Genomic DNA, 121,896 nt, shown 5'->3' with positions numbered 1-121,896 from the left:
GATCGGGTTCCATGGTGTGCCCGCTCCCTTCTTCAAGGGTCACTGAGCATGCCTGGGCCCCAATCTGGATTCCATCGTGGGACCAGGCTCTCCATTCTGCTGAACGCCCTCTCTGCACTCACCACTGGACATTTCATGTAAGACTGTCTCTGGTCAACCTAAACGACCTACGGATCCTGGGAGGTGACCGTTGATCCTCTGGTACTCCCAGGGTTACTGTGTGGTGAGGGCACCCCCAGCCACAGCTTTCACAGCTACAGCTGATCCCTACTGTCATCTGAAGCTATAGGTGGTCCTTTATTTGGGTCCTGGGTTTTGAGAAAAAAACCACCAAAGGTGATTAGGAGTTGTTCCTGGTGAGACTACCTCTTGGCCATGGGTTAATCTCTATGGGCTTTTGCCCCTTCTACAGGCTTCTGCCCCTACTACGTAGTCCTAGCTAGGTGCCCAAGTGCCTCTATGGGCTCCAGCCCTGACACTTACACAGCGGTGGTAATGACCCCTGAGCGTAACCATCCTCTTGACTAGGTGATACTAGAGACTGAGGGATGCCCCTCCTCTAAACTCACCTCCTATGTCTCACCATGGGTGGCTCCTCATCCATTCCCTCCCATAGTCCTCTAGGCTGCCTCCTGGCTAATCTAGTTTCTCTCTCACCCAGGACCTAAACCCCCCAAAACATATCTGCTTGCAATCAGATCTGGCCTCAATATCCTTTGGATAATGACTCTAAATGGCCACTTAATGGTACTCTAGGTCCCAATATTATCAGGGATCTTTTCAACTATTGTGAGCTTTTGGGAAAATGGAAAGAGAACCCCCTATCCTCAGGCCTTCTCTTTCCTTTCTTCCAAATTGTCCTTCTGATCTTCCTGTTCTCCGGCCCAGATTCTGCTGGCTCTTAAACCTTCTCTTCTTGACCTCAGGACCCTCTTGAAACCCCAGACTTTGGCCTGCTGACGAACCCCCTCCCTACCCTTCTCCACCTTCTGCTCTGATTCTTCTGGGATCTCCTTCACCTACAGTCCACTGCTACTCGCTTTTGCTCTCGCCCTGCCCGGTCTACCCAACTTGCACCTCTGCTTCCCTTTTGTGAAGTAGCAGGGTCAGAGGGAGTTGTCTGTGTACATGTCCCTTTCTCCCTTAGTGACCTTTCCCAAATCAAAAGAAGGCTGGGGTCTTTCACCTCCAATCCTTCAGGTTACATTAAGGAATTCCAATACCTAACCCACTAATACGATTTAACTTTCCATGATCCTGCAGAAGAGTTTGGGAATAGCAGTTTTCCCCAGCTCCTTCCAGACTTATGTCAGGACTTACATGGAAATATAAATGAAAGAAGCCTCATACTATACTAAACCAAAAAGTAAATTGTATGGTACTTTACTAATTTCCAGCTGGTCATTTTTTCTAGGACTCTTTGTTTTTCTTAAATTCCATATTTTGGGGGACTGGGGATGTGGCTTAAGTGGTAGAGTGCTCGCCTGGCATGCATGAGGCACTGGGTTCGATCCTCAACACCACATAAAAATAAAATCAAGATATTGTGTCCACCTAAAACTAAAAAAATAAATATTAAAAAAATTCCACATTTTTTGAACTCATAATTTTGGTCCTATGTACCTAGGTTAATGTTTTCCTGATCAGTCCTATTTTTTATTCAACTACAGAGTTTTTAAACATCTGTAACATTGCAATGGAGATTCACCTGCAAAAAGCTACAAGGTCTTTACTTTTGTATGTGTGCACACTGTGTGTTGTGTTGTCTGTCCATATGTCATGTACATGATATCAAAATTGGCAGATTGAAAATGAGTGCTCATAAATTTAAAAAAATGGATCCAAGTACCTTTAATGCACATGATTTAAAATGGTTCAATTTAAATTGGGTAAACAGATGAAAGTAAAGCTGTCTTTAAAATTAAACTTAACTCACAAGTCTATCTAGGTGGACAAAGAATAAAATGTTGATGTCTATAAAATGTTGAATATCCATTGTTTCTAGGACTTTTCTTCAGCAAGGAAGAAATGGCTAATACTGTTCAATACACTTATCTGATATCTTGGTAAAAATAAAAATATTTGACATGGGATTTCTCATAAATGTGTTTGTTAGACATCTGATTAAATTTACAAGGTTAAAATGCTAACTATTAAATATACCATCAAGTACTCCTAACTCCTTGAATTCCATTGAGTAACATGATTGATGTTTTCATAAATTTGTAAATGAAAAAAAAAGGGGTTAAAGTTGCTTTGTCATCACTGGGAAAATGTTACTAAAAATTTTAGAGTCCCAACAGCTATAATTCTATATACTTGAAGATTGTGTTTTTATGAAATGGTAAACAGATGTGATTCTATATACAAAGGTTTATGAAAACTTTCTATATACAAAGGCCCAAAGTTTCAACTGTTGCAATTAAGAGTACCGTAGATAACATAAAGTATCTCTATTTTATTAAAATGAAATAATTTATCTAAATTCAGAAATTTACAAGAATTGTTTCAGAATGTAAACAGAAAAGAGAGTTAACAGATAGGAAAGAGAAATTAGAAGGTTCTAGGTATGGAAACCATATTTAATAGAAGGAAATTAAAGTGTTTCTGGATAAGAAAGTCTTTAAGTAATCAAGTAAATAAGAGGGTTTAAATAAGTGATAAAGAACATCTATGTAAGTTATTTATATATGTATATGAAATAATCAGTCAAAGCTATTTAAGGTGTTTTTCCTAAGGTCAAATGTTAATGTATTGATATAAACCAAAGCTTAATCTATGTGATAAAAGAACAAAAATTTCTTCAAACATTAATTTACCCATACATTGTGTCTATTTATTTATTTTTGAGCAAGTAATCTTGAAGGAATTAAGGATTATACAACTGTGGTTAAAGAGTTGTTACTGTTATTTTGGAATATTGTAATATGTTATTTCTTTAAGAGCTAAACTTGACTAATATAAAACCATCAATATAATTGTGATGCTATCATTCCTCTTTGTATATTAAGTGAGTTCATATCTTCCAGGTATACAAGTCTTTAAGGTAGAAGCTTTAAAAGAGCATTATATCAAGCTGATGTTCTCCAAACTAAAGCTGTATGGTAATTTTAGGGTTATGAGGATAATAAATATTATTGGAGATTTATTTATATCATTTAATGTTCTATAACTAGATCAGTTATCAATAAGATATAAAGTTTTATGTTACTTTTTACACTGGGGTACAATTTAAATGTATTTTTAAGTTAATGAGAGCCTTATCTATGTAAAGGTTCATATTGTAAAGCACAAAAGCATTTTGCTACTTTTCCACAAAAAAGTTAAAAGTTCTCAGCCTTTTTTAAATGCGTGTTTTAAATGTAATATCATATTATGTTAACTAATATTCATGTGAACTCAAGAAATAATATATGTGAACCTTGTAAAGTGTTATATAAGAAAAAGGCAAAGATCAGCTGTAGAACTAGAACACTTGACCTAAGATTTGTGAGGAGCCCCACCTTACCTGAGATAAGACTCTACCCCCTACCTTAGGACATGTTAAGATGACTCCAAAGTAAGCCAGACTTCAGTTCATTTAAAGTTACATTCAAAAGATTGATTTTTGTTGTTAAGATTAATAGAATCTTGGGGCTGGGCTGTGCCTCAGTGGTAGCACACTTGCCTGGCATGTGTGAAGCCTGGGTTAGATTCTCAGCACCATGTAGAAACAATTAAATAAAGATCTATCAACAACAACAAAAAATATTAAAAAAGATTACCAGGATCTTAAACAGGAGATATAATATATAACTCAGCCAAAATTCAAGATAGTTATTACACAGAATAAATGTGTTTTTACTCTTGTTAATTTTATTTTATATTTTCCTTATATTCTGTCTAAATGTTGCCTGTTATTGTTTTGCAGAGGTATTGTTTTAAGGACACACAACTTTGGTTAATTTAAGATAATAAGCCATCACCTACAGACAGATAGGATAATATAGATCCGAATTAATAAAAAGGGTAGATGACTGAAAGGTTATAGACTAAAGTTAAAGCCCAATACTCTTAATTTAAGACTAATGAGACTTAGTTACTAGATGTTTAAGATCAAGACTTAAAAATTAAAGTTAAAAGGGCCAAGAACCAAAATTTGGCTCTTGCCTCTGAGTCAGTCTGAATCCAGGGAACAGGGACCTTCTCTAAAGAGCTTTGCAACTCTGAGACACATAATCTCCTGATCAGGGAGATTAATGAGACCCCTGGAGAAAACTGAAAGCCAATCAGTGCACTTGTTATGAACAGGAAGGTCATTGGAGAAGGGAGACATCCCTGATGCTTCCAAAGGAAGCCACATGGTTAGCAAGACCTGGACCCATCCTAGTGCAAATGGCATTAGCAGAACTAAAAATCTGCTCTCAAGATCCCCAAGAGTGGGCTGGGGATGTGGCTCAAGTGGTAGCGTGCTTGCCTGGTGTGCGTGCGGCCCGGGTTCGATCCTCAGCACCACATACAAACAAAGATGTTGTGTCTGCCGAGAACTAAAAAATAAATATTAAAAAAAAATTAAAAAAAAAAAGATCCCCAAGAGTGACTTCTAAATGGGAACTCAGCTGACTCTTAACAGCAGATTAAAAACAAAAGTCAGTTTGACCTGCTTCATCATAAATACCTAGCAAAAAAAAAAAAACTAAAACCAATACACAGCCATTTCTGAGCATTTTAAGAAATAATAATAATAGTAAAATGTAACTTAGGGTATACATTTGTGTTAGCCCCCCAAAATAAGTAAGTCTGGAGGCTACAAAAGAGAGATTCTTAGGAAGGTATGCCTAATAACTATCAAGTGAAACTGCTAAGTCAGAAGGTTTTAGTCAGTTTAAGGCCTACAGATCTTCCTAACCTCCTACACAGGTAGGATTAATATTTTCTAACATGATTATCTAGCCCTAAGTGACAGAAATAAAGGGTTCTCTCTCTTTTTTAAAATATTTTTTAGTTGTATATGAACATAATACCTTTACTTTATTTATTTTATGTGGTGCTGAGAATCGAACCTAGGCAAGCACTCCACCACTGAGCCACAACCCCAGCCCCAATAAAAGGTTCTCTACTAGACACAGAGGTCACACCAGTAGAAAGGTTTTAGAGATCAGATGACATTAAGTAGCTTAACTACATCTTATGGTGATGGACATCTGTAACATTAAAAGTTAACTGTTGTGTTTGCATTCCTGATAACTCTGGCTATGTTAAAGATTTATGTCCCCAAATAAAGGCCTTGTACTCTCCAACCTTGTTATGGGGACAACTTCTTAGCCCTCATACCTCCTGGTGAGAGATTATTGGCTTATCTCACTTAATAGCAGGTCTTCTAGCCTAAACAGCTCATTGGTAAGTCCATTTTCATATGAGCCCTTGACACAAATGGGCTATTCAATTTGTTTCCCTACTAGCCTCCCTGGAGTTATGGCAAGCTTCACCACAGAAAATGCAGAAATAACCACAACCATTACCTATTTTCATCAGCTCTCCAATCAGCTGATAGGGGATATCCAACAAGTAACTGAGCCTACACTAACCCTCCAGAATCAACCGGACTCCTTAGCCTCTGTGGTCCTATAATAAAACAGGTATGGACTGGACCTGTTAATAGCAATAGGACCTGTCTATACCTACAGGAGGAATGCTGTATTTATGTCAATCAATCTGGTATAGTCAAAGACAAGATAAAACAACTCCAACAGGACCTTGAAGGTCAGAAACAACAGCTCTCCTCTGTTGGAGGATGGCAGTTAAGTAACCCCCTTCTTCAGTAACACTTTCTTTCCTGACCCCTTTCCTTGTCATAGGCCTTTTACTAATGTTTGCCCCCTGCATCATTAAATTTGTTCAAGACCAGATTCAAAAAATCTCTAACCAAACATTTCTAAAGTGCCTTCTCTATGCCAAACATCATTCTAGACACTTTGGATTCATGTGATGTTTGACAGAGACCCACATGATGTTCTCCATCAAACCCACAGACAACTGTGCTTGCACCCATTTTCCCCCCTTTACTTCCTTTTAGAAAGGGCATCTCTCTTACTGAAGGCTGTTATTGTACTTGTGCTCTAAATCCCAGCTCCTCCCTTGGGTATTTTATCTTGTCCTTTCCATTAGCACCAAAAATATGCATGTGACTCTCCCATTGCTAACCCAATAACAACTTCCCCCTACATCATTATCTGGGTCCTACACCCTTTTTCTGCTCCCCTTTCAAATGAAAAAAAAATATGCTTTTTTACTAAGGATTGAACCTAGTAGTAGTCTACCACTGAGCTACACTCCCAGCATGTGGTTTTTTTTTTTCCAGGTCTCAAACTTGCCATCCTCCTGCCTCAGGCTCACAAGAGGCTGGGATTACAGGCACGCATTACTGTGCTCAGTTTCTTGACCCTCTTTGAATTTTCTATACCAAACTATCAAATACAGTGGATTCTACTTTTGAATTTGTCCTCATTGTCTTCTCTCTTTTCATCTCAACTGCCACCACCTCATTTTATATTGCCATCATCTCTTGCCAGAGATTACTAAATCTGTAATCTAGAGATTACTAAATCAGTCTGCTCACCAATTTCCTTGTTGCCAGTTTTGCTTCCCTCCCATTATGCTTTACCTTCTTACAGAATTCTCTTGCATGAAATTTTCACTGGCTCCCTATTTGCAGTGAAACTAAAGCCTATCATGTCCTTAATGTATTTCTAAAACTTGGCCTCTACCAATCTTCTCAGTTGAAGGCTTCCACTATATGCTTACAAAACTCAGTAATGCTTAGCATATTTACTGGTTCAAAGCCAAATGGCACTTTTTTTTCCTTACACATTACAAAGAGAAAAACTGTCTTATTGACTGCTGCATTCCCAGAACCAAGAACAGTTCCTGGCACATAGTAGGTGTGTAGTAAGTATTTATTAAATGAACAAAAAACTATATGTAACCAGGTGTGGTGGTGCACAACAGCACATCAGTACTCCTAGCAACTTGGAGACTAAGGGAAGATGGATTACAAGTTAGAGGCCAGCCCAGGCAATTTAGGAAGACACTGTCTTAAAATAAAAATTAAAAAAAGAAAAAAGAAAAAAAGAAAGCTGGGGATGTAGCTCAGTGGGAGAACACCTCCCTAGTATGCCTGGGTCCCTGGGTTCAAGACTCAGTAAAGGGTGGGGAGGGAGAGGGAAAGGGAAAGGGGAAGAGAGAGGGAGAGAGAGGGAAAGAGGGGGAGAGAGAGAGAGAGAGAGAGAGAGAGAGAGAGAGAGAGAGAGAGAGAGAGAGATTGTATGTATCAGTTCTAGTGACTGAAGAATGGCAACAAGCAGGAAAAAAATGGAACCATTTTTATCCAATATACATCTCTTAGTATAACATACGTACAAGGTTCATATTGTAAAATATGGTAAGTTAAGCCTGATGTGACAGCATGCACCTGCAATCTCAATGACTCAGAAGGCAAAATTGTAGCATTGCAAATTTGAGGCCAGGCTGGGCAACTTAGTGGGCCCATCTCAAAATAAAAAAGGGCTGGGTGGCCTCAGTGGTAGGGTGGCCCTAAGTTCAATTCCTAGTTACACAATCACACACTCTCAAACACACACACGCCACTTAATTAACTTCTTTTAAACTGATGATTTACTATAAATAGGAAAAATTATTAAACTTTTAGAAGAAAATATAAATTCATGATATCTTCATTATACCTTATTTTTGAAATTTAAATTATGATGGTAAAAATTAATACATGTATTTGAACAAGTGAACAAGGAATTCAGCATTCCATACTTCATCATTATATAACTAAAACACACGAAGATACTTTTAAAAATCAGGATATCTGTTCTAAAGACAGATTTTTTTCAACCTTTAAAAACTAGTCTTAAATAACCCTCAGAGGAATTAAAAGTTTTGAAATTTATGAAGCAAAAATATTTTAAATTAAGAAGTTGATGAAAACAGTATCTTTCAATAATGACGTATATTACGTATAATCTTCAGATTACTTATCTGTATTGTTTAGGAATGAGAAACATTATTTCTATAAAAATAAAAACACTTTAATGAAAAAATACATGAGCCATATACTTACTTTATTGTATTACTGGATTGAGAAAGTAAAATAATAAATAGTTGCCTCCTATATAAATAAGAATTATTTTTCAAACAAGAGATAATTTCACTAATTATATTTATTCTCTCCAAAGAAAAAGATTCACACTTTTCCTTAGTTGGTATGAAATATCTTTGAAGATTACCATCTCCTTGGGAGGACTCGTTAATCATTTGGGGAAAACAAATATAAGGCTACATCCCTATTTTGCACCAACATTAAAATATATTATGTGTGGGTTAAAGAGTTAAATGTTTGAAACAAATCATGTTTGTGAATATTTATAAATCTTGGGGTGGGTAAGGCTTTCAAAATTTATCATCAAAAGTAGAAGACATAGGCAAGAAATGACATATCAGGGTATATAAAACATAAAGATAGCATTACACTTAAAGTTATAATATATTCACGTGACAAATCAAATGGTACAGTTGAGTGTATGAGAAAAGTTGTAATAGTCACTTCTATGAAAAATGTGCAAAGAATGTGGATAAACAAAAAAGTCCCATAATAGCCAATTGACACATTTTAAAATGTTCAACATTTTTCCTAATCAAAGAAGTACAAATTAAAGTATGAGGTCATTTTCGTATACCCAATCAACAGATAAAAATTCAAATGTAACAAGGCAGTGTGTGTGTGTGTGTGTGTGTGTGTGTGTGTGTGTATATATATATATATATATATATATATATATATATATATATATATAACTTTATTCCTATTTTAAGATAGCAATGCTCCCTCTAGAACTTTCCTAAGATTTTTCTGGAATTACATATAATCATAAATGTGGAAAAAGATTTAATTGTAAGGATATTCCTAGTGACTTTATTTATAAATGTTTAAAAACTGGAAAGAATAGGAATTGATTAAATTATAGCATTTTGCACAGTGATATTATATGATCATTGAAATAACATTGGAATATTAATAACATGGAAAAATGCTTGTAATAATACATTGTCAAGTTTAAGCAGCAGTTTACTGGTTCATATATAATATAATCCTATTTTTTCAATAAATCACTATTTTCATTAACTTATTTTCTATAATATACTTGGTATTTCTTTTCTAGCAAGAAATAAATTTTCCTATAAAAGCCACTCAAATTGCATTCTTTTTTTGGGGGGAAGAGGAGTGCTGGAGATTGAACCCAGGGCTTTGTGCATGCAAGGCAAGTACTCTACCAACTGAGCTATATCCCCAGCCCTCAATTGCATTCTTTTTTAAATTCCAATTGTATTCTCTCCAAACAAACCCCTGATTAACTATATCTTTTTCCTAGAAATTTCCATGAAAGATAAGGGGAGAAGTAAACATTCTATAAATTGCATAGTACTACCTACATTGTAGACTTCTGGTGATACGTAAAGCCTAGGGAAAAAAAATTAGAAGCCATTAAGGAATGGAATCAAAGGGGTCAAAAGTAAGAAAAGAATCCTCTGAAAAAAGTATGACAGAGACTATAAGAGAAATTAAAATAGAACCGGACACTGTGGTGCATGCCTATAATTCCAGTGGTATAGGAGGCTGAGATAGGAGAATCATGAGTTAAAAGCCAGCCTCAGCAACTTAGCAAGGTGCTTAGCACTTCAGCGAGACCCTGTCTCTAATAAAGTATAAAAAAGGATTGTGGATGTGGCTCAGTGTTTAAGTACCCCTAGGTTCAATCCTCAGTACCAGGAAAAAAAAAGGAGTTAAAATAGGGTCTAAAAGTTTGAAGTTTATAAACCCTCTAAAAATGTGAGTCTGGATTCATGACAAGCAACAAAGTAACAATTGTTCCAGTGAAATATGGGCAAAAGATGTAGATAAACAATCTACAAAAGGATGGACCCTTTTTTTTCAAAGTTTAATCTCTTTCGAATAAAAAAAAGAAAAGAAAATTTAAGTGAACACATAAAAAGAACTTAGTTTGCAATACAATACCCCAAATCATGCACAGAGCAGAGGGTTTTGTGCTGTCTGATTTGGTAGCCTCAAAGGATCAAGCTATCCTACTCCTTGGTCTATATCCAAAGCACTTAAAATCAGCATGCTACAGTGATGCAGCCACCTCAATGTTTATAGCAGCTCAATTCACAATAGTTAAACTGTGGAACCAACCTAGATGCCCTTCAATAGATAAATGGATAAACAAACTGTGGTATATATACACAATGAAATATTACTCAGCCATAAAGTAGAATGAAATTATGGCATTTACAGGTAAATGGACTAAGCTGGAGAACATCATGCTAAGTGAAGTAAGCCAATTCCAAAAACCAAAGGCCAAATGTTTACTCTGATAAGTGGATACTGATCCATAATGGGGGTGGGGGCAAGGGAAGAATGGAGGAACTTTGGATTGAGCAGAAAGAAGAGAGGAGAGGGGAGGAAGTGTGTGTGTGCAGGGGAGATGGTAGGATGAAGCAGACATTATTACCCTATGTACGGGTATGACTGCATGAATGGTGTGACTCTATATCATATACAACCAGAAAAATGAAAAGTTATGCTCCGTTTGTGTAAAAATAAAATTAATTAATAAAAAGGATATCCTGCCCAAATTCTCTCCAATAATGATTTGCTGTAGTGTCTCCTTCTGTTAAGCTATTGTTTTCATAAAACCAGATTTAAATATTAGTTATGTTACCATCAATGAACACTCCCTTGAACACAGGTTATTTTGACCAGTTTCTTTTTCTTTCTTTCTTTCTTTTTTTTTTTTTTTTTTTGGTACCAGGGATTGAACTCAGGGGCACTCAACCACTGAGTCACATCCCCAACTCTATTTTGTATTTTATTTAGAGTCAGGGTCACACTCAGTTGCTTATCGCCTTGCTTTTGCTAAGGCTGGCTCTGAACTTGCAATCCTCCTGCCTCAGCCTCTAGAGCTGCTAGGACTATAGGCATGAGCTACGGCACCCGGCTTATTTTGATCGGTTTCTTTTTTTTTAAAAAAATATTTATTTATTTATTTATTAGGTTTTAGATGGACACATCACAATGCCTTTTTATTTTTATGTGGTGCTGAGGATCGAACCTGGGTCCTGCCTGTGCTAGGCAAGCGCTGTACCGCTGAGCCACAATCCCAGCCCTTGACCAGTTTCAATAAGCAAAATCCTTAACCAATAGCTTAAATATTGTGATTTTTGGTCCATTTTGATCAGGGGAAGAAATACTTAAAAGGACCAAGGCCAGCTGGATGCAGTGGTACAGGCCTATAATTCCAGTTACTTGGGGTGCTGAGGAAGAATTGCAAATTTGAGACCAACCTGGATAACTTGATAAGACCCTGTTTCAAAATTAAAAAAAAAAAAAATAAGAAGAAGATCTGGTGATGCAGTGCAATGATAGAATGCTTGCATAGCATGTATAAGGCTCTAACCCAGCAACACAAAAAGTGGGTGGGGTGGGCAAGGTCTGGAAGATACTCTGGAAAACCAGAACCAGTCTGAAAGCACTGGAAATCTCAAAGGCATACCAAAATAAGGCAGCACCTAACACTAATGAGGACTGAACTATCAGGACAAAACATATCATAATTCTGTATTCTGAAAATAGGTCATTTAAGTATATAACACTTGAGTATGCTAGGCACCATATTAAGAACTTTAAATTTTTATTCAAAAATCTTATAATGAAAAATACTATTATGTCTATTTTAAGTATAGTTAAGTCTACATAGAAAAATAAGTCTGGGTTCCTTACTTTATACCATATCTTTTAGGAGTTAAAGATCTCCTTGTGCAGGGCCAGGGTGGTGGCTTAGCGGTAGAGCGCTCACCTGGCATGTGCAAGGCCCTGGGTTCGATCCTCAGTATCACATATAAATAAATAAAATAAAGGTATTGTGTCCAACTACAACTGAAAAATAAAATTAAAGGGGGTTGGGGGGGTTATGGCTCAGTGGTAGAGCACTCGCCTGGCACGTGCAAGGCCCTGGGTTCGATCCTCAGCACTACATAAAAGTAAATAAATAAATAAAGTTATTAAAAAAATCTTCTTGTGAAGGTACAACTCTAAAAATAGAGAAGAAAATGTAGAATATTATTATGACTTTGGGACAGGATAGGGCTTTTTAAATAAGATGCACAAAACACAAATAATAAACCAACAAATTAATAAATTTGACTATATCAAACTAAAGATCCTACTCAACAAAGGACCTCATAAATAAAATTAACAGATGGGTAATAGCCTGTGAAAAATCCTTTGCAACATTTTTTTTTCCCTGCTACTGAGGATCAAACCCAGGGAATCTGTGCAAGCTAGGCAAGTGCTCCACCACTAAGCTAAATTGCAGCCTTTTTCTATAAACTTTGAGGCAGGGTCTGGGTAAGTTGCCCAGGCTGGCCTCAAACTTGTGACACTCCTGCATCAGCCTGCTGAATAGATCTGCAACATCTTAAATGGGCAGGAGATTGATATCTGGAACATGGGTTCTTTTGTGGATTTATAAAATATAACAAATATTTTAGGCTTTGTGGGCTATACAGTCTCTGCTGCAATTGCTCAACTCAGCCATTGTAGAAAAAAAAAAACAGTTAGACAATATGTAAATGAATGAATGTGGCTGTGTTCCAATAAAATTTTATTTACAAAAATCCGTAGTAATCAGGATTTGGCTTACAAGCTATAGTCTGTTGACCAATGATTTAGAATATATAAGGAATTCCTATGGATCAATAAGAGAAATTAGGACACCCAGTGGAAAGCTGGGCAATGGATAGCAATGAGCAACTGGCAGAATGAAAAATCGAAATGGACAAATAAGTATATGGGTGTTCAACTTTAAGAATAATCTAGGAAGCCAGGCACAGTGTTGCACACCTGTAATCCCAGCAGCTGGGGAGGGAGGCAGAGGCAGGAAGATAGCAAATGCAAAGCCAACCTCAGCAAAATCGAGGTGCTAAGCAACTCAGCGAGACTCCGCTCTAAATAAAAAATAGGGCTGGGGATTTGGCTCAGAGTTTGGGTGCCCCTGAGTTCAATCCCTGGTACCTGCCCCACCACGAAAAAGGAATAATCTAAGAAACATAAATTGCTTAGAATTGTCAATTTATATCCAATAGATTTGTCAAAACCTGGAAGTCAGATAATTTAGTAGGAGATAAGGGTATGGAAAACATAGAAACCTCATGCTTTGTCCCTAAAAATGTCAGTTATAAAAAAGCCATTATAGAGTACTGGCAGTGCTAAAGAAATTGTTTCCATACTGCAATAAAGGGGAGCACTTTGATAAAGGGTGGCAGGCAGACTTATTGCATCACACATACATTATTGTAACTAAAGAAAATATACACAATCTTTTTCTAATTTCACTACAGATGGACCAAAGTACCATCATAAATAACAGTAATATATAGATCAGCTGCTATAAACTACTTTACATCAATAGGTTTTAGAAGGGTGAAAATCTTAATATTCTTGCAATCTAAATCTTTTATAGTATAGCATTTCATATCTTTGAGAGCTGGCTTTATGATAGCTGATTAATGGAATGCAAAATCCACTTGAATTTAAGATAAAGTGAGACTTCAGTTTTATACTGTGGAGGGTCAATTACAGAATTATATTCTTAGATCCTTCTGGGTTTTTCCTCTATTACAATGTAACACATCAATAGAAAAGTTTGAGAAGTATTCAGTTAATAAGACAGGACAGTTATTGATTATCTGTTAATAGCTAAGTAAACTTATTAAGGATTCCCCCCTTTAGTGGGAAATTGAAATATACAATATTATTAATTGTTTTGTAATTAGAATTACAACTTCCTTTAGATATTTTTCTCTACCTCCACTCTGAGTGTAACCTATTGTAGCACTAGATTCCAAAATAGTCTTTCCTTTCATTGAATTCATCTGACATGGCCTGATAAAATATACAATGGATTATTCAAATTAGTGTTTCCTAAATAGTAAGAGGAGTTTGGAAGTGTACTGATTAAAAAGGCTTTTCTCAAAGAAAGTATATCCGCATACTTTGCCTTTACTTCAACTTTATTCTGGTGCTAAAAACCACCCCAGGTTAATATAGTTGTGAAATAATTGAATGCAATTGTTTTCCTCCCAGTCTTATCACAGGTACAAGTATTCAGTTAGACTAAAAATATAGTCAGGTTTTTGTTGCTGTGACCAAAATAGTTGAAAAGAATAACTTAAAGGAGAAAACAAAATTTAGCTCACAGTTCCAGAAGTTCAGTTCATGGTTGGTCAGTTCCATTGCTGTGGAAGATGAGACAGAGCATCATGGTTGAAGGGTGTGGTGAAGGAAAGCTGCTCAGCTCACAGTAGCCACAAAGCAGAGGAAGAAGAAAAGAGGAGCCAGGGGAAAACAATATAATCCCTAAGGGCATGCCCCTAGCAACCCACCTCCTTCAGCCATGCCCCACCTACCTACAGTTACCACCCAGATAGTTCATTCAAACTAGGAGGTCACAGCTCTCACAATCTAATCATTACAACTCTGAAGATTCTTTCATTAAGTAAGTTTTGGGAGAGATATCTCATATCCAATCCATAACACACATGTACGCTTTTGTTTGATAAGACACTTAAAGAAAAATGACTCTACATTGAATCACACACTTTCAAATGGGTGAATTTTATAGTATTTATCTCAATAAAGATGTTTTTGTTTATATTTTTTAGTTGCTGATAGATCTTTATTTTTTTAATACGTGGTGCTGAGAATCGAACCCAAGTGCCTCACAAATACCAGACACATGCGCTACAGCCCCAGCCCCTCAATAAAGGTGTTTTTAAAAAAGTGGTTTAGCTAATTAGTCATTTAGTCTTGTGGCTCTTAACTAGTGTAACATGATCAGAGGTGAGGAGTGAATGAGGCTAGCTAATTAGGAACTGGGCTAAAGTCCCAGCTGAGAGAACACCACACACACACACACACACACACACACACACACACACAGGTTGGGAGAGGGGAGGAAGGCAGGGATGGGGAAAGGTTGGCCCTAGGAGCAAGGGAGGAAGCATGGAGGCAAAAGGTCAAGAAGAAACCAAATGTTTCAGTTAAAATGCTTTTTTTCAGGAATTCCCCAAAACACAGATGAACTTACAGGAGTTCTGTCCACACTAAGGAAACATGATAGTTCTTTTTCTTCATCCATAAACCAGCCATTTCCAAGATAATAGTGAACAGAGGAATCTTGTTTAAAAGATTTCTTTTCAAGGCCTGCAACAACTTTTATATGAATAAAAACTGAAGGCTGCTTTTAGATCAGGAATTTTTAAATGATTAAGATCTTACTCTATGTAAGCAGAACAATTTTGACAGAACAGAGTACAATTTTTTAAAAAAGACAACACATAGATTATGATAAACATAAAATGCTGATAAACATTTATTTTTTTATTGCTAAACACCAAACACTGGCAATTATGATATCTTCAAGTTAAAGCTTAAGAATGAATTACAGCACGGTCAAAAGATCTACAGAAAAAAAAAAAAAAACACCTGTGTACCATCAGTATGTGGACATTCAATAAATACCATAGGACAAAATGATGGCTGAAAATCACATAACCATGAAGCACACATTTACAATTTGCTATTAGAACAGACAAAGACCTAGCAGAGTTATTATATTATTAAAAGGTCAGGTTTAACTGCGTGTCTTTTCAAACTGAGATGCTGAAAAAAATATATACATTCTCTACAGAGTGTAGGTGATTAAAAAAACTTTCAAAAATGTAAACAACGCAGAGGAGGAACACTGAGAATAAAAGTTTAACTGTTGAACAAAGTGACAACACAGAACACTTTCTTCAAATCCTCAAAATAATTAATTTTTTCTAATCACTTTACAGAAACCAAAATGAATTCTTTCCAGAAAGATGATAATATGCCAGGGACATAAAGAGCTTCCAAGGTTTTTTCTTTTTTTATGTTAACATATATTTACAGTAAATATTCAATAATACTTTACAGCTTAAATAGAAACATGCTTTTCTAATCCATAAATAACACTAATCACCATCCATCCAACCACATTAATTAAGTACTTATGATGTCTCATGCACTGTGCCAGGGATGCAAAGCTGAATATGACATAGTCCTTGATCTAGAAGAGCCCATAGTCAAGCTAAAAAGACAACACATAACATTTCCTTTTTTATACAATGAGGCCATTTCTATACAAACAGTACTGATCTGCTCAATTTCTTATGACAGTGTTTCCAAATCCTAACCCTATGGATCAACAGAGCAAGGTGTTTAAAAGCTAAAATAATATGAGGTTGCATTTTTGTTTTTATCCAGAAAAAGAAGCTAATGGATAGGATTTCCTGTATTAAATTTTTTTCTTGGGCTGGGGTATAGCTCGGTGGCAGAACGCTTGCCTAGCATGCATGAGGCCCTGGATTCAATCCCCAGCATCACACACACATAATTTTTTCCTAAATTTAAAAAAAATTGACTTGCACACATTTTCATTAGTAAACTGCTTAATTAAAATGTAAACAAGATAATTACATAAGTATTTCATGAGCATTCTCTAAGGTCTACTACCAAAACAGGTTTAAGCATTACTAGGGTAATACATTTTGGTCCAGAATGACTGTTCTACCTAAGAGTAGAACAAATGCCATGTTTTCTGGGATAACCAATAATTTGCATGGTTTTAGTACTGGGGTATTGACTGATGACCCAAGTCATTAATAAAAGATTAAAATTATTCAAAATATAATTTCTGTTTAAGAAGCAAGGTAAAATTCTAATACAATCTAAAAAGTTTCTTAAAAATGATTTAAAAGTTTTAGTGCTGAAAGAGCAACTAATGATCTGACAAAGGTAATCCATAGAGTACCTCACTTAGTGAAGAAGTTGGATACATGGCTATTAATAAGTTATTGCCTTTTATCACCTCTTGAGTGAATGAGAGAAGTGTATATTTTTCATCAAAGAACCAGCATGCTCATAACACTTCAAAGACCAACTGCTTCACAATGGCCTGTTGACTTCCCAAACTTCCCAGTGCTGCATCTTCATTCCATAAGACCTTAAACCAGGTATGGCTCTTTCAGATTCAAGAGTCTGTTCCTAGGCTCTGGCAAATCCAAATTGGTCCCCTTTCACATGCAGCCATTCTCAATATACTACCAAGTCTTCTATGGACCCGTAGAGGTAGCTTAGGGGAGAGATAGAAAGCAAGGACTAGGTGTTTAACTACCCAACACAGAGAAACATGGGAGCCGCTGGTGAGGACAGAGTATGGCTCAGGGTTTAAAGTTGTTGCTTCTTAAAGATAGGCCCCAGATGGCCTTGGTAGCACAAGAGAAAATGTCTACCCTGGAAAAGCTTTAAGCTTCAAACCTCTATAAGAGAATGGTAACCAGGTTTACTGAAGATCCTGGGTTCGTCTTGTGATCTGTCAGAGGACCCAGTTGACTCTGAGGTTTGGTCCTAACTGCCTCAGCTCACAAGCTGCTGGTGTGAGACACTTCATGCAGCTGGCTCTGAATATCAAAGGTTAGTGCTTCTTCATGATGTGGAGATACATTATCAATGAATATAATGCTTGTGGGACAAAACCATCTCATATCATTGGCCCTGTTTCCGATTTTGGTTTTATTTGCTATCATTTGTCAAAGATTTTCCCTTTCATGTAAGCAAATTCTTTTTTAGAAGTTTATTAATTTAATTAAAATCAGACTTCTCACAGTTTTCAAAGTACAAAATAATACACCAATAAACTATAAAATACTTTTCAAGAAAAATGACAAGTGATGTAGATCAAGAACACATTCACCCTTCCACTTGGCCAAAGTCTGGTCTTCCTTAAACCTAGATTAATGGTGCTTTTAAGTTTTTCCTAATTACTTCCACCTGATTCTGTTCTCCTTTATACTATTTCAAGACAGTATGTAGTCACACAAAATGATATTAAAAGATTGAATTTTCACTTGTTTAAAAATTGTTCCACAAGCATGTGAAATGCATACATTCAGTCTTTAAAACTAGAATGTAGTTAGGGATTATGCCTTTCATTTCTTTTGCTCATCCTCTACCACTAGTTTGGGTACTCTGGATATAGGAGGAGCATAAAGATGTAGGCCAAAATGTAATTTTAAGGAAACACTTTACATTTCATACCAAGTAATGATTTCAATGGCAATGGACATTACCACGTAGATGTATATTGTAACTCAGAGACTTGTCAGATGAATGCAAATATTACCGTGCTGTAACCATCCAGAGTCCTAGCGTCACATTGGCAGCCAAAAGTACACTGCCACCAAGTAGGATGATAAATCCTACCAGATCTTTGACATCATTGTCTCCAATCACTGAGGTAAGGGTGGCATCCAGGAAAGAGTTTAAAATCCACTGACCATCCAAAGCAAAGCAGGGCACTGCATTAACAATAGCCAGTGCTCCGGAGAGGGAAATCAGATACCTGAGTTAAAATCAGTTAAGGAGCCAGCTGTGAGCTGAATAGAAACCACCTTTCTGTGAGTCACAAGAAAATACTGTTCTGGGACTGAATTTGAGATTACGATGGATTTCTTTACTTTTTATTTTTTAACATCTCTGCCATTATATCTATTATTTAAAACAAAAGAGTTTATATTATTTTGAAGTTCAAAAATCTTGACAAGAAAAATAAGGTAAACCACTTATAGACAAACCAATTTATAATGAACTCCTAGAAAGATTAAGCTTCTCTAATCCTTTAATGACACCATGGAAAGAAATGTGGAAGGAATAAGAAATTGGGGGAAAATTACTTTGTTTTGTTTTGACAGTGCTGGGGATGGAACTCAGGGCCTTACACATACTAGGCAAGCACTCTACCACTAAGCTCTACCCCCAGTCCCCAAATTACTTTTTGGTTTTTACAAAGACTCCCTTCATTTGAGGAAATGAAGCTTTTGACCCTTGAACCTTGCTTTATTTTATTATTATCTATAAGGTTATGGCATTAAGTATCTCTGACAAAGTTGCAGAGTCTCCAAGATACAATCTTGATTATACACTTTTTTTGGAGTAACTGCTCATTTGTTCTCTATTTCACTTTGTTCCAAATCATCAAGGAAAGAAAGTTAAAGATTTAAAAGTGACAAAAATAAAGAACTCTTCCAATTACATAATAATCAATTTCTATTAAAAAATTCACCTTTTATATGCAAACAGGATATGCTAAAAACTACATGAGATTTTGTCCTCTGAATTGCTATTTTATTAATGTAAAACTGGTTTGATCTTCCTTAGGCATTCCTTAGTGGACCAGTGAAATGCATTTACATAATCCCTGGTTATATATGTAAGAATTGTCCTCCATTTGGTCAAAACTAACAAGCTCAGATGGGCAGAATTCATCACCTTATTAGTAACTGAAGCTTTCATCCTTTATAAACTTACTAAAAGGTTTTAGACCTGTAAATTCAAGTTTTAATTTGTATTCAGGGTTCCTTGCCTTACAGGAAGGAACCTTTCTCCCTTTCTGATAATTTTTTTTTTCCTCCTTTTTCCCTCCCAGGTACAGTCTAAGCTCTTTCAACTTCTTTAAAGTCTCCTTTTTAGTTGTTAGTAATTAAGTGATACTTGTAAGGTTCCAATACTCTATTCAAAGTAAAACTGACCAAGCTCCAAACAACACTTTGAAAACTTTTTTTTTTTTCATACCAGAAAGGATACTTAACAAATGTCTCCACAATCACTGGCAGATCTATGCTTAAAAAGTTGAAACGTGGGATAAAACTGGTGATGCTCACTAAAAAGGAGAAACAAGGAATAATGCATATTATTTATATTAGATAAGCAACAGCATTATAAATTTTAGCATAAGGTCAAAATGTAGGCTAGCTATTAAACAGGTTGAGAAAGCCCAGGCTATAAAAGCAATCATTATTCCAGAATAGCTGATAAAATGATTGGAATGAAATAATCATGTCCCAGTATGTATTTATAATTTGAAGCAAGCGTAAGATAAAGGGGACTATATACCAAATAGTTTGAAAAAACATTTTATAGTTTACATTAAAGAACTCATACCCTTTCAAAGAGTTATAACTTTTAAATCACATTTACTCCAATTATTATGCTATTTAATCTCTTTTTGGTCTCAGTTTTTTCTTCATTGCTAAAACAAGGATTAAGATCAGGCAATCTTTAAAGTCCTTCCTCTTCCGTGGATTCCAAAATCCTGTCTTTGTTCAAAACACTTAAAACCTATCCTGTAATTAGGCAGAACCCACAGTACACATTTATGAATGATCCCAACTTGGGACATATCTTCATATGTTAAGGGTGTACTGAATAATTGCAGTCTAGAGTCATTTAGTGTCAAATGAATAAATAAGAAAAATGACCCAGATTTGTTTATCAGGATATGACTACAAAGCAATGAAAAAGCCTTATGTTTAGTTATTTGATACTAAGGATTTATTTATTTGGTATAGGGCATGTTACCATTGAGCTATATCCCCAGCTTTTTATTTTTCATTTTGAGACAAAGACATATTAAAAACCATTGATTTGTACATTTTAAAAGTGTGAACTGTATGATGAATTGTTATAAGAAAAAATAACATTAGGAATCTTACACAATAAAATGAGTTGGACTATATAAGCCATATGAAGAAGTTATATATTTAGTTCAATCAGGTTGCTACTGGTAAAATGACTATGCTGGCCCAACTTTGTAATCCTACGTTCATGTGTCATGCATACATGGCTTCAGAAATTTAGATTATCTTCCTACTGCCTAAATTTCATTTAATGCTTAAGAACAAGAAAATAAGACTTTGACAAGTGATCAAATTTATAATAAACAAATTAATGCAAGGACTTCTGAATTTCTACACTAAAAATATAAGTGATTTTAACAATTTCCTACAGGTCCACCACAATAATACTCACCTGTATAATGAAGATGTAGTGGATGTCCTACGTATAACATATCAATTTGAGGCGGGTGTTTTACTTTTATTAAGCGAGTGTGAGTTTCCAAAGAAGGTATTATACAGAAACTCGAACTTGAGCTTTTTTTACAATCTTTATTGGTTCTACAAACTTGAGTGGCTTCAACTGCTTTCCGGGCGGGTAGACATGTATGCTATGAATAAAATATTAATTAGTAAATATTAAAATGATTTATTGATTTATTAAATTCAAGTCACATTTTATCAATATTTTTCATGTCAACTAGCATATTAGCAGTGAAGTTCACATAAAGGAATTGCCATTTATGTGCATATACTATAATAATTTCAAATATTCCACCGTGGTCATATAAGATATTACATTAGTATAAATTTTTAAAGATTCTCAGATAAAATGTGACATGAAATGTAGAGATATTAATAAAATGATACAAAGTAAACAGAGAAAAAAGGGAGAAATTTTCATAATTTCCATTATAGTTTTCTATGCTTATTTTGTTATAATTATATCAGACAAGCAAGATTGCCTCAGGGCAACTTACCAAACGTTTATTAAAATTATTTCTGTAGGAAAAGCACACATCTGTGAGGCTGTGATTGTTACAGCATTCAGTGGAACCATCTAGCCGTTTGTATGCTAAAGAGAAACAGTGCTTATTTGATTATTAGAATCTGTTACATATTTGTAATAAAAATTTTGCGCTTTTTAAGACAAAAAGTAAATAAAATGGCATATGAATCAGGAAGCTGCATAATTCAGTGTTTAGCTTGACAGCTAATTGCTGCAGTTTGATTTTACATTATAAAAAGCAATTCATCCAATTTGAAATCAAAAGTGGCACTTAACCGTAGGTAAGCTGTCCTCATAAACTTATCCACCCATAAAATTGGAGTTACAGGATCTCAGTAGGTTTTATAATAATAACCCTTTCTGAAGTAGATAGTGAAGAGGGCCTATCTACTTCTGAAAGGTTTTGGAATATAGTAAATCTTGAGAATAGGGAAAATTGACAAATATTTCAACCTTAAAGAATCAGGTTGCAGGCTGGGGTTGTGGCTCAATGGTAGACTGCTTGCCTAGCATGTGTGAGGCACTGGGTTTGATTCTCAGCACCACATATAAATAAATGAATAACATAAAGGTCCATCAACATCTAAAAAATATTTTTTTAAAAAAGAATCAGGTTGGCCCACTGAATAATTTTAACATTACTAAATAGGAGAATACAAGTGCCTCCTGTTATGATCAATAGGAAATACCAAGTATTACCTATGAAGTATTTCTGCTAAAAGAAAAAACAAGGAGTATCCTGAATCAAATCAAGCCTCTAGAACTAACCACTGGTTTATAGGAAACCAGGGGCATCTGAACAGATTAGTGACATCAAAAGGATATATAAATAGAAAAACACAGAATATATGAAGTTTAAATGGTTCAGTTTCTTCAATAAACATATACCATTTCAAAAACAGTCAGGGAACTACTAACAACTTAAAAGAGATTTTCAGAAGCCAAATTAAACAAACCAAGTATTAAAAAAAAATTAGCGGGACTGGGGCTGTAGCTCAATGGTAGAGTGCCTGCCTTGAACATGTGAGGCACTGCCTTGAACATGTGAGGCACTGGATTCTATCTTCAGCACCACATAAAAAGAAAGAAAGAAAGAAAGAAAGAAAGCTATTGTGTCCATCTACAACTAAAAAATAATTAGGGTTCTGGGGATGTGGCTCAGTGGTGGAGTGCTTGCCTTGTTTATGTGAAGCCCTGGGTTCAACCCTCCAGCACCATGAAAAGAAATTAAGGAAAACTGAACAGCAATAAGATATTTTGTTAGGTGTTGTTATGATTTGGATGTGAGGTGTGCCCCAAAAGCTTACATGTGAGACAATGCAAGATTCAGAGGAGAAATGTTTGGGCTGTGAGAGTTTTAACCCAAGCCGTGATTTAATATCTTGGTAGGGATTAACTGTGTGATAACTGAAGTGGTAGGGTGTGACTGGAGGAGGTGGGAGTTGGGGCATGGCTTTGGGGTATGTATTTGTACCTGGAGGGTGGAGTCCCTGTCTCTGCTTTCTGATCTTGGTGATGGGAGCTGCTTCTCTCTGTCATCTTCTCCCGCCATGAGGTTCAGCCTTACCTTGAGCTCTGAGGAATTGAGCCGGCCTTCTATGGACTAAGACCTCTGAAACCGTGAGTCCTCAAATAAACTCTTCCTCCTCTATAATTGGGCTGGTCAGACCCTTTAGTCACAGCAGCAAAATTGCTGAATAAAACATTGTGTTCATGTTTAAAGAGTAATCACTTTCTAAAAAGAGGCTTAAGTTTATGAGTGAATTGATAGGGTGCCTGGGATATGCTTTAAAATACTCCTCCCAATAGTGGGCTGCTTAGATGACAAAAGTGACAAAATGTTGGTAATTGCTGAAGATGGGAAAAGGTCCATGAAGGCTTGTTTATACTACTCTTGGCTTTTATATATTTATTTATTTATTAATAAAATGTTCTTAAAAAGGGTTATACAGGGGTTTTGGCTCCGGGGTTGTGGCTCAGTGGTAGAGTGCTTGCTTAGCACATTGAGGCACTGGGTTCGATCCTCAGCACCACATAAAATAAATAAATAAAATAAAGGTATTGTGCCCAGCTACAACTTTAAAAAAAATTTAAAAAGTGTATTATCTAGGGCAGGGAATGTAGCTTAATGGTAGAGTTCAATCCCAAGCACTGAAAATAAAGTTATATATAGAAGATTAAATTTGAGAAAAAAATTTAAAAATGGTTTTCACTACTGCCTTTGTTGCATAGTAAAATTATTCTCGAATATTAATCACATTTACCTATACCAGTAATTGTGGACAAATATCTAGGGTATTTCTTGACCTAAAATACAGGTTGTGAACATAATTTGTATTTTGGAACACTTTAAAAATTTGGGCCCAACAATTTTGTATAAAGAATACTGATGGGGCTGGGGTTGTGGCTTAGTGGTAGAGTGCTTTCCTAGCATGTGTGAGGCACTGGGTTCGATCCTCAGCACCACATTAAAATAAATAAAATAAAGGTCCATCAACAACTAACAAAAAAAAGAGTACTGATGATTTCCCAGCAACTTACGAGGCTGAAACAAACAGATCACAAGTTTAAGACCAATTTGAAAAATTTAGTAATACCCTGTCTCAAAATAAAAAAACGGCTAGAGATAGAGCTCAGTAGTAGATTGCCCTCGGAGTTCAATTCCCAGTACTACAAAAAGAAAAGAAGGGGTGGGGTTGTAGCTCAGTTGGTAGAGTGCTTACCTTGCATGCACAAGACCCTGGGTTCAATCCCCAGCACCACCAAAAAAATAAAAATTAAAAAATTAAAAAAAAAAGGGGGCTGGGGATGTGGCTCAAGCGGTAGCGCACTCGCCTGGCATGCGTGCGGCCCGGGTTCGATCCTCAGCACCACATACAAAGATGTTGTGTCCGCCGAGAACTAAAAATAAATATTAAAAAATTCTCTCTCTCTCTCTCTTTAAAAAAAAAAAGAAAGAAAAGAAAAGAAATAGAGATGCTGATTTTTTTTTTTTTTTGTACTGGGGATTGAACCCAGGGATGCTTTGCCATTGAGCTACATACATCCCTAGTACTCTCTCTTACTCTCAAGCCCCCAACACAATCTATCTGTCTGTCTCTGTCTCTGTCTCTCTGTCTCTTTCACACACACATCCTCACACATTTATATATGTATGTATTTATTTATTTAGCAACAAGATCTCACTAATTTGCTTAGGGTCTCACTAAGTTGCTGAACTTGCAATCCTCCTACCTCAGCCTCCTGATACACTGGGATTACAGGCATGCATTACTGCACCCAGCCAAGTTGCTGACTTTTTAAAAAATATTTATTTTTTAGTTGTAGTTGGACACAATATCTTTATTTTTATGTGGGGCTGAGGATCAAACTCAAGGCATCTAATGTGCGAGGTGAGCGCTCTACTGCTGAGTGACAACCCCAGCCCAGTTGCTGACTTTTTTTAGAGCTGAGAGAACTCAAAATGTTTAGTGGTCCTGAGAAGAAACTTACTTTAGTCCTGTTACCTGCTGCACAGGACAACATATCTGACCTCAAGGGGTATTTTCATTAGCCAAGAAAACTTTTCCTGGATTTCTGCCACCTAAAATATATAAAATAACTCTATCCCAAATAGCTTTAAATATGCCACCATTCACACACAGCTACCACTAGAATTATTTAAGTTTAGGTATATTTTAGCCAGAATATGTAAGGGAAAATTTATGCAAAGGAAAATTGCTTCTTGTTATTTAAACTAATTTCAAAATTATATAAACAAAAATACTATTATATATCTACACATAAACATATTATATTAGGGTGTTTAAGTACCCCTAATTAATTAAATTAAATTTAGTTATTTGGTTATGGTTGAGTTTGAGTGCTGATTTAACAAGTTTTTTTTTAATATTTATTTTTTAGTTGTAGTTGGATACAATACCTTTATTTCACTTATTTATTTTTATATGGTGCTGAGGATCAAACTCAGGGTTTCACACATGTGAGGCAAGCGCTCTACTGCTGAGCCACAACCCCAGCCCCTTAACAAGTTTTTTTTTTTTTTTATGGTATTGCGAACTGAACCCAGAGTTTCACACATGCTAGGTAAGCACTTTACCACTGAATGATATCCCCAGTCTATATTTTAAATTTTTCTTGTTGGTGAATCATAGTTATACACAATATTGAGTTTCATTTTGACATAATCATACATATATAGAATATAATTTACTCTACTTCATTCCCCAGTACTTCCTCCTTCCCTCCCCTCTTCCATTTCCCATTCTTCTTCCTCTACTCTACTGGTCTTCCTTTTATTTATTTACTGTTTTTTTTTTTGTTGTTGTTGTTTTTAAGTGGTGCATTGTAGATATACATACAGGTAAAATTCACCCTTATGTGTGTGTAAATTTGGTCAACTTCATTCCATTATTCCTCTTTTCCTATTCCTCCTCCCTCCCTTCAATTCTCTTCCTCTGCTCCAATGATCTTCCTTTAATTTTCATTGGACCCCCCCATTTTTCTCCTCTTTATTTTGGTCTAGATTCTTTATATGGGACAAAATATTCAACCCTTGACTTTCTCTGTCTAGCTTATTTCACTTAGCATGTTGTTCTCCAGTTCCATCCATTTACAGTAAAATATCACAATTCCATTCTTCTTTATGGCTGAGTAGAACACCACTGAGTATATATACCACATTTTATTCATCCATTCATCTCTTGACAAGCACCTAGACTGGTTCCATGACTTGGCTATCCCAGCCCATTTTTTAAATTTTATTTTGAGACAAGGTCTCACTAAATTGTCCAGACTCACCTTGAACTTACGACACTCCTATCTCAGCCTCTGAGTAGCTGGGATTACAGGCATGTGCTGGGGTGAGAGGAGTGGTGTACTAAAGATTGGACCCAGGGGCACTCTACCACTGTGCTGTGTCCCCAATCCTTTTTATTTTTATTTTGAGACAGGGTCTTGCCAAGTTGCTGAGACTAGCCTCAAACTTGCAAACCTCTTGCCTCAGCCTCCAGAGTCACTGGGATTTTAAGTGTGTGCCACTGCAAATTTTGTAAGAACAGAAAGAATTTTGTAATTCTAAAAGTCAAATATAAACCAGGCGTGGGGGCACACGCCTGTAATCCAAAGGGCTGGGGAGGCTGAGACAGGAAGATTGTGAGTTCAAAGCCAGCCTCAGCAACATCAAGGCACTAACAAACTCAGTGAGACCCTGTCTCTAAATAAAATACAAAAAATAGGGCTGAGGATGTGGCTATGTGGTTGAGTGCCCCTGAGCTCAATCCCTGGTACCCCTCCCCTGAAAAAAATCAAATATGATATTATAAATTAGAAGTTCAACAATAATATACAATAAAGGAAACATATGTAGTATCCAGTTTACCAAGAATAATGCTTAGTTTGGGCTTGTTTATTTTGCTGACTTGCTTTAAAAATATTAGAAGAGAATAAATCTATAGACATGGTCTAAGGATTAGTGAAAGTAATTAGTTGTGTTCAAAACATTATATTTCACTGACAAAATACACATACCTCTAACTGGGAAGCTTAACTGTTGTAAAGTTGAGGCACTTATACAATAACCAATTTGGGGCTCATAGGCGATAGTATCTAGACATTCGTTCCAATCTTGCACATTAGTAACAGGACAGTCCTGTAGATGAGTGACAAGGTCTCCCACAAAAAGGCCTCTGGGTCCAATGGCAGGAGAATCCTTGGGAAGAGGGAAAAAACAAATCAGACAACATGTGAAGACAAGCTATGATTAGTTTGAGCAAACAATAGTAAAAGACATGAAGTCAATTAAGTAGAATATTTTTAAATGCAGAAAATAATCCAGATTTGAATCTAAAACCTATAGTCTTAGAAAATTACCAAAATAAAATCCAAAAAATATAATTGCTTTCTCTAAGTCTCCAAGATTTTGACTTTGTCACAATAAAAAAAATCCACTTGCTGACCATTAAGACTAAAATGACAAAGGACTGGGAGAGTGAATTGTTAGTATATGTGAGGCCCTGGTTTCAATACCAAGCCTCATATTCTCTCTCTCTCTCTCTCTCTCTCATACACACATACACACACACACACACACATACACACACACACACAGCTTTTACCATATTTTGGAGAGACTTTCCAATATTCTCAAAATACATATAATTTTATAAGACCGTATATAAATATAGTCCCAAATATGCAGACTATACTATCAGCACTATGAACAGATAAGCTCACAAAAGCAATTTTCCTCTTTAAAAATGTCTGAAGAGAAGATCTGGCGCCATTATAGTAGTCATTGTATAAGGGAATGAAATAGAAAGTTGAAGACATTAACTTAAACTCCTATAAAATGTTTTGTCTGGATAGCTTAGGTTTCATCTTTCTTACTACTTAGGAGAAATGACATTTGTCTCAAAAGCAGAGGTATAAAAATTAACAGTAAATGTAAACAATTAATTTTATTAACAAAATACATGGAGATAGATAATCTTGATATTATCTTTGTAACTCAGAACAAAACAATTTCCATGGAATTTTTAAAAGGCAAAACCTTTTGATACTCAAATTAGTATTATAAAACCTTTATATCTGTTGGGTATAGCAGTGCATGCCTGTAATCCAAGTGACTCAGAGGCTGAGGCACAAGAATCACAAGTCCAAGGCCAGTCTCTGCAACTTAGCGAGACCCTGTCACCAAATATAAAATAAAAAGGAGTAGGGATGTAGCTTAGTGGTAGAGCTTTCCTGAGTTCAGTCTTCAGTATTGCAAAACAAAAAAACAAACAAAACTCCAGCAGTAGACACATTTAAAAAAAAATCCTTGGGCTGGGGTTGTGGCTCAGTGGTAGAGTGCTTGCTTAGCATGTGTGAGGCACTGGATTCGATCCTCAGCACCACATAAAAATAAAAATAAAGGTATTGTGTCCAACTACAAATAAAAAATAATTTTTAAAAATTCCTTAAAAGAATAGAAGAGCTGGACATGGTGGCACGTACCTATAATCCTAACAACTCAGAAGGCAAAGGTAGGAGGATCAGAAATTTGGGCAATTTAGTAAAAAATCTGTCTCAAAATAAATAAATAAATAAAAGGGCTGGGGATATAGTTCAGTGGTAGAGTGTCCTGGGTTGAATCCTCAAGTCACAATAAAAAGGAAGGAAGGAAGGAAGGAAAGGGAAGGGAAGGGAAGGGAGGAAAGGAAGGAAGGGAAGGAAGAAAGAGAGAGAGAAAGAGAGAGACAAAGAGATAAAGAGAGAAAGATAAAGAGAGAGAGACAAAGAGAGAAAGATAAAGCAAGAGAGAGAAAGAAAGAAAGAAAAAGTGAAAGTATTTCCCAACATTATATTTAGATTTGAAAGAACTGCAGTAATTTCATCAGAAGAAACTGAGCATTCTGTGTATGAGAACTTGAATAAAATGCCTGATATTAAATGCTAAGTATTAGACCATAACATCTGGAGAAAGAGTGCCCCAAGTACCAGTAATCCATTATTTACCTCAGCAACTTCAGTGATAAGCACCCCAACTCCAGTGTAGTAAAATGGCAAGAGAATTACCGGGAGTAGAACAAGAGCTAAAATACCCAAGAGGGCAAGAACAAAATTATGCCATATACCTGAAAAGAGAGAAAAAAAGTAGTAAGCTCAACTGGGGCAAGAGTGCCATAGGTAGCTGGATTTTACAACATGTAGGTATTCTGATAAATTAGTAAAGTGACTGGAAGAAGCAGAGAGAGCTATTTATTAATATAGCAGACAAATGTTCTGTTAGAGGCTACCTTCAATTCAGATACCAATATCTAAAATGGGCTTGTTAATATCGCATTAGAAAGACCACATGCTAGTATATTTAATACCAATAGAACTAATATATTCTACTATTTATTCTCTTCACAAAATCTATAAATCATTAATTTAAACATACTTGTGATATTTGAAGGAAATCTCAAATATATTCAAGTGAAAGTTATGACAAAATTAAAAAAAAAATCTTGCCAAACTGGGGTATGAAATCCCAAGTGGCACTTAGAAAAAAGGATTGTTTCCATTTAAGAATTGAACTATTACAAAGAGTAATTTTGGTGGAACAACTAGTTATGTATCTTATATCATGTCACAGACTATAAAGCAACAGACCTTTATAAAGGAACTGGTTCTTTTAAAATGAAAAAAAAAAAAAAAAAAAGCTAAAATTAGGGATGGGGATGTAGCTCAGTGGTAGTGTACCAGTCAAGCATGTATCAGGACTTGGGTTTGATACCCAGAACCAAAAAAAAAAACAAACAAAAAAAAACAGGAAAACATAAAAGCTAATATTTACACAGCCAGATCTGCTGATCTTTTCCATCATATATTCAACATTTGCAGCCATTCAAAGGAAGACTTTTCCTATCCCTAATATTATGTAAGTAATTACTCTTTCTGTTTAGAAAGGTGGTCTTAAATAGTTTTGTTTTGACATTTAAGTCTTTTATCATTTGGAATTTTTGTGTGTATGTTGTTGTGATTTATAAGTATGATTTTATTCAAATGTTTAATATTTTTTCCTCACTAAATTAAATGTTACTTTTCACCTATACTATACTTGCATCCATTCATTGATTTGCTTCTGAATTTTCCACTCTTTTCCACTGTTCAGATTATTTAAGTGATGATAAAGCAGTCATAATTACTGGTAGTAATAATATTGTAGTATTTAGCAAGTAAATAGCTTCAATTTATTTTGTTTATTTTGGTTATTTATCCTTTATTCATTCTGAAAAATTTGAGAATCATTTTTGCAACCACCAAATAGTATTCAGAATAGCATTTCTAATACCACTACAATAACTAAGGGTGAATCCACAATTTTGTATTTCTAACATATGATCTTGGTATATCTACATTTACTCAAATATTTTACATCTCTCACTAAAGATCTGTAGTTTTCTCTATATTGGACCTATATATTTCTTGAAAAAAGTTAACTTTTTTTAGTACAGTGTATAACTTTCTGAATGGGATATTTTCTTCCTAGGATGCTGTTGGATTGTTTCAGGAACACTACACTCATTTACTTCTTAACCACCAAAATGAATTTTACATATAGAATTGCATGGTCTCTAAATTCTTCTAATAATGATAATTTATTTCCTCCCTATCCCACCTGTTTTGGTCTTTTTTTCTGGTGGACACAACATCTTTATTTTATTTTTATGTGGTGCTGAGGATTGAACCCAGCGCCCCATGCATGCCAGGCAAGAGCGTTACCGCTTGAGCCACATCCCCAGCCCCTCTTTTGGTCTTGTAGCAGTGGCTAGAACTTCTAGAACAATGTTAAATAGTTGTGATAGCACCTCTTCTCTTGCTTTCTTCAGGATTTTAATAAAACACAAGAAACATCAGGGCTTAGATGGAATTGGTTTATATACTAAGCAATGAGATCAGGGTAAAAATAGAAAAATCTGAGTATAGGTAATCCAGGGTTTAAGTTTGAGATCATGGATCAAGGGAGAAGAAAATCTATTGCTGTGATCAAAGCAGCAAGGTACCCATTGCCTTGAGGCTAGTAATCATTACTGAAGAGGCTAATGTTTACTTCAATCAAGCCCTACTTGTGTTCAGTATAGTTTGGAAACAATAAAACACAACTAACCTCAATTCTTAAACACACAGAAGTGATTTTTAGGACACAAGATGACTTAATAGGTAAAAAAAATCAACTCACATTATTATTCCTAGAATCATCCATAGTAGTTATATCTGAAGGAATATAAACTGTCTAGCAAGACCATTGCTTACTATAATTACATTATCATTTCCAGATTCACTAATATTTTTACTTGACCCCATAAATAACTTTCAATTAGCTGATATAAATAAAAACAAGATTTTCAATATTTAAGATTTAAAAAAAATTAAGTATAGAGCCAGAATAGTCAAACTTTCTTTATTATTTAAAGTGATTTTTTAGCAACAAGGCATAGAGGTTTAGTTAGTTTGTTTTGTTTGGCAGTGCTAGGAATCAAACCCAAGGCTCACACATTCACACATGCTAGACAAACACTCTACCACTGAAGTAAACCCCCAGCCCAAGAACTTTTTTTTTTTTTTTTTTTTTGGTATCAGGAATTGAATCCAGGGGCACTTAACCACTGAGCCATACATGTAGCCCTTTTTATTTTTATTTCAAGACAGGGTCTTGCTAAATTGCTGAGGTTGGCTTTTACTCCTGATCCTCCTGCCTCAGCCTCCAGAGTTGCTGGGATTACAGGAGTGTGTCACCATGCCCGGCTCCAAGAACTTTTTAAAAGCAATTTGCTCTTCACTTAGGATTGGACAGCGGGTACTATTTAATCTCCCTTCTGAAAATTCTTTATACTTTAGTTCAAAATTTAAACACCTTCCTATAAAATTTGCTCAGGAAGCATCTATCTCATCTCTCTTCCTTACCAAATTTCAGATATATGGCTACTGGATTTTCCTTTTCAAAATCAGTATGTATTTCATTGCTTTAAAAAATAACTATGAGCTGGGCACGATGGCATATGCCTGCAATCCCATGGTTTAGGAGGCTGAGGCAAGAGGATTGCAAGTTCAAAGTCAGCCTCAGCAACTTAGTGAGATTTTAAGCAACATAGTGAGACCCTGTTTCAAATTTAAAAAACAATAAGATAAAATAAAATAAAAAGAGATGGTGATGTGGTTCAGTTATTAAAAGACTCTGGGCTCAATTCCTGGTATCAAAAACAAAAGCAAAAACAAAACAAAACAAAAACTTCAAACCAAAAACAGTAGCTATTACACATGCAGTGCTTTAAAAGTAGAATTATAAAAGCAGAATTAAGTATTCTTCAGTAGACTACCATAAATAATATTCTGGACTTTTTACATGGAAGTGGGAAGATATTTTAGAAGCAATGAAATTATTAAGTTTAAAATCAATAAGCTAGGCATTATGTGCATATGAATCTGTTATCTCTCTCTCTCTCTCAAAGTACGTAATTTATGTATATTCCCCCTTGCTCATTTCCACTTTGGGCAACAGCAAGGTGAGTCCACAGATCAGTAACTATTTAGCAGGGAATGAGATACTAATCCCTTCTTTTTAAAAATATTTTTTAGATGTTGACAGACCTTTATTTTATTTATTTATTTTTATGTGGTGCTGAGGAACGGACCCGGTGCCTCATACATGCTAGGCAAGTGCTCTACCACTGAGCCACAACCACAGCTCTGATTAATCCCTTCTTACAGATAATTCTAACTCTTTGAATTTGCCCTCTATTGATTTCATGGCAAGATGAGCATATCCCCCATTCCACCTCTCTTTATCCCTCTTCCCGGGAAAGATGGCAGAGCAAAGCCACCTCATTCTCCACTAGGCTGATAACTTCCAACTGGGAATGAGAAGGTGACGGGTTAGGTAGATAGACAGCAGGACTAGTTACTCCTATGCCAATTAGTAAACTCTGAAGGAGATATGTGGACCCAATTATTGCTGGAGACACATAACTTTCTTTGGCCCTAGTTGGGAATGTAGAGTGCTTGCCTACCATATGTGAGGTCCTGGGTTCAATCCCCAGTACTGGGAAAAAAAAAAAGATTTCCCTATTTTACCTACCAGCACCACTCATAGTAAACATATTCAACATTTTCCTTTTATCCCTCCTGAAATTTTCTCTGCCCACACCAGCAAGTATGTGAGTATATTTATGCATATATTTATTTATCCAAAGGTGAAAACCAGCATGTTTTCTAATAATTCTTTAAGGATACTTAAGAATGGTTTTAAAAGACTTTTTTTTTTCCCCCCTGCAGTACTGGGGTTTCAACTCAGGGGCGGGGCTCTACCACTGAGCTACATCCCAGCCCTTTTTATTTTTTTGAGGCAGGGTCTCACTAAGTTGCTGAGGCCTGCCTTGAACTTGCAAACCTCCTGCCTTAGCCTCCTGAGTTGCTGGGATTACAGGCACCCACTACTATGACTGGCTGGCTAAAGGACTCATAAGATAATTATCCATTTAAAATTTGTATTGTTACAATTATCGAAGAATGAATGTGGTGTTTAGTTCTAGGTTATGATGCATTGTGAATGTCCAGAAATATGTATACAAACATAATAAAGGGCATTTTAAGATACAGGTTTTTGCAAAGGACTTAAAATCAGCCTACTACAGTGATGCAGCCACTTCATGTTTATAGCAACCCAATTCACAATAGCTAAGCTACGAAACCAACCTAGGTGCCCTTCAATAGATGAATAGATAAAGAAAATGTGTTATACATACACAATGGAATACTATTCAGCCATAAGGAAGAATAAAATTATGGCATTTGCCAGTAAATGGAACTGGAAAATATGCCAAGTGAAATAAGACAATCCCAAAAAACCAAAGGCCAAATGTTTTGATATGCAGATGCTAACACAAAATAAGGGCAGGGTTGGGGAGTAGAAGTTCATTGGATTAGACAAAGGGAAATGAGGGAAGGGAAAGAGGATAGGAATAGGAAAGACAATAGAATGAATCAGACATTCCCATGTTCATTATGAATACACAACCAATATACATGTACAACCACAAGAATAGGAATTCATACTTCATGTATACATAATATGTCAAAATACACTCTACTGTCATGTGTATCTAAAAAGAACAAATTTTTAAAAAGTGAATGGGAATTTAAACCTAAAAAAAAAAAACCAAACTGGATACAGGTTTTTGGTTTTTTGTCTTCCTTCCTTCCTTCCTTTTTTTTTTTTTTTTTTCCTTTTTGGTGCTAGGAATCAAACCCAGGGTCTCACACAAGCTAAGTACATGATATATTACTGAGCTATACCCCCAGATTCTATACATACTTCTTTTTCAGTGTTGGGGATGGAATCCAGGGCCTTGTGCATGCTAGGCAAGTGCGTTACCACTGAGCTACACTCCAAACTTCTGTTTTAGGTTTTTTTTAAATATATTTTTAGTTGTTAATGGACCTTTGATTTATTTATATGCAGTGTTGAGAGTTGAACCCAGTGTCTCACACATGCTAGGCAAGTACTCTACCACTGAGTCACAACCCCAGCCCTGTTTTATAGTTTTTTAAAAACAGAACAGGGAGGAAGAGCATGAGAAGAAGATTACCATTAAACAGGGATGAGAGGTGGGAGGGAAAGGGAGAGAGAAGAGGAATTGCATGGAAATGGAAGGAGACCCTCATTGTTATACAAAATTACATATAAGAGGATGTGAGGGGAAAGGGGAAAAAAAAACGAGAGAAATGAATTACAGTAGATGGGGTAGAGAGAGAAGATGGGAGGGGAGGGGAGGGGAGGGGAGGGGGGATAGGAAGTGGATAGGAAAGGCAGCAAAATACAACAGACACTAGTATGTATAAACGTGGATGTGTAACCAATGTGATTCTGCAATCTGTTCACATGGTAAAAATGGGAGTTCATAACCCACTTGAATCAAATGTATGAAATATGGTATGACAAGAGCACTGTAATGTTTTAAACAACCAATAAAAAAAACCTCATTTTTTTCTCTTAGGACTTATACTTTATCCTGTGGCAGAGATAATTACATGAACTCATTGGTGTGGTAGAACTATTCCTACCAGCTTGCCAGGTCAATTGTGTACATTTCTTCCCAATTCCTTCTTCAGAAACTGTAGGTCAGTAGCTTGAAACTGATCATGTTGGGAGCATTTACACCATAGAAACCAGCAAATGCTAGTATCAGGGTTTCCCACCCTACCCTCCAGAGCCAGGAGTTAAGCATTCACTAGCACACTCTCCTCCTATATACAGTCTTCCCTTTTTCCATAACAGTTTTTTTCATTGACAGGTTAGAGGCATTATTAGAACCAGGGTAGGTGCATTATTAGTATAAGTGGAAGTAACAGGAACAACTCTGCACTGGAATGTACTATGATGGAGTTGGACTTGAGTCTGTGACAGAGAAGCTGAATGCTGGGAATAGAAGAGTTCACAAGACAGGAAGAGCCCAAAAGTCTGCCAAATCACAGAATCATCATATCAACACTGAACTGCTTATATTTGGAAAATTTTATGATAATTTAGGCCACTGTTATTTTAGTTATTAAAGCAGGTAGATACCTAGTAAAAATATGTTCCATTTACCATGTGCACATTGCAAATTGTTTTAAAAAGTTTTCTAAGTGGTTAATTCTAGAAATATCCAGAGTAAGTCTGGTCTAGAATTTATGGGGTAAATGATATCTTCTATTATATACATATATAGATACATCTCTTAAAAACACCTAAGGTGGGCTGGGGATGTGCTCAGTGGTAGAGCAGCTGTCTGATATGTGCTAGGCACTGGGTTTGATCCCCAGCAACATAAACAAACAAACAAAAAACCCTAGCAATGGTATTACATTAGGTATTATACTATATTTTAGACCTTTTCCCATATTTAGTCATGACTAACCCCCACCCCGTTTTGGTACCAAGGATTGAACTCAGGGGCACTCAACCATTGAGCCACATCCCCAGCCCTATTTTGTATTTTATTTAGAGACAGGGTCTCACTGAGTTGCTTAGCACCTCACTGTTGCTGAGGCTGGCTTTGAACTCCTGACCTTCCTGCCTCAGCCTCACAAGCTGCTGGGATGAGCAGTTGGGATTATAGAAATGCTGGGATTACAGGCACACACTACAGTGCCTGGCAACAGGTTTGCTTTTATTATGCATCTAATTAAGCACGCATCCGTAAGGAGATAGAAAATTATCTAGAAATGGAATTGTCGGATCAAAAAAGTATGTGAAATAAAATTGACCTTCAATAAATTTACATCAATTTATGTTCCTGTATTTGAAGTTTCTCTTCCCTCTGAATAGAGTGGATACTATCATTAAATTTAGTCTTTGATACAATCTGCTGGGTGAAAAATGAAATCTGTCTTGATTTCTATTTTATTTTGGTACTGGGGTTTGAACCCAGGGGCAGTTAAACAGGGAGCTATATCCCCAACCTTTTTATTTTTTTGAGACAGGGCCTTGTTAAATTGCTCAGGGCTTTGCTAAATTGCTAAGGCTGGTTTTGAATTTGCAATCTTCCTGCCTCCGAATCCTGAGCCAGATTACAGGCATGGGCCACCACACCTGGCTTGATGCTGTGTCCCATGAAAGATCCTACACATTCTATAAGGCTATTCGTATTTCTTCAGAGAGCTGCATATTTCTATCCAATGCCTGTGTACATCCTTGGTCACTTGCTAAGCGCTCTCCTTTAAAAACCTAATTTGCATACATTATTACTTATAAAATATAAATAGAGGAATTTAGTCCTTTGTAATAGGTATTATAATTTTCTCCTCTGAGTTTCTTTGGCTCGTTTTGTAGTTTTGCATTTATAGGCATTTTAAGTTTTGACATGGTCAATGGGTTCCTTTGTAGTCTTTTCCACTTTAAGATTACAAAAGGTACTCACATGTGTTTTATTATACAGCTTTCATAGCTTTATTAACAAAAGTAAAACAAAAAAACCCTCTAATTTCTTCAATTCACTCTGGGAAAACCAATTCGGAATATTGCGGGTGCGTGCCCTCCCCATGGCTCCACGGGCTCCAGCTCCCCCTCCCCCTCCGTGACTCCTTTTTCCCCCCATGACCCCCTCATGCCCCTGCTGCGCACCTATCTCTTTATCCATCTTCCTCCCCACCCCCACTCCCAACCCCATGTTGCTAATACTAGTCAAAGAAACAAAGCATGAACAAAAGGAATGAAGGTAAGGGCACACAGCTGCATAGATTCCTTGACTCTACAGGTGGTCTCCTATTTCTTGCCAGGCATGCAGCCTAGTACCATATCACCCCTCTAGATTCTGAATTTGTCTATGATAGCTTAAGTGACAATGGGGATGGTGGAACATATTTCTTTCTAACCTTCTCATCCATTAATGATTTGTCTATAAGCACACACAAAAACTGTTACAATTTTGTCTAGAGCAGGTTTCTTAACACTGGTACTGCAGGCATTTCAGCAGGATAATTCTTTGTCGTGGGGGATTGTCCTATGCACTATAGGACATTTAGCAGTACTCTTTCCCTATACCCATCAGATACCAGAAGAACCCTTCATTTTTCCTACATTTCCTAGACACTGTATTTATACAGACAAGCTTTATTTCCCTTCTTTTAGAACAGCTATTTTATTTTTGCTTTTTTCTATTACACAGGATGTATATAACGTGTTGAAAATCAATATGCAAACAATATATTCTCCATCTGAGCACTACTCTAACAAGCAAAGAAATCACACTGGATGATAACATCTGGTAATATTTTTTGGAAAATAATATTGACCAAAATAGGCTCAAACTGACTAATACCACCAAATCATCTAACGTTCAATGCCATTCAATTCAATGCAGCATAGTTATGCAAAATGTATTAACATCAAAGAATACAACCAAAATTAAGACAGCAAATAATGCATTATATCATTGTTGAGGCATGTCTTTTTCTCAGGCCATTAAAGAATAATCTTCATGTCCTAGTATATATATATATATATATATATATATATAAAAGAGCAAATAAAAGTTACTTTTCTTCAGCAGGAAAATATCTAAGTATGTAAATGTTCATTCTTTTAAAGAAAACCTCTGCACTCAAACTTATTCACCTCAAAAAAAAAATCAAAACAGTATTCCCAAACATATTTCTAAGAGTATAAAGATGAACATTTGGAAAATAAAGATTTAAAATATAGGCAATAAGTGAACTTCATATTTTTAAGAATGACAAAAGTCTCTAACTCAGCTTGTCCTTTGATGTCAGGCTCATCAATCATTCCCCTGTAGGGAAAAAACTTCACAGAAATATCATTACAGAACAAGGCAGTGAGTGCATTTTAGCAATATTATGCTACATAAAATTTGCTTTTTTCAGAAATATTTTAACTTTTACTATTCTATCAAAACATGACCTTGCATATTCAGGATACATTTTCCTTTTTTCTTGGAAAACACCTTTTTTCCCTCAAACAACAAAGGGCAGACATACTCTCAACCATACCAGTGGAAGATACTTCCCGAATTGGGGAAGGATCTTTTTTCACTGGCTGGTCTTGTTCTTGGCATGCGTTAAGATATGCGACTTCAGGTTAGTAGATTGAGCGAACTTCTTACTACAGCCATCAAAAGGGCACACGTAGGGCCTGTCTCCGGTGTGGATTCGCACATGGGTGCGCAAGTTGAAATCCAGAGAAAACCGCTTTCCGCAGCCTTCAAAGGTGCACTGAAAGGGCTTCTCTCCAGTGTGAACCAACTGATGTCGCTTTAATTTGGAGCTCTCAACGAAAGCTTTGCCGCATTCTGCACATACGTGGACTCGGGGACCGTGGGTGTGCAGATGTTTTCTCATAGCAGAATTATCCCTGAACATCTTCACGCAGCCTTTATGAGGGCAAGCGATGTTTCTTAGGCCATCTTCTTTGGGTTTTTTTGGCTTCATCCTGGTAAATTCTGCCAGCTGCTTGGGATCAGAGAGGTCAATACCTGGTATTCCTTCGGGAGGAAGTTTCTTCCCTGTCATGTACTCAGAATAATCAGGAGGTGAGTTTTCAGTCTGTCCTTGAACCTCTGTCCCCTGGTTTCCTTTGTCAACTGAGGACCACATAGTGACAGAGAACTCTCCCTCCAGGGTTTTAATCTGCACCTGCTTCTGTTCCCACTTATTACTGCCCAGTTCAGAGCTGCCATTTCCTACCTTGGCCTCACTGCTGGCATTCTTGCTGCTGTGCTTGCCACTCCGGCTGGTGTGCTTCCCACCACTGTGACCACAGGCTGAGGACATGGTGGAGCCAGAAAGAGATGCTAGGGTCTGCTGGAAACTGATATCTTCACCGCCGGCTGGGTCAACCACTTCGCCCTCGAGCTCATTGTTGGCTGGCAGGTTGTCTGCATCACAGTAACCCACCACCTCCTCTTGGGTCTGCACCATGATCATTTCCTGATCGTGGTCTCCGTGGCTGGTAGTGGGAGGGACCAGAGGTTGAAGTGCAATTAGCGGTGGGTGGTTGTGGCCACCGTGGATCCAATTACCGCTAATATCCTCGTACACTTCAATGGTCTGCACGGCCATAGTCTCCAAAGGAACCGTTTCCACATTAATCTGGTGTAGTTCTACAACATCTACAGGCATCTCCAAATTTTCTGTGGTAATGTAGATAACGCTGTCTGAGGACATGGCAGAGACTTTGCAGTAGTCTCAGCTACTCCGCAGCTGGTACAGGCCAGGAGATGACGGAGAACGCAGGTTCAGGTACAAAAGCACGAACTGCAGAGGAAGGCACGAGCTTGGAAAGCGCGTGTGCTTGAAGAAAGCGTGGGCTCTAAAGCAAATTACAGGCGGTTGAGTCAGAAGACGCTCGTTCTTCTGGGAACACCAAGCGCATGCGCCTGGGCACCATACGCAGGCACTTCCGGCCACTGAGCAATCGCGTGCCCACGTCTATACCCACGTCTATGCCCACGTGCTCCTCTATACCCACGTGCTTGTGCTCGCGTGTTCGCATTGAACTTCCGGCTTTCTTGCCCCGCTACTGTTGTTTGGACATTAACTTTGCTGTCCAGATCCTTACTGAATTTTTCTGCATTTCATTTCAGTTGATTTTGTAACCCCCCCCCCCCAACCAGGCTTATAATTAAGTATCTGGGGAAAAAAGAAAAGCCACTCATTTTTAATATTTAAGCTTCTTTATTTCCTCTAATTTAATTGCACTGATCCACATTTACAGATCAACATTTAATAGTATCAGCAATAGTTGATAGTGGGATTCGTTGTCTTGTCCTTTAATAGAAATACTTCTAAATGTTAAAACCAGTATGAAATATACAGTTATTCCTACTTTTAGTATTTTACAAACTATAAACAGATTTTGAATTTTGTTAAACACTGAGATGAGGAAAGTTTTTCCCCTAATGGTGAAAAATATTTACTACAGGTCAAATAGATTTCCTAATGATGAGCCATCCTTGCATTCTTAAGATAGGCCATATGCTTATAAATTTTCTATGCTATACACGAAAGATATATCATTGGTATATTGACTTTAAAAAAGTCTCAGTTTTGCTAGGGCAGTGGCACAAGCCTGTTATTCCAGCAACTTGGAAGAGGGAGGCAGTAGGAAAACAAGTTCAAGGCTAGCCTCAGCAACTTGTGAGACCCTGTCTCAAAACAAAAAATAAAATGGGCTGGGGATATGGCTCAGTGGTTAAGTGCCTCTGAGTTCAATCCCTGGTCCAAAGAAAAAAGAAAAAGAAAAGAAAATCTATACATTCAAGATTTGAAAGAGCCCGGAGTGGTGGTGCATGCCTGTAATCCCAGTGACTGGGGAGGCTAAGGCAGGAGGATCGCACGTTCAAAGCCAGCCTCAGCAACTTAGCATGGATCTAAGAAAATTAGTGAGACCCTGTCTCTAAATAAAATACTAAAAAGGGCTGCAGAGGTTAAGCAACCCTGGGTTCAATCCATGGTAACAAAAAAAAACCTAAAGAATTCTACCTGTGAATTTTATAGGGGCATGCCAGGTGAATGCAATACCACTTGAGCCACATCCCAAGCCCCTATTGTTTTATTTTTCTCTTTCTTTCTTTTCTTTTTTCCCCCTTGTTGTATTGTGTATTGGACTCAAGGCTTCTGCATGCTAAGCTAATGCTACACCCTCAGCCCCACTATTATGTTTTATCTTATATTCTTCATTATTACTAAGTTATTCCTATGCCTCACTTAATGCACTTTGGATACATCCCATATAATGGAGTATAATTTCTCATTCTTCTGGCTGTCTGGCACTATTTATTTTGTGTGTGTGGTTCTGGGGATTAGAACCCAGAGGCCTTGTGCATGCAAGGCAAACACTCTACCAACTGAGCTATATTCCCAGCTCTGGCACTCTCTTTTAATAGGAAAATTTATTTCATTTCTATATACTGACCAGATAAATGTATCTTTTAAAAGGTTTTTTGGGGGGGGCGGGTACTGGGGATTGAACTCGGGGGCACTTGACCACTGAGCCATATTCCTAGCCCTATTTTGTATTTTATTTAGAGGCAGGTTCTCACTGAGTTGCTTAGTGCCTCACTTTTGCTGAGGCTGGCTTTGGAATCCTGCCTCAGTCTCCTGAGACACCTGGCTTATTTTATCTTTTGATGATATCAGTTTTGTTGACCTGTTTCATGCTTTCACTATTGTAATTTGAAAGTTTTATGTGTGTCTTTAGATCTTGTAGTGTCTACATTTAAGTGGTATAGTCAAGCCTCTATTTCTGATTTATCAACTTCAGGTAGACTCTCTTTCCACTATGATGAAGTTGAGAACATTAGTACTTAGACTTCCTGTTTTTACTTTTCTTACCTCCAATTTTTTTGGATAGTTGTATAGTCACAGTCTGTTCAAGGATTGCAAGTTCAAAGCCAGCCTCAGCAAAAGTGAGGCACTAAGCAATTCAATGAGACCCTGTCTCTAAATAAAATACAAAATAGGGCTGTGGATGTAGCCCAGTGGTTGAGTGCCCGTGAGTTCGATACCTGGTATCCCATTCCAAAAAAAAAAAAAAGAATTATAATTACACTCTTGCTTAGCTTCAGTTATTCTTTTTAAAGAGATGCAGAATTGTGATGAATTTGTCATATTTTAATTTAACTCAGATGGATCTATGTATCCCAGAATGTCTTCCTATGTAGCTGTATATCTCCAAGTGATTCTGTTTCTCTGAACTCTGACAATGCTAGAAGTCATTATCCATCCTGCCCATCCTTGAGTGCTATCTCTTCTCCATTTCTGAATTCCTTTATCTCTTGGTTGATTCTTCAAGTTCTCTTTTGATTTGAGCAAATTGCCCTGTATTTCAGCTGAGGTAACATTTTTCATAGTTTGCAGGCTCTGTTTTTCTTTTATTTTGTAGTGCTGGGGATCACAGGAACTAGTACATGCTAGGTAGGTGCCCTGCAACTGAGCTATATCCCCAGCCCTTGGTCATTTTTTGCGTCAGTAAAAACAAAGCTTTCTTCTGTGTTTTATTTTTTAAATTTTAACCATTTGTGTTGTTTCAGTTGGTCTTAAAGAAATAATTATAAATTATTTTATTGTACTACTTTTAAGGGAGCCTTATAAGCTGAGTTTATTAACTAAAAGATGTAATTTTTGATGTCAGTACTTTCAATAAAACCACTAACCATAGAAAACTAAACAAAAACCACAGATGAATGTTAAAAAAAGAAAAAGTCGTCTGTTACCTGCACAAAATATCCTTAGCTGCTGAACTGGTGATATAAGTTGCAGATGGGTAGTGAACAGATCCACAAATGCTCCAGGATAAATTATGAAGAGAAAAATCCCAAAGCCATTAAATCGAACTTGTTCCCTAAGAAATCACAAGAGAAAAAGGAATTTACTAATACTATTGCATTTGTCAGATTAATAATTTATGAATTTTAAAAAATCACTCTAATTTCAAATTTTGATTTGAAAATCAAGTCTCTGGAATCTAAAAAACTGTGTTGATACAGTATATAATCATGATTTTAGAATAGTGTAGTATATATTTGGCTGTCTAAGAAATTAAAAATTATAAGACAGATAGCATTCTGATATAGACTAACAACTTCATTATGCTGAATAATAATTGAAATTAGACATTTATATAAACAGATGGTTATTGCTGAGAAATTAAATGATAATAATTTTTATGGTTTCCTATGAACTATTTTTAGAGAAAGACACAGAATATATAATTCAAGTAAATTATCAAATAATTCTAATTATCTTAGCTATTACAAATAGCAGGGGAGATTTATTCCTATTGAGGTAATGTTAAATATTTTTGAAAATATATAATGCTCAGATTGTCCTTAAGAGAACTATTTTTATCACTTCATTTTCTAAAATAAGCATTCTACTAATAGTCTCATAAGACCAAACAGCTACTCTAAAAGAAAAGCAGCACCCTAATATATTGTGCTGTCAATACTAAACATATAAGACAATACAATTCACTTTTGTTGGCAATTGAGATTTTATTAAAAAATTAATTACCCAAGTTATACTATTAAGTTGTTAATAATAACACCTCTATATGTAAACTCTAAAAGACTGCAAAATAAAAGCAAAGGTGAGAGTTAAAATAAAAGTTAATTGCCCTTTAAATCACTACCATGCAACAGTGTATGTTCTGTCAAGATGAGGATTTATTGCCAACAGACTCTAGTTCATAAGCAACTGGACAATAATAAGAAGCAATCAAGTTATTTCCTCTAAATAGTAGTTTGCCTTTTCTCTCGGCTATATACTCAAAAGGATGAAACACATTCCTGTGAGCATGCTTGGTTATGGCAGTAATTATCAGCAGGGTGACAAGGAAGTTGTGATGTACCTTCTTTCCACGATGATTTTTGTTGTTTTTGGCACCAGGGATTGAACCTAGGGCTAATCACTAGGCTTAATCATTAAGCTACATTCCCAGCCCCTTTTTATTTTTTATTTAGAAACAAGGTCTTGCTAAGTTGCTGAGGTGGCTTTGAACTTGTGATCTGAACTGCTGGGTTTACAAGTGTGCAATATCATGCCTGGCTCCATCGTGATTTTATAATTTTAGTAGGCTTTTTAATTACTCAGGTATAATTAGAATGATTTTACTTGGGTATTAAAGACCACCAAGACATGATTCTCAAAGGAAGTCCTAGGTTTCATCCTCTTCTTATCTTTCACTTGAATTTCTAGATAGGCTATGATATTTGTTAAATCAGCATTTTTAGTTTTCTTTTTTTTTTTTTAAGAGAGAGAGAGAGAGGGAGGGAGTAAAGAGAGAATTTCAATATTTATTTTTCAGTTTTTGGCGTACACAACATCTTTGTTTGTATGTGGTGCTGAGGATCGAACCCGGACCGCACGCACGCCAGGCGAGCATGCTACCACTTGAGTCACATCCCCAGCCCCTTTAGTTTTCTTACTCTAGCCAATACTGCACATGACCAGATGCAGGAAATTATTTCAGCTAATAAGCCAAAGAAAGTACCAAGGTGGGGGCTGGGGTTGTAGCTCAATGGTAGAGTTCTTGCCTAGCATGTTTGAGGCACTGGGTTTGATTCTCAGCACCACATATGAATAAATAAAATGAAGGTCCATTGACAACTTAAAAAAAAAAAAAGAAAGCAGCAAGGTGTGTGGGGGAGATTGAGTGCAATGGTTATCATTCTAACCCAATGACAAATAGAAACATTAGCTTTCAAGATGGGATGAAAAACCTTGAAGCACCATGAAGCCACAACCATGCCAGCAAAAGGCAGAAAGGCACAAATTATAGATATGCACATTCATCAATATATTAATCTTTTCTAGAAAAAAGAAGCTACCTTAAAGTAATACATAAGGGATATGCACTGGGCAATTTCCAGAGAAAGACTAATAGTTATTAAATACAACAGATTTTAGTAACTAACCCTCCTAAATGAAAAGCTTCTTTGCATGTAGTAGAAAAGAACAAAGATAAATATCATTACCTAATAGCTGCTATTCCATGTCCAATTTCATGTACAACACCACTAATGAGAACTGCAGCGAAGAAATAGGTCAGTTGATTGACAGGTAAATTTATTCCAGGAACCTGTTCATAGACACAACATGGCAGTAACTGTCAGCTGGAGGTGCAAGGGAGCTTGGCCACCAAGAGATAATGATATTCACTGTGTATTAAAGCTTAGACATCCAAACTGCATGTTCTGTACACTAAAGATAACATGAACATTAATGATTTACTTATCTATACCATAATTAAAAGCAGAAACACCAGTCAGTTTCTGAATTGGCAGTTTGTCTGGAACAAGCACAGCACCAATACAAAGTGAAAAGGAGATACTAGGTTAAAAAGTTGGAACTTTATTGGGGCTGGGATATAGCTCAGTTGGCAGAGTAAAAAAGTTGCAACTTCAGCTTCCTGAAGAACTCACCATGAGAGAGCCCAGCATAGTGGCAGGGAGTATAGAGTGACAGTGAAGGAGGCAGCAGTTGATCCATCCTCAAAGGCTGGATACTTGATTTCAGGATATTTGTTAAAATTTATAGTCCTTAAAAAATTATAAATCCTTCCTCTGAATTGTTACTGTATGATTTTAAGTACTTATGTGGAGTGATTCAGAACACCTGCCCATGCCCCAAATTAGTGAGTTTCATTTTAATATTCTTAAATTATAGGACAGCTGATAATGAAAGCTAGTGTAATAAAACATCTGATCAGCGTGGGAAAACAATGCCCTTCATTGCTTCTATTCAGTTTGTCAATTATATTAGTCAGAAAATAGTACCAAAAGACACACACACACACACACACACACACACACACGTATATGTGTGTGTATGTGTATATATATATACATTGAAAAATTTTAAAAAATATATTTTTATTAGTTGTTCATGGACCTTTATTTTACTTACTTATTTATATATGCTGCTGCAAATCAAACCCAGTGCCTCGCACATGCTAGACAAGTGTTCTACCACTGAGCCACAACCCCAGCCCTATAAATTGAAATTTAATACAGAAATTAAGACACTTGGAACACAGCTACATTATGGACACAAGGAGCAGGAGTTGTCTTGCAATCATGTGCCCCTAAAATGTTGTGCATATAAATATTGATGCATATATAAAGGAAGTTTGCTATTATAAGAGCTGGATATTATAACATTCTTTTAGTTAGTCCACAGTCTTCTCATAAGGTAAATGATCACTCCCAAGTTACACTATCTTTTAGGGAGAGATTCTGTAATTTCCATAATGAGCACCTATTTCTCACAGTCTAAGAGTTGTGACCCAAATGTTATCTTTCTGGAGAAAATACCATCTTTCATTCATTAATATTATTTTATATTAATTGAGAATGTTTAAAGAAGAAAAAATGGAAAACTTAAAGAAAAATTGAAGTGTATAATCCTGCTGGCCAAATACAAAAAAAAATTTTTTAAAAAGTTTTCAATGCTTTCCTAAGTCCTTGAAGCCCCATCCCCCTGCCCCCCCCCTTGACTGAACACAGGGATACTTACCCACTGAGTCACACCCCCACCTCTTTTTTTTTTAAAGATTTTTAAAAAATATTTATTTTTTAGTTGGACACAGTACTATTATTTATTTATTTTTATGCTGTGCTGAGGATCAAACCAGGGCCTCTCACATGCTAGGTGAGCACTCTACTGCTGAGCCACAACCCCAGCCCATATCTCCAGCTCTTTTGTTAAAATATTTTGACACAGGGTCTTGCTAAATTACTTAGAGCCTCACCAAGGTGCTGAGGGTGGCTTTGAATTTGGGATCCTCCTGCCTTAGCCTCTAGAGCTGCTGAGATTACTGGTGTGCACTACTGCGCCAGGCTTAACACGAGTTTTAATAGCCACATTATAGTCTTTGAAATGGAATGCTGTGCATTTAATTGTTTTAAAAGTTTCTGCTCTTCTAAATACTATAATAAAGATATTTGGGTACATATACCCAAATATTTTGGGGGAATAAATTTTTAGATGAACATAGCTGTTAAGGACTCAGGTTTTGGAGGTATATTGCTTGGGCTCCAGGTCCTGACTATCAATAACTAGATAAATGACCTTGAAGAAGTTGGCATATTATTCCTCAACATTTCAATTTCCTATATCATTAAAATGGAAATAACCAAATTTGCATAAAAGCGCATTTTTGAGAATTAAATGTGCTAATCTTTGTCCTCTAGTTAACATTATGCCTCACAGGAAGAAAACAATTACTCTCAAACTTTAAAGGATTTTTGTGTTAGCTTTGTCTCTATGACCAAAATACTTGACAAGAACAACTTAGAGGAGGAAACTTATTTTGGCTCACAGTTTCAGATTGTCAGTCCATGGGCAGCCGACTTCATTGCTCTGGGTTAGAATGAGGCGGAACATCATGGAGGAAGAGCATGGCAGAAGAAAGTGCTTGGCTCAAGAAAACAAGGAAGCAGAGAGGGTTTGGGGGAGGGGCTAGAGGGAAGATACACCTTTCTAAGGCACACCCAGTGACCCACCTTCTCCAGCCATGCCCCACACCTATAGTACATCAAGTCAGTCCATTCAAACTAGGATGAACTGATTAAGTTACAGCTCTCACAATCCAATCATTTTACCTCAGAATATTCCTGAATTAACATAGAAGTTTTTGGGGACGTGTCATATCCAAACCTTAACAACTTTGATACATACTATCATGCTGTTCTTCAAAAGCCAACCCTTCCATAAGTTTGGGCAAGCTCACTTTATTCAAATTTGTGATGTGAACTACATTTTTTTGTTCATTAGTAAAACTGAAATTCCCTCATATTTTTGTCAATATTTTTGACATTTGTGAGTTGCCTACTTATGATCTTATGACCTTTTTTTTTAATACTAAAGTATTCATCTTGCGGGGGGGGGGATGTAGACTGCTTGTCTAACATGTCTGAACCCCTAGGTTCAACCCACAGCTCCAAAATAAGTAAAATAAATATTCATCTTTTCCTCACTAATATTTAAGATTACTTCAGATATAGCAGTCCTTTGTAATACATCACAAATGTATTCCCTAGTTTGTCTTGTAATCTTATCTTGCTTTTAGTTTATAAATAAATTTTATGTAGTCAAATCTATCAAGATTCATCATTTCCTACAATACTGGGAGGCTTTTTTTTATATATACTGGGGATTGAATCCAGGGGTGCTCTACCACTGAGCAACATCCCAGTCCTTTTTTTAAAATATTTTTTTACTTGTCAATGCACTTTATTTTATTTATTTATATGTAGTGCTGAGAATTGAACCCAGTGCCTCACACATACTAGGCAAGCACTCTACCCACTGAGTCACAACCCCAGCCCCATTCCAGTCCTTTTTAATTTTCATTTTGAGCCAGAGTCAGCTAAGTTGCTGAGGCTGACTCAAACTTGTGATCCTTCTGCCTCAGTCTCCTAAATTGCTGGGATTATAGGAGTGCACCACTGTACACAGGTAGGAATGAACTTCAATGTCAACTATGGACTCTGAGTGGTGATGACCCACCAGTGTAGGTTTGTCAATTATAACAAATATATCACTCTGGTGGGGGTTGTTGATTGTAGAAGAGGCTGTGCATGTGTAGGGGTTGGGAGGTATATAGGAAAACTCAATATTTTCCTCTCAATTTTGCCAGGAACCTAAAACTCTCTCCAAAAAAAAAAAAAAAAAACAGCTTTAAAATTAAAAAAAATTAAAGGTGCTACTGTTACATAAAATTCATACTTTGACATTAGTTTTACGCCTTCCTCATTCAATAATTATAACAATAATCTGAGGTTCTTTCTTTCAAAGTATTTTATGATTTAAAGTTTTAATTCCAACTCAATCAGAATTTATTCAGCAGGAGTTTCCTTTTTTAGGATTTTTTTTTTTTTTGTACTGGGGATTGAACCTAGGGCTTTATGCATGCTCGACAAGTGCTCTGTCACTGAGCTACATCCACAGCTCCAGAGGAGTTTCACTTTTTTTAATATTTATTTTTTAGGTATAGATGGACACAACACAATGCCTTTATTTTTATGTGGTGCTGAGGATTGAACCAAGGTCCGGCCCATGCTAGGCGAGCGCTCTACCACTGAGCCACAATCCCAGCCCCATGAGTTTCACTTTTAAGCCTCCTTTATTAAATGAAGAGGAGATTCACAGAATGCTGCTTTGATCATTTTCCAAATTCCAATAATTCCATGCCTCCTTTCTCTGGTTATAAAATCCATTTCATCATCATTCGTAATGTATGATAATATCTCATTATCTGAAGTTCTCTTTACTTGACCCTATTGAGCTACTTTTTTTTTTCACAAATATCAATATCCCTTTTCAACATACTTGCTCCAGTCTCATGTTGTTAAAGGTCTCTTCAATTCTGTTGTTTAGTTTTCTCTGACCCTTCTCTAAATTTATGTACTATGGCCAAGTGCAGTGACACACATCTGTAATCTCAGCGGCTACTGAGGTGAAGGCAAGAGGATCATGAGTTTCAAAGCCAGACTCAGCAACTTAGTGAGGCCCTGTCTCTTAAAAAAAGGGCGGGGGGTGCTGAGGGGCTGGGGTTGTGGCTCAGTGGCAGAACACTTACTTGCTTAGCATGTGTGAGGCTTAGTACCACATAAAAATAAATAAATAAAATAAAGGTATTGTGTCCATCTATAACTAAAAATATTTTGTTTGTATGTGGTGCTGAGGATCGAACCCAGGCCGCACACATGCCAGGCAAGCGCACTACCGCTTGAGCCACATCCCCAGCCCCTAAAAATATTTTTTAAAAAGGGCTGGGGATGTGACTCAGTGGTTGAGAGTTCAATCCTGGTACCAAAAAAAAAAAAACAAAAAACGATTCACTCTCATATCCTCTATCTCACAAAATATTCAGGTTGCCTTACCTTCCTTTCAAATAAACCAGTAAGCCTTATCTAATAGGATATTTGTTCCTTCTCTTTATTATCTTCTGGATGTAATAATAAGTGAGATAAGGTAAGAGTTTTAGTATGTGACTATACCAACAGATGGTAGGTCTTATTTGCTGGCAACAGTACAAAATGGCCCATCTGTTTGCTGTGATTACACAGGGTATTAGCTGTACCAGAATACTGAATACAGAATACTCTCAATAACACAAGAGTGCCAGGGTTTGAGGAATTAATACTGAACAAGGCGTGTAGGGAATTTTAGAGTAAACTGAATGTATGTTCTTTAAGTTACAATGGCTTATATCAAACTCAGGAGACAAAAATTCTTTTTTTTTTTTTTTTTTGGTACCATGGATTAAACCCAGGGACACTTAACCAGTGAGACACATACCTAGCCCTTTTTCAAAAATTTGAGATAGAGTCTTACTAAGTTGCTTGTGGCCTCACTGTACTCTGTACACTGAAGCTGACTTTGAACTTGCAATCCTCCTGCCTCAGCCTCCCAAGCTGCTGGTAGTATAGGCGTGTGCCACTGCACCCGTCAGACATAATGTCCTTAATTACACATAAATAGGCATGGTGGACTACAGGTTTGCTGACTTCTTTGTGTTTATGTGGAGGGTAGGGACTAGGGATTGAACCGAGGGTCACTCTACCACTGACCTACACACTCAGCCCCTTATTTTTAAATTTTGAAATAGGATTTTACTGAGTTGCCCAGGCTGGCTTTGAACTTTTGAACTTTTTGAACTTTCCTGCCTCAACCTCCTGAGCTGGCTGCTAACTTAAGGGTTCCAAAGCACAGTTTGCCTAATAGAATGAATATTTTTGTGAAAACTAGAATAAACTGAAAATCCAAAAGAAGAAACAATTTCTTCTCTACACAACATTTTGTCATTCAAAATCTAGGAGGTAGATACATCTGTCAATGATCATGTTTTCTCAATCAGTTTCTTTACATCCTATGCTCTTTTTGGTGAACAATAACCAGTCAGGTAACCTGAGAGTCATCATGAACTATTCCTTCTTCCTCTAACCTCACATTCAATCAGCCACTAAGTCTAAAAACTGCACTCCAAAAGATAACTTGAATCCATCTCTTCCTTTTCCTATACCACTAATTTAGTTTAGATCTTCATCACTTCTAATAGCCTTCTTAAATGGTCTCCCTATCTTTAGTTTAGCCAACTTTGCTCCATTTTGCACATATCTATTATGTATAGGTAAAACTAAAACTTCCTAGAATGGTCCTTCCTAACCTAGACCCTACCTATATTTCCCATCTTATCTCCTGCATTGTCCTGTTCTCTTGCTGACTCTCCTACCCATTCTTCCACCATATAATTCATAGATATAGGTCAATATTATTTATACTTTCTTGAAATATCTGTCCTCCAGAGGAATACAACATAATGTGTGTTGGCTCTAAGGTCAGTGATGATGGACCTATTATTTACTAGCTGTGACCACAGGTAGAGTCACTATCTCTGTGCCTTGATTTTTTTCATCGGTAAGTCAGGGAGAACACCAATAGTTACCTCTTGATAATCACAAGAGTAAAATAAAAAAGGCACAGAAAGCTCACACAGGAAGCGCTGAATGTTAACTAGGTCTTATTACTATGATTATTCTCTCCTATGTTACATTGTTTCATTACTGAGATGCCCAATTTCTATCTTCCTTTCCCAGTCAATGTGAACTCTCCTCATTATTCTGTTAAGATTCTCTTTTTATTCTTTTCCCAGTGCCAGGCTCACCTTGCATTCCTATTCTGTTCCCACAGCACCTTATATGATGTTCAACTGTAGTGCAATCATAGAAGCTATCCTTCTAAAAGTTCCATGAATGCCAGGATTGGATTTCTGTTCCCCATGTAAATAGGGCCTAGCTATAATCTTTTCTAGTGCTTCACCTGGTGAATAGTTTTTACTTCTAAGAAAAAAACTATCATTCTCTATAAATGACTTCTAAATCTTCCCATAATTACTGAGCCTAGCAGAGATCACAAAGAGATGAATTCAAAAAAATAGAAAGAGGAACTGGGCATGGTTGGCATAACTATAATCCCAGCTAATTTTAGGAGGCTGAAGCAGGAGGATCACAAGATTGAGACCAGCCTGGGCAACTTAATGTAAAAAGCTAGGGATGTAGTTCAGTGGTAGAGCACCTCTGGGTTCAAAACCCAGTCTGCAAATATAACTGTTACTGACTCTTAAACAGTAGATTCCATTAACAAAACATGATTAAAAACTTAACATCCATGCTTCATGGAATGGGAACTATAAATTTAAAAATGTGAAATAAAAGTGAACCAACTAGGGCTGGGGATGTAGCACGGTGGCACAGTGCTTGCCTAGCATGCCTGAGGACCTGGGTTGTGCAATCCCCAGTTCTGCTTAAAAACGGGGGGTGGGGGGGTGGGGGGTGGGGACTGGGGATATGGTTCAGTTGGTAGAGGGCTTACCATGGAATGGTAGGTATAGGTATACACACGTTCTTTAATGTGAGAATTATTATAAATAGATTGCAGTCAAAGGAGTACAATTCAGCACATTATTCTTTACATCAAGAATCACAGTGACTGTTTGGAAAGATGTTATACCTCTTTTCTTGTGTGTGGTGGTGGTGGTAGGGATTGGACTTAGGGTCTCACACATGCCCACAAACAGTCTACCACTGAGCAACACTCACAATCCCAGTATTATACTTTTTTTTTTTTTTTTTTTTGGTACCAGGGAATGAACTCAGGAGCACTTAACCATTCATCCTCAGCCTTTTTTTTTTTTTGGATTTTATTTAGAGACAGGGTCTCACTAAGTTGGTTAGCACCTCGCTAAGTTGCCGAGGCTGGTCTCAAATTCGCGATCCTCCTGCCTCAGCCTCCTAGGCCACCAGGATTACAGGCCCATGCCATGCGCCTGGCTATACTTTTTTTTGGCGGGTACTGGGGATTGAACTCAGGGGCACTCGACCACTGAACCACATCCCCAGCCCTATTTTGTATTTTATTTAGAGACAGGGTCTCACTGAATTGCTTAGTGCCTCACTTTTGCTGAAGCTGGCTTTAAACTCACAATCCTCCTGTCTCAGCCTCCCCAGCTGTTAGGATTATAGGAACACCATCTTGCCAGCCTAGCCATACTTTTAATTAAAAAGATATTATTGGTTATACTCTGAAAGCCATGGAACGAAAAGGGGAACACTCTGCATAAGACTAAAATGCAATTTATTTGTACATTATAGATACCTTAAGACAGCATGCTTATTCCTTGAAAGCAACAATCATTTAACACCTTAAGATAACAATATGAATTAAGCTGAATATCTCTGTAATTGCTGACAGTTTTGATACTGGCCCATTTGTTCACTGCTATAACTATTATGCTACTACCAAATATCACGATTCCTCTCATTACTTACTAATTAGTATTTTTTACTTAAAAATTTTTTTAGTTGTCTATGGACCTTTTATTTTATTTATTTTTATGTGGTGCTGAGGATTGAACCCAGTACCTCACACATGCTAGGCTCTGCCACTGAGCCACAACCCCAGCCCCCAGTATTTTTTATTTCAGCAAGTAATCTGAAAAATTTTAAGGCTTTTATTTTCATGTTTATATTATGGATACTAGGTATACTAGCCAGAAAAAAATCTTATATCTACATTTCAACAGTTATTAAAAAAAAAGAAGGTACTTACCACAACTTGTAACACCTGTTCATTGTGAAGAGCAGAGGAAGAGGAGGAAGAGGAGGAAGAAGAAGAAGAAGAAGAGGAGGAGGAAGAGGAGGAGGAAGAGGAAGAGGAAGAATAAGAGGGAGAGTCAGCCATCATCTGTGCCAAAGTCTGCATCAATGTTTTTCCAAGAAGAAAAAAAGAGCTAAACATGGCAATTACACCAAAGACCATTCCAAAATTGAACCTGTCAAGATGAAAAAAAAAATCATATAAACGTACAACTCTTCACAATCTGCACACTAACAAATTCACTGCCCAACCACACTTCATAGCTTTAAAATAATGGCTAAATGTTCAACAACTCTGTCTTGTTTTCCTCTCTGAACTTCAAATACTTGACTCTAGCACTGGCACTAATTTCTTTAAGCAGTTATAATAATTTACAATTTCCTGGTACCCAGAGAGGCTCAGTGTTGATCCCAATTAAAAAAAAAATAGTTGGGTTCCTCTCATGTATTTGTTCATTTACACAGCTCTATTTTGATCTTATTTGAACATAGTTAGGACAGCTCTTGGCATTATATACCACTGTTTTTCACTTATTTTTGTCTGCATTGTATTTTAGCTTTACTTTGAGATAAATTAGTCTAAAAATTAATATGGGAAGATTTAATAGTTCATTTTCTTCTACTTTTTTAATAATTAGAAGTTACTGTGCTATAGTGGAAAATAATATGTTCCATTTTCTTTTTTCTCTTTTGGTACCAGGGATTAAACCCAGGGGCACTTAACCACTGAGAACCCAGGGGTGTTTAACCACTGAGCCATATTCTCAGGCGCACCACCTGCCTTTTTAAATTTTAGAGACAGAGTCTTGCTGAGTAGCTGAGTTGCTGAGGGCCTCGATAAATTGCTGAGCCTGGCCTAAAACTTGAGATCCTCTTGCCTCAGCCTCCCAAGTTGCTGGGAATTATAGGTGTGTGCTACCACAACCAGCTTATTTTTTAACTTTCTGATAAGCTGTGTTTTTCAAGGAACTGGTTCATTTCATCTAAACTGTCAAATTTACAATTGTAGACTTGTTCCTAATAGTCTCTTTTATGTCTACAGAATCTGTAGTAACATCCTCTTTTCAATTCTGATTTTGAGTTTGTGTTTTCTTCTTTTCTTGATTAGTTACTTTTATTAATCCTTTCAAAGAACCAAAATTTGACTTTGCCAATTTTCTTTATTGTATACTTTCTATTTCACTAATTTCTGCTCTTATTATTTCCTTTGTTCTACTGTATACTTTGATTAGCTGTTGCATTTTCTGTTAACTCTTTGATGATTTAATTGTTTATATTTAGCTGTAATCTATTTGGAGCTATATTTTTAACAAAAAGAAATTCAGACCACCCTCCAACCCCACCTTCCCTCAACTAAGAACCTGTCAGAATCTGGGGTATCCTAGAGATCATTGTAAACCCAAACCATAAAACACAATTTTTCCCCCACATTTTTTATTGGTGCATTATAGTTGTACAACCATGATTTTGTGTGTGTGTGTGTGTGTGTGTGTGTGTGTACTACAGATTGAACTCAGGGGCACTCAACCACTAAGCCACATCCCAGCCCTATTTTGTATTTTATTTAGAGACAGAGTCTCACTGAGTTGGTGAGTTGGTTAGTGCCTCACAGTTGCTGAGGCTGGCTTTAAAGTCTACATCCTCCTTTCTCAGCTTCCTGAGCTGCTGGGGTTACAGGCATTTGCCACTATGCCTAGCACAACCATGATTTTTAATGTATGTAAAAGCACAATGACACAATCCTATAAAGTTATTAAAAACTAGAAAAATTTTCTACTGCCTATTTTCAAAAACTTGGTAGATCAAAAATATGATGGAAATGGCTAATTTAACAAGCTATTCCTCATGAACATGACTAATTTAAATCAAAAAGAGAAGATGAAGAATACCACTGGTAAAGCATCCTTGCTTTCCGCCGTCCCCAACTATAAAAGGCACGATTGAAAACTGCAGTTTGCCATCTTATGTGAAAAGGGGAGATGCTCAATCCATTGTTTTCCAGCCAGTCTTCATAAGAATGTTTAAAATAGACAGATGACTATAAGAGAAAGAAAAAAATTCCATATCACTTAATTTTGAAGAACAATTTATAACATATAAGAAGTGAGAAAAGTATTTTCTATAAGAAATCACAACGCTGAACTGCTCAAATGTCTTTTAAAGCTTTCTGTTTATTCTTCAGAGTATTAAAGGTTTGAGCTGCTGAAGTTAGGGTCTGGCAAATCATGGCCCACAAACCAAATATGGCTTACAACCTATATTAGTATAGCCTGTGAACTAAGAATAGTTTTTTTAAAATATTTATTTTTTAGTTTTTGGTGGACACAAGATCTTTATTTTATTTTTATGTGGTGCTGAGGATCGAACCCAGCGCCCTGCGCATGCCAGGAGAGCACGTTACTGAGCCACATCCCCAGCCCCTAAGAATAGTTTTTGCACTTTTTTTGGTACTGGGGATTGAACTCAGGTGCACTTGACCACTGAGCCAAATCCCTAGCCCTATTTTGTATTTTATTTAGAGACAGGGTCTCACTGAGTTGCTTAGCACCTTGCTAAGTTGCTGAGGCTGGTCTCAAACTTGCGATCCTCCTGACTCAGCCTCTTGAGCTGCTGGGATTTCAGGTGTGTGCCACTGCATCCAGCCTAGTTTTTGCACTTTTAAGGGATTTTAAAAACCAACAACAAACAGGAATATATGACAGATAGACTGTGTTGCCCACAAAGACTAAAATCTTTTATAGAAGAAGTTTGCTGACCTCTGCTTAGAATGGTATTGTCCAACAGAAATATAATGTGAGCCACAAATGTTAAGAACATATAATTTTAAATTGTGTATCAGTCAAATTTTATATAATCAAAAAGTGATTAATTAGCATGTATCTTAACCCCAAATATCTGAGATATCATTTCAAAATGTAATGAATATAATAAAATATTGAGATACTGGTTTTGACTTTGTTTGAAATCTGGTATCAACTTTAAACTTACAGCACATCTCTATTCAGACTAGCTCCATGTCAAATGCTTAATAGTCACATGTGGTCATAACTACCATATTGGACAGCACAGGTTTCCTTTTTACCACAGAAAGGAAAGAGGCCTTATGTTACAATCAATTCAACACAAAGGATAGGTTAGTTGGAATCAGTGCATTCCTTCTTTTTAATTTTCTTTTTGCTACACTGGGGATTGAATCCAGAGGTCCTTTATCACTTAGGTAGATCTCCAACCCTTTTTTTTTATTTTCTGCTTTGAGACAGGCCCAGGCTGTCCTCAAGTTTGTGATCTTCCTGCCTTAGCCTCCTAAGTAGCTGCAGTTAGAAACATGTGCTACCATGCTCAGCTGTAATCTGTGCTTTCTATCTTCGAAGAAAGCCCTAAGTTAGGCCAACTTCCAACATGTAAAAGTACAGAACTTACCTAAAGCCATCTTGGTCTCAGTAACATCTCTTAAATTCTCTGGGGGTTGTGGGAATAGTTGCTTATACACAGCTACAATAGTTTTATATTTAGGAGAGTTTGAAGTACTTCACTAATACAGGATTATAGATAACATAAGGCTGTGTTATATATCTGACAATTATAATAAGGACTGTAAGTAGATATAATTGATGCTCACCTATGTGAGGCTTATTTGTCCTAGAAGGTTATTTCAGCCCTATCACAGTGATTAAAAAGTGACCTGAGTCTGAATATACATATCTAAGGTTTTCTCATCTCAGTCTTTGGGTAGCTCTTAGTTTTCCAAGACTGTAAAAGGAGAGTGACATACCCCTCCAGCAGATATGTACTGCAAAAAATGCTAAAACAAAACAAAAAACAACTAAGGGTGGAATAGCAGATCAAGCTAGAAGCAGAGAAGCTGAAGGTACAAGCTCCTAAAGTTAAGGTCCCTCTATTCCCTAGGCAGACACTCTGAATGAGTCATTGGGTCTTTTGATTGAGAATTAATACTCTTAGGGAGCTGAGGGTTGTTACTGAAATTAAAGAGACATCCTGATCACCTCTCACACTTGATGAAAGACTGTATAGATTTGACTCTGTGTGTGTGTGTGTGTGTGTGTGTGTGTGTGTGCATGTGTGTGTGATACTGGGGATTGATGGGGATTGAACCCCAGGGGTGCTTTACCACTGAGCTACATCCCCCAGTTCTTTTATTTTTTGAGATGGGGTCCCTACACCTCAGGTGGTATAACAAGCCTTTATGTGGATGTACTAAGATATTCCTCTCTATAATCTCAGGAGATTCTTCCTATTATTATTCCTATTTAAAGATGAGAAACTGTGGCACAGGTAGTAATTTGCCCAGTCAAAATGGTTAGGAAGTGGCAGCAGCACCCAGCTCTCCTAAGAACTACATGTATAATCTCTTGCACTTGGCAAGTTTTAAAAATAATGACGAACAAGCATCACTTCATTTTATTGTTATATCTAAGACACACAATACTACAGCATTCTATTTAAAACAGTATTCATTACATAAAGGTTTTCCTGTTCATAATTGGTGTTTTTATTAAACCATTGAGAATGTATATGATCTTATTCCACATATAGTTACCCTCACCCCCCCCCCCCAATATTCAACTGGAAAAGGTTCTTGAAGCACGTGGTCAGAAAATCGTTGCTATTTTTTGCTACCATTCCCAAATAACTCAAATATGGACCATGCACCCAGAGGGTGTGTGGCTAGTGTGAAGAAGGTGCAGGGTGCAAATCAGAATTCGAATAATAGAAAACTGGTTATCTAAATCCTTGATACTTGAGTGTGCTACTTTCAATAATGGTCTGGGGACCAGCTGCATCGGTAGCACTCAGGAACGGATTAGAAATGCATAATCTTAGGAACCTTCCCAGATCTGCTGAATCAGAATCTGCATTTTTAACCGGAAACCCAAGATGACTCTCTGCACCTCTGAGTTTGAAATCAGTGATTTCAATTATGACTTTAAATCAAGTCATTCCAATACCATTGTCTTTAGAGGGTCGTAACCTTAAAACAATGAGGGAAAAGAAAGCCTTTCCTACACAGACGTTTTATTTTCCTCCCTGGTACACTGCTGCTGTGGGGTCCAGCAAGACCCGCCCCGCATCCCCTAGCCCACCATTGTCGCCTTCCCGGCAAGATCCAAAGGCAGCGATGACCGTCACCCGCAATGCGGCAGCGGTAGCTGCGCGGGCCGCCACACCCCTCCCGCAGCCAGCCGTGCTTTATTTACACGATCGGGCGGATGCGCCACGCAAAAGGCCGCACGTGGGCACCGGCGGTGCGGCTTCTAGCCCCGAAGGCTCTTGGCAGGGGAAGAGAAAGGCCTCGGGCGACACAGAACCTTGCGATCGGGCCCTGGTCACCACCGGCTTGGGTCTTAGGCCCGAGGCCCTCACCTTCAGCACCAAGTCGGTCAGGTAGACGGCAGTCCAGCCGCCCACCACCACCACCACCAGCGACACTGGAATCATGGCGGCAGCGGAGAGAAGATGAGCCCCGGCTTCCTCCTCCCTCAGAGCCGCAGCCGCCGACCGTCAGGCGCCTTACAGCTCCAACATCCGCGCGGGAACCAAGTTACCTGCGGTTCCTTTAAGGCGGTGGAGACGTTTCCCTCCGGATTCTTCCGGTGCCGATACACGGTCGCACTTATGAGTACCGGAAAATGGCATAGGGGATTATATTCTTGTGACACTAGGCGCCGCTGTCTTGGGAACCCCGTGTTTTCGACTACCAGTCTTGTGGAGATTTATTAGGTTTTGTCCGTCTCTGCTGTGTGCTCTCCCTTCTCAGTGGTTCTGATCTGGGGTGTGCAGTTCCTTTTGATCTAGTAAGATCTGGGGGATCATCTGAAGTAATTATTATCGCTGCCTCCCCGACCTGGTCATAGGTATCCACATTTAAGTTAATCAGGTTTACTTATTCATTCTTATTACGGAACTGTAATTTACATATGGCGAAATCATACACACAGATCTTAATGGTCCATTTCGATGAGTTTTAATAAATGTGTATTTCCATATACCCTAATCAAAAATGTAGAACATTTCCATCTCAGGAATTTCCCTCTAGTGTTCCTCCTCAGTTGATTCCCCCAACCTCCCCCCCGCCCCGTTCTGTTCTTTTTTTTTTTTAACTTTATGTAAATAGAATCACACCATTTATGTCTGGCATATTTTGCTTGACATATGTTTTTGAGATTTATTAATGTTGATTGTTGACTGATTTTCCCCAACCTCTTTGATTATAAAATTTGAGATTGATGCTACTGTTAAAAATTGGAGCTCTGAACATCTGCACATATTTTTATATTGACATATACTTGATTATATACTGAACTAGAGCAGTGTTTCTCAACCTCAGCTGCACATTAGGATCACCAGGGGGCTTTAAAATTCTGGATGCTCATTTTGTAACCCAGACCAATTAAATCCAAAGCTCCGTGGGACCCAAGATCTGTGCTTTTTAAACTCAGGGGTCTTTCCACTGTGGAGCCAAGGTTGAGAACCACTGAACTAGACAATCTCTATTAGAGGGAAGGAAAACTAATATTTATTAAGTGTTTTTCTGCAATTTCTTCTAGAACTGGGACCCAGGGCCTTACGCATGGTTGCAAGTGCTCTACCCAGCCCCACTGCATATATTATATATATATATATATTTATTTATTTATATTTTAGTTGTAGGTGCACACAACACGTTTATTTTATTTATTTATATTTATTTGGTGCTGAGAATTGAACCCAGGGCCTCACATGTGCTAGGCAAGCACTCTACCATTGAGCCCTGAGCACTCTACCACTGAGGCACAACCCTAGCCCCCACCACACACACTGCATTCTTTTATTGTTTATCTTTGAAAGTTAATTGTTTCAGCTTTTCTGGAAAAGCATTGTTAAATGGTAGCTAGCAAAGAGAAGTGAAATGCATGGCAAGGTCAGGAGTGTTCTTTAAATTACTTTAGGGTCTTCTTAAACTACTTCCAAAGTAGATAAGAAACTAAGGGTTATACTTAATTTGTAGACAATAAACAGAAACAAATGAGCTAATGGGAAAACGCATCAAGAGAAAAGGATTAATGGAATTAACTCCACAGGGTCCACTGAGGTTAATGTGAAGTTAGGAATTATAATTCTAAGTGTCTCCATCTGTCTGGGAAGGAAGATTCCTTTAGCAGGGCACTAAGGTAACTTCCGACCAGCTATTGACTCTAGCGCTTATATTAACATGGGATTGACTTATAAATGAAGCTCCTTTAAATAGGATGGCCATTGTGAATTGTGCTGCTATGAACATCGATGTGGCAGTATCCCTGTAGTACGCTCTTTTAAGGTCTTCAGGGAATAGTCCGAGAAGGGCAATAGCTGGGTCAAATGGTGGTTCCATTCCCAGCTTTCCCAGGAATCTCCATACTGCTTTCCAGATTGGCCGCACCAATTTGCAGTCCCACCAGCAATGTACAAGAGTACCCTTTCCCCCACATCCTCGCCAGCACTTGTTGTTGTTTGACTTCATAATGGATGCCAATCTTACTTGAGTGAGATGGTATCTTAGGGTGGTTTTGATTTGCATTTCTCTGACTGCTAGAGATGGTGAGCATTTTTTCATGTACTTGTTGATTGATTGTATGTCCTCCTCTGAGAAGTGTCTGTTCAGGTCTTTGGCCCATTTGTTGATTGGGCTATTTGTTTTCTTATTGTTTAATTTTTTGAGTTCTTTGTATACTCTGGATATTAGGGCTCTATCTGAAGTGTGAGGAGTGAAAATTTGTTCCCATGATGTAGGCTCCCTGTTTACCTCTCTTATTGTTTCTCTTGCTGAGAAAAAACTTTTTAGTTTAAGTAAGTCCCATTTGTTGATTCTTGTTTTTAACTCTTGTGCTATGGGTGTCCTATTAAGGAATTTGGAGCCCAACCCCACAATATGTAGATCAGAGCCAACTTTTTCTTCTATCAGAGGCAGAGTCTCTGATTTGATATCAAGCTCCTTGATCCATTTTGAGTTAACTTTTGTGCATGGCAAGAGGAGGGGATTCAGTTTCATTTTGTTGCATATGGAACCAACCCCGATGCCCCTCAATAGATGAATGGATAAAAAAAATGTGGCATTTATACACAATGGAGTACTACGCAGCACTAAGAAATGACAAAATCATTGAGTTTGCAGGGAAATGGATGGCATTAGAGCAGATTATACCAAGTGAAGCTAGCCAATCCCTAAAAAACAAATGCCAAATGTCTTCTTTGATATAATGAGAGCAACTAAGAACAGAGCAGGGAGGAAGAACAGGAGGAAAAGATTAATATTAAACAGAGTCATGAGGTTGGAGGGAAAGGGAGAGAAAAGGGAAATTGCATGGAAATGGAAGAAGACCCTCATTGTTATACAAAATTACATATAAGAGGTTGTGAGGGGAATGGGAAAAAATAAGGAGAGAAATGAATTACAGTAGATGGGGTAGAGAGAGAAGATGGGAGGGGAGGGGAGGGGGGATAGTAGAGGATAGGAAAGGTAGCAGAATACAACAGTTACTAATATGGTATTATGTAAAAATGTGAATGTGTAACCTATGTGATTCTGCAATCTTTGTAATGTTTTGAATAACCAATAAAAAAATAAAATAAAAAAAAATAGGATGGCCACCATGACAGTTCTGGAGAGGACCAACTAAGATGAAAAACTCCACCACCCCATATGAAGTAGGAGTTGAACATCTGGTTGGCAAGTGGTACAGTACAGAAAGTGGTCCCAGTTCTCCTGGTAAACATCAAACAGTAATAAATTTGTAGACAGCATTGTCTCCTCTGCTAAGAGATGGCCCACTCTTTTCAGAGTGCTCCCTGTATGAGACTTACTTAGGTTTTACTTAGGCTTAACTTTTACTTATAATAAAGTTCTCTTGCATGACTTTTGGGGTTTGACTTTAAATTTTATTTCATCAGGGGCTGAGGTTGTGGCTCAGTGTGAGGCACTGGGTTTGAGCCTCAGCACCACATAAAAATAAAAAAATAAAAATAAAGGTGTTGTGTCCACCTACAACTAAAAAGTAAACATTAAAAAAATTCTTTTGTCGGAATACAAGAATCAAGGTTTGAAGTTTCCAGCTCCTTGCTTTCCTGTGACAGCATCATCAGCAATAATAGTGTTAATACAAAAATATCAAGGTCTTAATACTATCTTTAGGACAAGTATCCCAAATATAAATGCATCCTCAACCCCCTTCAAAGTGAAAATTTAGTATAATATGGGAAAGCTGTTTTACAGATAATGCTACTAACTTGCATCATTCTCCCATACTTTTCCTAATGTTTCAGTCACTTAGAAACATGTCTCTCTAGCTTCCAGAATTTTTTTGACTCAGCTTTACATCGTTTTGTTTATATGTGTGTATATGTTGTTATAAATGGTTTCAATTTTATTTTTTAATTTTTACTTTATTTATTTCAATTTGTTATATATGATAGCCGAATGCAATTCAATTCATATTATACAAATAGAGCACACTTTTCCATGTCTACTGGTGTACACAAAGTAGAGTTACACCATTTGTGTTTTTATACATGTACTTAGGGTAATGATGTCCGTCTCATTCTACTGTCAATTTTCTTTGAACATAGCTGAGTATAAATTATAAAAGCTTATGTTTGTCCCCCACCACTCCACATTTTCACATACAGGTGTCCCAAAGGTCTTAGTGCTGTCTTAAACTTTGAGAACTTCTTAGATAGAAACGATAAAACTTAGAAAAACCATCACTTGAAAGTCATTTAAATTTTCTTAATTTAAATTTCCTTGAAACTCATTTAAATCTCCATTACTTAATTTTTTTTCATAGACACAATATATTTATTTTACTTATTTATTTACTTTATGTGGTGCTGAGGTTTGAACACAGTACCTCATGTGTACAAGGCAAGTATTCTACTTCTGAGCCACAACCTCACCCCCCCCACCCTTTTTTTTTGGTACCAGGTATTGAACTCAGGGGCCCTTGACCACTGAGCCACATCCCCAGCCCTTTTTTGTTTTATTTGGAGACAGGGTCTCCCTGAGTTGCTTAGTGCCTCCTTGTTGTGAGGCTGACTTTGAACATGTGATCCTCCTGCCTCAGCCTCCTGAGCTGCTCCATTACTTAATTTTGTGAATTTCAAATAATTTTGAATTTTAATATTCCAACACGATGGCAAATATTGACTGAAACAAAAAATTTAAAATATATTTACTGTTCAAAAATTCACAAAACCAAATAATCATGAAATTTAAATAATTTTACCTTCAAATGATGTTTTGTGTAAATTCATAGAATTTATACTTCTTGAAGTTATTAAAGCCTAAAATTACACTAAAGCTATCAGTGCAATGTTGTATTTGAATTGACCTCTGTTTGGTATTATAGATTTTTTTAAAAAAAATTTGTTGTTGTAAATGGACAGAATGCCTTTATCTTATTTGTTATGTGGTGCTAAGGATTGAACCCAGTGCCTAATGCATGCTAGGCAAGTACTCTATCACTGAGCTACAGCCCCAGCCCCAAGACTCTAACATTTAACAATATTTTCCCCTGGGAAGAAAATACTAATTTAAGGATTGAAATGGCTACTCTTGTGTTAGCCAGAAGCTTTGTCTGGACTACTTGCTGAGACCAGTACCAGCTACCTTGTGGCTATCTGATAACCTAAAATATGGAGGAAATGAGATGATTGTGCTTTTCTGTTCCCAGCCTAAAATTTAGTTATTCAACTGAGTTGGTGTTCTCATCAGGAGCCCAGCAGTCAAAACAAAGCACAGAATTGAATCCTGCTGGTTACTGGAGTTTAACAGTACTGGAAGCCAGCTGGTGGCAGCAGAACAGACATGATAGAAGATGTACAATGGCAACGAAGAACTTCTAATTTTTTCTTAAAAATCATGGTATTTTTTCACAGAAAACAATTGTGACTTAATTTACAAATCATTTCAGGTTTTAGTTAAGTAACTACTATTTTAAATAAAGAATACATAGCCAAGATTTTATTCATATCATTTTAATTTAGTAAATAATTTTTAGAGGGGCCCTGAATATATATATTTGGCAGAATGTTACAAATCAATATCCGGTTGAAGCACAATATTACCATATTATAATAAACTTCTAAGATAAAAGAATATGTGAAATATAAAAATTAAAAATCTTACTATAATTTTAATTGAAAATGTTAGTATTCAATTAGCCACTGCACAATGAATTTTTAAAAAATATTTATTTTTTAGTTGTAGTTGGACACAATACCTTTATTTCACTTATTTATTTTTATGTGGTGCTGAGGATTGAACCCAGGTCTCGCACGTGTAAGGTGATCACTCTACCAGTGAGCCACCACCCCAGCCCTGCATAATGTATTCATATTTCATAACTCTATGCTGTGCATGATAAAAATATATAACTCTTATTTATTGATTTTAAAATGTTAGTATTCAAAAATTTTAAGTTTGACATTACATTTAGGAATGTTGATTTCTCATCAGTTGTAAGCTGACAGATTGTTTATGGGGTCATTAGATTCTACATTTATAACACCGAATTGCACCCATCAGGATAAGCCAGGATATGCTTTGGAAACAAACCCTAAAATCTAGTGGCTTTAAACAACAAAGATTGCCTAGAGGGGTGGCATATTCCTTTAATGCTGACTACTTCTATTCAGGAGGCTGAGGAAGGAAGATTTTAAGTTTGAGGCCAGCCTTGGCAGTTTAGGGAAAATCTATCTCGAGATAAAAAGGCCTGGGGATGTAGCTCAGTTGTAGAGTGCCCCAGAGTTCAACTCCCAGTACAAAAAAAAAAAAAAACATACAAATTTTTGTTTTGATTTTGGTACATATCCATCTGGAGCCACTGGGATTATAGGTGTGCACCAGTGCGCCTGCCTATTTTTTTTTTTTTGTACTTGTAGTGTTTTTGTTTTTGTTTTTGTTTTCCCCCCAGGATGGCGAATATACCATATTGCAGGGAATGGAAGTCTTTATGTACTTGGTATTTTTAAAAGTGTGGTAAAATATACATAACATTAAAATTAGCATTTTAACCATTTTAAGTGTACAATTCAGTAGCATTAGGTACATTCACAATGCTGTATAACTATCATCACTACATATTTCCAATTTTTTTTTATTTTTCCAAAAGAAACTCTACCCATTAAATTGCAACTCCTCATTCTTCCTTCTCATAGCTCCTGGAAGCTTCCTAGGACCTGTTTCCTCCCCCTCAACTCCAGGGATTGAACCCAGGGTGCTTAACCACTGAACCATATCCCTAGTCCCTTTTATTTATTCTATTTTGAGACAGGGTCTTGCTTAGGACATTCACAAAGTTACTGAGGCTGGTTTTAAACTTGTAATCCTCCTGTCTCAGCCTACCAGAATCTCTGGAATTACAGGCCTGCACTACCATGCCTAGCTTATGATAAGAGTTTCTGCAGGTCTTTGAGACTGTATCTTCAGAACGCAAGATAAACCGGGTGTATTAGTGCATGCCTGTAATCCCAGAGGTTTAGGAAGCTGATGCAGGAGGATAGAATGTTCTAAACCAGACTCAGCAATTTAGTGAGGACCTAAGCAGACCCTGTCTCTGAATAAAATATGAAAAAGGGCTGGGGATGTGGACAATTGGTTAACACCCTGGGTTTAATCCCTCCTACAAAAACAAAAACAAAAACTCGGATACTCTCAGGCCCCATGTGAAGATGGTTAAAGATCATAAATTTAACATCATGGAATTATACCAGGAAAATACTACTGGTTACTGCTCTACTCTGTGCCTGTGACCAGTGCCTTTTAAAGTTGAGATGTGCAAATGCTATGTAAATAAAATAAAATAATTTTTTAAATAGCTGAGATGTGCTGCTCAAATTCATATTTAAGAAACTGCAATTTGGTTCTCCTATAATTTTCCAGATACCACCTTGCTTTCCAATTTTTACCTTTGTGATCTTTAGCAAAAAAGATTCTGAATGGAATACCTGGTATAGGCTTATAGATATTTCCAAGAAAACAAAGTCAAAAGCTTACTACATTTTAGGTGAAAGGTTTGTTGTTTACTGGTACACATTATCATTAAAAAATTATCTACACAGTAGTACTTTTTCCCTAGGAAAATTCATGAACTTCATAACAGGATGTATGATAGGAGAGAGGACAAGATAATGGCTGAGCACTCTCTCTCTCTCTTTCTCCATAGTAAAGAGAATTTTTTCTTTGCCATCTTATTTTGCATCTTTCATGATGGACTAGAGGTGGACCTGAGAGGCTGTGAGCAAGAGAAAAGGATCTGATTTCTATCATCACAGATTAGTTTTTGTCTGTTTTTTAACTTCATATAAATGTAACCATACAGTATGAACTCTTGCGTCTGATTTCTTTCACTCAACTTTATAAGTGTAATATTGAGCAATATTTTCTATGTAGCAAAAGTTGCTTTGTTTGTTTGAGTCTTTTTTAGCTGGGTGCGGTGGTGCATGCCTATAATCCCAGCTACTGGGGGAGGCTGAGGCAGGAGAATCATAAATGTGAGGCAACTCAGTGAAAACCTGTCTCAAAACACAACAAAAAGGGCTGAGAATAAAGCTCACTGGTAGAGCACCCCTGAGTTTAATCCCAAGTGCCACAAATAAGTTATTTTTTAAAGTACTGTGTAGTATTTCACAAAATAGTTATCTGTAGTTGATGGATGGTTGGGTGTTCTAGCAGTTGGCTATTATGAATAATAGCGCTATGAGCACTTCTTTATATGTGCTGATAAACATAAGCACTCATTTTTGACCATAGGTTCTGGGTAGAATTCCTAGGCAAATCTGTATTTTTAACATTTGTCCTCAGGAAGTTTTCTAGAGTAGAGGTACCCATGTATATTCCCAGGAGCAAGGCAAAAGAATTCCAGTTACGCCATATTCTTGCCTACACTTGAAATTTTCAGTCCTTTAACTTTAGCGACCTTGAGTATTTTTTGAAGTTCACAAGCAGAGGTTAGAAATTATTTTAAGTTATTTTGGTTGTTAAACTCTCCTTCAGTATTCAGGATTCTATGTATGGACTGGGTCCATGAAATCTTGCAAATATTAGGGAAATCCCTAGGGCCCTGAGGGTTTAGGTGTTTGCAGTTCCAGTTCAGCGTTGAAGCAAGCACATATCCCTGTGTTCTGTTTGTTGTTGGAAATGGAGTCCTGCTATGTTGTAAAGGCTCTTCCCAAATTCCTTCACCTAAGTGATCCTCATGCCTCAGCCTCCTGAGTAGCTGGAACTACAGGTGTGCACCACTGTGTCCAGTGCAATCCCTGTGTTCCTGAATATCAAACTTTATTCTACAAAGATAGAAGAATGTCTTCTAAAAGAAATGTGGTTCAGTAAAGACTGAGGTTGGCAAACCTGCCAAAAGACTAAATGAATGCACCTTTTTGTTGGATAGTTGTTAAGTGTGCATCAAATCACCTGGAAGTTTTGTTAAAACACAGCTTTGCAGCTCCATCTGCAGAATTTCTGATTCAATAGGTCTTGGGTGGGGATGAAGAATCTGCATTTCTAATAATTTCTGGGATGATGTCATTTCTGCTGTTCCTAGGACCACACAGTGAGAGAGATTTTAGAATGTTCCTGATGTATTTGTTCTTTGAATGGTTTTGATTTTTAGTTTTAAATTCTAAGAGCTAGTACAGTTTTGTTGTAAAACACACAGGCTCTAGAGTTAGATGGCTTGGGTTTAAATGGCAACTCTACTACAATATAAGTTGTGCAATTTTGCAAATTCATTTCTCATTTGTAAAATGTGGATGATGTTAGAGAGTGTTTTCTGCAAGTTACAAGGGAGTTCCTCCTGTAAAACACTTCTCTTGGTATACGGAATATGGAATTCTTTTTTTGTACTAGGGATTGAACCAGTGGTGCCACATCCCCAGCCCCCCCCCCAACCTTTTTAATTTTGAGACAGGGTTTCACTAAGTTGTTCAGGGCCTTGTTAAGTTGCTGAGGCTGGCTTTGAACTTGTTATCCTCCTGCGTCAGCTTCCATGGTCACTGGGATTACAGGCATGTGCCACCATGCAAAGCCAGAATATAGATTTTTTTTTTTTGTGGGGGTGTCCCATGGATTGATCAGGGGCACTCAACCACTGAGCCACATCCCCAGCCCTATTTTGTATTTATTTAGAGACGGGGTCTCATTGAGTTGCTTAGCACCTTGCTTTTTGGTAAGGCTGGCTTTGAACTCGAAATCCTCCTGTTTCAGCTTCCCCAGCCACAGAGATTACAGGCATGCGCCACCACTCCTGGCTGGATTTTTAATTTGTTCAGTTGGGGTAAAAACACAGTTAGATATGTAATACAAATTGTTAAAATAACTAAATAACTAAAAAATTTAGTTACAAAATAACTAAAAAATCACATTTATTTTCTAATAAGATAATGAAATTTGCAGAAACCTATATTTTTGTTTTTTGAGGTGCTGGGGATTGAACCCAGGTGTGCTCTACAGTGAGCTATATCCCCAGCCCTTTAAATTTTTTTTTCTGTATTTTGAGATAGGATCTCACTAAATTGCCAAAGCTGACTTTGAACTTGAAATCCTTATGATCCTTCTGCCTCATCTTCCTGAGTTGCTGGTGAGGACAGGGGGCAAAAAGACAGTTTATATAGGTAATAAATGATTGATTCAGATTGGGGAAGATGGGGGTTAGTTCAAAATGAAAGTAAATAAAATGCTGACCCCTCCAGAGCCCTTCTCCTTCCTCCTCCACCTGTTGCCAAGCCTGCCTGCCTCCAGGGAATTGTTCCTCCCTGCAGAGCCTTGTAGGAGTTATTAATGAAATACCTCCTTTCCTGGCTGCTTGGGCAGAGGCACCCTTTGGAAGGCTTCTTTCCCACCTTTTGGTCACTAGTCACGTAAGCAAGATAAGGCAAGAAGAAGGGCATGAAAACAAGGAATTTAAAATGTATAAAAGGGGCAGGACACCCCTGCTTCCTCCTCCCAGCTCTGGGGCCCCTTCACTTTGGAGAAGTCTCTCTCTGTTCTATCCTTTAAATAAAACTTGCTTTCTATGCTTGCCTCAGAGTTTCTTGGGTGTTCAATCTTCCACATCTGGGGAAATGGGCCTCAGCCCTGATTGATTCTCTTCATCAGCATCACTGGGATTACAGACATGCACCACCACCCCTAGGACTCAAACTAAAGTTTTAATTTTTTTGTTTTTTTAAAATTAATTTTGCAGAAAGCATTCAATGTATCAACATTAAAGCTGATAGATCATTTGAAAACTTTAGCTCACAGTTTGTCTTAGGCCATTTTGTGCTGCCAAAACAGAGTACCACAGAGTGGATAATTTATAAACAGCAGAAATTTACTTTCTCACAGTCCTTATGGCTGGGAAGTCTAAGGGCAAGTTGCTGGCATATGGTGAGGGCCTTCTTGCTGCATCCTCATGTGGTGGAAGGCAGAGCAAGATGGGGTGGAACTCACTGTTTTAAAATGGCATTAATCCCACCCATAAGACCAAATCCCTCAAGGAGCAATCACCTCCCAAAGTTTCCACCTGCTGACACTGCCACAATGGCAAATAAATTCCAAAATGAGTTTTGGAGAGGAAAAAAAGATCATTCAAACTTTAGCATACTTTCTGTGATAATCTTGTCCAATATTCTGTACATATTCACAATGGACATTTTATCCATTTTATTTACTTGTTTAGTTATATTAGCAGTGACAGCATTAAAATTACTAGATTATTATCCATTCAGCTTTTTAAAAACTGCCAAAGGTTAAATGCAATGATACTGGGTTTCAGTATATTGCCAGGTCAAATCAAAACGATGCAAAAATTTAAAAATTATTTCAGAGCTCAGAAAAAATTTGGCCAAGGGAATTTTTCCACGCAGGAAACATGATGTAAATATCTACTTTTTCTTATTCTTTGGCAAAATGGAATTGCCTACTATATAATAATAATACATGATTCCATCAAAATCTTCTATATTCAATTAGCTATAAAAATATCTAACCATCAAAAGGCAATCATCTGTAGCAAAAGTATTCTATCTTTAAAGTACATGTCAATAAAGGTTTCATTTCTTTTGAAAACTAGTATTTCAAAAGATTACTTTCCAGCAAAGTAAAAAGTCTTCTTGCACAACATAATGAGGTAGGCTTGTTATTTTCTGTTGCAGTGGTTCTTAAGTGAAGACACACATCAGAACACACAGAACTGATGGATAAAATAAGGCAAACATCTATTTTTATTTGTTCTTTGTAGATATACAAGACAGTATAGTGTATTTTGACATATGATACATACATGGATTATAATTTATTCTAATTAGGATCCCATTTTTTTTTTTTTTGGTAGTGGGGATTGAACTCAGGGGCACTCAACTAACTGAGCCACATCCCCAGCCTTATTTTGTATTTGATTTAGAAACAGGGTCTCACTGAGTAGCTTAGTGCCTTGCTGTTGCTGAAGAAGACAGATAGCTCAAAAGAAAAACAACAAACTGGAAACCAATTTTTCTAGAAATACTAAAAACCAAACTAAAATTTTTAAATAAATATGAAAGGACTTCTCCTTCTGATTAGGATATAGAAAGTTGCAAGAGACCATCACCTTCATCATACCAGGTTATTCTGAAGTAACCCCGTGTAAGTTAGCTTTTTGTCACTGTGACCATAATACCTGTCCAGAACATCTTATAGAAATAACAGTTTATTTGGGACTCATGGATTCAGAGTTTCAATCCATGGTAGGCCAAGTCCTTGACTCTAGGCCCAATATGAGGCAGAGCATTATGGTGGAAGGGTGTGGCAGAGGAAAGCTGCTCACCTCATGGTAGCCAGGAAGCAGAGAGAGCACAAGGAGTGAGGGACCCTCAGATACATACTTCCTCCACACATACCCCACTTGCATACAGTTACCACCCAGTAATCCATTCAAAATATTAAACCATCACATGAATCAGTCCACTGAATAGGTTATAGCTCTTGTATTCTAATAATTTTATCTCCTGCATTAACACAGGAGCTTTGGGGGGACACCTCATATCTAAAACATAACACTCCCCATCTAAAACCTCTATTGTGTCCCATGTATACATGTTACATTTATAGCAGTAAATGCAGGGATAGATGCATACAGGCTAACTTTGACAAGAATGGTGATCTATGGTGATGTTTTTTACATGTTTGTGCTTACATTTTATTCAGGGATGTGTAATTTTATCTTGAGACTGTTTAGTCAGCTAGGGGTGAGTTTGGGGAAATATAAAGATATCTCACACCTGACACAATGATTTATTACTTCATGTTTCATTAAAAGACCAAAGACTATTCAAATAGTTGTGAAAATTTTCTTCATCTTTTGTCATGAAAGTATGATCCCAAATTAAAATTGGTGTGCGAACATTTTTTTTAATTTTTTAATAGTTGTAGATGGACAGCATGCCTTTGTTTTATTTATTTATTTTTTATATGGTGCTGAGGATCAAACCCAGTGCCTCACACATGCTAGGCAAGCACTCTCCCACTGAGCTACAGCCCCAGCCTGGTGTACAAACATTTAATACTATAGGGCTAGGGATGTGGTTCAGTGGTTAAGTGTTCCTGAGTTCAATCCCTGGTACCAAAAAAAAAAAAAAAAGTCAGTCACATTTTAATTTATTTAGCACTACTTCATTTGCTGATTTTTTAAAAAAACAAAATACATTTGCCTTTTCAACCGTTTCCTATTGAATCATTCCACATAAAAGGGCCCCATGGTCTTGATGTTGTCTCCTAGGGAGACTTCTTGGAAACCCAAGTGTCAATCATAAACAAGGATTGGCCAGCAAGGTAGGTAGGTAGACATGGGCAATCCCTTATCTATTCACTGTCCTGGGGAGAGGGTCCTCTGTGAGTCTCAATAAATATCCAAAATGGCTGACACTTCAAATCCTGAAACTATGTCAGGATAATAAAACCTGATTTCATTTTAACATTGAAGTCCTCTTTCTTTGCTCTAATTCCATAAGCCTCAAGCTACCTTCAGATAAGTATACATTCCCTATAGTTTGTCTAAAGAAAAAAAGTGTACTGGTTAGACAGATAAGAATAGAAAAGCACATATGACTGTTATAATTCTCAGTAAAAGTTTATCATGAAGCGTATTGATGCATATCATTTAGTCCCTGCTGTTTAGTGTGGGACTCAGATCTCTGAGCTAAAGTTCAATGACTTTAGCAACCAAGGGTCAGACTTAGACCAGGGTGATTTCAAGGTAAATGTTGATACCAGTTTTGGAAATCAGGATCCAACCCTCCTTAGCTTGATGATGAAGATTAAATGCCTGAGGAATGCTGAGGCAAGTGTAGAAATCAAGTTTTATTTGAGAGAGACAGAGACTTCTCTGGAGAGAAGGGGTCACAGAGCTCAGTGCCCACATGAAGGGGTGAGTCTTGCCTTTTTAATAGACCCCAAGAACTCCCCCCACACACCTTTTCTTTCTTCTTTGTGTACATGCCTAAGGGCAGGAAGAAGCAGCCTAGGGGTAATCCCTTATGCTGGGAAGTGCCATAGATAGGAGGTGATAGCAACCTATGGGGTGGGGGGAAGCACAATCCCTGGAGGTTAGTTATTAGCAGCTCATTTCTTTTTTTTTTCTTTTGATAATCAGCTCTCATCTTTCTATGCTACCTATCTATGCTGACTACTTGTTCTTGGTCCCTGTCTCAATGTCATGAAAGGAGTAGCATCTTGCTAGGCCCTCTGACTTTGTGCCTTCCTCCTCACATCTACAGTGCATCTGGGGCATATTCTAATCCACACTGAAAAAGCAGGATGAGGAAGCTTGTGCTTGCAGCGTGGTTTCTTAACCTAAATAACACTAAATCAAAACTGCCATCAAAAGTCAACAGCAGGCCAGGCATGGTGGTGCAGGCCTGTAATCCCAGTGGCTCAGGAGGCTGAGGCAGGAGGGAGGACCATGAGTTGAAAGTCAGCCTCAGCAAAAAGTGAGGCATTAAACAACTCAGTGAGACCCTGCCTCTAAATAAAGTACAAAATAGGGCTGGGGATGTGGCTCAGTGGTTGAGTGCCCCTGAATTCAATCCCTGGTAACCCCCACCCAAGAAAAAAGTCAATAGCAGGTGCTGAGGTTGTAGCTCAGTGGTAGAGCACTTTCCCAGCACATGTGAGGCACTGGGTTAGATCCTTAGCACCACATGAAAATAAATAAATAGGGGCTGGGGTTGTAGCTCCTGGGAGAGTGCTTGCCTAGCATGTGTGAGGCACTGTGTTTGATCCTCAGCACCACATAAAAAACAAAACAAAACAAAATAAAGGTATTCATCTACAACTAAAAAAAATAGCAGCCAGGTATGGTGGCACATACCTATAATCCAGCAGCTTGGGAGGAAGAGGATCATAACTTCAAAGCCAGCCTCAGCAACTTGGTGAGGCTTTAAGCAATGTAGTGAGACTCTGTCCCAAAATAAAAAAAAAAAAGAAAAGAAAAGGGGTAGGATGTAGCTCAGTGGTTGAGTACCCCTGGGTTTGATCCCCAGTATATTAAAAGAAAATGTCATTAACAACCTCCTAGTGGCTCAATGCAATGCCTTAGTCTTCATCTTATACTTTCTGCTGCACAAAACTACTGGTCACTGGGGCTGGGGTTGTGGCTCAACAGTAGATCGATTATCTAGCATGTGCAAGGCCCTGGGTTTGATCTTCAGCACCACATAAAAATAAATAAATAAAATAAAGGTATTGTGTCCAACTACAACTAAAACATAAATAAATGACTGAATGTATGTATGTGTGTATGTGTATATATATATACTGGGAACCTGGGTATCATTTCATTTCATGGGATTCCTGTCTGAAGATAGGCATACAGCCAGAGGGGCTAGCAGGATGCTACTTGCTCCCTTTATGGCAGTTCAGACCAGAAAGAGACAGAAGGGTAAATCTAAGCCAAAGTTCAGGAAACTAAGCATAAAACTCAAATATTTACCAGGTATCTGCTGGGTGCTAGGCTTTTTCTTTTAGGTACTTGGGATAGATCAGTGAATAAAACAAAGACCTCTGCCCACATAAAGGAATATAAATATCTCTGGGAACATTAAATAGAGGATTATTGTTATGGTTTGGATATGAAGTGTCCCCCAAAAGCTCATGTGCAAGACAATTGCAAGAAATCTTAGAGGTAAAATGATTGGGTTATGACAGCCTTAACCTAATCAGTACATTAATCCTCTGATAGGAATTAACCAGGTGGTAACTGTAGCCTGGTAGGATATAAATGGAGGAAGTGGGTCATTGAGGGACATGCCTTTGGGGTATATATTTTGTCCATGTTGAAGGGAGTCTCTGTGATTCCTGGTGAGATGTTCCAGCTGCTTTCCTCTACCACAAACTTCTTTCCTGATGTTCTGCCTCACCTCAGGCCCTCAAAATGGAATCAGTCATCTATGGACTAAGACCTCTGAAACTGTGAGCTCCCTAATACACTTTTATTCCTCTAATTGTTCTTGTCAGGTCTTTTGGTCTTAGTGAAAAAGCTGACTAAAACAATGACGTTCTCCCTTATGTTCCTCTGGGGTTTATTCTCACTTTTTTTTTTTTTTTTTGGTACCAGGGATTGAACTCAGGGGCGTTTTACCACTGAGTCACATCCTCATCCCTATTTTGTATTTTATTTGGAGACAGGGTTTCATTGAGTTGCTTAGCACTTTGCTTTTGCTGAGGCTGGCTTTGAATTTGTAATCATCCTGCCTCAGCCGCCCAAGCCACTGGGACAACACACCCAGCTAATCTCACTTTTATTACAGTATGTTACAATCTTTATCACATATTATTGCAATTATTCATTTATGTGTCTGTCTCTCTTTCCTGGGCTGTGGGCTTTGGATAGCTGGGATGTCATATTTTATTATTCTGACATATGGCAGGCATTTAATAAATAACAATAGAACGAATGCATGAATGAACAAATGAAGATGGACTAGATGACTAAAGGAACTGTTGCGGTCTGATGGCTTAGAGAGATTGTGCTTATCTTGATTCTAGAGGAAAATAGACTTTATATTAAAAAGAAAAAAACACAAAAAATGAATAATGCACTAAAGAATAGTAAAGAGGAATACATGTTTATTTCCATCACTTGCCACTGACACCCTTGACAAAGCCACCATTATTTCTTACCAGATTATCAAAGTCATCTTCTAATTGGTCTCTGCACCTCCTCCAACTGGTCTTCTCAGCTTCAATCTGTTCTCTATAGTGGAGCTGGGGAGCATCCTGAAATACAACTATGCCCGTGGCACTCCCCCGTTTAAAATTTTGTCATGGTTTTGCATTTCAGTTTCTGTTACATAATACCCCATAATCTTAATAAATAAAAAATGAATATTTACCTCATTCTTTCAGGTCAGTGGGCTCACTGAAGCAAGGTCCAGCTGCATATGACCCCTGGGTTCTGGTTAGTTTAGGTCTAAGCCATGAATATTCACTCTAGGGCCTAGGGTAAAATGACAGCAGCTACCTGAAGTATATTCTTATCATAGAAGATCACAGGGGTGCAAGAAAGGAAGCTAAACCACACAAGCTAATTCATGGCTTCTACTAGTCTTCTGTGCTAACATTTCATTGACTAGTGCAAGTTATGTTGCTAAACCCAAAATAAGGGGCAAGGAAGTGCACTCTTGTAACAGTGGTTCACTTTATGCCTTGAATATAACCCTTGCTGTTCTGTCATTGCAATTTATTTTTAAAATGGACATATTTCTTTCTCTTCCTCTCTCCCTTCTCCTCCCTAATCTCCCCACCTCCCCCCCCCAACCTCTCTAATCTCAGGGGAAACAGGATAACCTTTCTTCCCCATCCTAGGCAAAGTTATCTGTCCTTGAGTACATTCCCACCATAGGAACAAACTAATCTAGACTTTGTGGAAGGTACCAGAAGATCTCAGAAATTACTATCTCCCAAATTAACAAGTGAATTACAACTCCAACAGAGAACAGTGGAATGTAGCCTATGAATCACCTCATTAAAAAAGCCCCTTGTTCCTGCTGATGGGAAGAATCACAGCCTCTGGGACAGGAGTCCCCTGTGTTTCTCCTTTGCTAGCAAAGCAATAAATCTTCTTTATCCTTTCTCTCAAAACCATGTCCTTTTTATTGGTAGGCATTGGGGACAAGGACAGAGCTTTCAGCAACACTCTGACCATCAGGAGGCCATGGGCAAGAACAGGGGACTACGGCTTTGTAACATGAAGGGAGTGAAGAATTGTGTTTTAGTTAGCTTTTTCTGCTGCTGTGTCTAAAAGATCTGACCAGAACAATTGTAGAGGAGGAAAAGTTTATTTGAGGGTTCACAGTTTCAGAGGTTTTTAATCCGTAGAAGGTCTGCTCCATTCCTTAGAGCTCAAGGTGAGGCAGAACATCATGGCAGAAGAATGTGGCAGAGGGAAGCAGCTCATATGACCATCAGGAAGCAGAGAGAGAGAGAGAGAGAGAGAGAGAGAGATGTTTCCACTCGCCAGATACAAATATATACCCCAAAGCCACGCCCCAATTCCCACCTCCTTCAGCCACACTCCACCACTTCAATTACCACTCAGTTAATCCCTATCAGAGGATTAATTCACTGATTGGGTTAAGAATCCTATAACCCAATCATTTCTGCTCTGAACCTTGCATTGTCTCAAACATGAGCTGGAAGACACCACATGTAAACCATAACAAATTGGAAATAATCTAGTAGTCCCCTTCTTATCTACTTATCTGCTGGGTATACATTCCAAGACCTTCACCCCCTTACCCTCACCAGAGAATGCCTGAAACAAAACCATATATATACTGTGCTTTTTCTTATACATATATGCCCATGATAAAGTTTAATTTCTAAATTAGGCATAGGAAGAGATTCATAGTAATAACTGATAATAAAACATCAATTATAATAATATACTATAACAAAAGTTATGAGAGTATGGTTGCTCTGTCTCTTTCAAAATACTGTAGTAGGTAACTGGAACCTCAGAAAACAAAAGATGGGGATAAGGGGAGACTATCATAATTCAATTTACTCCACTTCTCACAATCTGCTTTTCTCTCATTTCTTCCATTTTCTTCTCTTGCAATATCTCCCCCTAACTGCCTTCCCCTCACTCTATTCTCCTGCTTCTCTTTTTAAAAAAATATTTATTTACTTTTTTACTTGTTCTAACCAGTTATACATGACAGCAAAATGCACTTTGATTCATTGTACACAAATGGAGCAGAATTTTTTACTTCTCTGGTTGAACCCAAAATAGGATGACACCATCCGTGCAATCATACATGTACCTAGGATAATGATGACCAGCCCATTCCACCATCATTCCTACCCCCATGCGTCCCCCCACTCCCCTTTGCCCCATCCAAAGTTCCTCCACTCATCCCATACTACACCCATTATGGATTAGCACCCACTTATCAGAGAAAACATTTGGCCTTTGGTTTTTAGAGATGGGTTTACTTAGCATGATATTCTCTGACTCCATCCATTTAACTGCAAATGCCAAAATTTTATTCTCTTTTATTGCTGAGTAATATTCCATTGTGTATATATTCTCCTATTGCTCTTGCAATTCCAATAATGGAACATGCTGGTTCTCATTCTCAAGCTTTCAAGTATGACATAGGTATGACATAGGCAAAGCCATTTTGAAACATCTTAGAACAAGAATTGCCTCAGGGTCACTGACTCAGCCCGACCTTAAACCCCAGTCAATATTCCAGCATCATGCAAAGAAACCCCAAACACTCTATTACCTGTCATTGAAATTTATTTTTAAAATGAACATATTTCTTTCTCTTCCTCTCTCCCTTCTCCTCCCTAATCTCCCCCCCCACCTCTCTAATCTATTATCATAAGAAAGGAAATTATTATCTGGGACTGAAATTCTGAAAACACCCAGTTCCTTATGAAGTTGACACCACAAGAACCCTTCTCTGACAACCCCCTAGCAATGGCCTAACCACAAAAATTCTCACCCCCACCTCACTCCCCTATATCCAAACTAGGCTGTAAGCAGAAGATAGGTCAGAGTCTCCACTGGGGCCTCCCTGCACAGGTTTGACTGGAATAAACCTGTGTTACTTTTGAGTCACCTCTCCTCTCTCTTTATTTCCATCATTGGCTTCTTTCCTTACACATACATGTTGTTGCCTTGTCCCAGCCAACTCTTCTCTCTACCTTCTCCATCTCTCTCTTCCTGCTCCCACTCACTACAGATTATACACCCCTCCTGGTCAATATTTTGAAAATTGTCATCTCCTGCAGGAATGCAGTAGGTGCTCCTCCTTTTCTTCATTGGGAAAGCTCTGGCACTAGATTTCATCTGATTTTTTATCTCAGTGTTACTGATAGCTCAGTCCTTGTCCCTAGGCCAATCCAATAATGAGAGAATGGTTTTGAGAAAAAGGAAAAAAGAAGTTTTATTGCTTTGTAAACAAAGGAGAAACACTGGGAACTCCTGTCCCAGAAGCTGTGATTCTGCCCATCATGGGTGAAGGGAAAGCCAGGAAGGAGAGACAGGTAAGTGAGAAATGAAAAATGGAGACCAGGCAGAGATACACACGACAGTTTATTTTCTCAGAGGTGACAAATAAAGGCCATCTCTCTATAGAAGAGAGAGGCAAAACAGGCTTGAGTTCTGGGACTTTTATGGGGGAGGCTTAGGAATCAGAGATGGGCTGGTCCTACTGCCAGTGGTTAAGGGTTGGGTTGGTATGAGGGAGTCGTGAACTTTTCTCAGATGGAAAAGTGAAACTTTTTCCTTAAAATGGTGGCTGTCACTTAAGATGGTCATCCAGATGCTAAGCAAGGACCTTATAAAGAACAGAGAGTTTTTAAAGAGGTGATCCAAAGGCTCCATTTCAGGTGATCCCTATAAGCGGAACTGTGATTGATTTGTTAATTTGGGAGATAGCTGTTTCTTAGATCTGCTGGTACCATCCCTAAAGTCTGAATTACTTACATCCTATGGACTCATAACTCAGCCTAGGATGGGTAAGAAAGGTAATCCTGTTTTCCCCAGCTTAGGGATGGGGAGAGGGAGAAGAGAAAAATAAAAACAAAAAACTATCTCTTTTAAAATGAGCCTTGGTGGCAAAGCAGCAAGGATTATATACAAAGCATGAGGTAGACCACTGTTACAACAACACATGCTTGTTCTTATTTAATTGACAATCTTTTCTGCTAGACTATGACCTTCCTGAGGTTGAGAATGTGATACTATTTTCCCATCCTGTCTCCAGCACCTAATATACAACTTTGCATATAGGAAGTACTCATTTTTTTTTAGTTGTAGATGGACATTTATTTTGTTTATTTATTTATTTATTTTTGTGTGGTTCTGAGGTTGTACCTCACCTGTGCCAGGCAAGTGCTCTATCACTGAGCCACAACCCCAGCCCCCTTATATTATTTTTTTTAAATGAATGTATACATGAATGAGAATTAACAACTGTGAATACAGTTTGGTTTCAGAATCTGCTCAAAGGAATTTACTTTGAGAAGTCTAGGATATAGACATGCCCTCAAGTTTAATGGCAATAAAATAATGTGCACAGCCTTGACATTTTTCAAAGTCTGTTCTGCTGTGTTATTTATTTTCATTACACAAATCTCCCCTTTGTTAGGCCTTTGTCATCTAAATACCATATTGCAAGTTAGCCTACAGGTGACTATAGTAGTTTGAAGAAACAATTTACCCCTGGCTCTATTTAAAAAGCAGAACTGGGATGCTAATTCTTGCAACAACTTAAAGGATGCATCCTGAATAATGATCAGCTCTTATGGCTGATTGGATGTGAAGGGACAAAGGCAGTGCCCCTAGGAGGGAGTGGCAGAATATGCCCTTATGGGATACAATGCTTCAAGTTATTTGTTTATGGCCAGAAGACTAATTCTTAATCGATTCATTTCTGAGTGAAAAGAGACCCAGATGTTACATGCTAATTTTTTAAGAGTGTGTCAATTTATGCAATTCTGGCTGGAGGGCTGAGAGAGTTGATCAGTCACACCTGACTAGCTGCTCTGCATGAAAATATGAACAATAATGTTTTGTGTCTGGAATTTGAGGAAGAGAATCTCATTAAAGACAGGAACCATTCCTAGTCCCCACTAAAGGGCAGGCAAGAAGGCCTGGTTAAGAATTGGAAAGTGATAGGCTGGTGGATGGTGTGGGATGGGGTGGGGTGTTGGGGGGTGGGAAACATAATGGAAGAGACCCAAATCTTCCAGGGCCTCAGCATATGGATTTGTTTACTTCAAGAGGTAATTGCCAGATGAGGCCTGTATTCTTCCAGCTCATTTTGAATTCTGATGATAGAGAAATTATTCTTTTTTCTGATGATGAGAAATCTGATCCAAGTTACATAGACTTAGAAATGTCTATGCTAGTAATTTGCTAGATTTAAGGATATAGGATTTCACAATTAGATTTTCATTTAAGAAAAACCATCTTGCTTTATTTAGAAAATTAGTGTTTTATTAGTTAAAATGGATTTGCTTCTGAGGCCTGAACTATTTGGACTAATTTGGGCAAATGTTTTCTAGGAGCTGGGTTTTTAAATTGAAAGAGAAACATAAGCCAACATAATAACATATTTAATGAACTGCATGAATGCCCTGGAAAATCCATCCTTACCAACCATTAGAACGGAAATCACTACTGAAGGTGCCAAATGGTTTCCATCTTCCCCAAAGGCCCAGTTATCCTGTTACAGCATTTAGACTTGCGCATATACTTATTTTTGTTTTCTGTATTTCTTCTTGTATAAAGTCAGATCCTTTTAAAATTTGTCCTGATTTTCCCAGCTAACTTGAGGGCATGATTTGCAAAAGGAAATTTATTATTTTTTTAAATTGCTTTATATCTTTATTTTATTTTTTTATGTGGTGCTGAGTATCGAACCCAAGGTCTCACACATGCTAGACGAGCGCTCTACCGCTGAGCCACAACTCCAGCCCCGGAAATTTATTGTTTGTCAATGAAATCAGTAAACCCTTTGGGAAGAATGTGTGTTTTCATATGTCTGTTGGAGTGCTATAGCAGATAGTTATGGAGAGGTGTTGGAAACTGCACTTTAAATGACTAACTAGGATATGGAGAACACTTTGGATAGTATGGTTAGCCTCTTCCAAAATGTATATCTCTCATCCTTTGTGTTGTGACCCTTCATTTTCTATTTCAAAAGTGACCATGAGCCAGATGCAGTGGCATACACCTGTAATCCCAGAAGCTTGGGAGGCTGAGGCAGGAGGATTGTGAGTCTCAAAACCAGCCTCAGCCACAGTGAGGTGCTAAGCAACTCAGTGAGACCCTGTTTCTAAATAAAATACAAAAAAGGGATGGGAATGTGGCTCAATGGCTGAGTGTTCCTAGTGTAATCTGGTACCCCCCACCCCAAAAAAAGAGGTAGGGGATGAGGCCGGGCATAGTGGCACATGCCTATAATCCCAGCAGTTTGGAGGCCTGAGGCTGGAGGATCATGAGTTCAAAGCCAGCCTCAGCAAAAGTGAGGCACTAAGCAAATCAGTGAGACTCTGTCTCTAAATAAAATATAGAAAAAGGTCTGGAGATATCCCTGTTGGTTAAGCGCCCCTGGGTCCAATCCCCTGTATCAATCAATCAATAAATAAATAGCCATGAATTCTCAGCATTGCTATTTGAACTTAATAATAGCCCTGGGGCCTCTTCACACTTCCTTATGCACTGGAGAGTAAAATTCTCAAATTCCAGATTGGAATTGTTCAATGGTCAAAGAAAAAGGCTCCAACATGGCATAGTCTTGGTAAGGAGTGGAGGTATATTAGTCAGGGTTCTTCAAAGTGACAGAACCTACAGTATATATAGAGAGATGTAGGAGAGGGAGGGGATTTATTGTGGGAATTGGTCTTATGATTATGGAGGCTGAGAAGCCACGACAGGCCATCTGCAAGTTAGAGAACCTGAAATCTTTGCAGCATTGGATTTCCAAAGGTCTCAGAACCTAGGGAATCCTATGGTGTAACTTTCAGCCTGGGGCTGAAGTCCTGAGAACCTATGGGAACTGGGGAGGGGGTGTCAAGAGGAGCACTGGTACATTCTGGAGTCCAAAGGCCAGAGAACATGTAGTCCCTAATATGTCCAAGGGCAGGAGCAAAAGAGTGCATCCCAGCTCCAGGACTGACTCTCTCTCTCTCTCTCTCTCTCTCTCTCTCTCTCACACACACACACACACACACACACACACACACACACAACACACTCTCTCACACACAGAGATATTCATTCATATTTCCTTTGTCTTTGTTCTATACAGGTTTATTGTGTAGTGCCTGCCTACATCGAGGTAGATTTTCTCCACTTAGTCTGCTCAGGCTCAGATACTAATCTCTTCCAGAAACCCCCTCACAGACAACCAGAAAATGTGCATTGTCAGTTCTCTAGGTATTCCTTAATCTAGTCAAATCGACATCCAAAATTAACCATCACAGGAGTGAGAAACTGAGGGGTGAGGGTGGAGGAGAGGGTTGCAGTAGAATATGGAGAAGTAGAGGATAATGAACCAGAAGATGAAGAACTGGCTCCACAGAGCACACATTTCCAAAGTTCTGGAGAAGTCCTAGAAAGAGTTTTCATGGATGAATGATCTGCTAACCATGCTTGCCTCTCCCTTCCCCCTATTACCTTTTCCCTGAGGATTCTGCCATCACCATCAGTACCCTTAGACTTCTTGAAAATGAATCTAAGCCTCAGTAATTGCCAGATCCATTTAGTAATAGAGGGAAACAATTATGTTCAGAGATAGATGAGAGATTTCTGTATCCTTCTCCCCACAACCAGGTAGGATATAGGTTTAAAGGCATGTCAAAAACCAAATTCTGTCAAACATATAAGTACTTAGAGAAAACAGTCATGAAATGGGCAACCCGTTCCTGTGAGCTCAGTGATCTGCTTATTCTCAGTTCCTCAGGCATTCCAACAAGCACTGAGGATTTAATCCAAGGTGGACTCACCAATATCTGAAGACAGGGTAGCAAGCCTTTTAGCCCAATCAGGTCCTGCTGTCTTTCATGAAGGGAATGGGACACAAAATGAGAGTATGCTGTGTCTAGATTTAGGTGTGCTAGATTCGTTTTTCTCACTTACACAAGAGCTATAAGGTCCATGCAGTCTTTCTTGCCCATCACATACCTTGTACAGCACTCATGCCACCAATGTGAAATTATTTCTAATGCCCCTTAAGTTAATATAAAAACCCCAGGGCAGTCCTAGGTTAAATACCCATCACAATAAAACAAACAAACAAATAAACAAACAAGAAAACCTCAAAAGCCAAGGCAGATTCAGATGACCATATTTGCATAGCTACCCTGAAATGTAGATTACTGACTTGAGACCCTCAATGATTTCTAGCTACGCCTAGAGTGTAGGTGAAAGTATATGCTCACTCACAGTCAGCATTTCTTCAGCTCTTCACTCTTACCAATCCTCATAAACACCATTGTAAATATCATTCAAGGAAATAACTTAAAAAAAACACAACCTCTTGTTACTGAGGCGGAAGCAGCACACAGGTTATTAAACTGTTGTTTCTCAATTCCAAACTCTTCCCATGATACTGCTGGGGACTGGGACTCTGCAAACGACATTTCTGCTTTGCCAGCTGTCCCTGTTAGGCTCTACCTAGAAGACCAGCCATTGGAGACAGACTGCAAGGCTGGACAAGGAAGGGACTGTTCCTTCTTGTTTACTTCCTGTGTCCATCAGCATTATCCCACCAACCTCACTTCACTTTGTCAGCAGCAGTTAGTTCTAGCAATAATTGTTTTCACTTTCCACTCCTGGAATTAATCTGTTATGTGTTCTTCAGAGACTTGGGTCCTAGTTCCAAGTGACCCTCTTCTTAGCTTCTGAGTCACCAGCATCAGGCAAACAGCTCCCTCTCCTCAGAGGTCTGGGCCCGACTCCCTACGATCCCTCTTCTAGCTTCTAGGCTCTGCCAGCTCTCAATTCTTCCCTTTGTTTCCCAGCCCCTGGGTTGATATAGTTGCTTCCTGCCATTTTCTATCTTTGTATTACCTCAGCATATACTTTTTGCTTTTTGGGTTTGTTGATAGCTGCATTACTAAATCCCTATATTAAATTTTCTCTGTTAAAACAATTAGTATGATTTATGTTTTTCAGACTGGATCTTGAACCATATAGTCAGTGTCTAAAGATAAGAACAGAAGTAGGGCCGGGCGCCATGGCACATGCCTGTAATCCCAGTGGCTTGGGAGGCTGAGACAGGAGGATTGCAAGTTCAAAGCTAGCCTCAACAAAAAGCGAGGCACTAAGCAACTCAATGAGACCCTGTCTCTAAATAAAATACAAAATAGGGCTGGGGATGTGGCTCAGGGGTCAAGTGCCCCTGAGTTCAATCCCGGTAACTACCCCCCCCCCCAAAAAAAAAGAGAGAACAGAAGAAGGAAAAAATCTCTAGGAGTTTATCAAGAAAATTCCAACCCCAAAGTTTTCTTTATAAGGAAAAGACAAGTAGAATATGACTACCTTTGAATAGCTCAAGATCTAAAGTGTCAGTATGTCAAGTCTGTGTCAGGTGATTAGAGGATTTTTCCCAAAATTTAGTTATCACAGTGATTTTAAGTTAGGTATTGGGGAAGTGGCCTCTGAGTATTTGGGAGTTATAGACAGTGTGCTAGCTGGTTTCCACACATGGCCCCAACAGTTCTATCCCTTGCTCTATATACATGACACTTTTTATATCCAGGGTAGGACTTATTTCCTGTCCTTATGAATTTGAGCTGGCTTTGTGATAGGCTGACTTTCTGGGATTTCTGAACCCAGTCATTAAGAGGACTGGCAGCTTATGCTTCCTTCTCTTGGGATGCTTGTTCTTCATACATTCCCGCTCACCATGCTGTGAGAAGCCTAAGCCACATGGGGAGGCTATAGGAAGGAGAACTGAGGTACCATGGTCAACAGCCCTAGTTGAGATTCCAGCAGATAGCATTTATTGCCAGACATGTGAGTGAGCCATTTTGAATATCACAGATTACCTGGGCTCCCAGATGACTGGAGCAGAACTACCCACCCGAGTCCAGTCAACCAAGGGATTTGTTAAAGCCACTAGGTTTGTTTTAAGCCACCAGGTTTTGTAGTGGTTTGTATGCAACCAAAGAAAACTGTAACAGGATGCTCAGTTCCCAGATATTAGGGGACTAAGGTTACTGATAGGAAACTTGTGAATGGTTACTAAGGTTGGTCAAACCATCCTAGTGATAATATTTATACCTTTATCAAATGATATCTTTTCATCTAGCACAACAGAGTGAAAATTTTATTATATACATTAGTATCAGGGTTTAAGGAAAGTCTAAAATCCTTGGATGGTGTTATGGTTTGAAAATACAGTGTCCTCCAGAAACTCCTGTGTTCATTCAGGAATGTTCTGGGTGAAATGACTAGGTTATGAGAGCTGCAACCTCATAATTTGAATAGACTGACTGGATGGCAACTGAACATGCCATTGGGGTTTAAATTTTGTCCCTGGTGCCTCATTTCCTCTCTGCTTCCTCCCACGCGTGCTTAGCAGTTTTCCTCCATCACACCCTTCCTCCATGATATTCTGCCTCACTTCAGGCCCAGAGCAATGGAGTTGGTGGTCCAAGGACTCAACCTCTGAAACTGTGAGCCAAAAATAAACTTTTCCTCCTTTAGGTTGTTCTGCTAAGGTATTTTGATCACAATGATGAAAAGCTAACTAACCCAGATGGGTTGCCTGGGAAATGGAAGCTAAAGCAATTGGACATTGAACGGAAGGAAACAATAAAGATACTGGCAGAACTGCCTACATAGAAATGGAGAGAAATTCTTAGGGTGAGTGAAAACAGACAAAACAGAAGAGGAGGGAGTAGATATTAAGTGAACAAGTGAGCAGGTAAAGAAGAACTATGGTGAGAGTGAGGCTGAGAATGAGAGCCAGAAGAAGTTAATGGTAACAGGGGTTGAAGCTGGCTTGTATGAGGAAAGAAAACTTGTGAGAAATTCCCAGTAATAAGAGGGCAGAAGACTTTCAGCACAAGGTTGTCTGGTGTCTAGTATTTATTATAAGCTTACATGCCTTTTTGGAGTGTTTCCTGTTGAATTGATATGGAAATGAGGCTACAGACTCAACCATTTTTTGAAACAGAACATCTGATATTCATTAAAAAATATTCACTTGGGAATAAAGGAGGAGAGCAGCTACAAGCCAGGGCCAAATGTCAATTTGCCTCAGTTCTTAACACCTCATCAGTTTTACTGTTCTTTCATTCATGAGTACAATCTAAAATCTCTTATCCACCCCTTTCCAGAAACTGTGCTGGGATCCACAAGGAATGGGAACTTCCATACTCGTGAACAAATTAGTACAGCTTTAAAAAGCAGTTCACCATTTTGAAGATAAGTGGAGTTAAAAATAAATAGAATAGGTGTTCACCAGGAAAATTATTCAGGTGACTATGCGAAAAGAATTATAGTTTTCACTTGGAAGAACAGAGGGATTAAACACTGAGGGAACAAAGTGTTACGGATTTATTTTTGTAAGCTGAGTTTTAATATTTGGAACACATGGCTTAGTGTTCTTTTCTTTGGGGATGGCTGACTTACCTCAAATAGCTCAAGGATGATGGGATGCATTTCCCACCTGTACAGAAAACTGTGGGGAGCCACTCTGAGTGATTCGCTTCTTCCACCCTGAGGGGAGAGGTTTTGACCAGTCACTACATTTTATAGTGACCTGGACGTTGTCCTGGTCCAGGAAGTTGAGGGCATGTGTTCAGATGCAGGCGTGTTGCCCCATGGGTTGAATTATACTCACCTGTTCCTTTGTAATACTACCCCTTTGCCCTGTTTGGGATTGAATGTTCCATGGAAACACCCTCTGTGTGTCTGGCCCCTTCTCTTGCTCTGCCTTTGGGTGTGGCCTTCCTAGATGTCAGTCAACCTGCTGACAGCAGACATCAAGAAGCTAGACTCAACCCCTGAAACCTGACCCCTTGCCTCATTTGAATGGCTTCTCCTCAATAAAAGGGTTCAGCACATGCTTTCTCTCTCTCTTTCTGTCAGAGGAGCCACCACAGGACCTCAAAGAAAATGGTATCTCTGTCTCTTGTGTGGTTATTTCATGCAGCCCAGTTCCCCTGGAGTGACCCTGATTGTTGTGAGAAACACGACAGGAAAAAGAAAAAAAAAATGTGTGAGGTTTGGCAAGATCCTTAAGTCTTATGAAGAACTGGTCAGGAACCATTAGCTTCTAGAAATGTGCAGACATTTGGGCATGGCATGGAATTCCTCACAAAGTTTGGAGGAGGCTTATGCTAAGTTTTACAAATCCAAAGAAATGTTGCATGGGATGATTATAGCCTTTCTCAAATGGGTCCCAAGAGAGAAATAGACTCCAGTGTGCTATAGGCACCCATTGTATTAACAAATTAACTTCTTTCCTGTAACTTCCATCTCAGAAGAACCTTCTAGAATGGTATGTATTATCAATTCTCCGAGGCACTAAAATCATCTCTGTTCTTGGGTTTAGACATGGAACCCCAGTTGAGACATCAGGCTTTTTAGGGCCAAAATAAGGTACCTTCTGATAGAGTCAGAAGTAAAGATAAATGTTGATGGTGTGCTTCAGGTTCTGCCTAGTGGGAGGGTCTCCATTCTGGCTATTAGGAGGATCCTCTGGTTACATAGCCTCCAAGATGGAAGGCACCTTGAGTCAGGGAATCCAGTCTCCTTATTTTCTTGATTGTGAAAGTGAAGGACAAAGAAGTGAAGTGATTTGTCCAAGGTCAAGAGTAGGTTAGGCAACAGAGCTGTAAAGGGAACCCAGTTTTTTAACTCTAAGCCTGGGGCTCTTCTGAGGGAGAATTTTATTGCTTATAGTAAATTGTATCAATGTTTCCATTTTTCTCCTCTCTCCAGTGCCCCTCCCCTGGTTCATGATCTTTCTTTTTCCTTTTGGTAATATCCTGATTGACTACAACATGGTGCAGAGTGGTGATAGACATGTAGTGTGAATAAGAAAGACCCTTACCTAATTCTAAGCCCCTGAAGCTTTGGAGTTATTACCACAGGTTATGTTAGCCTATCTGAACTACAGTTATCTTCTGCCTTGTGATCCGGCTCTCTTGCAAGTGAGGGGATTGTTTTGTCTACCTAGAAGCTACATTTTTGTTGTGAGCTACTAATTTGGAATGCTTCTATTATCAGTTTATTTCCTTTGGGTCTGGAAGCATGAGCAGTGTATAAATGGATATAATCAACCTGAATAACTGGAACATCAGAGCCAGAAAGTCAGAAAAGAGATTGACTTTGAAGCTTTCCTGGACCATCTCTTTCTCCACTAAAGTATGAGCAAGGGAGAGAGGTGAGAGGGTGAGGGGAAAGGGACCAGGCCAAGAACATGATGTGATGAATTACAGATGGGCAAAATTTCCTGAATTCGTGCTTTTGTGTTGGACCAATCTTGAGAGTTAGCTTAATACCTGAGCCTTTGAAAGTTCTTCCTTAACTGGTGGCATTCCCTGTCCACCTTCTCACAGCAGGTCATTTATTATTCCCAATCAGTATCAGAAGGAACTCCAAGTTGGTGGCTTTTGGAATGTACCCTGAATATTAAATTTCAATTTCCATCTTACCAGTGCAAAATAAAGTCTTCATTCTGTATTGCTCAATTTTTATAGTTAAGTGTTAAATAATCAAAGAGTTTGAATTAGGGTAATCATTGGTGATTATTTATCACATATATCATTAGTGTCACCCATTGTATGTCATTAAAGTGAGTCAGCTTAAGATGAGGTAATGGCAGCTCCAGAATTGGATTAAGTCATTACAGAGTCATCCTTTGGCTGAATATATTGTCTACATGCCGTGTGATTCACTCACCATCCAGAAACAAATTCTAAATACCTAATAGCATTTTCTTATGGTGCTGGAACCCAGGTCCTTGAACATGCTAAGCATGTATTCTACCACTGAGCTAAACCCCCAGACCCTAGATCAAATATTATTCTTGAACTTTTGGAATTTTTAGATCCTCCTGGACAGTGTCAGGTATTGCCAGAATCAGAGATTCACTTTCATCATTATAACCTCAAAACATTAGCTCAGTCCCCATATCATAACCTGAATTATATATGCATATTATATTAGAGTATTAGAAGCCCCATTTTGACCTGGAATTGGGGCAATGGAGATCTGGAACTGGTTTGGTTGTCCAAGCCTGTTTTTTGGGATGTGTAATGGGAGACCCTGGACCCCAGAATTTCCCAATGAGCTGCAGCCTCTTCTCCATACTATGACAGATATTGCAAATGGTTACCTGATAATCATTTCTCTTTTTCTTTTGCTTCCCTTACATTAGAGAAATGAAAAGGTCAAATACTATGCCAAATACTACTTATTTTTGTGGGCAGTTATGTGACATAGCTCTGGCCAAAGAGGGAAAAGAAGAGAAAATTTTCCCCTACTTTCTGCCTTTGGGGGCAGTTAAGTGAGGATATGATGCTTATAGCTGTGGCATTTTGTGATCATTAGGTAACATGTCTAAGACAGAACAAAAAATAAATATGCTGAAGAATATTAGAGGTTAAGTGTGTGTGGGAGGAGAGAGAGAGAGAGAGAGAGAGAGAGAGAGAGAGAGAGAGAGAAGAAAGAAAGAAAATGAACAGTAGATGGTAAGCATAAAAAAAAAAAAGCCTGATTTCAATGACATTGTTGAGTGATGAAAGAAGCTTTGTCAGCTTTTCATCACTATGACCAAAATACCTGACAGGAACAACTTAGAAGAAGTTGGCTCAGGTTTTCAGAGAATTCAGCCCATGATTGGCCAGCTCTATTGCTCTGGAACTGGTGGAAGAAAGTTGCTCAGCTCAGCTGGGGAGAGGGAGAGAGAGGGGGAAGAGACAGTGTGTGTGTGTGGGGGGGGGGGACAGGAAGAAGATACACCTCTGATAACCTACTTCCTTCAACTAGTACTCCATCCAGGTATCAATGGATTAATTCACTGATGAGGTCAGAATACTCATGATCGAACCATTGCCTAAAAGTCCACCTCTGAAGCTTGCTGCATTGGGGATCTTGCTTTCAATACATGAGCTTTTGGGGGACATTCCAGATCCAAACCATAAGAGAGTGCTTACCTTGGGACTCTAGTCATCAAATAAATACTTTTAAGTTTTAAGCGACTGTTAGGTCTTTCTGTTACATACAATGAGAAGCACACCCAAATGATGCCTAAATTCTCACCTTGGGTGTCAAGTCTGTATACGTGGACTGCTGTTTCTTCTTCCAAATCAGGCCTTTGTTTGAATAGCCTTTGCAGCTTTTGCATTTCTTTTTCTTTCAAGGTACTGGAGGAGGCTATCCTCAGCCACTAGTCAAGACCTATGGTACTCACTTTCCTGCACTATGATGTTGAACCTGGCCAGAGTGGCCATGATGTCCCATTCATTGACTTGCACCCTTTCTGTGTGGATGTCCTTCCAGATCCAAGGCTTCCCTTTTATTTTGAATATTGTGATTTGAACTACAGGTCATCCAAGGCAAGGGTAGCTCCCTTAGCCCTTGGCCCACCCAATTCTACCTCCTCATGCCTTCCTGATAGACCTTCTACTGAGGTGACATCCCAGCATGGTTTGCAGATAAGCCATGCTGGCTGGAACATGTATAGTTTGAAAGGCTAAGGTCCATGAACAACTTCTCATAGTTCTGAAGATTTTGAATTTTTAGGTGCTTTATTTCTCACTCCTCAGAACTTCTCATATTGCTGACTTGTCGCTTTGACCCTGGCCAAGAAACCTGATCTTAATCCCTGCATTGCATCTGTTCAGAGTGGTATTTTGGAAAAGAGGGCTAGATTTTAAGAGGTGGGAGGTTTTGGCTCTGGTCCTGTCTCTCCTACAAGTAAAGCAAAGAAGACTGCTATCATTCTTTCTGTGCTTCTATTTTCCATGTATACGATGGAGTGTTGATCTCTGCCTGACACTACCATTTACCTCTTTAGAAAGTGAATTTTTAATTTAGACACACAATAAAAATTATAGAGTCCACCTTAAAGAAATTATTCAGACATTGAGGAACATTTCTATACATACACATGGTGTCTTTTTAATGTTGAGGTTTCGGGAGTATAATGTAAATTTCACTGGAATCAGTCTTAATTGAAAAAAATCATATTCATTTTTCCCCCAGGGCTTTCTAACACACTAGAAATAAATTATAGAAAGGAGAAGGAAAAAATGCACTAAACAGTAATTCTGCCCAGCTGTAAACCTTGCTTTTCATCTGAATTAAGTCTTTGATCCCTTAAAATCCATTTTACTTTTGGACAAATTCCAGAGACGCTGCCCTCTTTGGGAAAGTAATGGTGCCAGGAACAGAATGGCCCTTCAGAGCTGAGGTTTCTCCTATAATTGTGCTGATCTAAGAAAGAAGCTTGAGGAATAGGGGTGGGGTAGAATCATGACCTCAGTGTTCTCACTTTCTGGCATGTGAAAGTGCCTTTCTCCTTTTCAACTGACTGCTGCTTTTCTCTGCCATCTTAGGAAACATAGGCCTCCATTCTTTCCCTGGCGAGTGTGTCTGTAACTCTGCAGGGACACAACAGTGCTGCTAAATAAACTGCTTGAAGTGGCGAGCCCTTTAGTGTAGTCACTTCTTTCCTTATGTCAGTGCATCTGGTTTTTGTTACTGAGTATTTCTAGGTGCCAGCTACTGTCCACAGATGTATGAAGAGGCAAAGTGGGTGGAGGGCATTGAGAGAAAAAAGCCTGTTCACAGTGACTCATACTGTGCTGGGAATAGAGATTTTTTAAAACAGTTTTTTTTTTTAATGTGGTAAAATGCCAATGTGGTGGTGCACTCTTGTAGTCCAAGTAGCTGGGAAGGCTGAGACAGAAGGATCTGAATTTCAAAGCCAGCCTCAGCAACTTAGTAAGGCCTTAAGCCACTTAGTGAGACCCTGACTCAAAATAAAATACAGAAATAGGGCTGAGAATGTGGCTCAGTGGTTGAGTGCCCCTGGGTTCAATCCCTGGTACAAATAAAAAATTTCTGGTAAAATTCATAAAACATTATAGTTTTATAATTTTAACCACTTATAGATGTACAATTCAGTGGCATTATACTCACAATTCTAAGTGCTCTTTCTATCATCCCCATCATAAACTCTGTATCCATTAAACAATTACTCCCCTTCCCAGACCCCCTATCCCATCTGCTGGTACCCTCTATCCTGATTTCTACCTCTATGAATTTACCTAGTCTACATACCTCATATAAGTAGAACCATGCAATATTTTTCTTTTTGTGTCTGGCTTATTTTACTTAGGGTAATATCTTCAAGGTGCATTCATGTTATAGCATATATCATAATTTCATTCTTTCTTATGGTTGAATAATATTCTATTATTATTACATCACATTTTGTTTATCTACTTATCAGTTGATAGGCATTTGGGTTGTTCCCATCTTCTGGTTATTGTGAATAGTGCTGCTATGTGTATTAGTGTACAGAGATATGTTCAAGTCCCTGTTTTCAATTCTTTTATTTATATACTTAGGATTAGGCACCTGGATCATATGGTTTTTACATGTAGACATTGTATCACTAGTATCACCACAGGCCATAGGGATTTTCAAAGACAGGACAGTAGTTACATCCAGAGAACTGAGGCAATTGTTGAAAGAAGGATCAGAGCCAAATGCAAGGAGAAGAAAGGACTGTGAGAGACAGACCATGTGCTTTTTTCCTATTGTTGTAGAATTCTCACACAGAGAGACAGGATACTGAGGCTTTCAGCAGGAAGCAGCATGTATTAGAGCCAGCAGTTGGATTTGTATCCAAAGGCTGAGACCTGAGCAGCGAGCACAGCAGGGCAATGCCTTATATACTCTTTATTAGTATCCCCATACATGTTAGCCTCTTTGTCTCCCCTACATGGTAACATACATTCTGATTGGGAATTCTATATAATAGAGTTGCAACAGAGCTAAGACAGAGTTACCAAAGAGCTGCACATGTGCACATAGACAATGCCATGTTGCCTAGCAGAGTTGCACCTGTGAACATAGGTACTAAGTGTGTCACGTCACCTCTTCTGAAAGTGCCCTTACAACACTATAAAATGCTTTGATTAAATCAGGCCCATAATGAAGGCAGACTCTTCAGGACCCTGGTGAACTGCTTCTTTGAAAGACTTTAGGTGCTCCAGGGAAGGCAAGACTGAGAATCTAAGCAGCCAGGAAGACATCAGGCAGATGGGAAGGCCCCAGTCAGTCTGATGGATATGGCTGGAGCACCAAGCTGTTGGTCAAATTCTGGCCTTGCAGAGAAAAACTAGAGTCCACAGGAACCAAGTGGATGGGCATATTAGGGATTGGGGCCAGACAAAGCACCAGAAAGCAGCAAGGACCCTTGAAACTAGTCTTGATCTTATGGTGACCTTCCCTAAACTAGAAAGACTCTTGTATTCCTCCTATTGATCAAAAAGGAACACCCTGCCAGGAGTGGTGTCACATGCCTATAATCTCAGCAGCTCGGGAGGCTGAGGCAGGAGGATGGCAAGTTCAGAGCCAGCCTCTGCAAAAGCGAGGCACTAAGCAACTCAGTGAGACCCTGTCTCTAAATAAAATACAAAATATGGCTGGGGATGTGGCTCAGTGGTTGAGTGGCCCTGAGTTCAATCCCCGGTACTGCCCCCCCCATAAAAAAAGAAAAAAAAAAAACAACACTCCTATTGACTCTGGGTTAGTGAGGAAAGTATCACAATAAGGACATTCCCGATCCACGCCTGCCCGTGGGGGAAAAAATATCTGAAGCAAAACCCTTTTGGAGACCAAAATGTGCCACTAAAGATTCAAAGTGATCCATCATCCCAAACTATAATATGAACAATTATTACAGAGCAGCACTGTTTTAGTTCTTGTTGTACCTGAGGGTAAATATATCGCACATGTACTGAGCAAAGTTTTCTGTTATGAGGCCAAGAAACACACATATTAAATTTTAGGTGATGACTAATTCTTAACTACTTGGCTTAAAAATAACTGCAGAGGCCATTCCAGATCATTGGGGTCAGTAATTCCATGAGGGTACAAACCAGGTGGCATCCTAATCCCCCTGACATACAGCCTGCTGGGAAGGGAGTTTACACCACATCTTTAGGTTGATCCCTGGCACAGGGACAGTGATATTAAAGGTCATCTAGTGATGACAGCCAGGAGACAGCTGCCTGGGGCCCATCTGGGATAGATAAGCTCTGAGCCAAGGATCCTACAGAGATACAGTTTTAGGCACACCAAACAAGGCTATTCAAATCTGGGAGGGTACAAAATCTGCTTAGCTGGCAACCCCAAGTATTTTCTCTCTTTTCTTTTAAACTAGGACACTACTTTTGCTTGTTTGTTTTTGTGGTGCTAAGGATTAAGGCCTCACACATGCTCAAATATTTTTCAAAGGGGCCTTCTACACCAATTCACTCTGGGGTCAGAAGTGGCAAAGCCTATTGTGTTCCAATCCGTGAGCCTTCATTGGAACTAATTTATACTAAAAATAACATTTGAATATAGGAAAGAGTCTTTCGTCTGCCATCCCTGCCAGATAAAACTGCACCACTGCTATCCACAAAGCACATAAGCACTGCTTCGAATCTGCAAAATGTTTAACCTAAGTGGGGAGAATTCATATGATGAGAGAATTTAGTTCATGTATTTTAGGTGTTTCCTTCCCATGGGTATTCTAAAGCAGGCCTTAATAGCAACTGTAGTCATTTAGACTCTGTGAGGAAGTTCAGTGCTTCCTGGCTTCTGATGTATTTGTTTATGCCAGCCTTCATCTGTGGTGGGTTTGCCCTCCCTCCCTGTTTGTGCAAACTGGATCTCTTCAAGGTTCAATGGTGCCTTTTATGAACCCCTCTCTGTATTGCTTACTGATCCCACAGGCCACTGCCTCCTTTAAAAACCCAATGGTGAGCTGGGGCTGTAGCTCAGTGGCAGAGCATTTGCCTTGCATGTGGGAGGCACTGGGTTCAATTCTTGGCACCACATAAAGAAATACACAAATAAAGTAAAGGCATACTGTCCATCTACAACTACAAAAATAAATAAATTTTTAAAAAACCCAATGGCACTTCCATGTCCCATTTCATCTGTGTCTTTTCCATTCAGCTATACTATATGGTAAACTTCTTGAGGGCCCATGATATTTTTTCTTCATTTTCTATTTCTCCTGTTTGTTTTTCTCTTAGGAGATATGTGATAGATATTTATAGGAATTATTACTGAACAAACTCATGAAGACAGAAGAAAAATATATTTAGTATAACTTTTTGGGATACTTATTACATCAAGTGGGGTGTGCCAGTATATTGTGGGGGAAGTATTCCTAAGTATCTGATTTAAATTCCCAGTATTTCAAAAATCTATTTTTTCTATTGTTTTCTTATATAAAAGCACCACCTGCTACATATTTACTTAACATTTTAATTAAATAATTAATTGGGTCCTCAGTGCCTCTGTAGTCCATCCTTCTTCAGGCTAGTTAACTCTCATTCTTTGTGCCCTCCATTTTTACCCCCCTGAGCCTTAGTTTTCTCAGCTGTGAAGTAGGTCAGTATGTTAACCTCACTGGGTCATTTTTATGATGACAAAATCATACAGTGCTGCAGAAATGTTTGGAAAGGTGATAAGTGCCAGGTGAAGTGATCCTGAACTAGGAACTTCTCAAACCACCATGTAGAATAACACATTTGGACCAGCTGGACAAGACGGTGCCACAGAACAAGTCATAATGAGCTCTGGGGAGATCATGTACCCTTGAGAGTAGAGCAAGGAACAGGCAGAGACCAGGACTAAAGGAAATTTCCTCCATTAATCATAGTACGGCTGGGGATGTGGCTCAAGTGGTAGCGCGCTCGCCTGGCATGCGTGCGGCCCGGGTTCGATCCTCAGCACCACATGCAAACAAAGATGTTGTGTCTGCTGAGAACTAAAAAATAAATATTAAAAATTCTCTCTCTCTCTCTCCCTCTCTCACTCTCTCTTAAAAAAAAAAAAAATCATAGTACCAAGAACAGAGCACTCTTGTATACCCACTTAATCAAAACAGCATACCTTCCCTCCAAAGCATCCCATACCTAAAACACATAAAGTATTATTTCAAGGTCACAGAAGTTACCTTGCAAGACAGCCTATTAAAATATGAATTATGTGCATTTCTTCCTGGAAAGAACAAATCAATACCTTTCCATGGGCACAGTGCCACACACTAGCCTCTGCACAGTACTTTGCCTTTGTCCGGAAACCACTGCTTTTTCTTCCTTTCCTCCTGTTCACCTGATTTGTCCCAATGAGAAGACGTCCATCTCTCTCTCCTCTGAGGCTGAGGTTGCAGTGAAAGAAATCCACATCCCCAAATGGTGCCTTGTACATTTTAGCTGTGATGGGCACTCTGGCTGCCAATGTTTTCTTCTCAGCCTCAGCATAATTGAGGTTCAGATTATTCAGAGAGGTATATTGTCCAGTTTTTAAATAATACCTTGGAAATTCAATTCAGTTAAACAGTTATTTATTTTTAGGAAAATATTTTTGAGCTTCTACCATGTACCAGATACTGTGTTAAGCCCTTTTCATAAATCATGCCATTTAACTCTCATTTATAAGCAAAGAGATTGATATCAGAGAGGTAATATGTCCCAAACCACACCCATTGGTATGTGGTAGAGCTGGGTTTTGAGCCCAGACCCTGTGACTCCAAAATCTTGCCTTTAGCCATTAGACAATGCTAAGCCAGTTCCTGTGTGCCATAGGATTAAATGCCAGGGGCATAAGAATAAATCAGATTTGCTCTTCCTTCTTTTCATTGGGGATTGAACCCAGAGGTACATTCCCAGACTTTTTTTTTTCCTAAGTTGCCCAGGCTGGCCTCAAACTTGCAATCCTCTCGTCTTGGACTCCAGAATCACTGAGATTGCAGGCATGCACTGTAAGAGTGTTCCACCTCATGTTTTGAATATAGGCCTTGTAGCTCTGCCACTGAGGCTTATTTTAAAATGGACATGTTTTCTTTTCTTCTTCTTTCTCCCCACCCACCACCCCAACCTGGCAGGACAAGAGATGGGATTTCCTTTCTTCCCCATCCTAACCCTAGTTATCTGTATTTGAGCACACACCCACCACAGGAACCAAGTAATTCAGACTTCAGGAATGGCATCAGAAGGTTTAAGAAACGGCTATCTTCCAAATTAACAAGTGAGTCACAATCTCCCTACAGAGATCCTGTGGAATGGAGCCTTTGAATAGCTTCTTTAAAAACCTCTGTTCTCCCTAAAGGGCGAAATCACAGCCTCTAGGACAGAAGTCCCAGTGCTTCTCCTTTGCCAGCAAAGCAATAAACCTTCCTTTTTCTCAAAACCATGTCCTCATTATTGAATTGGCTTCGAGGACAAGGACTGAGCTGTCTTTTGGTAAGGCACCATGATGTTCAGCTTATCACACACAATTTCTCACTTTGATGGTGTTCATAGTGACCCAATAGCCCAGACATATCACAACAGTCTTCCAAAAAGCCAGTGGTTTGTTTTATGTTTTTAGTTTTTAATTTGTTGTTTTGCTTTTTAATGAGGTTTTGCTTACAGAAAGTACACTAATTGTAAGTATCTAACTTAATCTTTTTTTTTTTTTTCTGTACTGAGGATTGAACTCAGGGACACTCTACCACTAAGCTACAGCCTCAGCCCTTTTTATACTGATACAGGGGCTCCCCGAATTGATGAGGCTGGCCTTGAACTTATAGTCCTTCTGCCTCAACCTCCTGAGTTGCAGAGAGTACAGGAGCATACCACATCGGACTCAATCTGCTTTTACTAAAGGCTAATTAAATCAATTTTATTTTTAACATTCATAAATTTAGGGCCTGTAATGTCAACATAAACTTCTTCTAATAAGGCAGTTCTGAAAATAAATTTAAAAGAGACAAACTAGTTTTATAACACTCAGGTTACTGAATGAAGGTATTGAGAGTACTTTGGAAATAGTTAATTTCTGCAAGTACTGCTAGGGTTTATGATCAATTAAACAATAACAACTCCACAATTTTTAGCTTCTTATGAAATGATGTCATTCCAGAAATCAGAAACAGAAACTATACTTAGGTTATTAGCATTTTAAATCTCTGGTCTTTCCCTCTCAAATCCTAAGAGGTTGCTGTATATAGAAAACATCTAACACTGTATTTCAAATACCTGGAGACAAATATTCTAATTGGATAGCAGGCCAGAAAAATGATTACTAGATCTTAAAGACAATCTTAATATGAACAAGTTCAAATTACTAATTATAGATTTACTGAAATCATGTGAATCAAAAGGCATTTGGGTTAATTTTCTATGTCAATTTAGTACCACATAAGCATATAAACATATAGGGACATACAAGAAAAATTTAAAACTTAGATTTGTCATTTGCTACTTTTAAAAGCCAGACCTTTTTTTTTTTTTTTAGAGAGAGAGAGAGAGAGAGAGAGAGAGAAAATTTTAATATTTATTTTTTAGTTTTTCGGCAGACACAACATCTTTGTTTTGTATGTGGTGCTGAGGATCAAACCCGGGCCGCACACATGCCAGGCAAATGCCAGGTGAGCGTGCTACCGCTTGAGCCACATGCCCAGCCCCAAAGCTAGACTTTTGAGCTGATATTAAAAGTAATCTGTTAGGTCTTAAATTTGCATTTTCTAAAATGAGGTCAGGTAGAAAATTTATATTTTAATGACTAAGGCATCCCAACAGCTTGGGACACTAAGGCAGGAGGTTTGCAGGGTCAAAGCCAGCCTCAGCAACTTGGCGAGGCCCTGAGCAACTTAGCAAGACCCTGTTTCAAAATAAAATATAAAAAAGGGCTGGAAATGTGGTTCAGTGATTAAGCACCCCTGGGTTCAATCTCTGGTACAAAAAAAAAAAAAGACAAGGGAAAAAAAAAAGACTAAGGCAGCAAAACTTAAATAGTGAGTTTTCTTTCCAGAGACAAATTTAAAAGAAAAAACTCAGATCAAGAAAGTTAAGTGAGGCTGCTGGTGTTGTGGCTCAGTGGTAGAACCCTTGCCTAGCACGTGTGAGGCACTGGGTTCAATCTTCAGCACCACATAAAAATAAATAAATAAAATAAAGGTATTGTGTCCAACTACAACTAAAAATATTTTAAAAATTCAATGACAAAAATTAAATGACAAAATAAAAATATATCATTTAAGCTAAGCTGTTTTCCAAAGTGATTATATCAATTTACATTCCCACCAGCAGTGTATGAAAATTCCAGTTACTCTACATTCTTAGCAATATTTGATATGGTTGTCTGGTCATTGTTTTTAAAATTTCTTATTTTGAAACAGGTACAAGGTTCAAGGGACCACAATCAAGATACAGAATTGTTTCATTATCATGAAGATTTCCCTTATGCTTGCCCTGTACTCTAACCGTACCATTCCTAACCCTTGGTAACCCCTGGGCCCATGTGTACACTTTTGTCATTTTGAAAATGTTACATAAATGAAATCATATAGTCTGTGTCCTTTTAAGATTGCTGTTTTTCACTGATTTTCTTCATTGTTTTCAATTTCATTGATTTCTGCTTTTATCTTTATTTCCTTCAGCTTTGGAATTAATTTGCTTTTCTGTTTCTAGGTTCTTGAGGTAGGAACTTAAATTATTTATTTGATACATTTCTTCTTTTCTAATGTATGCATTTAGTATTATAAATTTCCATTTCAACACTTCATTAGCTGTGTTCCATATATTTTGATATGTTATGTTATGGTTTAGACATGAATTGTCACCCAAAAGCTCATGTGTGAGAATGCAAGAAGTTTTAGAGGTGAAATGAGTCTTAATCCAATCAGTAAGTTAATCTCCTGATAGTGACTGAATGGTAACTGAGGGCAGGTAGGGTGTGGTTGGAGTTGGTAGGTCCCTGGGATATAGATATTTTGGAATATGTACCTAGCAAATGGAGTCTCTCTCTCTCTGCTTCCAGATGCCAAGGTTCCAGGTGCTTTCCTCCACCACACTCTTCTGCCATAACATTCTGCCTCATCTCAGCCCCCAAGGAATGAAGTCAGCCATCTATGGACTGATTCCTCTGAAACCATGATCCCCAAATAAACTCTTCTGAAATTGTTCTTGTCAGGTCTTTTGGTCATAGTAGTGAAAAATCTGATTAAAACATGCTGTATTTTCACTTTCATTATATTTAGTGTTTTTTTTTTTGTTTGTTTTGTTTTGTTTTGAGGCATCTGCTTTGATCACTAGAATATTTAGAAATGTGTTGTTTGGTTTCAACATGATTGGAGATTTTCTATTTTCTTTCTGTTGTTGATTTCTAGTTTGATTATTTTATGATTATATATACACTGTACGATTTCACATCTGTTGGTTTTGTTGAGGTTTGTTTTATATCCCAGGATTTGTTTACTTTGGTATTATTTTCTGTTCTGTAAGACTTGAAAACTATGTGTTTTATTGTTGTTTGATGGATTATTATATAAATGTGAATTATATCCTGTTGCTTAATGGAGCTGTTTAATATTCTATATACTTGCAGTATTTTTTAGTTGTTCTATCAATTGTTGAGAATTTCTCTATTTCTTATTTTTTGCAGTACTGGGGATTGAATCTGGGTTTCCCACAAGCAAGACAAGTGTTCTATCACTGAGCTACACCTCAATCCCTCTAGTTCCTTTAGTTCTATCAGTTTTTGTTTCATATACTGTACAGTTCTGTTACTATATATTTTAGGGCTATTACTCTTCTTGGTTATGGAACACTTTTATCATTATGTAATGTCCCTCTCCACCCCTGGTAATTTTCTTTGCTCTGAAGTTTATCTGATATTAATATAGCAAATCTTGCTTTTGTGATTAATGTTTGCATGGCATATATCTTTTTGTTACTTAGCTTTCAACTTATATGGTTCTATGTGGTTAGATTTGAAGTGAGATTTTTGTAGGTGGCATATAGTTGTGTCATATTTTAAAATTTATTATTTTTTTTGTAGTACTGGGGACTGAACCCAGGACCTTGTGAATGCTAAGTAAGCACTCAACCACTGAGCAACATTCCCAGTCCTGATCATTTTTTTTAAATAATCCATTCTGCCAATCTCTTATTTGGTGTATTTAGATCTTTTATTCTAATAATTGGTATGCTAGCACTTTAGTGTACCATTTTATTTTTGGCTTTCTGTTTGTTCTGTTTTTCCCTTGCCTTCTTGTGGGTTACTAGAACTTCTTTAGAATTCTATTTTGATTCCTTTTGTGATTTACTTGTGTTTATTTGATTTATCATTTTGTTGAGTGTTCTTCTTTGAATAACTTTTTAAATAGTTGTTCTAGTTACCACATTGTATATACATAACTTATTACAATCTACTAGAATCAACATCTTACCAATCCAAGTGAAGTGTTGAGAGCTCCCTTTATGCTCCTTTACCCACCATCATTTGTAATATAATTGTCTTAAATATTTCCTTTACATGCATTGAGAACTGTACTAGTCAATGTTAGAATTTTTGCTTTAATTTTCAAATATAAGTTAGAAAACTCAAGAAGAAAAGGAAGCCCTGTTTTAATATTTACCCATATTTTTTATTGTTTCCTTTATTCTTTCTTCTTCTCTAATGTTCCAAGATTTCCTTCTTGTAAACTTTCCTTTCTGTTTAGAGAATTGCTTTAGTCATTATGCTAGCATAGGGTTGCTGGTGACAAATTTTCCTATTTTGCGTTCATATGAGAATGTCTTTATTTTCTCCTTCATCTGCAAAGGCTAGTTTCACTGTATATAAAATTCTGGGTTAACCAGGCACCGTGTCGCATACCTGTAATTCCAGCTACTCAGGAGACTGAGGCAGGAGGATTGCAAGTCCAAGGCCAGCCTCAGCAACTTAGTGAGACCCTATCAAAATAAAATAAAAAGGACTGAATATGTAGCTCAGTGGTAGATACCTAAAATATGTGAGGCCCTGTGTTCAGTCCCCAACACCACAAAAAGAAAGAAAGAAAGAAAGAAAGAAAGAGAGAGAGAGAGAGAGAGAGAGAGAGAGAGAGAGAGAGCGAGCAGTAGGTAGGAAGGAAGGAAGGAAAAGAAAAGAAAAAGAAAAAGAAAAAATCTGGGTTGAAAGTTGTTCTTTCTTTGGCAATGGAGAATTTTTTCTGACACTTTCAAGATTTTTATTTTGTCTTTAATTTTCAGAAGTTTGCTATATCTTTGTGTGAAATTCCTTATGTTTATACCACTTGGGGTTAGTTTACCTTCTTAAATGTGTTTATGTCTTTTGCCAAATTTTGAAAAATTTTAGCCATTATTTCTTCAAATACTTTTTAAGCCTTATTCTGTTTCTCCTCTCACCTTGTAACTCTGACATGACACAGTTGTTAAATGGGATCAATGGGAATTGGTTCCTGTGGTTGTGTTCTTTTTTTTTAATGGACTTGATACTTTATTTATTTATTTTTGTGTGGATTTGGGGATTGAACCTAGTGCTTCACGCGTGCTAGGCAAGTGCTCTATCACTGAGTCACAACCCCAGTCCCGATTGTGTTTTTATTTTATTTTGTTAGTTTGTTTTCTCTCTGTTGTTCACATTGGATGATTTCTATTGTTTTATCTTCAAATTCACTGATTCTCTTATCTATCTTCTATGTTCTGCTCTCAAACTCTTCAATTGAGTATTTTATTTTGATTATTCTATTTAAATCCTAAAATTTCCATCTGATTTTTTATTTATATTTTATTCTTTGCCAAGATTTTTGATTTTTTTTTTCATTTCAAGTGTCTTTGTCATTGCTGGTTGAAGCTTTTAAAAAAATTATAGCTGCTTTAAATACTTGTCAGATAATTCTTACATCTATGTAATCACATTGATGGTGTCTATTATCTTCCTTGTTTGAGACTTTTCTGGTTCTTGGTAAAATGAGTGATTTTTGGTTGAAATCTGAACGTGATTGGTATTATATTATATCATGCTGTATTTTATTTAAATGTTCTGTTTTAACTGGTCTTTTGACATCACTCAGAAAGAAGGGGATTGCTAGTTCATTGCTGCCAGGTAGGGATAGAAATCTAAATTCTCTTTTGGCCTCCATTGATACCTGGGGAGTGTGGAGGTACTTCTCATTACTGCTAGGTTGAATTCAGTTTCCTTCACTACCAGGCCTCTGCTAATACCACAACATCACTCTAGCTGTGAGGATCAAGAGTACCCCTTTACTATTCCCCACTGACACCTTGGACGGAAGGCTACATTACCACTGGGTGGTGGTGAAAATCCTGACTCTTCAATAGGACTACTCTGACACTACCTCAGTGGTGAGGGGGAAGGATGCTTCCTTGATGCCAGGTAAGAGTGGAAGTCCAGATTCCCCACGTGATTTCCATTGACACCAGGAATTAGGTGAACAAAGTTGAAAGTCCTGGCTCCTCACTGTGGCCTTTTCTAACCTAACAACACCCTGGAGAGGTGGTAGGACTTATTTTGCTTTGTTATAGAGAATGTAGAAGTGTGGGTTTCCCACTAAGTCTTTGTTGAAGGTGGGGTTGGAGGATGCAGAATTCTCTATGCTGGTTGGTTACTCCAGAGTGGTTACTGTATAAAAGTTTTCTGTCTTGAGAAGCTGTCTGTTTGCTGGTACTTTGACTAAAGAGAGTAAGTTGTATTAAGACTTCTTTTGCTGTATCTATTAGAGTTTCCAGTGTACTGGCTTCTGAAGCACACAGTCCGGAATATTTGAGGCAATAGCAAAACACCAACAAAATAAAATATTAAAAACAAGAATTTACCACCATGTTGTTCTTTAGATCCTAAGTTTCCTAGCTCATCTGCTTCCTTCTCTCCAACTTTCTGAGTCTTCTTATATTTTTAGCTGTACTTAGTGAAATAGAGAAAATATATTGACTCCATTTTCTGAAAATAGAAGCCCTTTCTAAAAGGTGGTTATTAACTGCTGTTTCATGATGTTGTAGGGTTCTGGAATATTACTTCAGGGAATGCCATGGTGAGGAGAGGATATGGGAGAGGGGAATATCAACAGGTAATACTCTAGGAGCTCTTACCTATGATTACCTATGATTTAATAGAGCAGCTTCACTTTGTTGATTTTACATAGTGGGGTTCTATCTAGTATTTCATGGACAAAATGATTCTGCTGCTTAAAAAAAGTTGGAAACCACTGCCATAAATCATAAAATTATCCTCAAATTCCAACATTTGGTTTCCAAACTATGTCTCTCAATGTCTTTTATGCCTGAGAGAAGTGCAAAAATCTTTTGTCAAGAACATGTGTCTGTGTTTTTAATTTGAGCAACATGGTAGCCATAACCATATGCCATGAAATCAAAGTGTCTAGGAAAGTCTCAGATATTTGCACACCTAATTCAGATGTTCCATTTTGCTATTCTTTTAGTGCGTGGAACCAAGGGGAAATATTCAGCCTCTGGAGTATAGATGCTTAAAGTGTGAACTAATTCTAGCCATGTGATCTCATATGAATGGCAGCTTTTCAGAGCCTCCATGTCCTCATCTGAAAACAGGGATGATAAATTTTAACTTATGTGACAACTTGTTAAATGCTAATGAGCCATACAAAAGACCCTTGCTTAAATGGCTGGTCTCAGCAGAGCTGTCCAATTTAACAGGCACCAGCCACTTGTGGCTATTGAACATTTGAAATATGACTAGTGTGACTGAAAAATGCAATTTAAAACTTAAAAACTGATACTTGATACAGTTATTCAAAAACTTTGAAGTATACTTGAAACACTTTCAGTATGGAACAAAAGTATGATAAAATATAAATACAAGTCAAAATATTTCTGATGAACCTTTTGTGTTTCAGTTGCAATGTGTTGTAAGTATAAAATGCACTGGATTGTTAAGAGTTGGTATAAAAATATAAAATATTGATAATTTTATACTTAATACAAATTGAAGTGATAATATTTTGGATATATTGGATTAACTAAAGTATAATATATTATTAAAAATAATTTCAGGCAGGTGTGGTGGTGCAGGCCTGTAATCCTGTAACAGTGGTCCATTTCACCTTTTAAATATAGCTCTAAGGCTTATTTTTAAAAGGGATGTGTTTTCCTTTTCTTTTTCTTCCTGTCCCCCTCCCTAAACTGGGGGCAAGGAACAAGATAACCCTGAGTTATTTGTGCTCCACAAGAAAATGTCTGCCAGAGATCTAGGGAGTGATAAATTAACAAGTGAATCCTAACACACCAGCAAAGTGCCCCATTCTTCCTGATGGGCAGACTCACAACCTCAGGGACAGGAGTTCCCTCTGTTTCTCCTTTGCTAGCCAAGCCATAAAACAACTTTTTCCTTTTCTCAAAACCATGTCCTCATTATTAAACTGGCATTAATTGGCATTGAGGACAAGGACTGAGCTTTCAGTAACAATCTCAATGACTCAGGAGGCTGAGGCAGGAGGATTGTGAGTTCAAGACCAGCCTCAGCAACTTAGTGAGGCCCTAAGCAACTTAGCAAGATCCTGTGTCAAATAAAAAAAATAAAAAGGACTGGGTATTGTCAATCCCTACTATAAAGAAAAGAAAAGAAAAAAGTAAATTCACTTGATTACTTTTATTTTTAATGTAGTTACTGAAATCTAAAATTACATATGTGGCTTGAATCTTATTTCTATTGCATAGGGGTGCTGCAGGATGATGCTTGCATATAATGTGAGTAAATAAACATCATATGCTTTTAGCTTTGGTGAGATAGAGTGAATCCTTTAGATAGTTTTATCTGCTTAGGTATTAAAATAGATTTTCTTAAACTACTGAGTATTTATAGAATACATAGATTTGTTTGGACTAAAAGTTAGCTAAGGTTATGAGATATAAGTTCCTCTTGTTGTTGGTTGTAATATAAAGTGATGCAATTCCTATCACATGCCCATTCATTCAGGAAATGGTTTTTGAGTTTCTGCTGTGTGGCAGCTACTATTTGGTTGGCCCTCTGGAATAGAGTTTCTGCATCCTCAGATTCAACCAAATGCAGATCAAAAGTGTTTGAAAAAAAATGTGTTTGTGCTTAACATGTACAGCCTTTTCCCTGTCATTATTCTCTAAACAACCTAGCATAACAAATATTTATATAGCATTTACATTGTATCAGTTATTGTAAGTAATCTGGAGGTGATTTAAATTATGAGAGAATTCATGTAGGTTATATGAAAATATAACACCATTTTACATGAGGGATTTGAATATCTGTGGATTTGAGTATCCATAGGCTCTGGAACCAAACCCCTAAGAATACAGAGGTACAACTGTGCCTGTAGAGATACAGGAGTAAGCCTGCCTTTCTAGAAGTTACTGGATAGAGGGAACATCTCAGGATTAGGGTGCAAATATTTGATTCTTTACTGATCATTTTGCTTTCATGGTTGTGGCTACCATGTTTCCCAAACTAAAAACAGACACATGTTCTTGACAAAAGATTTTTATACTTCATTCAGATATAAAAGACAGTGAGGGAGATGCAGATTGGAAGATAAAATGTTGTAATTTACTATGCAGGAAGTCAGTCACTTAAAAAAAATTACAAGAATAGTCATTTAGTTGCAATTGTGATAGGTTCTAAAAAGTTAAAAATACCTTAAAAAACCCTTTTGAAAAGAGCATGCCAGTATTTCCCTTCTAAGAATTTATCCTAGAGAAATAATCATGGATGTTCCCAAAGATATATGTACTGGAATATTTTACTAAGTGTTACATAGCAAAATACAAAGAAACAATCCAAATGTTTGATAAAATGGGATTGGCTATCTAAATTATCTATTTCATGGACTATTACACAGCCATTGAAAATCATGCAGAAAAAGACATTGAATGACTAAAATCAGATCATAAAGGCAATATATGCACTGTGATTCTGATTTAACAAGCTTACAAATGAATAGAAAAGTACAGGAGTGATCTTCACCAACATATTAATAGTGATTATTTCTTTGGTGGGGTTATGGATGATTTCATTTTATTCTTTGGCCTTTAGAAATTTCTACATTTCTCTTATAGTGAACAACTATTGATTTACTTCCCAGAAAAAAAAGAAAGAGATATGGATTCCAAGATGATGGCTAAGAGGAATTCACAGTGCTGCAACAGCTCTCCAAGAGTGAATTAAATCAGCAGTTCTGCAGCAGCAAACTGAAGTAGGGAAACAGGGTGGGTGAGGAGCAGGGTGGTTACTCAGTGAGCTAGTATTCAAAAGAAAACAAAAATATTGGTTCCCAGAATAGAAAAAAAAAAAAAAAAGAAAAGAAAACAGTAGGGTTGGGCATGCTATGGCTCAGTGGGGGAGGGAAAGCACTCCTTCTTTAAGAAGAAAGATAATTTGGGGCTGGGGTTGTGGCTCAGCCTTGCACGTGCAAGGCCCTGGGTTCGATCCTCAGCACCCCATAAAAATAAATAAGTGAAATAAAGATATTGTGTCCAACTACAACTAAAAAATAAATATTAAAAAAGATAATTTTCCACCAAGCTTAAGAAAAATAGATGCTAGTCAACAAATCCATAATTGGAGCAGATAATCATAAACTTAGAACAGCTGGGTTATGCTTACCAGGGAGAAAGCCTGGAGTCCCTGGCTGGAGAGAGAAATGGTAATCCCCAACAGTTACCTTGAATTCTCCTAGTAGAGGTGATCTGACCTGGGGAAGCACTGATAATTTGAAGGGATTTATTGAGAAGACTTGGAACTCCTGCAGCTTACCACTGTTTTTTTTTTTTTTCAGGAATCACTTTCTTCTTTCTTCTGCTTCTCTTCCCTCCTCCCTCCCTCCCTCCCTTCCTTCCCCTTCCTTGTATTTAGTATATTTGCTCTTTGAATCCCCAAAAGCCAAACAGCCATTTGGGTAATACTTTTCACTGGATCATTGATACCCAAATTTAGCCCTCTTCTCAGCACAGAAGAGAGACTAACTCTGCTGGGGCTCTGCAGAGTAGGGATAAATAAGGGGAACTTCCTTTGGAATTTGACAGACTGGTCTGAGATAAAGAGTGTGGCTGATGGGTAGGTATCTAGGTCTGAGGAGATTGGAGGGAAAGTTCCAACCCCTCCCTCAACTCCCAGTTTAGCACATAGATAGGGACTCTCTGAACAAGAGGTGCAATTGGGAAAGCAAGTGAAGGAGCTTTTCAATCATTCTGATGGACTCTACTTTCACCCCAGTGAAGCCAGAATTAGACTGGTGTCAATGTAGATAGGTAAATTGAGTCAGGTTGGGTCAAGGAGGCCAATTTTGAGTGAGTCTGGGAAGTTGGAGACTGCCCTCTGAGGGATCTTATCAAGAACCTGCCCCTGCTCCAACCTGTTGCTAAGGTGACCTGTCCCAGGAATTGTCCCTCCCTACAGGGAGCTATAAGGTTGCTAATTAATGTGTCCTTGTCTGCTCCATCCTGCCCTTCCCCCTTCAGCCTACCTGTTACCCACCTTTTGACCATCCCACTGAGCATTCCTGGGCCTAGTCACAAACAGAGGAAGGAGAGAGATAAGGGGAAGAGGGCAGGAGAGAGAGAAAGAAAGAAAGAAAGGCATGTTGTCCATCTACAACTACAAAAAAAGACAGTATTCATTTCATAGGCCTGTTATGAAGCTTGTATGGGTTTATATTTGTCAAGCTAAATGCTTGACCCTTAATGAGCACTCTACTAGAATTTTGTAACTATAAATATGTCAATCTTTTAACCTCTTGGTGCCTTGGTGTGGATCTTCAGGAAAGCAGGGGAGCCGCAGGACAATACAAAGACTATGAACTCAGGAACCCGAGGCCTAAGCTCTGGGCCTGTTTTTCATGTTAGGTACCCTGAACCACTGGACTGACTGTCCCACCCCTCAGCTTCAAGGTTCTCTTTCAGATATACTTTGAGAGTGAATCAGTTGGGCACTTGGCAGATTTAAGGGTTAACAACTATCTTTTTGGGGACACAGGCAAGTGCTGCTAAATAAAGGGAGGCACAGGACATTGTTACTTAAATGAGAGGCTAAAAAGTAGGAGCTGACATAACAGCTGCTCACCTGCTGGTGTGTGCCCAGGGCCCCCATCTGTGGGACTGCTGGGGTCCTTCTCAGAGCCTTGACATTTCTTTTCTCTCCTCTCTGGCCTTTACTCCTTCCAGCCCAGAGCTTTTTAATGGCAGCAGTGCCATCCCTCTTAGTTCACAATGGCCACTTCTGCAGGTGGTGGTGGGGAGACTTTTAGATTCAATAGGCAGGGCCAGAGAGGCCATGCAGTCTGGGCAAAGAAAATTGCTCCTATTTCTCACCTGACTTTCGAATGTCCTCCTGGACATTCATCAGTGAAATCCTGTGTTTAACCATCTGAACTTAGATGTGGCCCCTTTGCTTGGAATACAAAAGCAAACTAAAGAAAGATTATGTCAAGAATGTGTCTTGCTCTGGAATTTTTTAAAATATATTTTTAGATGTTGATGGACCTTTATTTTATTCATTTATTTATATGTGGTGCTGAGGATTCAACCCAGTGCCTCACACATACTAGGCAAGTGCTCTACCACTGAGCCACAACCCCAGCCCTTGTTCTGAGCTTTTTTAGGCATTATTTTACCACTATGGAAAAATCCTATCACCAATGGAAATGCTTCTAGTGGTATTTGAGTCACAAATTTAACACCCTAATTCAGTCTACACTTGCAGCTGTTCTACTTAAAGCAATTCTATGACAACAACCGACTACATGGTGGCTGTGGTAGCTTGGTCACATCCAAGCCTTTTGAAAAACCTTGATGTGTGCAGGTGGATTATTTTATCTCTTCCAGCTCGCTAGTGACTCCTAGTGGTATGTATGAGCATCGCTTCACTTAGTGGTTGGTTTTTGAATTTAAGTGTGGTGGCCCCAAAATTTGGTAAGGAAATGATCCTTTCATGCAAGACTCAAGGCAAAATCCTGCTTGAGTGTCCCATAGCCATCTTTCTCATCTGTTGTCACTCAGAATATACCCAGGCCACCAGCTTCCATTTTCTAAAGAGAATCTGGTCATTATTGTGGGAGGGACTACCTTTGAAAGAGGGCTAGGCCTTATTAGTGTGACAGAGTTTCTGACTCATAGATCTTGGGGGGAGGCCTCTACCTTTCTGAGGATCTCTCAGGTGACACCGATGTGGCTCTTTTGGGGACTAGTTCTCATACTGTCTTGAATACTTGTCAGCCTTCTAAAGGTAGTAGAGCCCAGTGTGCGGCCATAGTTTAGAAAGTGGCCCTTGTGAATCGTTTCCTGGGTTGGGGGATCAGCTACCATGAAGACCTCAAAGGGAAGCGAGGTTTCCTACAGGACACCATTTCCTCCCAAATGAGCCTCAGTGCCTTTGAAGAAAACACTCAACTGAGAAAGCTAATGTCACCTCTTGGTGACTTGCAACATCTGTTTTAAAAGAAATATGTCTATGGCAGCCTAAGCAGGTGCCTTTGAAGCCAGAATTAGACAGGCAGTCAGTATAGATAGGTGAATTGAGTCAGGTCGGATCAGGGAGGCCAATTTTGAGTGAGTTGGGGAAGTTGGAGACTGTCCCCTGAGGGACTGAAATGTTAATTCCTTCAGAGCCCTTCTCCACCCTTATCAAGAACCTGCCCCTGCTCCAACCTGTTGCCAAGGTGACCTGTCCCAGCAATTGTCCCTCCCTACAGGGAGCTGTAAGGTTGTTGATGTTTCCTTGTCTACTCCATCCTGCAGCCCACCTGCTTCCCACCTTTTGGCCATCCCGTTGAGCATTCCTGGGCCTAGTCACCTGCACAGGAAGGAGAAAGATAAGGGGGAAAGGCTGGAGAACAAAGGAAGCCTAGGACATAGAAAAAGGGCAGAACACCTCGCCTCTTGGGATACCAGGATACTAGCTATGGCCCCCTTCTCCCTCGTGGGAGAAGTCTATGTTACCCCTTTCTAAATAAACCCTGCTTCATATGCTTGCCTCTGAGTGCTTCTTTAATGTTCAAACTTCAACATGTGGGTGGTATCACCAGTATAAGGTCCTTGCTTAGCATCTGAATGGCCATCTTAAGTGACAGTCACCATTTTAAAGAAAAAGTTCCGCTTTCCCACCCAAGGGCCTTTCTGAAAAAGGCTCACCATTCCCTCATACCAACCCAACACTTAACCACCAGCATTAGGACCCACGGGGCTCTGATTCCTGAGCCTGCTCTGTAAAAATCCCAGTACTCAAGCCTGTTTTACCCCTCTCTCCTATAGAGACATGGCCTTTATTTTTCAGCTCTGACAAATAAACTCTCACGTGTATCTCTGCCTGGTCTCCATCTTTCATTCCTCACTTTCCCTTGACCTAGGACACAACAAAAAGCAATTTATCCCACCTGTTCCAGAAGAGCTGGTCAAGCAATGAGGGTGTTGAATTTTGCATACAGACTCACCTAACAAGTTTGGCTGGTTTGGGGCAGAGCTAAAATCAAAAGAGATTTATATTTTAACATATTCCTTATAGCTAGCCATTTCTAAAAGTTGAAACACCAGATACAAAAGACTCTATTTCAAAAACTGCTGTAACAATTACTATGAACCTCTGAATAATTAGCATATTAACTGACTGATATTAACTAATAACTAGTCTGTCCTATATACAACTACTCCACATCAACCACATCTTCTGCACCCACTGTACTCTTCCTATGTTAACCTGTCTCCCCTCCCTACCCCACCTTCTTCCTTCTATTTTTCCTTTTCCTTTCCCTACTTTCTTTATTTTTGATCCATTTTCAAATCCAATTTAGTACATAATTATTAATACATGACCTTTCAGCCTATATTATATTATTCCTCACCCACATTTCTACTGGGTTAATAGAATTATAGACATCTTCAGTAATTACATTTATAATACATGCTGATACATGATTTACTTGTAAACTACCATCATTACTTCTGGCACTCTCCTTTCAAAGAGGCATTGAAGCAAGAAGCAAGATGGTGGGCTAGAGGAAGGCAGTATTTCTTGTTGCTCCATGATCCAGGATTCAAGTAGCGGCAGTACTGTTTCTCTGAGAGGTGGGTGAAAGAAGACAATATTGGGCAGTCAGAGTGCCTTAGAGACTTAGAGATTTGAATACATTAAACAAAAAAGACTACAATAGAGCCAAGCTAGTAGCAATAGTGGTGCTGCCACAGCACAGAGGAGGGAAAACTCCAGAGAAATACACCAAATAGATTTAGTGTGGAAAATCCTGAGATTGGAAGGGCAACCTGCCCTTGTTTGATCCACAGGCTATATGCACTGTACACTGGTGCATGAAGGTTGCCCTATGTTTCCCAACCATTTGCAGAGAGCTGAGGCAGGAGCCATATTGAGGCCACCATTCTGCAGTGACTGCTACAGGAGCCGGGAGATCTGAGCTGGGATGGATATACGATTTTGACAGGCATATGCCACATAACCTAGGCTGTGCCTAGCAGAGCATGAGCAAAATAGGCACGGAGAGTATTTTAGCCAGGGGAATGAATGTAGGACAGAGAGGTAAAGGACAGCCCAGCTCCCTCCCCTCTTTGAGTCTGTGCTTGCAGGACCAGTTGAAGCAAGCTGGGAATTTGAACAGTTGGGTGTGACTATGCTCAGGGACTAAGCCCAGGAAGCTTGGGAAGGCAGCATCCTTGGGCAGCAAAGGGGGTGAAGGATTTGCTCCCAGACTCCATGAGTGGAATGTTTGGGAGGCTCCTTGAGTATAGTCTCCTTGGAGATTGGTAACTATTGGGCCCTAGATGTGCATTGATCTAATCTCTCCAGAGCAGTCACCCTCCAGCAAAGCCTCTGGGGCATGACTAGACCTAAGCCCTGCCTATGGGAACTCCACCTAGGCCTATGGGAACTCCTCTCACAGAACTTTGTAGCAGCTCCACCCTGGCAGTATATTGAACTGGTCTGTGCAGACAAAACTCCAGCTAACAGCGCTTCCCATCCCATCCTACCTCATACTGCTGGGAAGAGAAACTGAAAAATTTTCAACTCCAACTGGCAACCTGGTGAGCAACAAAAAAAGAGGCAGGGTTTAAAAATCCTCAGCCCCTACTTGTATGCTCAGTACATACCTCAAGAAGAAACAGAAAGAAATTTGGGCATAGATAGTGAACATATATTTTCATTGACTATTTAGACTACCCCAGGGAAAACAATTCCAATTTTTCATGAAGAATCTCCTTTTTTATTCTGTTTTTTTAATTCTTCTTTTGCTCTCTTTCATTTGTTTGTATGTGTGTGCTGAATGGTTCATAGCCATATGTACATATGCATATTTGTTTCTTTTTTCTCATTTATAGCATTTTTTGAAGGTAGTTTTTTTTTTTTTTTTGTTTTGGTTTTTTGACAGTTAGGGTTTTGACTAGTACATTTTGGTTTTGTTTTCTATTTTTTAAAATTGATTTATTTTTATTAGGTATATATGATAGCATAATGCATTTTGATTCATTGTACACAATTGCAGCACAACTTTTCATTTCTCTGGTTGTACATGAAGTAGCATTGCACCATATGTGCAGGTACACATGTATCTAGGGTAATGCTGTCCATCTCATCCCACTATCTTTCCTGTCCCAATACTACCTCCCCTTTGTCCATTCAAGAGTTCCTCCATTTTCCCCATGCCTCCTCCCTCCCCATTATGGATCAGCATCCACTTATTAAGACAACATTCAGCCTTTGCTTTTTGGGGATTGGATTACTTCAATTAACATGACATTATTCTCCAACTCCATCAATTTACCTGCAAATGACATGATTTTATTCTCTTTTAATGCTGAGTAATATTCCATTATGTATGTATGTATGTGTGTGTGTATGTCTGTGTGTATATATGTATATCACAGTTTCTTTATCTATTCATCTATTGAAGGGCATCTATGTTGCTTCCACAGTTTAACTATTGTAAATTGAGCTGTTATAAACATTGATGTGGCTGTGTAAGTATAGTATGCTGATTTTAAGTCATTTGGGTATAGACTGAGGAGTAGAATAGCTGGGTCAAATGTTGGTTCCATTCCAAGTTTTCCAAGAAATATCCATACTGCTTTCCAGATTGATTGCACCAATTTGTAGTCCAACCAGCAATGTAAGAGTGTGCCTTTTCCCCCACATCCTTGCCAACACTCATTGTTTATATTCTTGGTAACCATTATTCTGACTGGTGTGAGATGAAATCTTAGTTTTGATTCGCATTTTTCTGATTACTAGGGAAGTTGAACATTTTTTCATATATTTGTTGATCGATTGTATATCATCTTCTGAGAAGTGTCTGTTCAGCTCCTTAGCCCATGTATTGATTGTGTTGTTGTTTTTTTGGTATTAAGTTTTTAAGTTCCTTATATATCCTGGAGATTAGTGCTCTATTTGACGTGCATGCATGTGGAAAAAATTTGCTCCCAAAATGTAGGCTCTTTGTTTACCTCATTGATTGTTTCTTTTGCTGAGAAGAAGCTTTTTAGTTTGAATCCATCTCATTTACTGATTCTTGATTTTATTTCTTGCACTTAGGAGTCTTGTTTAGGAAGTCGGGCCTAATCTGATGTGATAGAGATTTGGGCCTACTTTTTCCTCTATTAGGTGCAGTGCCTCTGGACTAAGTCCTAGGTTCTTGATCCATTTTGAGTTGAGTTTTGTGCATGGTGAGAGATAGGGGCTTAGTTTCATTTTGCTACCCATGGCATATGTAATAGAATGAAATTGAACCTATATCTGTCACCCTGCACAAAACTCAAAGAGGATCAAAGAACTAGGAATTAGATCAGAAACCCTATGCCTGCTAGAAGGTAATGTAGGCCCAACACTCCAACATATTGGCTCAGGAAGTGACTTCCTTAACAAGACTCCGAAAGTGCAAGAAGTAAAATAAAAAATTGACAAATAGGATGGCATCAAATTAAAAAGCTTCTTAATAGCAAAGGAAAAAATCAAGAGTGTGAAGACAGAACCTACACATTGAGAAAAAATCTTTGCCACTTATACTTCAGATAGGGTTTTATCCAGAATATACAAAGAACTCAAAAAACTTAAGACCAGAAAAAAAGAAATAGCCCAATCAATTAATGGACAAAGGAACTGAACAAACCCTCTCAAAAGAAGAAATATGAACAAAATCTACAAATATATAAAACAATGTTCAATATCTCTAGCAATTAGATAAATGCAAATTAAAATTACACTGAGATTTTATCTCACTCTAGTTAAAATGACAGTTATCAAACATACAAGTAACACTAAATGTTGGTGAGGATGTGGGGAAAAATGTACACTCACACATTGCTGGTGGCACGGCAAACTGGTGCAACCAGTCTGGAAAGCAGTATAGAGTGTCCTCAAAATCTAGGAATGGAACCACCATTTGACCCAGTTATCCCACTTCTTGGTATACATCCAAAGGATTTAAAATCAGTATATTTAAAATCAGTGACACAGCCACATCAATATTTAGAGCAGCACAATTCCCAACTTAGCTAAGCTATGGAACAAACCTACGTGCCTTTCTTTTTTTTAATATTTACTTTTTAGCTTTAGGTGGACACAATATCTTTTATTTTTATGTGGTGCTGAGGATCAAACCCAGTGTCTCGTGCATGCTAGTTGAGTGCTCTACCTCTGAGCCACAATCCCAGCCCCCTAGGTGCCTTTCAACAGATGAAGAGAAAGATAGTGTGGTATACTGTAATGGTCAATTTGAATTGTCAACTTGATTGGATTAAGAGATGCCAAGGATTAAGAGGGTTATGGATGTGTCTATGAGAGTGTGTCTAGGAATGATTAGCATTCTGAAATGGAGACCCTCCTTAAGCATGGGCAGCACCGACCAACAGGATGATGGCTTGGTTGGAGTAAAAGTTGGAAGAACAAGGAAGTAGCAGCAGATGCAGGATCCATTCTTCTTGAATGGGTTTTTTGCTGGTATGATCGTCTGAGGATATTGGACTCTTGCTTCTTCACTCTTCCAAAGCAGATTCTGCCAGTGATTCTCAGAAGCCTTGAGTCTCATACTAGGGTAGCATTGTTGATACCTCTTGTTCTGGGGCTTTAGCCTCTTGGACTGCACAGTTACTGGTTTTTTCCAGCTCTCCAAACCTGCAGACAGCCATTGTGGACTATCCAGCTTCTGGTCACATAAGCCAACCTAATAATTCCTCCCTTTATAATTATACTTCCTCTTGATTCTGTTCCTCTAGACAACCCTGACTAATACAGATACATTTACACTGGAAGAATAGTCAATTAAAAGAGAACCAAGTCAGAATTAAACATTAAGAAATAAATGAAAATGGCAGAAATAAAAATCGTCTTTCTATAATAACATTGAATATAAATGGTCTAAACTCTTCAATTGACAGACATTGATTGGCAGATTGGATTTAAAAACAATATCCAACAATATGTTGTTTGCAAGAGGTATACCTTACAGACAAATACATTCACAGACTAAAGGGAAAAGGTTTACTATAAAAATTATCTCCATAGGGCTGGGGTTGTGGCTCAGTGTGAGACACTGGATTTGATCTTCAACACCACATTAAATAAATAAATAAATAATGTATTGTGTTCATCTACAACTAAAAAAATTAAAAATAATTATTCCCATAAACAAGCAGGGGTAGCCATTCTCATATCAGGCAAAGTGGATTTCAAGTCAAAATTAATCAGAAAAGACAAAGAAATATCACTTCATGCTGGTTAAGGGAACCATCCAATGTAAGATATAATAATTATAAATATTTATGGCCCAAACAATAGTGTACCTATGTTTTTAAAACAAAATCTTCTCAATATCCAGAATCAAATAGACCATAATACAATAATACTGGGTGATTTTTAACACACCTCTCTCACCACAAGGTAGATCATCTAGATATAAAATCAAGTAAAGATTCCTTAGATCTAATAAATAATATTAACCAAATGAGCCTAACACATCTATAGAATATTTCATATATCAACAACAGAATTCACTTTCTTCTAAACAGTGCATGGAACATTTTCTAAAATAGATAACATTTTAGGCCACAAAGCAAATCTTAGTGAATAGAAAAAAAAAATAGATAATTTCTTGCATCGTATCAGATCATAATGGAGCAAAATTAGAAATCAATGAAAAGATAAAAAAAACATTCAAACACCTGGAGACTAAATAATACACTTTTGAATGATGGATGCATAGCAGAGGAAATCAGGAGTGACAAAAAATTTTATAAACAAATGAGGATAGTGTTATAACATCAAAAATCTCTGGGACAGTATAAAGGCAGGTCTAAGAGGAAAGTTTATACTATTGAGTTCATACTTTAAAAAAGGAGGGAACATTGCCAAATTCATTCTGTGAAGCCAGTATTACCCTGATACCCAAACTAGAGAAAAACATAAATGAAAGAAAACTTCAGGCCAATATCTCTGGTGAACATAAATGCAAAAATTCTTAATTAAATATTGGGAAACCACATACAAAAGTGCAGTAAAAAATGCACCATGGTCTAGGAGATTGTATTCCAGGGATACAAGGCTAGTTCAACATACGCAAATCAATAAGTGTAACTCAGCGCATAGAATTTTAAGGATAAGAATCACATGATTATCTCAATAGATGCAGAAAAAGCATCTGACAAAATCCAACACCTATTCATGTTTGAAACACTAGAGAAACTAAGGATAGAATAAACTTACCTCTACATTGTAAAGGCTTTATATGAAAAACACAAGACCAACATTATACTGAATGGAAAAAAACTGAAAGCATTTTCTTTAAAATCAGGAACAAAACAAGGATGCCCACTCTCACCACTCCTATTCAACATAGTCATGGAAACTCTAGCAAGACTATTAGACAAGAGAAGGAAATTAAAGTCACAGAAATAGGAAATGAACTCAAATGATCTGTTTGCTGATGACATGATCCTATATTTAAATGTAATTTAATATATTTAAATTATATATTAATTTATAAAAAACTCCATCAGAAGACTTCTAGCTGAAATTCAAATTCAACCAAGTAGCAAGATACACGATCAACACATATAAATCAATCAATTCCCTATACTCCAATAATAAATCTGCTGAAAAAGGAATTAGGAAAACTATTCCATTCACAATAGCCTCAAAAAATAGTTGGAAATTAATCCAGTGAGGGGTGTAAAGGATCTCTACAATGAAAACTATAAAACACTAAAGAACGAAATCAAAGTGGCTGGGGTTGTAGCTCAGTGGTTTAGTGCTTGCCTAGCACATGTGAGGCACTGAATTTGATCCACAGCACCAGATAAAAATAAATAAATAAAATCAAGGTATGTGTCCATCTACAACAACAACAACAAAATCAAAGACCTTAGAAGATGAAAAGACCTCCCACGTTCTTGGATAGACAGAATTAACATTACAAAAAATGGCCATACTAGCAAAAATATTATACAAATTCAATGAAATCCCCATCAAAATACCAATGAAACTCTTTGCAGAACATAAAAAAGCAGTTCTAAATTTTATTTGGAAAAATAATAGACCCAGAATAGCCAAAACAATCCTGAGAAAGAAGAGTAATGCTGGAGCCATCACAATACCAGACCCTAAATTATACTACAGAGTTATAGTAACAAAAACAGCATGGTTCTGGCACCAAAACAGACATGAAGACCCATGGAATAGAAGACACAGAGACAAACCCACATATGTAAAGTTATCTGATGCTAGAAAAAGGTGCCATAAACATATGTTGGAGAAAGATACTGTTATCAGGAAATGGTGCTGGGGAAACTGGAAATCCATATGTAGAAGAATAAAACTTGACCCCTATATCTCATGCTGCACAAAAGTCAACTCAAAGTGGATTGAAGACCTAGAAATTAGACTCAAAACTCTGCAACTGATAGAAGAAAATACAGGCTCAACTCTCCAACATATTGGCACAGGTATTGACTTTCTTTAAGAAGATGTCTAAAGCACAAGAAATAAAACTAAAATCAATAAGTGGGATGGCATCAAATTAAAGTGCTTCTGCACAGCCAAGGAAATAATCAAGAGCATGAAAAGATAGCCTACAGATTGGGAGAAAATCTTTGCCATCTGCTCCTCAGATAGGGCATGAATATCCAGAATACATACAGAACTCAAAAAATGTAACACCCACACACATAAAAACCCTAATTAATAAATGGGCAAAGAGACTAAACAAACACCTCTCAAAAAGAGAAATATAAATGGCCAACAAATATATGAAAAAAATTCAATTAGGAATTTGCAAATTAGGAAAATGCAAACCAAAACTACATTGAGATTTTATCTCACTCCAGTCAGAATGGCAATTTTCAAGAACACAAATAATAAAAAGTGTTGGCGAGGATGTGGGGAAAAAGATACACCCATACATCATTGGTGGGACTGCAAATTCATGAAACCACTCTGGAAAGCAGTATGGAGATTTTATCAGAAAACCAGGAATGGAACCACCATATGATCCAGTTATTCAACTTCTCAGTATATATCCCAAAGATCTAAAATCAGCATACTATAGCGAGACAGCTACATTGATGTTTACAGCAGCACAATTCACAATAGCCAAGATATGGAACCCTTCAACAGATGAATGAATAAACACACACACACACACACACACACACACACACACACACACACAGTATTATGATAACAAAGAATAACTTTATGGACATTTACATTGATGAAGCTGGAGACTCCTGCTAAGTGAAATACGCCAGTTTCAGAAAGTCTAAGGTGTTTTCTCTGATATGCAGGGGCTAGTCCAAAATAAGGGGAATGGGGAGAGGGAAATGGGGGATTCCATCAAAATAGAAGAAAGATCAGTGGACTAGAAGAGGGAATTAAGAAGAAGAGAGGAGGGATGGGATAAAGAAAGAACAGCGGAATGATTCTTTTTTTTTTTTTTTTAAGAGAGAGAGAGACAGAGACAGAGAGGTTTATTTACTTATTTATTTTTTAGTTCTTGGAGGACACAACATCTTTGTTTGTATGTGGTGCTGAGGATCGAACCCGGGCCACACGCATGCCAGGCGAGCACGCTACCGCTTGAGCCACATCCCCAGCCCCAGTGGAATGATTCTAACCTAACTTTCCTAAATACCTATATGTATATACTAAAGTTATTCTCGCCATTATGTATACCCAAAAGACACTTACTCTAAAAGTAAATAGAAGAAAGATCAGTAGAGTGGAGGGAAGGAAATAGGAGGAGAGATGATGGGAAACAAAGGGGAAGTACTGGGGACTGACTTAGAGCAAATTATATTCCATGCCTTTATAATTATGTCAGAATGAATCCTGATGTTATGTATAACAACAACAACAAAACTATATAAAGAAAAAAAGTTTAGGTACATGAGTTGTAATAGTTTTCTACAGTACAAGTTGGAGGTGGTGGAGAGTAGTATTGGGGATCTTAGACTGAAAGAATGGTGTATAAGAATATTCCTCTTCTTCTAGAAGATTTTGAGGTAGATTTCCAATTGAAATGAAGCCATTTTTCACTGAAATCTTGCTGTATAATTTTGCTTGTGGAATTTGACCCCCTGATTTAATCATCAGCTCATTAATGATGTGACATAATATTTTTCCTCCCTGAGATATTGTTTTGTTTAAGCTGGTATCTATATTTGTTACATATTTATTTTTTAGTTGTAGGTAGACACAATATCTTTATTTCATTTTTTTAAATGTGGTGCTGAGGATCAAATCTAGTGCCCCATGTGTGCTAGGCAAGTGCTCTACCACCGAGCCAGAACCCCAGGCCCCTGGTATCTATTTTTTTTTATATATTTCAACATTCTTGAGTCAGGTGACAAAAGTTGGAGGAACATAATTAGAGTTAGAGATTTGGCAAGTAGTTTGGAGGTGGGCCAAGTAAAATTTCAGGATACCCAGTAGATCTGCAATTTATAAATTGGGGGAACATTTCCATGTCAGTTATGAATAAAAATAACAACTAAAAATAACAAATAAAAAATATTTCTATCTTTCTTTATTATCTGAACTTTTCCATTTTACATTAAGTAAAATGAATTTCTTTATTATT

The 121,896-nt window shown here is 38.0% G+C and overlaps 2 protein-coding genes and 1 non-coding gene across 3 annotated transcripts; 1 reads left to right on the top strand and 2 right to left on the bottom strand.

The window, feature by feature from the left end:
* Positions 1-15,454: 15,454 nt before the first annotated feature.
* On the bottom strand, positions 15,455-59,300 carry Mbtps2 (membrane bound transcription factor peptidase, site 2). Its single transcript, XM_077106743.1, has 11 exons — positions 59,155-59,300; positions 55,662-55,810; positions 53,726-53,948; positions 45,088-45,191; positions 42,826-42,953; positions 29,087-29,205; positions 27,119-27,299; positions 21,561-21,655; positions 20,996-21,191; positions 19,772-19,847; positions 15,455-18,530 (listed from the first exon to the last, which is right to left on the bottom strand). Exons 1-11 carry the CDS (start codon positions 59,227-59,229, stop codon positions 18,308-18,310), a joined length of 1,569 nt encoding a protein of 522 aa, XP_076962858.1. The 5' UTR covers positions 59,230-59,300; the 3' UTR covers positions 15,455-18,307.
* Trnaa-ugc (transfer RNA alanine (anticodon UGC)) lies at positions 24,279-24,354 on the top strand. Its single transcript has one exon. It is a non-coding gene; the product is annotated as a tRNA-Ala (tRNA).
* Positions 38,642-39,775, bottom strand: Yy2 (YY2 transcription factor). The gene has a single exon (XM_077107420.1). It carries the CDS (start codon positions 39,773-39,775, stop codon positions 38,642-38,644), a length of 1,134 nt encoding a protein of 377 aa, XP_076963535.1.
* Positions 59,301-121,896: the final 62,596 nt, after the last annotated feature.

Source organism: Callospermophilus lateralis, chromosome X (assembly GCF_048772815.1).
Source record: "Callospermophilus lateralis isolate mCalLat2 chromosome X, mCalLat2.hap1, whole genome shotgun sequence".
Lineage (NCBI taxonomy): Eukaryota > Metazoa > Chordata > Mammalia > Rodentia > Sciuridae > Callospermophilus > Callospermophilus lateralis.
This window is presented reverse-complemented; position numbering and strand designations above follow the sequence as displayed.

Bases quoted from the DNA above. Each gene is read 5' to 3' on its own strand.
- Yy2 (XM_077107420.1), bottom strand. From the start codon at position 39,775: ATGTCCTCAGACAGCGTTATCTACATTACCACAGAAAATTTGGAGATG.
- Mbtps2 (XM_077106743.1), bottom strand. From the start codon at position 59,229: ATGATTCCAGTGTCGCTGGTGGTGGTGGTGGTGGGCGGCTGGACTGCC. The intron at 55,811-59,154 runs GTGAGGGCCTCG...TTTCTCTTATAG, and splicing joins TGACCGACTTGGTGCTGAAG to TCATCTGTCTATTTTAAACA. The intron at 18,531-19,771 runs GTATCCTTTCTG...ATTTTAACTCAG, and splicing joins ATTGTGGAGACATTTGTTAA to GTATCTGATTTCCCTCTCCG.